Source organism: Sciurus carolinensis, chromosome 4 (assembly GCF_902686445.1).
Source record: "Sciurus carolinensis chromosome 4, mSciCar1.2, whole genome shotgun sequence".
NCBI classification, from domain to species: Eukaryota; Metazoa; Chordata; class Mammalia; order Rodentia; family Sciuridae; genus Sciurus; species Sciurus carolinensis.
In genome coordinates this window covers 110707787-110811194 of record NC_062216.1, presented here as the reverse complement: position 1 = coordinate 110811194, position 103408 = coordinate 110707787, and the positions used below count along the sequence as shown (strand labels likewise).

Genomic DNA, 103408 nt, shown 5'->3' with positions numbered 1-103408 from the left:
GATGAATCAACAATTATTGCAGATTGCGATTTTAAATGACACCCGTGTTGAGCCTGTTACTTTGAGTCAGTTTTCTAGCTGGCTCACCTCTGCCTTTAGTTATTTTAAAGAATGGGTTGGTGTGGGGATCTTTGGATGTATTTGTTTTGCAGGCACTTGCCTTTGCCTTTGGCTTATTTGCAAGCTAAGAGCGCGTCAAGCACATAAAAAGGCGGTGTTAATTCAGGCTGTGTTGGCCATTGAGCAAGGGGTGTCACCTTCTGTGTGGTTGGCTAATCTGGCACGAGAATAAGCGGCATTTTTAGTACATCTCTGTTAAAGTTAAAATTATCATTTACGCTAGGTGTCTGCAGGGTACTGCTGTAATTACTATGTACTTTTCTTTGAGGACTGTGTATTTGCATCCTGGGGATTTCTTGTACTAATTAAAGCTTCAATTGTCTTGTAACTTCCACCTTTGATCTTGAGCTATAACAATGATGTTGGAGGAGAGAACTGTTACTGTGTGCCTTGTGTTCATTATGGTGCCCCTGTATTGTGCGGCATTGGCAAGAAGGGTGATGTGTTTTGCTATCTCAGGCCTTTGCAGTTGCGTAAGCTGGATAAGCTCCCCCAAGTATGGTTTTCCATACCGCTATGTCTTCATGGACGCAGGATGCGAGGCAAAGCACTGCACTTGAGAGTTTTATTTTGAACCTCAAGGAAGGCATGCCCTATTGCATGTGGGTTTGATGTCCACGTCCCACCCTACGAAAAAAGGCATCGGCTTAGGTGATGTCAGGCCCGGAGAAGGCGCCACTCTGGGACTGACGTTCACTATCTGCCACTTTTGCACAGTAGGATAGGGCCTCTACCTTCACCTGTGTTCATAACATAAAGAAGGGGGAGCTGTGGCGAGCCGCCACGCCGCCATGATAAGATGGCGCTGGTTTCCGCTAAAGCCTGAGGTGCATTCTAGATAAACAAGCCCATTTTTGGTTATGCCAACTGTTGAGAGCAGGGTGGTATCTGTGCTGCTAACTGTCTCAAGGACAAACAGGACTGCTGGGCCCCTGTGCTTACCAAGGTTGTTAAGAGATATTTGTCCAAGGAATGTGCAGCTGCCTGGAGACCTTATCCGTCAAGGACGAGAGCAGGGCCTAGCCCCAATTCAGCTCCTGAATAGTTCACCCCTTCCCTCCCCCCTTCTTCCTCTAGGACCGTCCAGTTCTGGCCGGACCCAATGAAAATCAAATAGATTGACCGGACCCAACCAGGGGAGGTTTAGCTGTTCGAATGTTAGCCAATTAGAAGAACACTGTAAAACTGCTTGCTTTTCCTTATAAAAACCCTGCTGACGAGGGCTCGGGGCCTCTCCTAGCGTCGTTGATTAAGGACGCAGAGGACCGGGTTCGAACTCGCTAATAAATGACTCTTTGCCTCTTGCATTGATCGTGGTCTCTGGTGGTCCTTGTGGGGTCTCAAGCCTTTGGGCACAACATATGGGGGCTCGTCCGGGATCCCCAAGCCCACCCAGACACCTGATCATAGAGTCATAAGTGACATCTTCCACCGGTGAGTAAGGCATTGCCATGTGTTTTCTGGTCTGAATTGCCTGCAGGCTCTGGTTCTGGGCTGGCACAGTCCTGGCGGACGCGCTATAGGACCCCAGCAGGGTCTCGGGAGACGTCCCCTCGACCCATCTGGTGACATTTGTCACATCTGAGCAGCGGGTGCTGCATTCTGGCGAGTCATCGCATCTGGTGACATTATTGTCACATCTGAGCAGTGGGTACTGCATTCTGGCGAGTCATCGCATCTGGTGACATTTGTCACATCTGAGCAGTGGGTACTGCATTCTGGCGAGTCATCGCATCTGGTGACATTTGTCACATCTGAGCAGTGGGTACTGCATTCTGGCGAGTCATCGCATCTGGTGACATTATTGTCACATCTGAGCAGTGGGTACTGCATTCTGGCGAGTCATCGCATCTGGTGACATTATTGTCACATCTGAGCAGTGGGTACTGCATTCTGGCGAGTCATCGCATCTGGTGACATTATTGTCACATCTGAGCAGTGGGTACTGCATTCTGGCGAGTCATCGCATCTAGTGACATTATTGTCACATCTGAGCAGTGGGTACTGCATTCTGGCGAGTCATCGCATCCGGTGACATTTGTCACATCTGAGCAGTGGGTACTGCATTCTGGCGAGTCATCGCATCTGGTGACATTATTGTCACATCTGAGCAGTTTGTGCTGCATTCTGGGTAAATTTATCACTTCTGAGCAGCTTGTGCTGCACTCTGAGCAGTTTGTGCTGCATTCTGGGTTAATTTGTCACTTCTGAACAGCGTCTGCGCTGCTTCTGAGCAGCTTCAGTATTGCATTCGGACGACTGGCCGCATCTGGTTAACTCTTTGTCCCATTTGGGCTTTGTGTGGCACCTGGAAAACTACAAAATACCAGCTAGCCAATTTTTGATTTAGCATGCTACGTGTCTGTCTGTTTGTGTATTGTACTATATGGTCTTTACTCTTGCCTTCTATTAAGTTCTTCATTGTGTTAATCCGATCTTAGGCTTAGGGATACTCATTGCAGGGTACTTTTACAGTCCTTCTCCTTGTTCCTGAGAGATTTATTTACTCCAATCCCTCTAGGCAGAGAGCTCAGCAGCTCCATTCCTCAAAAGTAGTGAGAAATGATGTTTTGTAATCTTCTGCATTCAAACCTAACCTGATTTCTCAACCAGGAAGAAAAAGGGTTAAAAAGTCCTGGGTAATCCTCCCTCCCCTCTGCCTGGCCTTGTCAAAGCCTGCTCAGCGGGAAGGGGGGGGTAACCTGAAGAAAAGAAAAAAAAAAAGGTGTCTGTTTTAAACTTCTGGGCTGGTACCCAGAACTAACTTATTTTCTAGGATTCTTCGTTTGTTTTGTTTTTCTTTAATGCTGTATTTTTGAGCTCATAATTTTGATCTTGCATACCTAGGTTAATGATTTTTTTTTGATCAGTTCTATTTTTTATTCAACTAGAGTTTTTGAACATCTGTTACATTGCAATGGAGATAAAGTTACAAGGTCTTATCAAAACTGAGCGCTCCTAAAATTAAAATTTAAAAATGGATCCAAATACTTTTATTCACGTGATTTAAAAAGGTTCAATTTAAATTGGGTAAACTAATAAAAGTAAAATGTCTTTGAAAATAACTCATAAGTCTCTAGGTGGTCAAACTAATGGAATGTTGATGTTAAACAATGTCTAATATCAATTGTTTCTAGGACTTTTCTTCAACAGGAAAAAGACAGCAAATACTGTTCAGGACACCTGCCTGCTTTCTTGGTTTTTACAAAATAAGTGAATTAGAGTTAACATGTATGGGATTACTCAAATGTGTTTGTTGGTGACATCTGATTAATTTGCAAAATTAAAATGCTCATTGTTAAATAACATCAAGTACTCTTAACCCCTCAAATTCCATGGGGCATCATACTTAAACATTATTGGCGTTTTCATAGGTTGGTAAATTAAAAAGAGTTTAAAATTGCTTTGTGTCATTACTAAAAACAAGGTTATTAAGAGTTATGTTCTAACAGATAAAACCTCAACTCGGAGAGTGAGTGTTCCATCTGCTCCCTTACCACTTCCCCCTGCTCCCCCTCCAGTTCTGCAAAGCTCCAAGGAGCTCTTAGACTTGGATTTAGAGCTACCATCTCCCCTTTCACTGTGTTTCAGTTAGAGTTGTTTCAGAATGTGAACAGAAAGGGGTCAACAGGTAGGGAAGAGAGAATAAAAGGTTCTGGGTTTGAAAATATATTTAATAAAAAGGAAAAAAAAATGTTTCTGGGTAAGAAAGTGCCTGTGTGATGGAATACATGAGGGTCTAAGTAAGTGCTAAGAAAGTCTGTGTGTAACTAAGTTGATTGTATGTATGTAAAACAGCTAAAGCTATTTAAGATTTTCCCTAAGGTGAAATACTAATGTTCTGATATAAGCCAAAGTTTAAAATATATGGTAAAATAACAAGGATTTCTTAGAAACACTAATTTACTCTTAACTTTGTGTCTATTAAGTTTTATTTTTTTAAAACAATTAGTCTTAAAAATTGGGGTTTATACAATTATGGTTAAACAACTGTTAAGAGTATTGTACTGTGTTACAGAGTCTAAATTTTTCTTTAAAAACTGAATTTAGTAAGATTAAAGTGTCAAGGTAACTGTGAAATGGTCACTCCTTGTATATTAAATGTATTCATATTTTCCAGGTATACAAGTTTTTAAAGCAGGAAATCTGTCAAGCTGCTATTCTCCAGAATAAACTTGTCTGTACTGGTAATATTAAACTTAAAGAGTAAATTTTATTGGGGATTTACTTCTATCATTTAATGTTCTATTATGGGACATATTATCAGTAAGGTATATGTAAAATTGGTTACTTATTTCACTGAGATAAAAATTTAAATGTAAATGTATATCTAAAAGTTAGTGACAGCCTGATTTGTTTAAAGGTTCATATTGTAGAAGGTAAAAGCATTTTGCTACACAAAAGAAAAGTTAAAAGCTCTCTCAGCCTTTCTTTGATTGATTCCTGTTCTGGATATAATGTTAGACTGTTTTAACTAATATTCATAGGGACTCAGAAATCAATATATGTAAACTTCTTAAAATGACATTTAAGAAAGAGTATAATGCTCAATAGCAAAAAAATGGGACAACAATGACTGAGATTGGGGTCCCTGACTTCATGACTGTAGCATGCCTGGTGCCTGGGAGTGTTCCTGTGTAGGAGCACAAGATGCCTAACTGCTGTGGCAGTAGCCTCCCTGGGGAGGCTCTGTACAGGAGTCCTATCAGCTCTTACATTGATATCAGGCACACAGTTCTTGGGCAAAAAGAAATTGTTTTGTTAGATAACCAGTGTTTCATCAGTTCCCTTCTCTAGTTCCTGCCCACCTTACAGTAACTTTGGACAGTGGACTTCTTTGAGAGCTACACAGAGTTCCTAACATTGCACTTTGCAGCTGTGGGGAAAAGTTATGTAGATGGTCTAGTCTCTGTAACTCTCCTGAAAACAAAGAATAATGCTTACATAGTCTCTAAAATAATAAGACATGTATAAAGGTTGCTAACATAACTCTTTAGGTCTGCATTTCCATCAGAGAATAGAGCTCCATCTGACCTCAGCTTAATCTTCAAAATCTGTGTTTATAAACCTTTATTTTCTAATACTCCTTTGACCCTCACTGAACTTGAAAATTTGGTCATGCTGGTCATGACAAAAGGGGCAAAAATTAGTTTTAGGATTAGAACATTTTACTTATGACTTGTGAAGAGCCCTGCCTTATCTGAGATAAGGCTCTGCCTCACCCTGCTACATGTTAGAATGACTCCAAAGTAAGCCAGACTTTAACTCATTTAAAGTTGTGCTCAAAAATTTGATGTTTGTTGTAAAGATTACTGTGACCTCAAACAGGGTATATAATGTAGAACTCAGCCAAAATTCAAGATAACTATTATACAAGCTAAATATGTTTTTACTCTTGCTAATTTCATTTTGTAAAACTGTTGCCTGTTACTATTTTGCAGAAGTAGCTGCTTCCAGAACACGCAACCTAGGTAACTTGTGATAATAAGCCATCACCTAACAGATAGTGGTAACAAATACCAGAACAGATAGTAGTAACTTCCAGTACTAATGCAGACTCCAGTTAGATAAAAGGGTAAATAACTGTAAAGTTATGGACATTAAAGTTAAAGCCCAGTACTCTTACTTTATGACTGGTGAAACTGGCTTGCTGGATGATTAAGATCAAACTTAGAGATTGGAATTAAATACAGAAGGCAAGATAGGCCAGTATTTGGATCTTTTGCCCTCAGTCAGCCTGAACCCAGGGAATAAGAGGACTTCTCTAAGGAGTGCTGCAACTCTGGGTCACACAACCTCCTGATCAAGGAGATTGTTGAGACTAGAGGATGAAAAATCACTCAGTGCATCTGCTGCAGAGGAGGGTCATGGAAAAAGGGAGACATCCCTTAATGCTTCCAAAGGAAGTCACCTCATCAAGGAGACCCTGCCTAACCAATGGCACTGGTGGAGCTAAGAAGCTGCTTTTAAGTTCTCTACAAGTGGCCCCTGTGGGAACTCAGCTGACTCTTTAACAAGACAGGAACCAGGTCAATTTGACCAACCTGATGTTAGACACCCAGCAAAACAGTTAAAACCAAAATATAACCATTCTTGGGCATTTAAGAGAAATAACAGTTAAATGTAACTTAAGATGTACACTTGTGTTAGTCCACTAGAATAAAAACTGGAAGCTACAAATGAAAGAAAGATTCTTCAGCAAATGTGCCTGATAACTATCAAGAGAAACTGCCAGAGTCAGAAGTTTTTAGTCAGTTTAAGGCCTACAGACCTTCCTAAGCTATACAGGTAGACTTGATCTATGTTTGCTCGTATGATTACCTAGCCCTAAGTAACAGAAGTATAGAGCTCTCTACTAAACACAGGTTATACCAATAAAGGAATATTTTACAAAAATCAGATGACATTAAGTAGCTTAACTATATTTTTGGGGATATCTATGACATTAAAAGTTACATGTTGTGTTTACATTCCTGATAACCTGGACAATGTTAAAGTTCTCAAATAAAGGCCTTGTCCTTTCCAGCCTTTGCTAGGTCTAGTTATGGGAACAATTTCTCAGTTCTTCCACCTCCTGGTGAGAGATTAACTTCTGTCATTTTCATGATACTCAGTGGCATGCTCCAGATGCTGCAACATTTACTTTGTACTAATTTCATTTCAGTACTCATGTCTTTTTGTTCTTCTATCATAGAAGCACCTACCCCCAGATGAGTTTACAGCCTGCTCTTCCCCAACCAGACTTCTACCTTGGACCCCTCAGTTGACCCGATTTTAAAAAGGGAACTCCAAACTGCTTGCCCCACGCTGCCCACTTCCAGCTCGAAGAAGTCAGATTGGTCATCGCCCATTTTCCCTACAGCAGTGAAGGAGTTCCTAGTATTAGAGGGGTAAATGAAGTCAGAATAAAGACAGGTAGTTAGTGTAGAAATAGGGAATCGGGTCAATTTGAGGAAATGAAGCCATGAAGCCATCTGCCTTTGGAAGTTGGAGACTGCCCCTGGAAGAATAAAATGTCAAGGATCTCCGGAGCTCATTAATTACCAAATTTACCTGACTTTAAAGACTGTAAGCAAGGAGGTCTATGTGCAGCTCTGGGAGAAAAATGTTGGTTTTATGCTAATCATTCTAGAGTAGTGAGGGAATCCATGGCAAAAGTCAGAGAAGGACTAACAAACAGAAAGAAAGAATGGGAAGCTAGTCAGAACTGGTTTGAATCCTGGTTCAATTTTTCCCCTTGGTTAACTACTCTGGTGTCTGCTATGATAGGACCCCTATTGTTGTTGTTACTAACCTTAACTGTGGGACCTTGTATAATCAATAAGTTAATTGCTTATGTTAAAAATAGAATAAATACTGTACAGTTAATGGTGCTAAGGCCCAATATCAGCCCATTAAGCAGCAAGAATTAGAACAGTAGAGACCCAAGATTGGCTCTCTAAATGTTCTTGGAAAGGGGGGATGTTGAGAGCAGGGTGGTATCTGTGCTGCTAACTGTCTCAAGGACAAACAGGACTGCTGGGCCCCTGTGCTTACCAAGGTTGTTAAGAGATATTTGTCCAAGGAATGTGCAGCTGCCTGGAGACCTTATCCGTCAAGGACGAGAGCAGGGCCTAGCCCCAATTCAGCTCCTGAATAGTTCACCCCTTCCCTCCCCCCTTCTTCCTCTAGGACCGTCCAGTTCTGGCCGGACCCAATGAAAATCAAATAGATTGACCGGACCCAACCAGGGGAGGTTTAGCTGTTCGAATGTTAGCCAATTAGAAGAACACTGTAAAACTGCTTGCTTTTCCTTATAAAAACCCTGCTGACGAGGGCTCGGGGCCTCTCCTAGCGTCGTTGATTAAGGACGCAGAGGACCGGGTTCGAACTCGCTAATAAATGACTCTTTGCCTCTTGCATTGATCGTGGTCTCTGGTGGTCCTTGTGGGGTCTCAAGCCTTTGGGCACAACACCAACTGTTGCATGCGGGAGCACCTATGAGCATAGGCCAAGTGGCAGGAGTAGATTGGCTATTGTAAGAGTATAAAAGTGTACGAATTCGGCTCAAGGAAGAACAAGAAAATCCATGGTTATATAGTAACAAGGTCCTGATTAAACTGCTGAAGGAAGATTCCTGTGTCGTGCTTTCTTGCGGGCGAGGGACACGACAACCTAGAAATGCTGACGGGTTTTCATCTCTGTCCTGTATTACTTCCTGAAGTTTGTCATAGTTAACGGGTTTAATAGCAGCCTTTCCTAGACCTGCAAGGACGCAGGTTTGAAACCTATCCCACTGTAGACACCCAGCCTCAGTATTATAGTTACATAGGGGCTCCCTATCCGGTACTGCTTCAGCCTCAATGGGGTGGGTTGGGGTTGACTGATGAATCTCATCTGCATAATTGCGCACCTGTTCCCAAATCTCCTGCACTCCTCAGGGGTTAGGGTGTTGGACATGATCATGTAAATGTCATGCCAGGTAAGATTATAAGACTGGGTAAGGTACTGAAATTCCTTAATGAAGTTAGCAGGGTTGGAGGTGAAGGAACCTAGCTGCTTCTCTATTTGGGACAGATCAGACAGTGAAAAGGGAACATGGACTCTGATTACTCCCTCCGCGCCAGCCACCTCCTATAAAGGAGCTAGGACATGTGCACGAGACCGCATGGTGGGAGGACTTGGTGGGCTGAGTGGAGGAGCGGAAGGAGAAACAGAATGAGGCAAAGGAGAGGAATGAACAGGGGCTTCTGCAGTAGGAGGCCTGTAAGGTGATGATTCATCAGCTGGATCAAACTCAGAAGAGAAAGAAGGGTTAAAGGGGGGAGGAGAAGCCAAGAGAACGTGTTCAGGTTTTTGAGGAGAACAGAGATTAGGTTTAGCATGAAAGAAAGGAAAAACACGAAGGGGAAAAGTCTCTTTCCATTCACCAGGTTGCTCACATATGTACTTAATTATATGTACTTAATTATATGCATAATTATACTAGGTATAAATAATAGTATAATGCTAGAATTTAGGGTGTCATAAATAGACCATTCTGATTTACTATCTAAAGGACAGTTTGGCTCTAATTCAGGGAACAGGTGAAGGTGTTTGAGATTGTTTAATAAACATCTCAGGGGTGAGTTTGCCGGGGTGGAAGTCCAAGATCCCATGGCAAAGACTGAGAAATGCCTACATAAGTGATCGGGCATCCCACCACCACGTGTTAGGCAATGAGAAGGTAGTACACGGGTCTGGTCGTCACATAGTACCAGTGTCTACTGGGCAATAGCCGAGAGTTTGAGGACCTGGCCAGGATTTCGAGCGCAACGAGAAAATAAGCCTCAAACCCTGAGAGAGAATCTCAGCACCATAAAATCAGGAATCCACCTGGCAAATAAGACCACTATAGGGACCAACCATAACTTTGAAAGTCATGGCTGGGGGTACCTCCACAGCTCAGCAATCTTGAGAGCCCTGGATACTCAACAGTCACTTCTCAGGTCAGCAGAGGTGTGTTTAAGTGGTCTAGGGGACCTGCCTAAGGGGAACTCACCAATTTGGAGTCCGGTGTTGCATGTAGAAAACTGGGCGTCCAAGTAAATGGAAGGTGAGCCTGTATCCGCGGGCACTGGAGTATTGGATGGGGTTCCGCTTGCTTAGTTAGCAGAAGGACCCATCCTGGGTTTCGGCACCAGATGTAAGGAAAAAAAAAAATGCTCAGCTTGGGACCTGCGGCGATTCTAGCCGCCGCTGAACTGCCGCCCGCTCGCTTGTTTCAGTTGCGGCTCGCCAATAGCTCCCAGAAAAATGCACCATGGACACAGGCCTCACACAAGAGACTTTATTATGCGGACGACTAACACGTCTGCTTCAGGGTGAAAAGAAAGGAAAAAAGAGAAAGATGGCATGTAGCTTCTCCCAGATATTGGAATCTCCTGGGCTGGAAGGAACCAGTAGCGGAGGAGAATACTTGCAAGCTGACTGATGAACCAATAGCCATCTAGCATGTTAGGACGTAAGGTGGGAAGCAGGAAAATGGTGGCAGCGTAAGCCAGAAATTCCTGTAATGTAAGAGGAGGGCAGAGCGCAGATTGACAGGTGGTTGGGAGGCCGGAAATTCCTGTAACGTAGGAGGAGGTGGGCAGAGCGCAGATTGACAGGTGGTTAGGAGGCAGGGTATCGACTTTATATTACAGTTAGTATAATATTCTTGAAAATTATTCTTTTAAAATCTCTTCCAGGATCTAACAAACAGATTCAGAAAGAGGTTTAGATTGAAAATATAAAAATTACTGGAGAAAATACCTTCCAGCAGCTCTGCTCTCTGTCTCTTCACCCTTTGCCTAGGGCCTCAACTCACTTGGATTCAAAATAGACCCCAGTTACTCCTTTCACTGGTGGCTCCTGCACGTGCAAAGAATGCAGATGCACCTCCTGTAAGAACTGCTGTCCTATTGCTCCACTGGTTGTGCCAAGACAGCAAGGACTGTATACACAAAGGGGCATCAGACAAGGGCAGGTGACAGGCCTAATGTGCAGAGAACACTGCTACCATGTGTACATAAAGTGATGTGTGCAAACCTGCATTTCTTTTCCTAGTTCCCTGACCCATTTGAAACTTTCCTTTTTCTTTGAAGTATATGCATTATGATAAAAGCTGTTAATTTGGGGAAAAATTACTGGAGAGGTTGTGTCTGCTGATGAAGAAGTTGCTGCCACATTTCTGGCAGAGTTGAAGGAGCTGATTAAGAAGTTGATTTGATGAAACACGTCTCTTTTGTAAGAAAATGCTCAAAAGAACCTACATTGATAGTGCAAAGGAAACACCAGGCATGAATCATGGAAATAAAAATTAACTCGAGTACTATGTGACACTACTGCAGGTCTTATGATAAAGCCTGGCTAGTGCATAAGATGAAGAACTCATACATTGTCAAAAAACAAAAAAACAAACAAAACAAAAAAAAACACAAATATTACCTGCCCATGTTTTGGGAACATAATCAGTAAATCTTGTTTTTGAGGTGATTTTACCAATGCATCATCCCAGAAATAACAAAATGCTTGGAAGAGAACAGGTTTGAATGTAAAGTCCTATTAATAATAGATAATACACCTAATCATCCTGAATCACAACAGGTTCTAAATTCAGAATTTTACAAAGGTTGTTCCAAATGTAAATTTTAAAAAATTAAAAGGTTCTAAATATAAAAATATATTTAGGAAAAGGAAAAAAAGTTTCTAAGTAAGAAAGTTTTTGTGTGGTTAAGTGAAGTTGTAATACATCTAAGTAAACAAGAGGGTCTAATTAAGTGATAAAAAGGTCTGTGTAAATAAAGAATAAATTTTAAAAGGTTTGTATGTAACTAAGTTGGTTGTATATAAGTAACACAATCAGTTAAAGTTATTCAAGGGTTTTTTCCTAAAGTCAAATATTAATGTACTGATATAAACCAAAGTTTAATGTATGTGTTAAAGTGACAAAATTTTGTTAAAAATATTTTTTAGTTGTTGATGGACTTATATGGAGTGCTGAGAATCAAACCCAGTGCCTCACACATGCTAGGCAAGTGCTCCACCACTGAGTCACAACCCCAGTCCAATAATAATTTCCTAAAACATTAATTTACTCCTAACATTGTGTCTGTTAAGTTTTATTCTCTAGAGCAACTAGTCTTAAAAAAAAAATTAGGGTTTGCTTTTGCATTGTATTGTATTGTATTACATTGCAGAGTCTAAATTTTCTGTAAAAACTAAACTTGTGTTAATATAAAAACATCAATGTAATTGTGGTACTATTATTCTTTTTTTGTTCTGGGGCACAATTTAAGAACAGACTGATCACCACTGAGAAATTCAAATTTGAGAGTCTTTATTAGCCAGCCAACTGACTATCTCACACAACCCTCAAAATGGCTATTGGGAGAATAGCCCTGAGCATGGGGGTGCAGGGGTTTATAAAGGCAAAACCACAAGAACAACTAAGGCATATGTAGGTCGGAAAAGACCTTGTTGAGACAGATATTTTGATTACATGAGAGAATAGTTTTGATTATACTTTCTGAGTCAGTTTTGTTATACATCCGGGACATAGACAGGGACATGGGAAGGTCCCACTGTACTATCTACATAGATACAGCTTCAGGAGGCTGAAAGGAAAATATTACAAGCAAGCATACAATGGAGTCAGGTCAGAACAAAATGGCGTTACTTTAGTTATTTTCCATTTTACCTTGTATATTAAATGTGTTCATATCTATCTTCCAGGTATACAAGTCTGTAAAGTAAAAGGTTTAAAAGAGCATTTTACCAAGCTGGTGTTCTCCAAACTAAAGTTGTCCATAATGATAATTTTAGATTTATAAGGATAACAAATTTTATTGGAAATTTATTTATATTGCTTAATGCTCTGTAACCATACCTTATGTCATCTTTCACACTGGGATATAAAAAAATTTTAAAAAAATTTTTTTAGTTGTTGATGAACCTTTATCTTATCTATTTATTCATATATCATACTGAGAATTGAACCTGTTGCCTCACACATTCAAGGCTAGTACTCTACCACTGAACCACAACCTCAGCCTCAAAGGGATATAAAAATTTAAAGTTTTTTTTTTTTTTTTTTTGTGGTGCTGGGGTTAAAGATATTTTTAAAAGATAATGGAAGACTGATCTGCTTAAAAGGTTAATAATAAAAAACATAAAAACATTTTGCCACTTTTCCACACATAAGTTAAAAGCTCTCTCAGGCTTTCTTTGATTCATGTTTTAAATATAATGTTATACTATGTTAATTAATGTTCATATAGACTCAGGAAACAATATATAATAACTTTTATAAAATGATATTTAGAAAAGAGGTAGAGCTGGGACTGTAGCTCACACTTGCCTAGTATGTGTGAGGCACTGGGTTGGATCCTCAGCACCACATAAAACTAAGTAAATAAAAGGCATTGTGTCCATTTACAACTAAAAAAGAAAAAAGAAAAAAAAAATTTTTTTAAGAGGCAGAGGTCTGGGGTTGTGGCTCAGTGGTAGAGTGCTTGCCAGCATGTGTGAGGCACTGGGTTCAATTCTCAGCCCCACATAAAAATAAATGAATAAAATAATGGTCCATCAACATCTAAAAAATATTTAAAAAATAAAAAAGAGGCAGAGATCAGCTTCAGAACCAGAAAACTTTACCTAGGATTTGTAAAGAGCCTCACCTTACCTGAGATAAGTCTCTGCCTCCCACCTTACTACATGTTAAAATGGCTCCAAAAAATAGGCCAGAATTCAGCTCATCTAAAGTCATATTCAAAAGATTAATTTTTGTTATAAAAATTACTATGATCTCAAATGGGATATATTGTATAACTCAGTCAAGTTTCAAAATTATGTACAAACTAAATGTTTTTATTCTTGTTAGTTTCATTTTAAATTTTCCTTGTAAACTTTACTGTTAGTACCTTACAAAAGTATATTAAGTCATCATCTATAGATAGATAGTATATAAAAGGGTAAAAATAACTATGACTAGTGGGACTAGCTTGTTAGATGTTTAAGACCAAGACTTAAAAGATTTTAAGTTTAAGAGCTTGGGTTCTAGTTCAGTTGGTAGAGTGCTTGCCTTGCCTTGGGTCCTGGGTTCTAATCCCCAGCACCACAAAAAAAAAAAAAAAAAAAAAAAAAAAAAAAAGATTAAGTTTAAAATAAAGGAGGCCAAGAAAACCAATATTTGGCTCTTGCCCTCTGAGTCAGCTTGAACCCAGGGAACAAGGGGAAGAACTTTACAACTCTGGGTCACATGACCTCTCAATCAGGGAGGTTACTGGGATCCTAGAAAAAGAGAGTCAGTCAGTGCACATACAGTAAAAGAGAAGGGTTACTGGAAAAGGGAGACATCTATGATGCTTTCAAGGGAAACCACATGGTCAGTGAGACCTCGACTTATTCTGGTGGATGACACTGTGGAGCTAAAAGGCTGCTCATAAGTTCCCCCACTCCAGAGTGATCCCCAAGGGAACTCAGCTGACTCTTAACAATAGATAGGAACAAGGTCAATTGAACACCTTGATCTTCAACACCTAGCCAACACAGTTAAAATCAAACCACGGTCATTCCTGGGCATTTAAAAAAACGATAGTTATTTTAATGTAACTTAAGATGTATACATGGCCTGGGGTTGTGGTTCAGTGGTAGTGCACTCACTTAGCAATGTGAGACCCTGGGTTTGATCCTAAGCACCACATAAAATAAAATAAAGGTTAGTGTCCACCAACAACTAAAAAAAAAAAAAAAAAAAAAAAGATGTACACTTGTGTTAGCCCCCCCGCCCCCCAAAATAAATAAGACTAAAGGCTACAAAAAAGAGATTCTTAGGCGGGAATGCCTGATAACTACCAAGAGAAACTGCAGAAGTCAGAAGTTTTTAGTAAGTTTAAGGCCTACAGATCTTCCTAACTTCCTACACAGGTAGGCGTAATCGGCATTTGTTGGTATGATTATCTAACCTTAAATAACAAAAATATAGGAATCTCTAATAAGGACAGAGGTCATGTCAATAAAATGATGTTTTATAAAAACCAGATGAAATTAAGTAACTTAACTGAATGTTGTGCTTGCATTCCTTATAACTCTGGCAATGTTAAAGATTTACATTTCCAAATAAAGGCCTTGTTAGACTTTTTAGGCCTTGTTATGGGGACAAATTCTCAACTCTTCCACTTCCTGATAAGAGATTATTGATTTCTATCATCTTCATGATACTCACTTACATGTTCCAGACACTGCAACATTTTGTATTAATCTCATTTCAATACTCATGTCTTTTTTTCATAGAAGCACCCTCCCCATATACTTTACAGCCTGTTCTTACCAAACAAGAATTTTATCGTAAAACCCTTGAATGAGGGGCTGGGGATATAGCTCAGTTGGTTGAGTGCTTGCCTTGCAAGCACAAGGCCCTGGGTTCAAATCCCCAGTACGGCAAAAAACAAACAAACAAAACAACAACAAAAAACCCTTGAATGACCCAATTTGTAAAAGGTGACCCCAAACTTCTTGTTCCCCTCAACCCCCCCGTTTCCCCCTCTCAGCTTGAAGAAGTAAGAACAATTACCCCCATTTTCCTTATAGCAGTAAAAGGTCCCTAAAATTAGAGGGGGGAATAAAATAAGAACTAAAGACAATCAGTGTAGATAGGTAATCAGGTCAGATAGCAAAATGAAGGCTGGTTTGGGTCCAGAGAGTTGGAGACCACCTCTGGGGGATTAAAATGTTTATACCTCCAGAGCCCTTCTTCCGCCCTTACCAAGATAACCTGCTCCTGCTCAACCTGTTGCTAAGTCTCTCCAACAGTTTGAACTTAAAGAAATTCCTTTAAGAGAACCATCTCCAAGAGACTACTGATTTCCAACACCCATTCTAGCCAGGAGTCTACATCTACGTCAAAGGGTTCCAGAAAGAAGGACTAACACCCAGGTGGAGTAGACCTTACTCAGCATGGATTCATCACATCTGAGTCAAGACAACAAAAGAATGGACAGCCTACAGAAGAATGGACAGCCCTCAGACACTCCAACCACCTTCTAAAGATAAGACTAAAAAAATGTTAATCGAGGGCTGGGGAGATGGCTCAGCTGGTAGAGTGCTTGCCTTGCAAGCACAAGGCCCTGAGTTCGATCCCCAGCACCGCAAAAAAAAAAAAAAAAAAAAAAAAAAAAAAAAAAAATGTTAATCGTGCTTTTTCTCTTACTCAGACTGTTATAAGGCCAGAGCTGCTAAAACAACATATTTTGTCAGTCAAGTTAATGTATATGCATGGTCATTACAACCCCTTACCTAATTCAGAAGGTAAATCAAGGGTTTGATTGCTTCCAGAAAAGGGGAAATGTTATGGGCTAGGCTATATGGCCAATGACGAAAAAGACTCCATTTTACCCTGAGATTCTATGTCATGTAAGAAATGCTTCTCCCATGGGAAAACCTGGCCTCTGTACCCACCAACAGTTGCTTAGCATAGAATATCTGGCAACACAAAATGGCAATTCTTGCGGGGCTGGGGTTGTGGCTCAGTGGTACAGCATTTGCTTTGTTAAAGGACATTTATTGATGAGATCTGTTCCTAGAATCTCAGAAAAAGACAAGTCAGAAAGACAAATGGAGTTAGGCTTCCAGGTTTAGAGTAATGACTAGAGAATACTAGGCGCCTCACCAGGGGTCTTTGAACAGGATGGCATCTGGCAACTGACAATCTGTTGATTATGAAATCCATGCACATTTTGAAAATACCTTACTCTTTTCTTGGTGCCTTCAGCCTTCAAGGGGGAAGGAATACTAGCTTTACATCAACATTCTTTAAATGATTAGCATGTCTACATGCAGAGTTGAAAAGGAATCTGACCCAAAGTTTAAGAGGAGATAGATGCAAACACAAAGTGGAGGCAGATTCTATGTGGTAGCACATGCCTATAAATTGAGCAACTGGGGAGGCTGAGACAGAAGGATTGCAAATTTGTGGTCAGCTTGTTCAACTTAGTGGGACTCTTGTCTCAAAATAACAAAATAAATAAAAAGAACTGGAGATGTGACTCAGTGGTAAAGCACCCATAGGTTCAATTCCCAATACCATCATAAAAAAAGAAAAAGAAAGGCAGAAATCCTGCTTTAACTGCTCATCACACATCTGCAGGTCCAAGTGAAGAGTCCATGCTTTTAACAAAAGCAGCGTCTAAGTTCCTATTATAGTAGAGCACTTACCGAGCATGTACAAAGGCCTGAAGTTGATCCCTGACTCCATAAAAAAACCAAAAACAAATAAAAACTAATGGAAAAGAAATAATAACTGATTAATAAACACATTAAAAAAATCTAAATCAAATTAGGAATTAGTAAATAAAAATCTTAGCAATAACAGATTTAGGGTACAAAATCCCTAAATTTTTATGTATGGATGCTGGGAGTTGTATGTCTATTTATCTCCGGGGATAATAAGATATAAGCATCATAATGAAAGCCTAGAATCGCTAAGGGTAATCTGTCCTGTTGCATGAAGTGATTAACTTGGTAGACACTGGAGAATTCTCAATTCATCTGGAAGTGGCTGCAGTGACCCATAAACATTTAACTGCTCTGGTCAATCTTTCCTGCCCATGAAGAGATCGCACACAAAAAAAGGAAGCCAGCTGGGCACAGTGGTGCATGCTTGTAATCGGGAGGCCGAGGCATGAGATTTACAAGTTCAAAGCCAGTCTCAACAACTTAGTGAGGTCTTGTCTCAAAATAAAAATAATAATTAAAGAAAGGACTGGGGATGTGGCTCTGGTTAAGTGTCCCTGGGTTTAATCCCCAGTACCAATTAAAAAAAAAAAAAAAAAAGAAAGAAAGAAAGTGAAGCCAATATATAGCTAGCAGCTGGGGCATGATGGAAATGAATATTTGGGAGAAAGAAGAGAGATGGAAAGATAGGAGCTAGGGTAAGAAGACTGATTAAATATTTCAGGTAGACCACTAGCATCCCTCTACTCGTTTTCCAGTCTATTTTCAATCCTATGAGCTTCCAGTCATACTCTGTTGAATGGATTTGGTAATAGTTACCAATGCCTAATTGTGAATGAAGTTCAACGAACCTTTCAGACATTTTATCTATGTGGCATGTATCTTGAACACTCCTTTAAAAAATTTTTTTTCTCCTTTGATTTTTCTTCTGCTTCTCTTTTCAGAATATTTAATGCCAGTGTATTTCTCAAACTCCTTTCTCTGACTACTTTTCATGTTTTTTCTATTTTTCTGTTTTTGAAAAGTTTTTGGTTGTGGCCAGGTGTGGTGGATCATGTCTGCAATTCCAGCATCCTGGGAGGCAGAGGCAGGGGGAAAGGAGGATCATGAGTTTGAGGCCAGTCTCAGCAACTTAGCAAAACTCTGCCTCAAAATAAAAAATAAAGCCAGGTATGGTGGCACATGCCTTTAATCCTAGTGGCTTGGGAGGCTGAGGTAGGAGGATTGAGAGTTCAAACCCAGCCTCAATAAAAGTGAGGCACTAAGCAACTCAGTGAGACGCTATCTCCAAATAAAATACAAAATAGGGCTGGGGATGTGGCTCAGTGGTTGAGTACCCCTGAGATCAATCTCCGGTACCCCCCAAAATAAAAAATAAAATAAAAAATAAGAGGACTGGGGATGTGGATCAGTGGTTAAGCCCCTCTGGGTTCAGTACCAAAAAAAAAAAAAAAAAAAAAAAAAAAAAAGTTTTTGATTGTGGCAAAATACACATAACATAAAGTTCATTGTCCTAAATGGTTTTTTGGCATGTACTACCATGCCAGGCCCTAGTCACTATTTTTTTTTTTTTTTTTTTTTTTTAAGAGACAGGCTCTCATTGAGTTGCTAGAAACCTTGCTAAGTTGCTGAGGCTTGCTGTGAAGCAAGATCCTCCTGCCTCAGCTTCCCAAGCCATCTAATCATTTTATAAAAAATTGTTTGCAATGTTGGGGATTGAGCCCAGGGCCTTACATATGTTAAGCATGTACTTTACTACTGAGCTACAACGGAATCGTACCTTAACCACTTATAAGTGGTTAAGTTTGGTATAAGTGGTTATAGTTTGGTAGTGTTAAGTAAATTCATATTGTTTAAAACCATCAGCACCATCTATTTCCAGAACCTTGGCACGTTGCAAACTAAATTCTGTACCCATTAAGAAATAACTATTCCTTCCACCAGGCCCCTGGCAAACGCCATTCTATTTTTTGTCTCTATGACTATGACTACTTCAGATACTTCATGTAAGTGGAATCATAGTATTTTGTCCTTTTGTGACTTAGCATAATGCCCTCAAAGGTCATTTTGTGCTGCGGCATCTGTCAGAATTTCTTTTAAAAAAAAAAAAAATTCTTTCTTAAAGCAGTTTTAGGTTCACAAAATTGAGATGAAGGTAGAGATTTCCCATCTACTCCCTCCCCCTACACATACATAGCCCTTCTCATTATCAATCATAGTAGTACATTCATTAAAATTGATGCATCTGTATTGATACACACACCATTATTACCTGATGCATGTAGTTTACATTAGGGTTCATTCTTGATGCTGCATGTTCTATGGGTTTGGATAAACGTACAATGACATACATACACATTATAGTATCATATATCCAAATTACACTATCATTTTATTGCTCTAAAAATCTGTACTCCACCTATTCATCTCTGCCTCCTCTTAACCCCTAACAACCACTGATTTTTTTTTTCCTTACTATTTCCATAGTTTTACCATTTCCACAGTCATATAGTGAAGAACATTTTCAGACTGGTTTTTTCTTTCCCTTAGTAATAAACATTTACATTTCCTTCCTTCTTTTTTTAAAGTGGTGCTGGGGATTGAACCCAGTCTGGCACATCTTATTCAAGCACTCTACCACTGAGCTACATCCCCAGTCCTCCTCCATATCTTAGCACAGCTTGGTAGCTCATTTATTATGAAGAGTTCTATTGTCTGGATATATCAAGATCATTTATCTATTCACTGAAGACATGTTATTTGCTTCCAAGTTTTGGCAATTATGAATAAAGCTGCTACAAACATCTGTATGCAGGTTGTGTGGATGTAAGCTTTCAACTCCTTCAGGTAGCTCCCAAGGAGCATGATTGTGGGATCACATAGTGGGAGTACATTTTGTTTTGTAGGAAACTGCCATCTTCCAAAATGGCTGTACCACTTTGCATTCCCATCAGCAATGAATGAGTTTGTTATTTCACAACACTTGGATTTGTCAAGTGTTCTAGATTTGAGCTAATAGATACAGATGTATTTCATTTGAATTTGTATTTCTCTGATGCCATCTGATGTGGAGCATAATTTTTTGGGTGAGCTGGAGTTGGGTGTTACCTGTCTTTACATGGAAAGTTAGAGTTGGTTGGAGTTGCATTCCCTCCCCGCACCCCTGACTTCCCGGCCCCAGGTCAGTTACACTCTGATAAAACCCCAACAAGTTAGGCTGTGGTTAACATTTTTCCTGAGGGCAGACCATGGTAAAAACAGGATACTCTGGCATATTTTGAAATGGTTCCTTTTGTCCTTCCTGGAAGAAGGGGATTTCCTCCTTGATATTATGAGAAATTGATAAGGAGGCAAAACTCATAGAAGTGGGGAATCTCAATAATTAGGTTACCCTGGAGTCATCTCTCAGACTTGTCCACAGAGTCTCCAGCAATTCTTTAGTAGCAGTTTAGAACTCTGCCCCAGCACTGCTACCTGCTCATGGGTTTCTACTGTAGTGCATTGTGAATCTTTGTATTGGCTTTTCAATTTTGGAAGCAATGATTTGCTCTGTGACTTCAATTCTCTTAGGGTCCTAAGAATTACTAATTTTTCAGTTGGTTCAGCTTTTCACTTGTTAGGATGATATGATATGGCAACTTCCAAAGTTTCTACATGCCAGATTGGAAACCAGAAGTCCCCTTCATTTTTACAAATTGTTTATTTGAAAACATTTCCAAATGTAGAGAATTACACCTTTGTACTCATTCTTTTTTTTTGTGGGGGATGGGGTACTAGGGATTGAGCCCAACAGTGCTTTATGACTGAGCTACACTCTCAGCCCTTTTTATTTTGAGACAGGATCTCACTAAGTGGCTTAGAGTCTCGATAATTTACTGAGGCTGGCCTTGAACCTGTGATCCTCCTTCAACCTCCAAAGTTGCTGGCATTACAGGTGTGTGCCACCATGCCTGGCTTCTGTGTATCCATTTTACTATCTGCACTTAACAAATAGTTTTCACCATTTCTCCTTCAAAACTTCCACATTATATAGTAAAAGGCCCTAAGCACGCATCTGTTACTCATCTCCCTTCCTCCTTTCCCAAGAATGGTTAAAAGGTGTCTATCATCTTGAAGTTGGTATTATTCCTATCAATTAAGTACATTTATTGTAGATGTGTCTATAAGCAATCTATAGTAATTCTGAAATTCAAAATATCAATTTCTGCATTTCAATCTTTTTTTGCTGTTGTTAATAGCAACTTTATTGTTTCACTGGTGCAAAAAAATCATAATTGTGATGCACTTCCCATTAAATTTACAAATAATGAAGGTTATACATAAATTATACAGATTGCAAATTTTCTATTTTATACTATTCAAAACCAAATTATTTTGATAAATATATCCACAGGACAACACATTTCAATCTTTTTTTCTCCAAAATATAGCAATATATTTTAGGGTGACAGAACTCCACCATTAAAACAACAATTACTGAGTTCAATCCCCAGCACCGCAAAAAACAAAACAAAACAAACAAACAAACAAAAAAACCGCAAAAAAACCCCACAAAAAACAAAACAAAAAAAACAATTAGGAGCTGGGGTTGTGGCTCAGTGGTTGCTTGCCTAGCATGTGTGAGACACTGGGTTTGATTCTCAGTAACACACATATTCATTGACATCTAAAAAAAATTAAAGACATTAATACATTAATTAATATTTTGGACAGAATCTCATCAATTTCAAGTACATTTCATCCTCTGCTTAAACACTTCCTATGGTTCTGCATTCCCTACAGAATCAGTGAAAACTCATTTTCTTAGCATGCATCTGACCACCTAACTACCCTGAAACTCTTCAACTTTTCTAACACTATGCTGTATTAAAACTTATGCTCCACCCATTCCAAACTACTATGCTTAATTCCCCATTTGTCATGTTTTTTTCTTTGCCCTTACTCACTTGGGCTAGCATGCCCCTTCTTTCTCTACCTAGCCATACTGATCAAGATTCAACTTGGGGTCAGGTGCATCAGCATACACCTGCAATCACAGGTATTCAGGAGGCTGAGGCAGGAGGATTGTAAATTTGCCATGGGCCTTGGCAACTTAGCAAAGTCATTTCAAAAAATTAGGGTTGGATCTAGCTCAATAGAACACCCCTGGGTTCAATCCAAAGTACCACAAAACAAAAACAGATGAGGGAAAAGCCTTGATAGATGTGCAGTTCTATAACCTTTAAGTCGTATTTATTGGTGTTACATGACTTCTAATTCATACTTGGTTTGCTTAAATAGGCATGAATTATCAGTCTTTTAGAGATCCAGGAAAATGTCAAGTCAATAAATGTTTTCTTCTAATCACGAAAAGTTTAAAGCTCCTTCTACAGTGGCTAACCTTACTGATGAGGTCTAGAAACATTATAAATCTTAAATTGTTAAATTTTAGCACATGGTTGGTAAAGACTGTCCAAGTGGGAAAGAGTATTACCACTGAGATAAAGGATGCAAAAATTGGGTTGGAGTTTGGTTCAGTGGTAGAACCCTTGCCTAGCATGTGTCAAATCCTGGGTTCACCCCCCAGTTCCACAAAGACGAAAACCAAGATGCAAAGAGAAAGGGGGACAGATAAAAATCAAATATATTTTTTTAGCACTGTCCCTAACAGTCACCTTTTAAATTACCTGAAAAAAAAATTACTAGCTAATTAAATCCTGTTACTAGAGATGAAGTTTTGCACTTGGAAAATTTTGGTTATTATTTTTGTCCACACCCCAATCTTGCCAGGGTTAAGATCACAAAATAATCCTGCAGAAACAAACATAGTCACCTCAAAACTACTCATATCTTTCCCTCCCAAAAGGGTTCTTGGAGATGTAATACAACCATGGCACCTGGCACCAACATCTTGGATGCCTCCCTTTTCCTGTTTTGAAATGGGGTGTCACTACGTTGTTTAGGATGGCCTCAAAATCCGTAGGTGCATGCCACACAACTAGCTTATTTTCCTATCACATCCTGTTGACTGCATAATTCAAATCTCCCACTCTGCTCCCATCTGTTATCATCAGGCCTAACCTGATGTTAGGTCACCCACATGTTCTCTAGAATACACATACTCCAAATCCCAGGAGCTTAGTTTTTGCTCCTTCTCTAGCTTCATCTTAGAAAATGGAAGTGTTATCCACACTGTACCTTCAGAGACCAACGAATTTTCCATGGCACCATAAAGTATCAGCTGGTTTCCGTCTTTGGAACAGCCTCCCCCAACCTAATTAGCTCCTTCAGGTATCTCTTCTCAGAATCTCAAGGAACTCTATCCCTGCACCTTCCCCAACTCCAACCCAATAAAAACTTCAATTTTCAAATTATTTCATATTAACCAGTTCTTATTTTTTTTGCAAATACTTTTTCATGGAAAGTACAATATGGGCAACCTGGTACACTACATGGAACATATCATGTGATACTGATTGAATGAACACTATTATGATTAGCTTCTGTGCTAAGTCACATTCTTGATTTTGAAAGATCAAACTGATATTCACTTATCTATGTACAATTTGGAATGTAAAACAAAATTAGAATTTAAATGCATCATTCAAAGTACAAGTGCATGTTAGGATGGGGGTGTAGTTCAGTCAGTGATACAGTGCTTGCCTAGCATGCTGAAGGCCCTGGATTCTGCCAGAAAAAGAAGAAAAAATGGGTGTGTAAAACAAATAACCACTGGAGGCAGTGGCACATGCCTGTATTCCCAGGGATTGGGAAGGTTAAGGCAGGAGAATCACAAGTTTGAGACCAGTCTCAGCAACCTAGTGACATCCTGTCAAAAAGTAAATAAGTAAACAAATAAATGGGCAGGACATGTAGTTTGTGGTAAACTGCTCCTGAGTTCCATCCCAGTACATCACTCCCCCAAAATAAAGGAAAAGTAAAGATAACCAATGTAATATTGGGAGGGGCTAGGAATTTACTATGTGGTTCATTAAATCAGACACAATAGGTATATAATGGAAAACAGAGAAGTACAGAATCTTCAAAGACCTGTGTAACTGAATTTTAAAACATAAACATTTGTGTAACTTTCTAACAAGATCAGACAATGCTAGGGAGTCCTTATTTGGGACTAGTATAAAATGTGAAAATATCTTGGTTTCTTTGAACCTGCTTACAAACTAGACACTTTACTGGAGGAATTGATGATTTAACCTGGGGGTAATCTACCATTAAGTTACATCCCCATCCTCAGTTCCTCCAACCCTTGCCTCCCCACCACCCCTTTTCCTTTCTGAGATAGGATCTAAGTTGCTGAGGCTGGCCTCAAATTTGTGACCTGCATGGCTTAGCCTCCCAAGGTGCTGGGCTTACATGTGTGCCCCACTGCATACCCCCAGCAAATACTCACCATTCTATGTGATATGGTTATATTTTTTTAAAATACTATAGGTTACAGGCACATGACTGCAATCCCAGTGACCCAGGAGGCTGAAGCAGGAGGACTACCACGTTCAAGGCCAACCCCAGCAACTTAGCAAGACCCTGTCTCAAAAATAAATAAGACTGGAAATGTAGCTCAGTGTTAAAGTGCCCCTACCTAGGTTCATTCCTCATGACCCCTCCCCCACAATATAGTAAATATTTTTCTTAGCAGTACAGTATATTTAATAAAAGTTGAGCTATCATATTAAATTATAGATAACATTACTTTATAAGTCAGAGAGCCTCTTAGGTTTTCTAAATTTTCCTAAGGGGGAAAAAAAAGATAAAAGGCCAAATTTTCTTTTAATTTTCCATTGAAATTTCCCTTTGAAAAGTCCCCAAATCCCATAGCTGGATTTGATACTCAAATCAGACTATATGCTGTCCCAATACAATCAATATCATTAATTGTCCTGATTTTCCCCCCTTCCCCTTTTGAAAACTGCCCGGCACTTAAGAAAATGAAACCAGTCCTGCTTTTTAATAATTTTATTATTTTTTCTAATTTTGTTACTTTAATTTCCCATAGCACCTTGGCAACGTTGAAAACAAATACAAATACAAGGATGTACTCATTTAACATTTTAGGCAAGAGCATGTGTCACGCCATTTTTTTGGAGGGACAGTTCTGACAACAAGAACAAACCTAAGCAATGGACAAACTAGAAGCCAGATAACTGGTTCTGATCCCCTAATATTTAAGATATGCCATTCAAGGGACACCTTAAACAGGTTTTATTTTTAAGGAAAAAAAAAATAAGGTTGATGTGGATAATTCTTTTATATAAACTACTCAGTGTTTTGTGCTATAACTGAAAATAAAAACATTTAATACACAGTCTGTAGATATCGATATCTGAGCTGCACTTTTAGGAGATATCTACCATAGATTCATAAAAAGTTTTTATCTTTTAAAAATAAACAAAATTATTTAATAAATCAAGTGAATTTCAAAAGAATTTATTCTCAACTTGAAAACAAAATTTCTTTCAACTTAAAATGTCATTATTCAGCTAATGAAAATGAAATGTCCACATGTCTTCTTCCAAGCGCAGACTTGCTACAAAAACATGCCAAAAAATTCTAAGTTTGAACTAGTGGCCATCAAATTTAAGGAAATATTTTAAAAAATTAGAAAAAAAATCCATTATATATTATATCTAAGAATTTATAAAAATACCTCAAAAGGAATACACTGTCCCTCTTTTGAGTTTTATCTTTTCCATAAAAAAACCCAACCTATTACTTTTTAAATATGGTTAATATATATTGCCAATACAAATATCAGATACTCAACCCCAGGGTTTTTCAACTGTGTCAAGGTAAACCAGTGGACATTTAAGCCAGGAGACTAATTATTAAGGCCATAACTAATAAAACTAGAGAAAATGTTCAGTAACTTTTAAATACTATTTCCTGTTTCAGCAATATGCTTGTTCTCCTTTACACTAGTGAAGATGCTAACATTCCATCATTAAACCTTTTTCAAAGCAAACGTGGTTATTTAAAAAGAAAAAGGAATGTGAAACAATATTCAAGCTAAGTTAAGGAACTTAAGAAACCAAAAATAAATTAGTTTCTGTTTGTTGTTGTTTTATGTTAGTTTTAATTTGAAGAATTGGGGATCAAACCCAGGGCTTTGCTAATAGGCAAGTGCTCTGCCACTGAGCTGCAGCCCCATTCCCTGTAGGAAACAAAAATAAATTAGAATTCTTTTTGTTATTCGATCACCTGAAAATGAAGCATGTAAGGGACAACTACTCCCTATCAATGAAAGAACTATCTTCCTTCAAAATGAAGGTGGAAAAAAAATTTTTGGATGGATCGTTTTTTTTCTTTAAAGCCAGTGTCTATGTATTAGCAAAACTAGGACGACCAAAACTGGAGACAGACCCTAGATATTATAAAAACCTTAATTATCAGGATAGAAAATGGAGGCAGGTTTTCCAAAGTCTCTATGAACCTTCTACATGAAGCAGAAAGTGATCAACTTGTACAACTGTATCATATATTCAATATAATTCTATCTACTTTCAGCCTCCAATAGCTCAAGGAAATGTTAGGCCACAAGGATGAAGAGAAAGAAAAGAAAAAATTGAGATTTCAATCCTTCTATCTATAGAAGCAATAAATAGTTGAAGTATAATAAACACCCACCTTCAGCAATTAAGAGTAATGCTGGGAAAAAAAGCCAACAGTTTCACACAACTCAATGGTATCACTTAATACAAACATTAAATCCGCTTCAATAAAATAAATGCTAAACACATTCTGTGAATATATATTTTACATATATATATATACACTCACACACACATTCATCCCTATACATCCCATCAAATGGGAACTATTAGACGTAATAAGGCAAATTAAATTACATTTTATAACAAATAAAAATGGTCGTGATGCTCAAAAAAAGAAAAAGTCATGTCTTTAACTTTTTTACTTTCAATAACATTTGAAGAAAAAGCAAGAATATGATTGCTTTCTTTAAAAAGAACTTCTTTCTTGTGTTTCAATTATAACCTTTAGGGGGTAGGGGGTATACCTCACTGATAAGAGTGCTTGCCTAGCTTGTTAGAGGCTTGGGTTCATTCCTCAACAGCAGAAAACAAACAACCCTTTAGAATTTTGGAAGTTGGTGGACTAACAAGTCACAAAAGCAAACAAGTAAAATAAGCCTACATCTGTGACACATTGTTTAAAAAATAAAAAGTAATGTTTCATTTTAAGTGCAATAATTAAGTTTATAATCCTTACCAAGTGATTTTTGCAAAATGTTTATTCTTTTAAGTCCAATGTACTCACAAGGAGTTAACACTTTAAATGTTTCATTTCCACTAACGGCAGCATTATCTAAGTACACCAAAATAAGCACTTTTATCATAGATGTAAGCCAATGATTAGCAATTTTTTTTTTTTTTTTGAATTTTTAAAGGACCTAACTTCCCCCAAATTTCAACATAGGTAGTTTTATTTTATTGTATGTTTCTTTTAGAAGTTGATTTTTTAAAAGTGTGTAGAAATGAAAAGTTTCAAACTGCATAAATATATTATACCATGTTATCAATTCACCAAATCAAAAACAACTGCCAAGCTGAATAATAAGTTACAAAGAAATAATAATTCTGGCTTGTACAGAAATGTGCAGTGTTTTCAAAGCTCTTAACAGTTACCTACTAATACAAATCTCCAAAGCTTAGAGTTGGAAGATGAGTTTCACAGTAATGTAATTTTAACTTCCATTTACATTCATTTTAATATATTACTAAGATGTTTATTCTATGTCACAATGGTGCTTTCCAGTGTTCACAATTTACAGTTTCGATTTGTACATATGTAACTCACTAACGTAAGGGACAGTTCTTCCTGTTACAAACTATCCCTAAGAAGAAAAATAAAACCCCACCCTACATAGAACTCTGAACATGGTATGACTTAAAACAGATTAATGCAACATGGTTTTTAATATTTTAGCCATTTTCTAAATACCAGCATGTAAACTTGCCTATTTAATATGACAGCTACAACTTTATTCACTGAGAAATTCTGCATTAATTTTATTCAACCATTTTTATCACCTTATCATAAAAATCTCTTGCTGTTTCAGTGAATTCCAAACTGTGTGTGTATATATATATATATATATAGTGTACATATATATATATATAGTTTTTTTTTTGAGAAGAGGAAGGAAGCAAGGTGATAAATATACTGTAAACAGAAAGTTCCCCCCAAATTAAGCCTTTATAAAAATTTTCTCTTTACTTCTATACTATTTAACACTAAAAAAAGTCAGTTACAAAATTCCATTTTTAACAATAAACAAATATATTACTGGAAGGTCAGTCTGCTCCACCTTTCTGGGACCTAAAATTCTGAGTATGTGAACAGAAGACTAAAGTAATTCAACATTAAATTTCCAAATTTATAACTGTTATATGATTCGACTGGACTAATTAAAGCAGACAGAAATATACAATTCAGTAGGTGGTTGGTTATTTTGCTTTTGGGGGTAGGTAGTCAAAAAACAAAGAGTAACAAATAAAGAAGCAAAAAAGTTTTGTGGATGAGGGATCACAGAGTAGTTTAAACCTCTGAAATCCACTTGACCTATCATTTCAGGTCCAAGATGAAGTTTTTTGAATAGCCCCCATTCTTTCCTTGAGTATCAAAGTGATTGGTAGTCACATCTCCAAGTACAATCAAAGTTTAACAGCCTGTTGAATGAAATATTAATAAAGTCGAAAAGACAGACTAAATTTCAAACTAGAATAAAAATCTACTCAAGTATTACATTCAGTTTTCAAATCATTTACTAACATGACAACAGATTTGGCTTAAATCACTCTTGCACACACTCACACCCACAGACACCCTAGTCACTGATCTGCTTGCAACACAAGGCCATATAATCAGAGATGACATTCTCTAAGCCAAACTTTAAATAGATTAAAAAAGTAATTTCTAATTTTTACAGAAATGCTTCTTCAAAAAATATTTTCTCTCACTCCCTCATCTCCTATACTGAAGGATGTATACTGTTTTTTTTTGTTTTGTTTTGTTTTTTAAATTTCTCAAGCTAAATCTGAACCCTCAAAATTGATTCCAGGCAGAAAAATCTTTGTAAATTAAAATCGAAAACAAAATAGAAAAATTATATTTTATATAGGTGTATATATTATTTATATATATATATATATATATATATGTATGTATTTATACTGATTGGAATCCTCCAGCATTTTAAAATCACTTTAGAGATGAATTTTGGGATTCTACTCCTCACAACTCCAAAATCCATAATGATTTAAGGACATACTTTGTTTCCTTCCTGGCTACCCACTCCCCTCCAAAACAGTTCAATATAGCCACGGCTCAAGTTTAATGGGAAGAGAGAAAGTTTTTGAATAGTTTTGTTTTTTTGATTTTACTTTGGTGATCTGGGTGGCACATATTGCTCTTTGCCATTACGTCGAGTCACTCCCTGAGGTATAGCCCTATGGCTAAACTGGCGTCTCTGTTCCCTGATTTTTCCAGCTGCTCCCCTGGGAATGGGATTGCCTCGGAAGCCAGAATAATCCTTACTAGCCCTTGCTTCTGGCTTCTCATGTGATTTTTCAATGGACTTCTCAGGAACTCCAGTCTCTTCATTTTTGGTGGGAGACACAACATTGGAGCGAAGTTCTCGTAGTGGCTGCACAAGAACTGGAACTGGCTCTTTAGGGGGCTTCTGGCACACTTCAGCATAACTTAACTTTCGAGGTTCCTTTGAAGGGATAAAGAAAACAAAAACAAAAACAAGAACTTACGGTACACATTCTGGTACAAAAAGGATCATGTTAGCCACAAGAAAAACATAAGTTACTTTCGAGTTAAGGGCAATAGATATACTCAGGAGGCTGAGGCAGGAGGATCACAAGTTTGAGGCCAGCCTCAGGAACTTAGCCAGATCCTGTCTCAACAATAAAAAATAAACAGGACTGAGGATATACTCAGTGTAGAGCATTTATCTAGCACACATGAAACCCTGGGTTCAATCCCTAGTACTGGGGAAAAAAAGAAAGGAAGAAAGAAAAAAATCCAAATGCTTAACAAAGAAGGACAAATTAAAATAATAATGGAGGGCTGGGAGATAGCTCAGTTGGTAGAGTGCTCACATCGCAAGCACAAGGCCCTGGGTTCGATACCCAGCACCGCAAAAAAAAAAAAAAAAAAAAAAAAAAGGAATATTCATATAATGAAATAAATGGGATCTACCCACTCTTCTTTTGCTATAAAAAACTTTGAGAAGGAACACACAAGAACCTTGGTAGAAATGTACTATTCTAACATTATTACTATCATCATTAAATAAGAAGAAAAAATGTTCTTAACTTAAAAAAAATAAAGAGCTGTGCTAAAATGCTACTGGTTGTATCACTGAAAAGATTATAGGTAAATTTTGTGTCTCCCTCATTCTATATTTTCCTAATCATAAAATTATGAAATTGAATACAAGTAGGAGTGGCCCCTAATGGCTTTCAAAGACTTGTTAAGTGCCATATAAATAAAAAAATGAATTTTAAGAGGGTAAAATCTCTCTATTTTTTAAAATAGCTTCTTGAATTTCTTTTAATTTTTTTCATTAGTTTTTTTTTTTTTTTTTTGGTGGTGCTGGGGATTGAACCCAGGGCCTTGTGCTTGTGAGGCAAGCACTCTACCAACTGAGCTATCTCCCAAGCCCTCATTAGTTGTTGATAAACCTTTTATTTATTATTTATTTGTATGCAGTGCTGAGAATCAAACCCAGTGCCTTGTGCAAGCTAGGTAAGCACTCTACCACTGAGCCACAATCCCAGTCCCAAGAGTAAATCTCTTTACGCTAGCCCCAAACTGGCAAACTCACCAAGCCTGGATGAGATGATTTTCTACTATGAACAGAAGAAAAACAAAACAAAACAAAACAAAAAAAACCCAAAGCAAAGTGTTTTGTGGGGGTGGGGGGGAGGAATGATTTTAAAATTACATAATCTATTAAAATTTTTTCTAATATAAACTAAACCCTTCTAAGTTACCTGTAGGGTCACAGCTCCAGATGCATTTATGTTACTATTACTTGGTGAAGCAGTATTTGCCCGTGATGTCTTTGCAGTGCTTGAGGAAGAAACTGGTATAGTCATGTGATTGAGAATGTCCTTCTGAACAGTGGATTCCTCTATCAGATCCTTTTCTTGCTGAGTTGTGCTAAGGAAAAAAAAGAGTTTGGATTTAGACTTAGTATAGAACACAAGAACTACTGAACTACTCATGAAAAGAAAAAGTGATGCTGAAGATTTTTTATACTGAAACTGGTACCTTAATGCAGGAAGCTCAGCTGTACATGGAGGGCTGGTACTCATATTGAGTTGCTGGGCAGAAGTGCAGTCTGTTTGCTCATCCTCTGCAGGCACTGGGCAACTAACTCTCAAGTCTTCATTATCCTTTAATAAAAAGATATTTCAAAGTTACACTAGGCATTTTTCTAAAGAAGATGTACATATGACCAATAAGCACATTCACAGGAGCATCATAGTCCCAAAGTGAAAATGACCCAAATGTCCATTGACTGATGAAGGGGGAAAATGTGGCATAGTCAAAAACAGAATATTATTTGACAATAATAAGAATGAGGGCTGGGGTTATGGCTCAGTGGTAGAGCATTTGCCTTGCATGTTTGAGGCACTGGGTTTGATCCTCAGCTCTACATAAAAATAAATAAATAAAATAAAGGTATTGTGTCCCTCTAAAACTGAAAAAAAAAAAAAAAAAAAATGAAGTGCCAGGCATGGTAGCATACGCCTGTAATCTCAGAGACTCAGGAGGCTGAGGCAGGAGGACTCTAAGTTTGAGATCAGCCTCACTTAGTGAGAACTTGTCTCAAAATTAAGAAAGCACCAGTGATTTAGTGCAGTGAAAAAGCACCCGTAGGTTCAATTCCTAGTACCAAACAAACAAAAACAACAACAAGGAATAATGTATTTATATTGCTTCAAAGTGGATGAACCTTGAAGATATTCTACTAACTAAAATAACCCGGGTCACAAAAAGACAAATAATGTATGATTCCATTTATTTGAGATACCTAGAGGAGTAAATTCATAGAAACACAAAGTAGAATGATAGTTGCCAGAGATTAAGAGTAGAGGAAAATTGAAAGAAACTTAATGCATATACAATTTTAGTTTTACATGATGAATTCTAGTGATTGGTCATGCAACAATGTACATGTACTTAACCACATTCAGTGAAAATGGTTAGGATAGTAATTTTATATTGTATGTATTTTATCACAAAATAAATAAATGTATATATGTATTTCTGATAATAATGGGGCTGGAATCCATGGGTACTTAACCACTAAGCTATATTCCCAGTTCTTTTAAATTTTATTTTGAGACAGGTTCTTGCTATGTTGCTGAGGCTGGCCTGGAAATTGTCATCCTCCTGCCTCAGCTTCCTGAATTACTGGGATTACAGGTGTGTACCACCATGACCAACTATTACAAAATTTTAAAATAAAATGAACAGTAACAAAAACAAGGCCTAGAATTTAAAATTGATTAATGAAATAAAATATTCAATAGATTTAGAGGGCATTATTGAGGAAAACTGTAGAAAATACAGTTAAGAACAAAAATAAAAATTAGGACAGACAAAACAAGATATATAAGTTCAACCTGTAAGATCTAATAACATATTAAAAGTTCAAGAAAAGGACAAAGAATCATTTATTTAAAAAATAAAGGAAATTTCTCAACATGAAATGATAAGTTTCCAGACAGGGTCCACCAATGAATAAAAAAAGAGACATAACAAGATACATCATAATGAAGTACCAGAGAAAAACAAATTATGCTCTAAATGCCTTCCAAGAAAGGTTAAAATTCACAGAAATCAGAACCCCTGGATTTCTAAAAAGAATCTATGGAAGCTGGAAGATTTCCTAAGCAAGATATGACTGCGGGGCTGGGAAGATAGCTCAGTGTGTATAGTGCTTGCCTTGCAAGCACAAGGCCCTGGGTTCGAACCCCAGCACCGCAAAAAAAACCAAAAAAAGATATGATTGCATTTAAATTAAGAACTTGCTTTTACCTAGACACTGAAGAAAACGAAATCATTAAAAGTGAAAGATTACTTGTGATGTACAACTGACAAAGGATTAGTAGCCAGTATATATAGTTTACATGAATTTATAAGACAACAGATAACTCTAAAGAGAAGTATGCCAAACACTTGACTCGTATATATACCCAGATGTTCTTGTTCACATAAAGATTTGAATATTTTTAAAAGCATTGTTTACAATGGCAAACAAACAAAAAGTTCCAATTTCCATCAACAGTAGAATGAATACATACAATTTCAATTATATGATATTTACAAATGGGCACAATGCACATTACATTGTTTAGGGCAGACGAAGAGTTGCAAAGTTTTGGTATGGCCCCTCTTTTAAGTATAAAAGTGTTGTAGAAACAAAAATGAATAAAACAGGAAGTCTAAAATATTTACTATCTACCCCCCTTCAGAAAAAGTCTACAAACCCAGAATGGTAAACTAGAAAGAAAATTATCACAAAGCCATATCTAAGCAGAAGACAGAAGGAGAACAATAAACAGAAGGAGACACCTCATATCTAAGATATTGAGGGGATTTACAGCCCAGTTTTAGGTTGGGATTACATGGGGAAGTATACTTCATTATTACATTATTATTCTTTTAAAATGTGTGTCTCACCAATCTGAGAAGTCATCAACTGTAAAACAAACCATTATCTTATGTGCTGCCAAGAAAAATACTGCCTTTTGAGCCATGGTACATTTTAATTTTAAGACACAGCCTGATTTATTTAATTATTATTATTATTTTTGGTACTAGAAATTGACCCAGGGGTTGCTTTAACCACTGAGCCAAATCTCCAGCACCGTTTTATATTTTATTTAGAGATACGACAGGTCTCACTGAGTTGCTGAGGCTGGCTTTCAACTTTCGATCCTCCTGCCTCAGTCCCCACAGCTGCTGGGATTACAGGAGTGTACCACCATGCCCGACCCAATACTTTTTTTTTTTTTAAATCCCGAGAAAGGGTCTAAGTTGCTGAGGCTGGTCCCGAACTTGCAATCTCCTGCCTCAACCTTCCGTGTTGCTGGGAACACAGTCATGCAATACCATGCCTGGCTGGTAGTCTTATTTTCAAAGATGGTAAAACATGAAAAAAATGTGTATCTTAGAAATGATAAAATAGCTACCAAATTTCAAAGTATTTTTTAATGAGGGCAGACAGTGGAAAATGGCAAACAATTGCTTACAGAGAATACTACCAAAAGATGAACTACAGACCAAGTGTGAGAGCAGAAAACATTTACAGAATGTAAAATCTAGAAATGTATATACCTCAGGACCACTTATTCAGGAAGTTCTGGAAGATGTGACCAGTCATAATTTAGGAGAATAAAATAAGAGGAAGAAGAATAGGGAATCCAATAAAGGAGACTAAGGAAAATTTTCAACATGATGGTGAAGGAAGTCCAAGAAACAGCTATACAGCAGGGCCACTGAGAATGTACAAGAAAAAAGAAATAATCACAGTGTACTGTGTCAGTTATTAAAAAAAAATATGTAATACTGAGATGTGGCTTACAAATAACTGTGTGTTTGAGTCTAATTGGTGATGCCTTTTACTTAGTGATACTAAAATAATGGGCACCTTATAATTGATGGTAGCAGAAACGATGAAGCGCAATATACTGGAAGAAGGGAATTTTTTTTGGTATGTTTATTTAAGAGAATTACCTATATCCTTAGCTCTAGAATGTGAATTTTTTGTTTATTTTGTTTTAGTTATAAGTGGATACAATACCTTTATTTTATTTTTATGTGGTGTTGAGGATTGAACCCAGGGCCTCACGCATGCTAGGCAAGCACTAAGCATAAAACCCCAGACCTAGAATGTAAATTAAACAATGTCTAAAATTGCAAAGTAAGATAGCAGTAAAAATATCTTCATCATAAAAATATATGGATACATGTCAGGAGAAAAAGCCAAGGAGCTGAATGTAACTGAACATAGAAAATGAGAAAAATTTGTAGGACCCAAGGATTTAGGATATGAAGAGGTCTACACCTCAAAAATACTGTAGGATGTGGTATTACAACTTGCTGATATCTATTTTCCACTATTTCAAAGGCTATGTTTACCAAGTTAGTTTAGAATTCATTTATATCACTGGTTAATTATATGATATCTAAGTGGAAATAAGATCTTCCACTTAATAAGCTGAATGACTTTAAAGACATGTAAAAGTCAAAGAACATTTTGTTGACTTTGTATATAGCTTTATTATAAGTCCTTTCAAAATAATGAAGGTCTGCTGAAAACTCCACAAGTGAAAACTATGATAGAAACACTAAGTACAAATAAAATTTTAAAAAATAACCCTGAAAACAATGCCTAAACACCTGGTCCCATAAAGTGAGAGAACAACATTAGATGCTTCAGTGATTACCTTTTCTTTGTAGACACCTTTAACAACATCAGACATTCTGTTCTCCAAAATCAGTTCACCTGGCATTCTTGATGAACTGCCAGGTAGTGGAGGAAAGTTTGAAGCTAGTAAGTCAAACTTTGGTGTTGGAGCCTTTGTTTCAGCTGTTGAAGGATGGGGTTTCTAAAAGACACAAATCATCCAACAGGTCATATACCTACTGAACTCTTTAATACTTTACCATAAAATTGCAAGCTTTAAGAAAACAAATATCTTCACCTAAACCATAGAATTTTGTCCCTATAAATTCTTGGCTTTTCATCTCAGTTGAGCTCTCATTAGTCTTTATCAAGTCTACTTATCTTTAGACAACTCTCTCCTTCTATTTCTTTTGCAAACTGTCACACTTCTTAAAATTTTGAACCAATCTCCACATGGTTTCTGTTTGGAATTCCCTCTTCTTTTAAATAAAAACAAAAACAAAATCCCTAACCCTACATGCCATCAATTTTACTCTATCCATATGGTCTCAAAGAATAGCCAGGCACAGTGGTGCATGCTGGTAATCCCAGAGATTGCCAAGGCAGAAGACAGCATGTTTGAGGCCAGTTTCAGAAACTTAGTGGGACCCTATTTAAAAAAAAAGTGGGAGGAGGAGGCTGAGGATGAAGCTCGGTGTTAAACCACCCCAGGTTCAATCCCCTACCCCCACAAAAAGAGAATAATATCATTCCTTTTTCTATATAACACATTTGACAATCTCCATCTTTCCTGTCTACCACCCTAATATCTTCTGATAAGCCTCTCACTTATTCTATCTCATCCCCTCTTCCCTTGACCCTGAAATCATCAATTCCACTAAAACTGTGTACAAGCTCATCAATACTTTTCAACACAAAAATCTGGCTTCAGACTATATTTCCTGACTGCACTCTATAGCATTTAGCATGTTTACCCTTCTTTCTTTTGGGAGTGTACTTTCTTCTTTTTAGAAGTGCTAAGTATCAATACAAGGTTTCAAACATGCTCAGCAAGTGCCCTACCACCGAGCTAAAAATCCTGCTCTGGGAGTTTATTTCCTTAACTCTTGTGGACTTCTCTTTGTTTCTTTTCAGATCTGAAAATCATGTGCTCCTTTTTCACTGCCCATTTTTTAAATTCTGGTTTCTATTCTCCATGGGTTATCTATCATCTGTGGGTTCAGATATACCTATATATACAAACAACTTTTTTTTTTTTTGGACTGGGGATTGGCGCTTAACCACTGAGACACATCCCCAGCCCTCTTTCTTTTTTTATTTTGAGATACTCTCACTAAGTTGCTGAGGTTGGCTTGAAACTCACAATCCTCCTGCCTCAGTCTTCCAAGTCTCTGGGATTATAGGTGTGTGCCAACATGCCTGGCAAGCAGACAAGTCTTAATATTTTTCACTTTTGGTGGCCATGGCAGCATACCTCTAGTTATTAATGAAAATTAACTGAATTGTACATTTTAAATATTTTCAGCCCAGACTCCTTTTCCTGAAATTGAGACATTCATTTGCATATTAGTCATATACATTCAGATTCACTTGGATAATTCAAACAACATACTACTCTCATTTTTTAGTCTAAAAGTCACTACTATGTTTCCCAACATTTCATGTTTGAACTTCTTTTAGTACTCACAGTTCAGAGAGTAACTTGTGAGAATTTTATCTATTCTTATCATTTCAATTACTACGTGTAAGCTTACAAATCTTAAATTTTAGCACTTCTAGTTAAGACCTCCCTTCTTAAAAGGTCTCCTTTATCTTCTTACTGCAAGGTATGTGTATCACCTTTTCCTTCACCCCAACTTTTAGTCCTTAATCCAGACCTATTAAAGATGTTAAACATGTTAAAGAGATCTAATCTCTCTTCTCCCCAAATGTTGAAGACCACTTGAGGACTGATACAATGGCAAGCTAAAAAAGGAGTCATTGTCTAAAAAGTTTTGTAACTGCCTACAGAAAGTTATAAAGGAAAAACAGCGTTTTGGGGCGGGGCAGTACTGGGGATCCAACCAGGGCCTTGAGCATGCCAGACAGACACTCCCACTGAGCCACAATCCCAGCCCCTTTTTATCAGAGACAGGGTCTCGCTGAGTTGCTTCCCTAAATTGCTAAGGCAGGGTTTGAACTGGAGATCCTCCTGCCTCAGCCTCCAGAGGGATTACAGGCGTGTACCACCACACCCAGATTCTTTTTGCCTCCAGGTAAGAAAATCCAAAACATTCATTAAGAATAAACCACAGAAATAAAAACATGAGTAATTTGAAACTAGGCAAGATTCAAATATGATAGTTTCAAAATATTTTATTACTAAGATAAAGGAATCAGCAGTAGGAAAAAAATTCACCCCCAAAAAGTAACAATAAACAGTACAACAATTTTCAACGCCACTTTACAGAGCTGTAAGAATGAAGGAGGGCTGAGATATAGCTCAACTGGTAGAGTGCTTGCCTAACATTCACAAACTTCTGGGTTCAACCTCCAGCACCACAAAAAAGAATGAAGGCTATATCCTCAGATTGGCAAAATCAATCAAATACACACTGTGTAAGGCAATAGAAAAAAGAAACTTTGTTATTCACGGAAGCAAAAAACTGACTCTACTCCTACAGGTTATTTGGCAGCAATTATTGAACTGTGATCCAGAAAAGTCACTTCAAGGAATTCTTATTGAGATATAATCACACATAAGGGAAATGATGGTAATTTGTAATGCCAAAAAAATGAAACTACTTAAATATCCAAAAATATTACAAGGGACCTTTCATGTTTATTTTTAAACCATGTGAATATATTAGGTATTCAAATAATTTTTTTCAGTCTCCTGAGATGCTGGGATTACAGGTGTGTGCCACTACTCCCGACCTTTTTATTTTTTGAGACAAGTTGTAAGTTGCTGAGGGTGGTCTTGAACTTTCAACCCTGGCCAGGTGGCACACACTGTAATTCTAGTGGCTCAAGAGGTTGAGGCAAGAGGATCACAAGTTCAAAGCCAACCTTAGCAATTTAGTGAGGTCCTAAGCAACTTGGCAAGGTTCTGTCTCAAAATAAAATATAAAAAGAGCTGGGGATGTGGCTCAGTGGTTAAGTACCCCTGGTTCCATTCCCTCATACCAAATCAAACCAAACCAAACAGAAAACCCCAAAATACCTTGCAAGTCTGAGCCCCAAGGGGCTGAGATTTCAAATGTGTGCCACTTCACCTAGCTTCTATTTTCCTTTACTGACTACCATAATTAATAAAACGAAAACCCATGAAGGAAAGACAGATCACAAGTCAATGCCATAGTAAACAAAAATAGAAAAAAAAATCAGAAAGATGAAATTAAAGATTAAAAATACTCACTGGGACTCTGTCATCTTCTCGCCGTCTTCGACCTCTGAAAACAGTTCTCCTTTTAAAAATGAAAAAGGTTTTGGGGACAACTCATAAGATTCTTCAAATATACACATTTAAACAAAGATGGAGAGATCCCTACTTTAACTTATATTCTAACTCTGGGGCCACTCTTCTCCACTAAGATTGAAACATATTCTCCTGAAAGCATTCTGAGATAATATACCAAAATTTCACATATTACCACCAGTACCAGGTAGTTGGATCCATTTTAAAAAATGTTTTTGTTCAACATGGACACAATACCTTTATATTATTTATTTATTTTTATGTGGTGCTGAGGATCAAACCCAGGACCTCACACGTGCCAGGCATGTGGCTCTACCACAGAGCCACAACCCCCAGCCCGGGTCCACATTTACTAGTAATGCTCCCTCCATACCAGAAGCATATTAGAGTTTAATTTAGGCAAGGAAGCACTATAAAATCCCATTCCTATAGTTTTGATTAGAAAAAACTAAAATTCTACAGCAGATGGATATCCTATTTTTCTAAGCTGCATTTTCCTTAGTCAACAATAAAGAACTTCAAAATATAAATTACTGATCACAGTTATATTCTATATGGATACACTATATATCTTATAATTATTTAAAAAAACTATTGGGGGGCTGGGTTATGGCTTAGTGGTAGAGTGCTTTCCTAGCACATGCGAGGCCCTGGGTTCAATCCTCAGCACCACATAAAAAGGAGATAAATGAATAAATAAATAAAGGTATCATTTCCATCTACAACTAAAAACATTAAAAAACAAAAAACAAAACCAATAAACAACCACTGGGGTTTGCCACTACAGTGGTTCATGCTTCCTAAGCATGAAGTCCTGGGTTAGATGCCTATTATTTCAACAAAAAAACAAAACAAAATTAAAAAATAAAAAAATTAAAAAATAAAAAATCCAAAACCAAAAATTATTAATCCATATTAAATGAAGTGTTTAGACCTATATTTTCTTACCTGCCCCTACCATAGTCCCCATTCTGTTCCACTTGTAAAACAGGAGTCTCCTTGGGAAGTTGAGTTTGCTCCTGATGCCCTGTTACAGTAGGGTTAGGCCGTTCGGGTGGAAAGTTCCTTGAACTAGATCTGTTCAATGGTCCATCCCCCAGTGACACAGAACCCTCTGTTGAATGTTCTGAACCACTGGATGACCTAAAATGAGGCTTCACACTATAAGAAATATAAGATCATACACATCAAAGGATGTATCAAGACAGAAAAAAATTTTCTTTGTTAAAATTGGTTTCAATTGTACTCTGCTTGTCATGTAGTAAAAATGTTACCTGTTTTATGTCCCACACATACCATTTTCAAAAGGCAAAAGGATTTCTATTAACAGAAATTTGTGTAAGGAGAGGATTTGAGGAAAACTCCAAAGTTCTTTGAAAAAAAAAAAAAAGCTTATTGGGGCTGGGGAGATAGCTCAGTTGGTAAAGTGCTTGCCTTACAAGGACAGGGCCCTGGGTTCCAATCCCCAGCACCAAAAAAAAAAAAAAAAAAAAAAAAAAAAAAGTTGCGGTCTTGACATGCCTATATTAGCCAGACTACAAAATTATTATTATTTTTGGGCGCTGGGAATTGAACTGAGAGCTTTGATGTTTGCAAGGCAAGCACTCTACCAACAGAGCTATATCCCCAGCCCCTATACACTTATTAATACGTCTGTGTCATATGCATCCTCAATAAGGAGAAAACCGCCGATGAAAGTAAAAACTGGTGGTGGTTGTGGGCAAACAAAAAATTGCATTTTATGTGTAAGGCATAATACATTACAGATACACTATAATCTGTAATATTAAATTTTTTTTTTTTTGCGGTGCTGGGGAGTAATATTAAATTTTTATAGGAGAAAATTAGGAAAGATGCCTGAAAGTCTCTAGGGGACTGACAGTGAAAAGGGTGAGAAATATTGGATCATACTAAAATCTCAGCCTTCACTAAAAGATCCAAATGCAGAACATAAATCTAGGGAATTATAGAAATACAACCAATAACCTGGCATGACTTCATGAATTAAGGTGTACAATGTGATAAAAAAACAAAAAGCTCCCATCAAAAAACCTACTTCTACAAAAGTAATTTTTATCTTGGATGATGAGTATGAGCACCCAACTTCCTAATTTTTCATAAATAGATAAAGCTAAGGTAGTATAATAGAGAAAAGATGCAATTTAATCAATAATGCAAATACTTAAAGTAAGCCTAAGCACCTGAGGATCTTGGCTGTACAACAGACTAAAAAGGAAGTGTGAGATTTATATTGCCCATGACTTGCAATTTTTTATAATCTGTTTTCATAAATACAAATTGATAATATATTAACATTTTGCCAATTCCTAGCTCTTGGAATAGGGATTGAAAAATTTCATTAATAAGCCCCAATTTAAACATTAGTTTCAATGGTACATAAGAGTTATTTTATTCTCCAGAGACCATGACAAATTATCTATTAAAATTTAAGATAAAAATCAGGTTATGATGACATTTTTCATTATATATACATATATTTTTTAAACTGGGGATTGAACCCAGGGATCCTTTACCATTGAGTTACATCTGCTCCTTTTTATTCTGATGAGGATCTTGCCAAGTTGTGGAGAACTTGAAATCTTTCTGCCTCAAGTCTCCTCAGTTGCTAGGATTATAGGCATGCTTCACCATATCCAGCCAAAAATATTTTTTATTTTGAGACAGGGTCTCGCTAAGTTGCTGAGGCTGGCTTTGAACTTGCGATCCTCCTGCCTCAGCCTTCTGAGTTGCTGGGATTACAGGTGTGTGCCACCAAGCCCGGTCAAAATAGATTTTTTTAACAGCAATAAAATTACAGTATGTCATCTAACAGTTATTTACAAAATATTTATTACCTATCATACCTGAAATGACCTCAAGAATTAGATAGGCTATTTACATATCTGTTCAGAAACCATCATTCACCAAATTTTCACCCTGTATTTTCAATAAGTCTAATGGACAAATTATTAAGTTTAATGGGGCTGGGGTTGTGACACAGTGGTGTAGCACTTGCCTAGCATGTGTGAGGCCCTGGGTTCGATTATCAGCACTGAATATAAATAAATAAAATAAAGGTCCATTGACAATTAAAAAATAAATAAATTTTTAAAATATTTTTAAAAAGGGGGGGCTGGGGATATAGCTCAGTTGGTAGAGTATGTGCCTTGCAAGCACAAGGCCCTGGGTTCAATCCCCAGCACTGCACCAAAAAAAAAAAACAAAACAAAACAAAAAAAAGTTTAAACAGCCCTCAGATCTCATAATCTTACCCTTCACTGAGAGGGACTTAACAATCTCAATCCAGGCAACAGAAAAAAGAATGAAGAAAGAAGCAATAAAGCTGGAAGAAAAGGAGAAGTGAAATAAAGAAAAAGAAAGGCTGAAGCAAAGAAAAAGAAAAACAGAAAAATGTCTGGACTTTTGAAAGTTAGTCCTGTTCTCTCTAAGTAGGACTAGTGATCATCATTGGGCTGTCACAAAGTTATGACATTAATTAAAAAGAAAAAAGGAACAAAGGCTGGCAGCTGTCACTTCATACAATAAACAAAGAAGGATTGTACTTTGGTCAAAAAGTTAATTTCAGGGGCTGGAGTTGTAGCTCAGTGGTAGAGCACTTGCCTAGCACGTGTGAGGCACTGGGTTCGATTCTCAGCACAACATATAAATAATTACCTAAAGGTTCACTGACAACTAGAAAAAAATATTAAAAAAAAAAAAATAAAAAAAATACATACACAAAAACCTTTCATTGTGCCTGCCAATGAGTACTGCTATTAACAGAAGGAATTTATTAACAACAACTGGGAACTGTTTAAAATAAATTTCAGTTATGATTGTTATCTTACCGATTTTTTTGGAATGGTCGACCAATATTCATAGCAGCAGCATTTGTTTTATAAGATCCTGGTGAATTAAAGCCATTCACAAAACTACCATTGGGAAAGGGAGCCTAAAAGAGAATTTTAATGTTTAAACAATATTAATGGTAAAGACAAAAATATGGGATGAAGGTCACAGAAACCTTACTGAGCTTGACCTCTTAAGTCAAATATTTAATTCACTTTTGCAATATTCACATCACATATCACTTGACTCACATATCACTGGAGCTAATGAACAATAAATCATTAGCTCATTACTTAATAAGGAATATTATTCTCTGACACAGTTTCAAAACACAAAGCATTTAAAACCCTATAAGGACTTATCTATTATCTAGTCTCTTCCTTCTATTAATTCAGCAAAGCTTAAAGGAAAAAATTGTAGAAACCAACAGATCAACCCTTAGTCACATGCATATGTTGGTAAGGAGGACTAGATGTACACAATGTTATTTACAAGCTACAAAGTAACCAGTAGCAACATAAATTAACTACTCCAGTTGATTTCTTCAAATTTCCAAATGAATTAAAAATCTTGTTATTTTATATTTTATTATCTGAAAAGTATCTCACTTACCAGTGGCGTTTCAAAGTAGGGTGCAGGACTTGGAGACCAAGACTGAGGCACAATACTATAGACTGAGTACTGTTGGTGAGGATTATATACAGGCTGCATAAAGACTGGTGAGGCATACTGTGCTTGAGTTTGAATGGGCTGACTATACATACTAGAATCCATTAATCGATAACCATTCTTAGCAAAAAAAGTGTTGATGGCTTTTATCCTTGCCTAGAAGCAAAAGGAACACATTATAATAAAACACAAGGGTATATTTTAACAAATATGTTAAATTTATATTTAACACATATTATATGACTATACTACTTCTGTTTAATGTAGTCAGTAAAGCAAAAGAAAAATAATAGCTTTGTTAACAAGAAATCTATACATGGGCAAAGTACAATAAGGTAAAAACAGAGAAGTTTACATGGTGAAATTAATTACAACTTATCACACCAAATATGCTAGCATCTCTAATATATAAATTGTAAAAATAGATATGAAAAAGCTCTATAACCTACATAGGTTGGACATGAGCTGAATTAACAAAAATGAAAGCCAAGCATATGAAACAGATGCTAAACCTAGTTTACAAGAAGCAATTAAATAACACATATGGCCAGATGTAGTAGTGTGCACCTATAATCCCAGTGATTAGGGAGGTTAGGCCAAGAGATTCCAAGTTTGAGGTCAGCCTACGGAACTGTTTAGGACATTTCAAAATTTTAAAAAGCCTAGGGCTATATCTATATCTAGTGGTGGAGTACTTGACTAGCATGCTGGAGAAGCCTGGTTCAATTTCTGTCATCACAACAAATATGTATATAAATAAATAAGGTATAGGAAAAAAATGTTCAAAATCACTAGTCATTGGAGATATAAAAATAACCCCACACGTTGCAAATTAGTGCAGTCACTCTGGAAAGCAGTGTGGAGATTCCTCAGAAAGCTTGGAATGGAACCATTTGACCCAGCTATCCCATTCCTTGGCCTATACCCAAAGGACTTAAAATCAGCATACTACAGAGATACAGTCACATCAATGTTCATAGTTGCTCAATTCACAATAGCCAGATTGTTGGAACCAACCTAGATGCCCTTCAATTGATAAATGGATAAAGAAACTGTGATATATACATACGCACACACAATGGAATATTACTCAGCCATAAAGAATAATAAAATTATGGCATTTGCAGGCAAATGGATGAAATTGGAGAGTATCATGCTAAGTGAGATAAGCCAATCTCAAAAAACCAAAGGACGAATGATCTTGCTGATAAGCAGATGATGACACATAATGGGGGATGGGAGGGAGGCAAGAATGGAGGAAGGAGGGACTGTATAGAGGGAAAAGAGGGTGGGAGGAAGGCAAAAATAACAGAATGAATCAAACACCATTACCCTCTGTAAATGCATGATTACACAAATGGTATGCCTCTATTTCATGTACAAACAGAAACAACATGTATCCCATTTGTTTACAATAAAAAATAACATCCACGCCCCTGATAAAATGGCTGTTCTCAAACAAAACAAAACAAAAACAACAACAAAAAACTGGTGTTGAAGAGGATGTAGGGAAGGAACACTTGCACACTATTGGTGGGAACGTAAATTAATAGAGTGATTATGAAAAATACTATGAAAAGGGCCCTCACAAATTAAAAATAAGGCTGAGGTGTAGCTCAGTGATAGAGAGCTTGCCTAGCACATGTAAGACCCTGGGTTTGACTCCCAGTACAAAAACAAAACAAAAAACCAAAACAAATAAAACAAACCCTCTCTCCAACATTAAACATTTTTAAAAATAGTACTGTATATTTTTGAATTGCTAAGAAAGTAAGCCTTAACTGTTCTCACAACAAAAAAAAGTGTGCTAGGTAGATATGTTAATTAGCTTGATTTAATCATTTCACAATGCACACACTTATTATAATATCAAATTGTACACAGGCAATATATAGTGTTTGTCAATTATATCTTTAAAAAGCTGGAAGAAAGGGGATGGGGTATGGCTCAGTGGTGGAGCACTTGCCTAGCATGTGTGAGGTACTGGGTTTGATTCTCAGCACCACATAAAAATAAATAGTTCATTCACAACTAAAATATATGTATTTAAAAAGGACTTTAAAAAGTTGGAAGAAAAATAGGTACATGGCTATTTAACAACAATAATCATAAAGAGAATGGAAAATAAAAATAAATCCTCTTCTAGGGCTGGGGATATAGTTCAGTTGGTAGAGTGCTTATCTAGCAAGCACAAGGCCCTGGGTTCAATCCCGAGAACCACAAGGAAAAAAAAAAAAAAAAAAAAAAGAATCCTCCTCTAAAACACAACACAACAATACAACAACAGGGAAACAACCACCCAGTTGTCCATTAATCACTGAATATACCATGGTACATCCACATGATACTCAACTATGAAACTGATGTACTGCTCTAAATACTACTTTGGAGTGATTTCCAAAATATACTGTTAGGGGGAAGGAAAAAAAAAAAAAAAAAAAAAGAAAGAAAGAAAGAAAGAAAAAGAGAAAAAGCAAAGAGGAGAAAAGTTTGTGTATTAAGTATTATAAGATGGGCATATGATGATACTTGGATATATATTTATTAATATATATTTAATACACTGTGTTTATGCACTGAGATTTAAAACAAAATTACTCTGTATAAGTTAGAAGCAAAAGGAATCTAAAGGCATATCTAATTTGTTATATGACCACAGAAGTCCTAAGTGAATTTAGCTTATAATAAAGTTGATTGTATGTTACTTAGAGATCACAGGCACAAAATAAGGCGAGATAAATTAATAACTGTCGATTGTTTTCAGCATTATATTGCTATTGGTACTGTTATTCTGATGTTTTTGTGTGCAATTATGGAATGGATCTAATCAGTTATTATATTAGGTTCACTGACATCCAAGATTTCACAGGAAAGAAATAAGACACTGATGAGACTGAAGAAATATGAACCAAGTTGCCTGAAATTAAATGGGAAGTATCAGAACGAACATATTTTCTAAAAAAAGGGCTAGCGATGTAACTCAGAGGTACAATATTCTTTAGTTCAACACCCAGGACCTCCCCCCAATTCTGATCAAACAACAACAACAAAACCGAGCAGGCAGGGGTTGAGTTTATTAGTAGAAACACATGCTTAAGCATGTGTGAGACCCTGAGTTCAATGCCCAGCACTGCAAAGAAAATAAACAAACCCAGCCCAAAATACATGTATCTTAGATCTGTCCAATAAAAAAGATGAAACCAGCAAGCCATTAAGCATCTTGTGCCTAAGCAGTGGTACAAAAAAATGCCATTTCCTCATAAAGGGAACCCAGGGACCTGGAGAATATGCTGACTCCAAGTCTTTGAAGCAGTACTACATAAGAGCTTGGAATGCCTTGTCACATTACAAAGGAAGAACACTACTGAAGAGTACCAGAGCTGTAACAAAAGAACTTGGGAGACAACTCAAGAGAGGCCAAATATCATTGTGAACAATAATACATAAATCCACATTTTAAAATATTCAATAAAATGAAAGATCACTTATTTTCTTTTGGAGTATAAGGGATAGAACACAGGGCTTGAGTGTGCTATTCATGCTAGGAAGTGTTCTACCACTGAATACATTTCCATCCCCAACACATCATTAAAAACAACAACTGGTAATAAAGGCTAGCAACAGTTGTTTTGTATAAATTTCACATATGTACTGCAGGACAATGAAGATGAGGGTAAGTTTCAAATAAACAGAAAAGGAAGGCAAAACAGAAAAGGCACCATTCTGCAGTGCTAAATGAATGAACTGATTTTAGTCAATGACACCAGCAGCTAGCTTTAGTTCCCTTCCTGTGATGTCCTTATATTAAACTCAAACCTTATCAAGCCTCTTGATCTAGGTACCAATTTGCATGAAATACAGGGAGACAGACAATCACATTAAACTACACTGAAGAAACCAGTTAGCAAGGCAATCAGATGGGAGGGGAATGTCTGATGAAAGGGTTGCTTAGAGAACGTTCCAGCAAGCTACTGAAATTTTAAAATGCAGATTAAAAAGAGAAAAGATAAGAACTAGCAAAATATACTCTAAGGGCATGAACATGTAGCTTAGTGGCAGAACGTTTGCCTGGCATGCATGAAGCCCTGTTTCTGTACCTAGTGTTGGCAATTCTCTAAGACCAATATGATTATTTTATCACCATTTCTTTCTTTCCTTCCTTCTTTTTTTTTTTTTTGGTGGGTGGAGGGGAATGGGATGTGTACCAGAGATTGAACTCAAGGGCACTTGACCACTGAACCCTATTTTGTATTTTATTTAGAGACAGGGTCTCACTGAGTTGCTTAGCACCTCACTTTTGTTGAGGCTGGTTTTCAACATGCAATCCTCCTGCCTCAGTCTCCCGAGGAGTTGGGATCACAGGCGTGTGTAACCGTGCCCAGTCTCTTTTTCTCTCATTTTTTCAAAAAGAATTTAACATTTATTTTTATTTACTTGTTTTTTATGTGGCACTGAGGATTAAACCCAGTGCCTCACCTGTACTAGGCAAGTGTTCTATCATTGAGCAACAACCCCAGTGCCCAACATTCTTGCTAAATGAAAACAAACAAACCAACAAACAAAAAAACAAAAACAGAGGAAGAAATTAGATGTTTTAAAAAAGAGAGAGAGGAAAAAATAATCAAGAAATTACTATAGTGATAATATTATAGCTATTTTGGGGGGTTATATTTTATTGTCTTACTGATATAACCTAAGCATTTAAAACTATGGCCATGTTTTTTAAAAAAGAATCCCTATTTTTAGAACTACCAACACTAATATTTACAGAAGAAATTAAGGGTGAAATTTGCTTCAAAATAATTGTGAGCATAGAGAAATAAATGGAATACAGATTAAAGTAATACTAACCATTCCCTATTAGCTTTTAAAATAGGTATAGAGTTTCAGTTTTACATGAGTTTCTGGAGAAGGATGATGCCGATGCCCATGTTATAAATGCATTTAATATCACTGAACTGTATATGTCAAGATAATTAGGATGGTAAATAATTTTATGTTATGTGCATTTTACATAACAGAAAAAAATTGGGCCACAGGTACATAGGTACATGGTGAATTATTACACTATGTTGTCCACATTTATGTTTCAAATTCCTGCAATCGTTTACCTGGTAATGCATTTGTGTAATCCCAGCTATTTGGAAGGCTAAGGCAAGACGATCACAAATTTGAGACCAGCCTTAGCAACTTAGTGAGACCTTGCCTCAAAAATTTTTTAAAAAGGGAGGTAGGGCTTGGGGTTTAGCTTAGTGTTCCTGGGTTCAATTCCCAATATCTAAATAAACAGGTTTACCAAAAAACAAACAAACTAACAATAAGTGCTCGAACACATGGCAAATTTATAAATAAGACTATACTGCCTGTGGCTGCCCTACAATTTCCTGTAGTTATGAGAGCATGTGGCTGACAAAACCTGTAATATTATCAGGCTGTTGAAATAAAAAAAAATCTGCCAACTTCCGTACTAGAATTATAAAGATGTGAGAGGATTCGATTAGGAATGAAAAAATTGCACCAAGTTGTTGGGACTATCAAATGAAGCAATGCACCTCAAAAATCTAAAATTACCACTTAATTAACAAATGAAAGGTATGCTTTATGATTCCTACAGTTATGGCCAGGGACTACTTCCCTCTTCCCCGATAATCTGTAACCAATCAAGTGAAAATGAGTCAATTATTGATCTGGGGATGTAGCTCAGTGGTACAGCACTTGTCTACCTTGCCCAAAGCCCTAGGTTCAATCCTTAACACTCCAAAAGAACAATAAATGAAATCAATTATGAGTAACATGAAAAATTGACTTTAACACGTTCTTAAAAAAAAAAAAAAAAAAAAAACCGAAGCTATAGCTTTTACCAAGGTTAATGTTGTATTGAAAACAGCAAATATTTTAATCTAGCTATTATATTTATAAATAACACGAAAATTATGTAAATTGGTTAAAGTTAGGGTGAAGTCTGAGCACATGGAGAAAAAAAAATTTATTTTGAATGGAAATTCTAGAATATAGCATCTAAAATTAGAAGTTCACACTGAGGGTATAGCTCAGTTGTAGAGCAGTTGTCTAACATGTGCCAAAGCCATGCGTTCAATTTCAAGCAACACACTCATACATATACACAGCTTCTTTAAAAAAATAAAAACTAAATTAAATTCGCTAAATAGTCCTATCAGCAGATTAGAACATCAAAAGAAAAGGTCCATTAACTTGAAGATGGACTCTAATCTATGGAAATCTAATCTAGAGATCAAAGAAAATAGATTGAGAACTTTTAATGGAAATGAGCAGTTAAACATATGTGAAATTTAGTATCAAAAGGAACTGAATGGCTTGTTGCAGTGGCACACTATAATCCCAATTCAAAAGATAGCCTCCCCATCTTAGTGAGACCCTGTCTCTAAATAAAATAGAAAAAAAGGGCTGGGGATGTGGCTCAGTGGTTGAGTGCTGCTGGGTTCAATCCCCAGTACTAAATAAACAAACAACACCATATTAGACACAGTAAAGTCAACTTATTCAAAACTGAAGATAAAATATCTGAAAGCCAACAAAGAAAAAGGACACATTGTACACAGGACACACTGAATGCAAAAGAACATGTCAGCAGAAATAACACCCAGAATAATATCTTAAAAGAATGGGAAACATTTTTTGCTGTCAAACCAGAATTCTGTAACCATGGAAAACATCCATCAAAAATAAGTGTGAGGGCTGGGGATATGGCTCAGTTGGTAGAGTGCTTGCCTCGTATGCACAAGGCCCTGGGTTCAATCCCCAGCACAGCAAGAAAAAAAAAAAAAAAAAAAGAGTGTGAAAGACCAGAAATTTTGAGATAAGAGAAAACTAAAGAGAATTCATCACTGGTTGGCACTGGAAGAAACACTAATGGAGGTATTTATTTAGTCTGAAGGGAAATGATACTAGTTATTGTCAGTTACAGAAAGCACAATTAAAATAGAATAATGCACTGCCTCTTAATTATTAACAAATGAAAAAACAAGCCGACAGACTTCATCAACTTAATGTTCTCATCCTCCAAAATTATCCCTTTGTCGTGGTGCCGGGATCAAATCCAGGGCCTTGTATATTCTAAACATGCACTCTTACCACTGAGACATGTCTCCATCCCAAGATTATCATTTAGAATAGACTTTAGAAATGAAGAGGATGTACATTATAAATAAACAAACCAGAATTTACGTGTGGTTTGACTTAGTTAGGCTGAAAGCAGCATATAGGATTCCTGGCTCTGGCATTTGTTTTTCCAGGTATTAGGTCACTGGGTTTGGATGAATGGCATAAATGTTAAAGTGCAGGATGGGGATGTGACTCACTGGTACAGCACTTGACTTCAAGTTCAAGGGCTTGGGTTCAATCTCTACCATGGAAATATAAAATAAAGAGGAGGTGGGAGTGGCTACAGTGAATTTCCTAGCAAGAACAATGCTATGTGAGGCTAATCAAAAGAACCATGAAGAAAAATCAAAACGGTAGAGAAGAAAAACAAAGCCAAAAATTATAATGAAAAAAATTTTTATTACTATACCTGAGATCTCAGCAAAAGCAATAAGAAACAGAAATGGGAAGGGAAGGAATAATCAAAATAGAGGTTATTTGCAGATATCATCATCTCTCATGTTGATAATCCAAAGACCCACCAAAACATTAGATACAATAAATGAGCTCAGCAAGGCTGCGGTAGACAGTAACATTAAACAAAATCAAAATCCAAAACCAAACAACAACAACAAAAAACCCCTAAGCTATCAAAAAGGTGTGTGTGTGGGCAAACAAAAACATAATTGTTAGCAAGTGCTGGAGATGTAGCTCAGTGGTAAAGTGCTTGCCTGGATGAGTGAGGTTCTGGGTTCAATCTCTACCCCAACCCCACCACAAAAAAAAAAAAAAAAAAAAAAAAAGCCCAAACACATACCACACCATAGCAGAACAGAATGAATACTGTATTATTCACAATAATGAAGAAATGTAAGGTGAAACTGCCTATTGTTCTCAGTTTAATGTGAATAATATATTTAATATTCACATTAATTCCAATATGACTTTTTAAAAATTGGCACTGGATAAATGTCCAAAATTCATATGGAAAAGTAATGGTTTCAGAATAGCCAAAATAATCCTGAAAAATAAGAAAAAGGAAAAAGAATAAAGAATCTGTATATGGAAATAAGGATATTGCACAACTATGGCAATTAAAATAGCTGTATTGGTTCAGGAAAGTAGAGATCCAGAAAACAGGAAAAAGAATCTAAAACAGATCTCAGAAATTTAGCACTACCCACATCGTAAAAGAATAAAGCAGTCAACTGCATGTTGAGACAACAGTCTTTTCGTATATGGAAAGAAATGGAAATAGATTCCTATCTTACACATCAAAGACTACTAAGATTTAGGCCTAGTAAACACTAATTCCTAAGACCTAAATCCAAAATACAAAAACTTGAAGCTATTAGAAGACTCAGAACATTTTATAGTCTCAAAGTAAAGGTGATAACAGAAGACATCAGAGGCAAAGGAAATATAATGACAACTACCAAACAGCTCATTGTAATACGGAAACTAATAATATGCTCTACTACACAGCAATAAGGATGATATTTAAATATGTCAAATTCTTAGAACAACCTGACAGATATTTCTTAATAAATGTAAGATACTAATTATATGAAAGCAGGTAGGTTATTCTCATTGTTTTTCACTAGAAGGGCAGCTCAGGCAACAATATGGAGAAGGGAAAAGCATAGCAGTTATGAGGCTACACCAATGTTCAAGCAAACAATGGCAATAATGATGGAAAGAAGTTTGATGGTAGATTTCATAGGAACTGAAGACAGATTAGACATGTAAAGACAGTGATCAAGACTCATCAATGACTGTTCATTCCTAGGTTCCTAAATGGTTGAATGTTAATGTGGTAATGCAGTTAACTATAAGATGAGGGTGAAAGTACTGAGAATGTTTCAATGTTTTTCATCCCTGTTGTTTACGTCCAATCAACTAGGGATCACACATACTACAAGTCAGAAATATCTTTAAATCACTATGGGTCTTGTAAAATATTATGTCCATTTTTAAAAATTCTTAAAGGACAACACAAAAAAATCCCTCAAAACTTTGTTTCACACCATTCCTCTACTGTATTTACAAATATTTCTTACCATGACTGGCTTGCCCTGAAATGTTTTAACTTCTTCTCTTAAGTATTTAAAAGCCTGTTAATGAAGCAGAAAGGAACTTTCATAAATATGTAGACATTTCATTAAAGTCATCTTTATTCTATTAACAGTTTGGTATTAGCGATTATTTCTAAATAGAACAACATTCTGAAGGCAACAGAACAAAAAAAATGAAAAAACCTAAGACTTTCTCAGTTACAGTTCTAGTATGAATTGCCAGGTGCGGTGGCGCATACCCATAATCCCAGCAGTTTGGGAGGCTGAGGCAGGAGGATCATGAGTTCTACAACACCAGCCCAGAACACACTTTCTTTATTAACATATACTATAACTTCTCTTACAACCAGGACTATAATAGAAAATTTCTTCTTACCTGTTGTGCATCTGTGTCTGACTGAAAAGTGATATACCAGTTGCTATTGTGTGCAAACTCACAGCTTATCACTTTGGGGCAGTTTTCACTTTTAAACAAAGCTTTCACTTCCTAAAAAAGAGAAATCACAGTCAACCCTAAAAAATATATCAGTAATGGGCTTTTTTTTTTTTTTTTAATTTCTAGTAAGGTTGAACATTACATCTTTTGATCCTTTCTATTTTTTTACTTGTTAACTGTTTATTATTCTGAAACAAAATGTGTAACTATAGTATAAATTTTGTGGATGATTTAGGTATAGAACTTTATTTCATGATCAGCAAAACAGAAGTATTTCACATCTAAAGGCAAGCTAAATTTTCCTTATAGTGAAATCTCTCCAGTCTTTTCCCTAGTCTGTTGGTTATTAAAAAGAAAAAAAAGAAGAAAAAAAAGACACGTCCTTTATTTACATTTTCTAGGCACTAAATATTTATGTATTCTTATTTAATTCAGATGCTTTGTCTATAAACATTATCTTTTCTGTAACTGAAATAACTGGGAAATAAAACTCATAACCTTGCATTGGTCGAACAGTTAACAGATTTAAAGATACTTATATAAAGAAAGAAAACAACTGAAAGTGAATATTAAGTATACCTTAAGTTAAAGAAGAAAAAGAAAGAACATATACTAAAATACTATAGAGAGACACCAATTTACTCATCAAAACAACCCTTGTTCAAGTTCTTTTACCAACTCCATTTTTACCACTGAAGTTACAGTACAAGGAGAAATTTAATAATAACCAAAAATTCCCAAGAAGTAAGAGAATGTGATCAGGTTAAACTACACTCACAAAATACCAAAGCATCATTATAGGCATCAATTTTTTTTAAAGGTAATTTTTAAGCTGATTAGAAAATGGATTTGACAACAGTGAAGCCTAACTTGCATACTTCAAATTTTTAGGACACTAAATTTAAAAAAGAATGTTCACACCTATAATAAAGGCTACTGATCAAGTGTTTGAAATAAAAAAAGTAGAAAAACATCAAGTTCTGTAACTTTGTAAAAGTGGAAATTATTACCAGGTTAAGAAAATTACCATCTAATCCAAAATTACACTGTTGAAGATCTGTCTATTGAACTATTAGGTTGCCACTGATTTTACTTTTAAAAAAACCATCAATACTCTCTAAATATTTCTTATTCCCTTAAAATGTATAATGAAGGACTTAAAAGGATCTTAATAAAAATTCTTATTTTCCACTTTCGCCATTTCATAGAAGTTATGTTCACAGATTTAACTTTGCAAGTCTAAGAAAGGAAGTTTGGATTTAGAGTAAGCATTCTATCAGAAACCTTAATGGATCACTACCTCAACCATTCATTTTAATAAAAATTTCAGGGATTATTGCCTAGTTGACTTTATCTAGCTATTTTAATCATCTAAACTTCCTTTACTTTTTTTGTAATGTTGTTCACTACCACCTTGTTTTATTTACTGTTTTTCATGTACATGTACTCAGAATAAAAATGATAATACAAAAAAAATGACTAGGAGTATTTTATGTATCAGATCACTACGTTCAAAGATCTTGTGACAGTTTCTTTTCTAATTTCTCTAACTGGTTCTCTGTTTAGGAAATCATTCTAGATACTGAACACTGAATGACTTTGGGTAAAAAGCTATTAAAGCATCATATTTGTTATGTTTCAAGGGACTAAAAATTCTTTTCTAAATGACTAATAAATTATAATAAACCAGTTACTGAACAACCCTAGACTTTTAAATTTACAGAGTCTTAAAATGGGAATTTAGAGTGAAATTGTGGCACAGTGGTTAAGAAACATAGGTTTCTGAATCAAGTTTAAACCCAGACTCTCATACAACAGCACATTATCCTTAGAAAAGGACAAGATCAATTCTTTATCTATAAAACAAGTAGTAAAACCCCTGGGTTCAATCCACTGAGCTACATCCCAGTCCTTTTTATTTATTATCATCTTTTTGGGGGGAGAAGGGTGGGAATTGAACATTTTATTTTTTGAGAGTCTTGCTAAGTTGTCCAGTCTGGCCTCTTAAGTTGCTGGATTATATAATATGTACCACTATGTCTAGCTCAAACATTATTATATTCTTGTACCTGTACATTATCAGCTTTATTACTGCAGCTTTGCTTTACATTTTGTTAACCACAGAGCCGATCTCACATCATCAGATCTTTTTACCCATCAAGATTCTTTTTACCTATTCTTTCAGACAAATGCTTAGGTTTTCAAAAATAGTCTATTTGTAATTTTTTAATGTATTTTTTGGTACTAGAGATGGAACCCAGAGTCATATCCCCAGTCCTTTTTGTGTGTGTTTGGAGACAGGATTTCCCTACGTTGCTTAGAGCTAAGTTGCTGAGGTTGGCTTTGACCTTGCAATCCTCCTGCCACAGCCTCCAAGTTCCTAGGATTACAGGTGTGCACCAATGCACCAACTCCCCATTTATATTTAACTGTCATTGACTCAAACCAAAAAATTCAAATTTGTATCACTGCCTAGCCTATCCTTCTAGAACAGAGTTATGTTTTACTCGTTCTGTGCTTTTCTAATATGTCAGAATTATCAAACAATACTTATCCTATTGACAGTAACTAACACGAGGGTACTGACTTTTATATTGCTTATGTACCGTCTCCAATTTAAACAGTTAAAGAACATTTATTTTAAAAACGATTAATGAATGATTTACCTCTACTGGTGTTGTTTCAGGAATCTCTCTGAGAATCACAATACAACGCTTATGACTTGGTCTCACCTTCTCACCTTTCTCATCAACTTGTACCATAGGAGAAGCTGAAATTGAAAAAAGGGGTTCCATTGAAAGTGAAAGGTAGTAAATACCATTAAAAAACCATGGATTTCAATCTTCAAAGAATATAGTATAGTAGCAGAGGCTAGGTTAATATACCAAAGTAAGTTATAATTTTTATTTTTATTTATTTATTATTTCCTCTACACCATCCAAAGTTCCTTCATTCTTCTTTTCCCCCCATCACCCTCTTTCGTTATGTATTGTCACACACTTATCAGAGAAAACATTCGGCCTTTGGTTTTTTGGGCTTGGCCTATTTCACTTGGCATATTTTCCAACTTCATCCATTTACCAGCAATGCCATAATTTTATTCTTCTTTAAAAAATTAAAAATTAAGGTTTATATGCAAAGAACATTGTCAAATATGCAGAGTACACACTCTGAGGGCTGGGAATGTAGGTCATCTGTCTAGCATGTGTGAGCCCCCCGGGGAAAAAAAAACCAAAAAACAAAAAACAGAGTACATACTTCAACTAGCACTGTGTTGAGGCTGAAAAGTAGCCTTCATGGAACATAGAACACTTAGAATTATGATTTTAACTAACTATTTTTTTGCAGTGCAAGATACTAAACCCAGGACCTCATTTTTAAAAAATCTATTGTTCAATAATTTTTTATAACTATTTATTATATTTTTATGTGGTGCTCAGGATTGAACCCAATAACACACAATGAGACACAACCCCAGCACTAGGGTCTCATCTTAATAGATTTACTTTTATATTCTACTACAAAGACCTAAAAGTCATTTAAATGTTGTTTTTGAGAAACCAGTGATAAAGACAGTATCACATTGTCAAAACTTTTATTTCTAGCTCTATCAGGAAGATTCACATTTTACAGCAGGTAGATAGACTCACACACACACACACACACACACAAACCAGTTAAGAGTTCAAAGGCTTGTGTTTTAAATTAAACAGGAAGAGGTCCTCTGCTTGTCTATCTGCCAAATTCTATGTAGACAAGATTGAGTCATTTTAAGAAATGACGTCTAGACAAACCAATTAGAAATTCCATAAATGGTTGTAGCCTGCTAGGAATGGAAATCCTACACTTCAATAAGTCTGTTATTGCACTTGTTAAACGAAACTTTTGAACACATTTCATATAAATAAGATCTGACTTTATTCAGTCAAGTAGTTTCTTAACAAAATTCATTTGTTACCAGCAAATATTAATACTAGACACAAACACCACTAAAAATTCTTGGTCTCAACCAAAATATAAATTCTTTACCAAATTTCAGAAGTGTTTGTCAAACTGTGGGTCACAACTCATGAGTAAGTTGCAAAATTAGTTTAGGACAAAACAAATGTGTTCATTGCAAATATACAGCATTAAGTTGTAAAGGTGACATTTCAATTGTGTGTAGGAATGCGGTGGGTATATCTGACTGTGATGTAAATGTTCTTCGTATGTGTGTTCAAAGGTTTCAAAGAGATCACTTTACAGGGTGTGAGGAACAGCTTTCTAGTACTCCATAAAATGAGATTTAATTGTTTATTTTTGCTAAGTTACCATCAATATGAACAAAACATATAACTGATAAAGAAGCTGTACACATACACACATATACCAGCCTGGTCAGTAAAAATAAAGATAAATTATTGGAACAAAATAGAAATAAACAATAAGATGAGTTAAAATTCTCTGTATCATCAGAAATCCAAAAAAATATTCAACTTCTTATGTTTTAAAAATAAGCCAAAAGGTATTATTATTTACATACATCTCAACACTTCAAGAATTAGATCAGGATCTGTGGTTAGCTTTTTTATTTCTTCCATGTTGGCAATTGTCCAAATTGGGACGAACTGATCACTATCCATCTGAGATATCAAATAAAGATCCTTTGACAAGTTTTCTCTGAAATGAATAGACAAAAGCAATGTAACAAGCAACTTTTCAAAAGCACCTATGGAAAAAAATGTACCTTATTCACTTTTGTCACTATGTCTAAGAAAACAAAATTATGCTATTAGAACATAGTGAACTTTGAAAAGTTTAGTAAAAGTTCAAAGATACCAACATAATATATATCAGTAATGCTCTCACAAAGTTTCTGCATCCCTAAATATACGTGCTAGACAAGTGATTTTATGAAATTATATTGATATGGAAAAGGCCAAATATTAAATAGCATGTTACAAAGTATTACAGAGAGTGTAGTTCCATCTTATATACACTTTATCATCAACATTAGAATATGCATATGAGAATTTTTCTGGGGGCAGCATCAGTACTACAGATTGAACTTGGGGGCTTTGGCATGCTAGGCAGGCACTCCTTTTAAATTTTATTTCAAGACTGGGTATCACCAAAGAGGTCAGGATAACTTGAGATCCTCCTGCCTCAGTCCTTGAGTAGTTGCATGACAGGTGTGCCCTCACTGTGCCTAGCTAGAGGATCTTAAATTTATAATTTGCATTTTATAAGCATGTTGAACTTTTGGAACTTGGAATACGCTTTTAATTAAGAAAATAGCTTTTTAAGATATACTTTAAAAAGAGATACAAACACTTCTATCTTACACCTAAAAACTTTTTAACAAACTAAAGCAAAGCAAATCAAATTCTTGTCTTTTTATTCACATCAAATATTCTTTGAAGTAAACTAGCTCAAATTTGCTAGAAGTCTGTGCTTAAAAGCTCCCTTCTCAGAGGTCTGACCTGACAGTCATATTTAAAACCACAGAGGCACTTCAGACTCTCTTTTCCTTGCACACATTGTACTTTTTAATTTTTTTCCCATAGCAAGGTTCACCAAACATACCACTAAACTGCTTATTTATTCTGTTTATTGGTTCCCGTCCCCACATCAGAAAATGAGTTCCATGGATGATCTTTTGTTCAATGTTTCAAAAATCTTGTATCCAGCTGGGTGTAGTGGCCCATGCTTGTAATCTTAGCAAATAAAGAGGCTGAAGCAAGAGGACAACAAGTTCAAAACCAGCCTCAGCAATTTGGCAAGACCCTCAGCAAATAAGCAAGGTCCTATCTCAAAAAATAAAAAGAAATGTAGCTCAGTGGTAAAGCCTCTAGGTTCAAACCACAGTACCTGGCCCTTGCAAACAAAAAAACAAAACAAAAAAACTTGTACATGGCACAGAGTAGCCTTAAAGGCCTTTACATTCAAAATCTATTAAAAGATGATAGTTATGTTCTTTATGGTTACAAATGTTAATAACTGGTGGTTATTTGTTGGGGGAGGGCACAGAAGATACCAGTGAAAGTTAGGAGAGATATGGAAGCTTCAAAGACAAAAATAACGGGTAAAGTGCATTTGCAGAGGGACTACAATGAGCAAAAAAGAAGCCAGCAGAGCTCTAGGCAGATATATGTAGGTATGTAGTATATACACTTGACACATGACTAGCACAATGAATTGGAAACTACATTAGTCCCCCAAACAGTTTCCTGAGTTCTAAAGAAAATGAGAGATTATGAGTCAGACTAAAAAAGCAAGATGAAATCTGTGTGGTCCCAGTGGACAGAGAAACCTAGTCTCCCCAACAAATCATTTGCTAACCTCAAATCTCTGAAAAACTTATACAAATTATTTTGGTGTTTTAGGATTAGGTGAATGAAACTGCCAAACTCTAAGACAAGCCTGAGAGAGATGTCCCTAATGAAAAGAAACTAATTAAGACAGTTCCTCAGCTTTGGCCCAGATCAATTCCTGACTAGATTAAAGTAATCAATATTTCATTCTATCTGCCTAAGAGAAGCTTAATCCTTGTCTAGAGTGGAAAATTGTCACCTACAGCTTATATACTTCTTATATAATGTAATGTCCAGCATATAATCAACATTTATAAGACATGCAAAAAGGAAGAAACTATGGCAGAAAATAACAGAAAAACTCAGACAATATAAGCAGACCTACAAATGGTCCATAGTATTTAAGAACTTTTTTTTTTGAGACAGAGTCTTGTTTTTTGTGCAGATTGGTCTCAAACTCTTGATCTTCCTGCCTCAGCCTCCCTAGTAGCTAGGATTATAGCCGTAAGCACCAATGTGCCCAGCAGCATAGGTAAAATAAGGTAAATATTACAGTGTGTTTTAGAAAATGGATTATATTATAGGCAGAACAATTAGAGGAAAAAGCGAGGAGACTCTTGCTTTCATCCTGCAATCTATACTAGAATATAAAGACAAGAATATAAAGAGGAGGATAAGATATGGGAGTTATTTAGGATAAAGAATCAATTAAACTTCGTTCAAGAGTTCATTATGTATAAAGAAGTCTATGATAACCAGTCTTGGTAGCAAATGGTACTGTGGATTGATCCAGGGGCACTATACCCCTGAACCACATCCCCCAGGTGCTTTTATTTTGAGACACAATCTCACTAAGTTGCCCAGGCTGGCAACTTGTGATCCTCCTGCCTCAGCATCTTTAGTCACTGGAATTACAGGGGTGTGCCAAGACATCTAGATACATAAGACTGCCTAATTGGATTCTGCATTTAACAGAAGACACTGACATTATATAATCCTTCTGCCTATCTTCTTACTATCTTGCTAAAAATAACTGTTTAAAAGTTACAAGATTCAACTTCTTAAAAACAAAGAGACAAGTACTTTCTCCTATCTCTCCACTAATTTGTTGATTTGTTTTTTTCAAGTTGTAGATGGACACAACACCTTTAAAATTTATTTTTATGCAGCGCTGAGGATCGCATTGAACCCAGTGCCCCCCTCACACATTCTAGGCAAGTGCTCTACCACTGAGCTATATCCACAGCCCTAATTTGTTGATTTTTAATTGTTGTTAGATAGCTACCTTTTTGAGAATTCTGAGCTTGAATATGTTCACAGAAAAAGTATCTAATAGAAACTTCACTATCTTTCTACTGAGAACAGATCCTTTGCATATCTAATCAGAGACTACATCTTTAAATTTAGATATAAAAAATACTGAAAAATGATACCAAAATACAGTACAGGAAATGTGAACAACCATTCTTCCACTCTATTTCATAGATATTATATTAACCAAGTGACTCAAAAAAGGAATAATATCAATAAAAATGATTCTGTACCGTGAAAAACAGAATTCTAATTGTTTCTTTAGACATTCTTTTAGGTCTTCTGTAGAAATTGCTGAACTGCTTTCTCCTGATGATAGAAAACAAGAGGGGAAAAAGTTATTATCAAATTATTATAGCTGGTGAAATTTATGTCCCGTACTCAGAAGCCAAAAAATACCCACAAATTAAAATTTACTACAAAAGTGTATTTTTAAATTATTTTTATAACTTAGATTAAGATTCATTTCTTCCAATCTATCTTTTTTTCAGAGATTTCTTATTAGTTTAAAATTTTTACCAAAGAAATGAAAAAAGAACCATTAATACTAAAAGCACTTGGCTACCACACTGTAAAACACCGCATTAAACATTAAAAAAAAGTGACAACTACTTTTTCATTTAAGGGAAACTCAAAGAACAAAAGTTACAGTAATCTAAATTGGAAGACAAATTAGTTAAGCCAACTGGATATATTTATATAACTGTATTTCTTTTACTGGTAGTAAATGTGATGTTAGTCACACTCTTCAAACTCTAAAATACTCTTCTTCATTCTTTGATTTTAGAGTACTATACCTTCTCCTAGTTATGAGGTTTTTTTTTTTTTGTGGTGGTGCTGGGGATTGAACCCAGGGCCTTGTGCATGTGACGCAAGCACTCTACCAACTGAGCTATATCCCCAGATCCCTTAGTTATGTTTACAGCATTTAAACATTCACAGGATCAGATCAACTCTCTTAATGGTGTTCTGTGCTTTTTTTTTTTTTTTTTTAAACAGAACCTGAGTCTTTTTCTCAGGAAGCAAGCATGAAAAACCATTACTCTCAATTAGAATCTTACACCACACCACATTCCAGACTAAGAGCATATAATGTGTCTTTTTCTTAAAAAGCATTAATGATAATAGAAACTAATTCCCTTAGAGACAATAGGATGAATATGACGCTGAGTTAACTTTGTCTATGATTTTACCACTAACTTGTCTTGCTATTCAAGAATCAAAGTTACCTATTAAGTTAACTTCACTAACGATTACTATAAAGGCTGGGGTTACAGTGGAAGAGCACTTGCATAGCATGGGTGAGCCACTGGGTTCCATCCTCAAAGCCACATAAAAAATAAAACGAAGGTTAAATTAAAAAAAAATAATGACTGTAAGAAGCATTTTGTCTTGGGGAAGTGGCTCAGTGGTAGAGCACTTGCCTAGCATGTGTGAGGCACTGGGTTTGATATTCAGTACCACATAAAAATAAATTAAAAAATTAATTAAATAAAGGTATTGTGTCCATCTACAACTTAAAAAAAAAAAAAGAGAGAAAAAAATAGAAAAAGAAAAAAAAAAAAAAAAAGAGAGAGAGAAGCATTTGCCAGGCATGGTGATGCACACCTGTAATCCAAGTAACTGAGTAGGCTGAGGCCCTACGCAATTTAGCAAGACCCTATCTCAAAATAAAAATAAAATGGGGTGAGGATGTGCCTCAGTTGATTAAGAGCCCTGGTTTCAATCCCCAACAACCCCCAACAAAGAATCGTTCTATTCTATGTATATATAATCCACCCAAATGCCAATTTAATAAGATATCATTTTGGTTAACCTTCTAATGACCTTATAGCAAATTCACTAAAACACCAAGGGGTTGCCATATCACTTAAACAAACACCATATTCAAAATAGTTAGTGGTTAAGTTAATTAGAACTACAGGCTGGAAGAATTCACCATCTTAAATTATCTTGTGAGAATACCCCATTTCAGAAATTATCTTATAAGCCAATGAATTTAAAAATGTAGTCTAAATGTACCCTATAATAAGATAAGGAAGACAAAAATGTACAGACCTTGCCTGAAGAGGTACTGAAAGTGGAAAATAGAAATACCTACTCCATATTACAATTATTTTTCAACAAGATCCTTTAAGCTGGGCATGGTGGCACATGCCTATAATCCCAGCTACTCCTGAGGCTAAGGCAGGTAAATAGTGAATCAAGGCCTCCTGGGCAACACAGCAAGATCCCAGGTCAAAATCAACAAAAAAACCTTACATCTTAGAAAAATAAAGGTAGCAAGTCAGGTTCTGTGGTTCATTTTTAGTTTCTTTTAAAAATTTCATCTACTATAAATTCCAGAAAAAAAAATCCATTCCAATTAAATGTAAAAAAATAAATAAATAAAGCTCTAGTGGAACTTGTGTTTTTAGTAAAATTTTTTCTTAAAATTAATCTCAGCCAGGTGAGTGGCACATACCTATAATCCTAGTGACTCAGGAAGCTGAGGTAGGAGGACTGCAAGTTTGAGACAAGCCCCAGCAACTTAGTGAGGCCCTAATAAGGCAACTTAGCAAGAATCTGTGTCTCAAAATAAAAAATTTAAAAAAATTTAAAAAAAAAAAAGGCTGGGATGTGGCTCAGAGGTTGAGTACTCCTGGGTTAATATCCCCAGTACCCTCCTCCCCCGATAAAAACACTCAGTAATTAACTATATATAGATAATTTGTGTTCATAAATATATATATATAAGTATTTAATATATATAAATATATATTATTTCTGATAGAAATGACAGGAAAATTGACAACTTGTAATGATCCTAATTAAGTCTGAAAACTTGGACCTTATGAAAGGCTGGAATTTAGGTCTCTTAATTTCCTTTAGTAGGACCCTCATAAAGTAAATATTCTTTTTGAATTATAAATTTCATGTTTGCACATTTTTAACATTTACCTAAGATATAAACGCAGTTTCTTTTCGAAGAAAAGAAGGGACTGATTAATGCCATATGTTTATCATAACAATGACTAGGAAAGGCTAATGTACTAAATTCTCATTTTAAAAAGCAATAAAATGACAAGTTTACCAGAAACATCATATATTTGGTAACTCAGCTCTTCAGGCCCTAATATCATTCCATCAGTTGATTCTTCAATGCCTGTAGTGTTTCTTGTGGTTTCACAAGATGGAGAATACATTACTTCATATTCCTTACACATATCTTCTGAAAGCTCAGCATTTCCTATAGTCAAAAAAAATATAGTGAAAGTCAATACGAATTCCTTAAATCCTACCTTTAAATACTTAGGTCAGTATGTCTTCTATAACAAGATTTCAAGAAATTCTACCAGTCAGAAAAAGTTTCACATTGTTTGAAATAAGAGTTACTACTCAAAGGGAGTAATTTTGGTCATTACGGATATGCAAAATGATTATTAACCATGCTGCCATCAAGAGACAATCAAGAGAGGAAAGCTCTGAGGGAGTCAGATTACTTCCATAAGAAAGAAGAAAAGGAGAACTGGCAAAGTGAGATATGTGCTTTCATGCAATAAAGATTACATCCTTCTTGCATTAAAAAAGATTAACTAAAACTAAACTCACATAGCACTAGCTATGTATCAGACTGCTCAAATGAACTTTATTTACTTAATTTTCAGAAAATCAGATGCTGTAGGCAATTATTTATTTGTTTGGCTGATAAAGGAAATAAGCACAGAAATCTTTTGCCCAAATTTAAAGTGACTAAAAAGCAGAACCAATGACGGCAGTTCAAAACTAACTTAAAAAAATAAAGTTATAAATAATAAATATATTAAAAATGGGTTAGATACTGGACCCCAAATCACAACTACTACTTGAAATTAGTGATAATATATACAAACTATACAGAAAACATTTATAAATGTATTTTGTCAAACAATCAAAGGATGTATTCCTAAGTTCTACTGACTGGTTTGGCCATACATTTAACTTAAAAGTAATTTTTCCAATGAAATATTTAGGACTTACCTTCAGGATGAGACCCTGATGTGGCTGCTGTTTCATGCCAAGAGCTTTCAGTTCCATGAGTTACAGGAGTGGCATCAGGGGTTCCAGGAGGAATTTCTTGCCATACTTTGGCATTAGGATTTAAAGCAGTTCCTTTAGATGTTACCTGCTAAATAATCAAAAGATCTATTTGTAAATTTTAGAAATGGAGTGAAATTGTAAATTTAGACAAAGGTCTTTTATATTACTTAAGTGTGAAAAACAACCAACAATGTAAATAATTTAACATTAAATAAATCTTAAACAGTTTCTGATTAACTTTAAAAATATCAAACTCTATAATTTTTGTGGTACTGGGGATGAAACCAAGAGGTGTTTTACCACTGAGCTATATCCACAGCCCAATTTTTTATTTATTTAGCAATGCTTGATGCATACCAGGCAAGGGCTTTACCACTGAGTCACATCCCCAGGCCCCTTTATTTTCAGTCATGTTCTCACTAAATTACCCAGGTATTCACTGGGATAACAGGCCTCTGCCACCAGACCCAGCCCTGAAAATGTAATATAAAATAGATGTATCTTTGTAGAGTACTATTAAAATACCCTTTATTCCAAACTACTTGATAATTTCATAAAGATTTATTCAAAGTATTCCTATATCTTTGAGATATGTGTTTATCTAAAGCAAATTTTTGAGTTAATTATATAGCAATTTTCCAGAGCATATCATTTTTATTGTCATCTAAGTTGTAACTGAGACCTCTTGATTCTGAATTACTATCACTGGAAATGTTATCAAGTCAAAAACTGTGGTCTGCATCTGCATTCTTTCATCTATCCTGAAAGTATATATTCTTAAAGCCTGCAAGATAATTATTTACAGCACTGCCATTTAAAGTGATCTTTTGTGTTCATTATTTAAATACAAACATAGAAGAGACTGAGCCTGGAGACTGAGGAGGAAGGGAGCAGACTATGAAAAGGTGGAGGAGAGATCCAAGATGGTGGACTAGAGGGAAGCAGCAAAACTTGTAGCTCCGGTTTAAAGCAGAAGATATCCTTTTCTTGGTGAGGCAGGCAGTTTTTGATGCTTATCAATCCCCTGCAGTTTACCCCAATGGTCTACTGTGATCACCTGCAGTCAGCCAGCATATTGACACCTTTTTGAGTGCAGATGGCTCACTGTCAGGTGCCTATCATCCACCATTTGCCTGCCTCTTGCCTATCCATCGCCTGCCTTTCACCTATCCATCATCCACCACCCGAGGTTCACCTCCCGATGGACCAACAGCAGTCAGCAAACTGACCCCAGACCGCCAGTGGAGCACCAGCTGCCTGCTGTTGCCTAGAAGTTCACTGTCACAGTACTTGCAGGTTTGGTTACAAGCGGCTGCTGCCTTTTTGAGACAATAGTCAGGCCTCGTAGGACCCCTGGCCAGACTGAGTCCCATCTCCAGGATCCCTCAGCCCGACCAATCACTCCCTATCTCCGGGGCCCTCACATCGACTGAGCGATCCCTGCCACCAGGACCCCCAGACCGACTGACTGCGCCATAACACCAGGACCCCAGACTGACTGACTGCACCCCGCCTCCAGGATCCCGCAAACAGACCAAACACACCCCACCTCCAGTCAACCATGCCCACACCCCATGCTGCAGTTCCCCATTTGCCAACACATTTGGAAGCCAGAACAGCCATCTTGGATAATCCTGGAAGCTGTATCTCTCATCTTTAGGTGGGGCAAATCCCATCCTGAGACTCCTGCTGGAGACTTGAAGCTCATTGTCAGCTCTCATACACCAGGCTACTGAAGACTGGGAGGTTTGAATACTATATGACTGGTATAGTGTATTTTCTCGTAAATGAAAAATTTTAAGTTTTTATTTCTTTACTTTTCTCGCTTTTCCTTTTGTTTACCTGTTCCCCAGAGTCTCTTTCTCCCTTTTCACATGCTAACAACCGACTTCTTTTGATTACACTCTCACTCTATTATCTAGAACTTCTATATATTCTTTTCTTATCCCATTTAACAGCTACATCCTACACCCCTCCCCATCCTCTTTGTCCTCCATTAGAAACTGCAGACCTTACTGCAAATCTGTTTGTTATACTGAAGATAATAATTGAACTCATTCTGTTTATTATGACAATATTGTTAATGTCCTCATGGGGGCTATTTGGTCTAGGGTTGCATACTGTCTGAACTGGGCAAGCTAATATTGATCTCTCCCTTAAAGAAAAGGTTTTGGAAACCTGTAGGGTCACTATAAGCCTATGGGGCAGGGGGGGATGCAATTCCCCAGATCTGTACTCCTAGAGGGGAAGATACATGAACAACATGAAAAAACAAGGGAAGAAAATGATCCAAACAAATCTAGATTCTATTTTAATAGAATCCAGTGACAATATGGTAGAAGAAATGTCAGAAAAGGACTTCAGATTATACATGCTTAAGATGATTTGTGAAGCAAAGGATGAGATAAGAGAGCAAATGCAGGCAATGAATGATCATACCAATAAGTAGTTGAAAGAGCAACTGCAGGAAGCAAAAGCTCATTTCAACAAAGAGATAGAGATTCTTAAAAAAAAAAAAAGAAATCCTTGAAATGAAGGAAACAATAAACCAAATAAAAAACTCAATGGAAAGCATCACCAAAAGACTAGACCACTTGGAAGACAGAACCCTAGACAATGAAGACAAAATATTTAATCTTGAAAATAAAGTTGCCCAAACAGAGAAGATGGTAAGAAATCATGAACAGAATCTCCAAGAGCTATGGAACATCATGAAAAGACCAAATTTAAGAATTATTGGGATTGAGGAAGACAGAGATACAAACCAAAGGAATGAATGACCTATTCAATGAAATAATATCAGAAAATTTCCCAAGCCTGAAGAATGAAATGGAAAATCAAATACAAGAGGCTTACAGAACACCAAATGCACAAAATCACAACTGATCCACACCAAGACACATTATAATGGAAATGCCTAACATACAAAATAAAGATAGGATTTTGAAGGCTGTGAGAGAAAAGCATCAGGTTACATATACGGGGAAACCAATATGGATACCAGCAGATTTCTCAGCCCTGACTCTAAAAGCTAGAAGGGCCTGGAACAACATATTTCAAGGTCTGAAAGGACACGGTTGCCAACCAAGAATCCCATACCCAGCAAAACTAACCTTCAGATTTGAAGATGAAATAAAATCCTTCCATGATAAACAAACGTTAAAAGAATTTACAAATAGAAAGCCTGCACTACAGAATATTCTCAACAAAATATTCCATGAGGAGGAAATGAAAAACAACAATGTAGGTCAGCAAAGGGAGGAACTACCTTAAAGGAGAATCCATTCAAAGGAGAAACCAAGTCCAGTTTAAAACTAAAAATAAGCCCAAATGACTGGGAATACAAATCATATCTTAATAATAACCCTGAACATTAATGGCCTAAACTTATCAATCAAAAGACATAGACTGGCAGAATGTATTAAAGAGAAAGACGCAACAATACGTTGCCTGCATGAGACTCGTGAGACTCATCTCATAGAAAAAGACATCCACAGACTAAAGGTGAAAGAATGGGATGAAACATACCATGCACACGGACTCAGTAAAAAAGCAGGGGTTTCTATCCTTATTTCAGATAAAGTGGTCTTCAAGCCAAAATTAGAAGGGATAAAGAAGGACATTTCATACTGCTTAAGGGAACCATAAGTCAGGAAGACATAACAATTGTAAATATATATGCCCCAAACAACGATGTATTCATGTACATCAAACAAATCCTTCTCAATTCCAGGAATCAAATAGACCACAACACAATAATTCTGGGTGACTTTAACACACCACTGTCACCACTGGATAGATCTTCCAAACAAAAACTAAACAAAGAAACCATAGAACTCAATAACACAATCAATAACCTAGACTTAACAGATATATATAGAATATTCCATACATCAACAAGTGAATTCACTTTCTTCTCAACAGCACATGGAACCTTCTTGAAAATAGATCATATGTTATGCCACAAAGTAGCCTTTAGTAAAGGCAAAAGAATAGAGATACTGCCTTGTGTTCTATCAGATCATAATGGAATGAAATTAGAAATCAATGACAATATAAAAAAACAAAAATTACTCCAATACCTGGAGACTAAATAATATGCTATTGAATGAAACATGGATAACAGAAAACATCAGGGAGGAGATAAAAAATTCTTAGAGGTAAATGAGAACGATGATCTAACATATCAAAATCTCTGAGACACTATGAAAGAAGTACTAAGAGGAAAATTCATTGCATGGAGTGCATTCAAGAAAAGAACAAAAAGTCAACAACTAAATGACCTAACATTACAGCTCAAAGCCCTAGAAAAAGAACAGAACAACACCAAAAGTAGTAGAAGACAGGAAATAAAATCAGAGCTGAAATCAATGAAATTGAAACAAAAGAAACAATTCAAAAAATTGAAAAAACAAATGTTGCTTCTTTGAAAAAAGTAAACAAAACAGACAAACCCTTAGCCACACTAACAAAGAGAAGACTCAAATTACTAAAATTCGTGATGAAAAAGGTAAGATCATGACAGACAGTACTGAGATACATAACGTAATGAGAAGCTACTTTGAAAATCTACATTCCAACAAAATAGAAAATACTGAAGACATCGACATATTTCTATAGACATTTGCTCCTCCCAAACTGAACCAGGAGGACATACACAATTTAAACAGATCAATATCAAGCAATGAAACAGAAGAAGCCATCAAAAGACTGCCAGCCAAGAAAAGCCCAGGACCAGATGGTTTCTCAGCCGAGTTGTACAAGACCTTCAAAGAAGAACTCATTCCAATACTTCTCAAAATACTCCAGGAAACAGAAAAGGAGGGAACCCTAACAAACTCATTCTATGAAGCTAACATCACCCTCATACCCAAACCAGGCAAAGACACATCAAGGAAAGAAAATTTTAGACCAATATCCTTGATGAATATAGATGCAAAGATCCTTAACAAAATAATGGCAAACTGTATCCAAAAACATTAAGAAAATTGTGCACCACAATCAACTTGGGTTCATCCCTGGAATGCAAGGATGGTTTAACATCTGTAAATCAATACATGTAATCCATCATGTCAATAGACTTTAAGAATCACATGGTTATTTCAATTGATGCGGAAAAAGCGTTCGACAAGATACCACACCCCTTCATGCTCAAAACACTAGAAAAAAATAGGGATAGTAGGAAAAGGTGGAGATGCTGAAAAAGGAAGAGAGGTAGGATGCAAAAGTAACATTTTTTACCTTATTGAATTAAATGACAGGGCTTGATCTTTCTCAGTATATAATGACACTGAGAAATTTTATCCCCTTTCCAGAGAGTTACTTTTAACTGTTTTTTCTGCCCCAGGCCCCATCCTCAGATTGTGGGCACCAGAAGATGGATCCAAAGGGCAAGAATTAAGGAACCCAAGGTTATGACCTACAGATAATAGTTGTTATGAACTCCCTATAGGTCAGGCTCACAGGACTTAAAAAATAAAATTAAAATCGGCTTTTAAGGTATTGTCAACACCCATACATGCCCAACAAAGGTAAAACTGAGTGGCTAGAACTGTATAATTCCCAGACAAAACTGCTGACTTAAAACACAGCTTCTGGGCTGGGGAGATAGCTCAGTTGGTAGAGCGTTCGCCCGGCAAGCACAAGGCCCTGGGTTCAATCCCCAGCACTGCAATCAACAACAACAACAACAACAAAACACATAGCTTCTGGGCTGGGGTTGTGGTTCAGTGGTAGAACACTTGTCTATTGCACATGTGATGCACTGGGTTCGATCCTCAGTAACACATGAAAAATAAATAAAGGCACTGTGTTCATTGATAACTTAAAAAAAAGGAAAAGCTTCTGGGAGGCCTAATTATACTTTCTGCAATTACGTCCCATGAAATTCCTCTGTACTCTTATAAACCCATTTTTACTTGAATTTCTCTGAATTTCCATATGTTGCAACTAACATGACTTACATGTAAGAAACTAATGAAACAATAGTTTAATCACACACTAATGCTTGCCTTGTGTGTTTTTTAGCCACCATATTTTTATTTAACTTTATTTTTTTGTAGTGATGGAAATCAAACCCAGGGTGTCACACATGTTAGGCAAACACTCTACCACTGAGCTACATGTTCAACTCTCCATAGTTTAAATTTTTAAACTTTTTATTATAAAATTTTAATTATTTTAAATTTTTTATTATTCTTTTTTTTTTTTTTTTTTTGGTGTTGGGGATTGAAACCAGGTCCTTGTGCATGTGAGGCAAGCACTCTACCAAGAGTTATATCCCCAGTCCTTTTTTTGAATTTATTTAATTTTTAAAATTGTTTTCTTTCATCAACTGGAAAAAGTTTTGAAACTCAAGAGTGGAAGAAGAGTCAGGTACAAATACCTTTTTCCATGCTTGGGTCCAGTCAATATTTTAGGGGTCAGGGCAGAAGCTTTGAAATTGTAGTAGTAGCAGGGAGTATTTTATCACTGACATTGTTCAGAAGTTCCAGTTGTAGGACAGTAAGAAGCACATACCTTTCAGTCAAGTTTTATTACTGCATTAAACCTCTACAGACAACACCTGCCTCTCCAGCTACCTGCCTGCACCAGGGCAGTGCTCTTGCACTCTGACTTTGATAGGCACTAATTGATTGGTGATTATGATTTGGGAATTTAGGTACAGTATAATTTCTTACTGAAGCAGAACAGAACTGTGAGGAGTCTATGATAGCCTAGACCTCCTGCTATGTGAACAATACTTAATTTGATATTAAGCATTGGTTTTTTGTTTTGGTTTGGTTTTTGCACTGAGGGGGGAGTTGAATCTAAGGCCTTGCGCATACTTGGCAAGCTCTCTACCACTGAGCTACGAGCCCAGTCTAAACTTTTTCAAAAGAAGAAAATCTATTTGTATACTTAATTCTCCCCCTTTCCTCAATTTTAATAATACCAGATAGGTACACACCCAAGAAAAGAGCAGATGGTAAGAGCACACTTCTCAGAAAGAGGTATCAAATTTCTCAATCTTTTCTTGGTGGTATTCGGGATTGAACCCAGGAGCACTCTACCACTGAGTTGCATCCTTTTAATTTTAAGGTTGGGTCTTGCTAAGTACCCTAGGCTGGCTTTGGGGATGACAGGCACTGTGCCACCACGCATAGTTACAACAGTCATTTAATGAATAAGACCTGGATGTGAAAAACATGCAGTGAAAGGGTCACGTACTTAGAAGAAACACCCCTGATTCATAGGATTGCTATGCAAAGTTGTACAGGGCTTTCAGTAAAGCAAATGTTATTTCAGTTACTAAACATATAATGATTGAGGCTCTAGAATCACATGAATTCCAAAGAACTCTAACATGAACTTGGAATCATGTGTAATCCTGAGAAAAATCTCTCACCTAATCCTGAATTACAAATTGAGGTAAGAATTCTTTTTTTTTTTTTTTTTTTTTTTGTGCTAGGGATTGAAACCAAGGTCTTGTGCTTGACAGGCAAGCACTCTACCAACTGAGCTATCTTCCCAGCCCCAAGAATTCTTTATTATAAAAATTAAAGTACATTAATACTTGAAAAGCAGTTAACATCCAAAAGAACACTTCATAACCTTGTTTATAATAGAGGACAATTCTGATTCACCCTCAGAAGTATATATAAACACTAATATATTTCATCAAAATAACTACAAGGTGAAGTTAAAAGTTAAACCATTATGTCACAGAAAACTAGGTTTAAAAATAAGACAAAAACTGCAAAAGATGGATGACTACAGATAATATAAAACTGCAATAAGAAAATTGAAGATACGACCAGAAAAATAAAAAAATCACAAAGGAAAAACAACTTTATTTAAACAATGGAACATCAAGTTTTAAGTAGCACCCCAATTTTCAGAGAGGCAAAAAAAGCACAAAAATGTGCATTTTAGGATCCATGAAAGTAGCAAATTTGAAAAAGGATTTCACATAATGGCAGGGAAAAAATATAAGCACCATAATAGCAAGAGCAAATATAATAAGCAATTCTGTAGGCTAGGCACTGTATTAAATGGCTTTTTTTTTTCTTTGTACTAGGACTTGAACCCAGGGGCATCTACCACTGAACTACATTCCCTGATCTTTTTATTTTGAGGTAGGGTTCCACTACACTGTCCAGGAATTTGCAATACTCCTGCCTTAGCCTGAGTTAGCTGGGTTTACTAGTGTGCACCACCATGCCTACCCATCTCACCAATCTCTTGCAACAACACATATTATAAGTACTACTATTTCCCCTTTACAGATTAACCCATTTTGAGAGGCACACAGAAAAAAATGAAAGATGGAATCAGGGGTGCAGCTCCTTGATGGAGAATATGCTTAGCCGTGGCAGGTCCTGGACTGGATCCCCAACAATAAGTGGGTGAACAGGATTGTCCTTGTGCACATGACATAGAGAGACTATGTATGAGGTCAGGATTCAAACCCAGGAAGCCTGACTCCAAAAACATTAACCATACAATGAGTACAACTTGTGGATCACTATAATTGCAAAAAGTACCTAAATATATAGATATGGGCTGAAAGGGAACATAATCTGCTAAAATAACCAGACCAGAGATTTTTTTTTCCCCTTATAAAGCACTATATTAAAATGTTGCTGTAAGATGGAAACAAAGTCGGGCATAGTGGCACACACACCTGTAAGTCTAGCAATTTGGAATGATAAAGCAAGAGGCCAGCCTGAGCAACTTAGCAAGAGATCCTATCTCCAAATAAAAATATCAAGGTTTGGGAATGCAGCTCAGTGGTAGAGTGCCCCTGGGTTCACTCCCTAGGACCACAAGAAAAAGAACAAACCAGAGCTATTAAAATTTTCAAACCAGAGTATAAATATCACAGTATCTAATAGGAAAAAAAAGCAACGATTATTTTGTGCCTTCTGTACATATTACTTTAGTTTTACATCAGTTAATATTTAGATTTATATAAATGTTGACTATTTTGATCTTTCTTTCTTGCATCTCAGAACTTCTGAATTGTGTTCCTTTTACCCTACAAAAAACATTTAGAATTTTAAAATAAATTCTCTCAAGTTGTACTTTCTATGAAAATCTTTATTTTTATCTTCTACTCTTGCTACATGCAGGATTATTGATAGACAACATACTCCCTTTTCAAGTATACTAATAATACCACTTCTTTCTGGTTTGTACTACTGATAACAAGTAATAGCTTTCAGTCTAGGTGTCATTCTTAATCTTTTTTTTTTTTTTCTGTTTGATCAATCTTTTTAGTGGTATCCTGTCATTGTGCAATCACTGTGTAAGTGTGGAATTCTTTTCTGTTTATTGTACTTGGGACTCACTGAGCTCTCTGAAATCGATGCATCTTACATCAATTGTAAAAAATTCTCAGTTATTACCTCTCTGAATATTGATTCCACCAACTGTTCTATTATTTCCTTCTTAAATGACAAATATATGTGACACCTTCTCATGATGAGCATTAGGTCCCAGCGATTCACAACTTCTCTCATTTTCTATTTGTCTTTCTAGTTGCATTCTGAGCAATTTCTTAGTGTATTCCTTCCACTTCAACACTTCTCTAAGGTGCTTTTCAACTTGTCCAGTAAATATTCAGGCAGATGTGATAGTACACTCCTGTAATCCCAGTTATTCCAGAGGCTAAGTCAGGAAGATCACAAGTTTGAGGCCAGGCTGGGCAATTTAGCAAGACCCTATTAAATGTTTTTTAAAAGACTGAGGTCAGGTGTGGTGGTAGCAACTCGGGAGGTTGAGGCAGGATTGATTCCAAGTTCAAAGCTAGCCTTAGCAACTTAGCAAGGGTCTAAGCAATTTAGCAAGACCCTGTCACAAAATAAAAAATAAAAAGGGCTGGGAATGTAGCTCAGAGGTAGAGTACCCCTGGTTTCAATCCTCAGTCCCACCAAAACACAAACAAAAAACTCCAACTTGCCCAGTAAGTTTCTAAGCTCTATTCTTATGCTTTTTATTTCTAAATTTCTTTGGTTTGTTTTTTTTGGGGGGAGGCTTTTCTCAAGTTTATCTGATCAATTTGTGTTTTCTTTAATAATTTTTCATTAGTGTATTGAGGATCACTATAGACAGTTCACTTTGTACAATTCTAATGCACACTAATGAAAATCTAAAAAACGTTACTGTGATTCTTTTCCAGTTATTCCAGTGACTTTCCAGCTCCATATCTGGAGGCAAATTTTCCTTAAGAGAGTATTAAGTACTAGTTGATCCCAAGTTCAAGGCCAGTTTCAGCAACTAAGTGAAGCCCTGAGCAACTTTTTTTTTTTTTTTTTTTTTTTTTTTGAGGGGTGGGTAACTAGGGATAGAACCCAGGGGCACTTTACCACTGAAGCTCCTAAGCAACTTAATGAGACCCTGTCTCAAAACAAAAAATAAAAAAAAGGGCTGGGCGGGGCTGGGGAGATAGCTCAGTCGGTAGAGTGCTTGCCTTGTAAGCACAAGGCCCTGGGTTCGATCCCCAGCACCCAAAAAAAAAAAAAAAAAAAAAAAAAAAGGGCTGGGGATGTGGGGGGGGGGGGGTCAGAGTGTATCCCTGGGTCCAATCCTTGGTACTGAGGGGGGCGGGGGGGGGGAAGCAAAACAAAACAAGCCCCTCCCCCAAAAAAAACACAACAAAACAAAACCAAAACAAAATAAAACCAAAAAAACAGCCCCCACCCCACCAAAAAAAAAACAACAACAACAACAAAAAAAAAAACAGTAGGGAATCACTTTATATTTTCAATTTAGGCCAGGTACACAGGCCTATAATTCCTGCAGCTCAGGAGACTCAAACAGGAGGATCTCAAAATCAAGGTCAGATTCGGCAATTTAGTGAGACTGTCTCAAAATAAAAAGGGTTGGGTATGCAGCTCAGTGGTAAACTATCCCTGGGGTTAAATCCCCAGCACTCCTCCCTCAAACAAACAAAAATTTTCAATTTGGGTTTTTGAATGCACATAGGTAGTATGAATTTTAGTTCTATCTTCTGGCATTAAAGAGGATTTGTGGGGACAGCCTGGCTAACATAAAATTAAAAAGGAAAGGAATGTAGTTCAGTAGTAAAATGCCCATGTGTTCAATTCTCAGTATTGAAACAAAACACACATAGGGGGGGAAAAAAATCCCAGAAAGAGCTAAGGCGTTAGAGAAGGGCTGGCCAAAAAAATATGACTCAGATTAATGGGAAGTGACAGGAAATATTCAAATAGTTGAACCTAGAGTCTGGTCCAGTGGTTAATTCCAATTAGTGGAGGTTAAATCAGAAGGATAACTGAGGCAAGGACCATAAAACCAGCCTGGGAACACAGAGAGCTCTGGCTCAAAAGCAAATAAAATTGGCTGGGTACAGTGGCACATGCTTGTAATATCTCAGGAGGCTGAGGCAGGAGGATCGAAAATTTAAAGACAGCTTCAGCAACTTAACTCTGTCTAAAAATAAAAATTGGCTGGGGATGTGGCTCAGTGATTAAATGCCCTGGGTTCAATCTGCAATACCAAAAATAACTAAGTAAAAAAATATATATATAATAACAATAAATTAAAACAAAAATAGAGAAGAACTCTCCCATACCAGTCTAGAGTCAAGATTAAAACTAGCAAGTTCTAGCCAGGCATGGTGACACACGCCTATATTTCCAGAGACTTGGGAGGCTGAGGAAGGAAGATTTCAAGTTCTAGGCCAGCCTCAGCAACTTAGTGAGGCTCTAAGAAAACTCAGAGACCCCTGAATCACATAAAAAATAAGAGGGCTGGCGAGATAGCTCAGTCTGTAGAGTGCTTGCCTTGCAAGCACAAGGCCCTGGGTTCAATCCCCAGCACCGCAAAAAAAAAAAAAAAAAAGAAGGGCTGGGGATGTAGCTCAGTGGTAAAGTGCCCCTGGATTTAATCCCAGAACCAAAGCACACCGACAAGTTCCCTTTTCTCTGGGAAAGCTTTCCTTCCTCCCCGTCTCCCTCATTCTAGTTTGTGTCCCCTATCTAAACTAGGAACCATTAAAAACTACAGCTCTGGGTCACCAAGTATCAACAGACAGTAAGGGCTACCTTATTAACTCTATGGGTAAGTATTTTCTGACTTACTTTTTTTGTCTTAAGATTTCAGTTGTTTCCTTTTCTTTGTCCTCCTCTGTTATCACTACCACCATCATCATTATCTTGCAGGTACAAGAGGCTCAACCCTGGGACTACTCTACTAAGCTACGCCCCTGGCCCCTTTTTAAACTTTTTTATTTTGATACAGGGTCTTGATAAATTGGCCAAGTTGAGTTCAAACTGGAGATCCTCCTACCTCAGTCTCCCAGGTCACTAAGATTACATTTGTGAGCCACAGCACCTAGCACAGTTGCTTCCTAAAAGCTCTGCTTTAATTTTTTTTCTAAAAAATTATATTTTAGTCAACATTTTCAAGTGTTTTCCAGATATCTTAGTCCATTTTGTATTGCTATTAAAAAAAAATACCTGAGGTTTGATTACTTTTATCTTTTATTTATTTATTTTTGGTGGTGCTGGGGATTGAAGCCTTGTGCACGCGAGGCAAGCGCTTCACCAACAGGGCTATATCTCCAGCCCAGGTTTAGTTACTTTTAAATAAGCGGTTTATCTGGATCATGATTCTGATGACCACAGGGTCCCAAACAGCATGATCTAGCAAGTGCACTTCAGTTGTGTCACAAACTTGACACAGGAAAGACAAATCACCCCAATAAAAGGGCCATGTATAAGGGATAGCCTTGTTTCACAAGTTGCTCATGCAGAGAACTAATCTAATCACAGGAGACCTAACCTACTCCTCCTTCAAGACAGCATTAATTCATTCATCAGGGTGGAGCCCCCCATGACCTAATTTGTTCCTTCCATCAGGCCCCACTTCTTAAACATCCACCACTTCTACACTGGGACCATGCTTCCAACACGTGAACTTTTGGCAGAAAAACCATACCCAAATCACAAAACCGAAATACCTAATTCATATTTCTAGAAAAAAAATTCTGACAATTGAGAAGCAACTGTGGTATTACAAAAAAATTAACTGTATTGCCACTCTATAATTGTGTAACATCTGCAGCTTCCTCTCCTTTCAAAACACAATGCTTCCTTTAAAAAAATTCCTCAGTTTTCTGGCTGGGCATGGAGGTGCATGCCTGTAATACCAGCAACTTGGGAGGCTGAGGCAAGAGGATCCCAACTCTAAAGCAAGCCCCAGAAACTTAGCAAGGCCCTGAGACCCTGTCTCAAAATAAAAATAAGCCCGGTGAGGTGATGCACACCTGTAATCCCAGCATCTCAGGTAGCTGAGGCAGAGGATTGAGAATTCAAAGCCAGCTTCAGCAAAAATGAGGTGCTCAACAACTCAGTAAGACCCTGTCTCTAAATAAAATACAAAAAGGGCTGGTGACATGGCTCAGTGGTCGAGTGCCCATGTTCAATCCCAGGTAACCCCTTCAAAATAATAAAATATAAAAAGGGCTGTTGCTCAATGGTTAAGTGTCCCTGGGTTCACACCCCAGTACCAAAAACAAAACAAAATCCTCAGATTCACTGGGCATGATGGCCCACACCTGTAATCTCAGCAACTTGGGAGCTAAGGTAGAAAGACCACAAATTCCAGGCTAGTCTCAGAATCTTAGGGAGACTCCGTCTCAAAATAAAAACCAAAAAGACTGGGAGTGTAGTTCAATGATAAGAGCACCCCAACACCACTAAAAAAAACAAAAATTAAAAATTAAAAAATTAAAACTCCTCAGTTTCTATGTACCATGGGCACTTCATGTTTTGGTTACCATGTCACCCCTTCCCTTGTTATTTATGCTCTATTTTGTTACCACTATATTATAATAGTGTATGTATATTCTTTGTATTTAGGCAGTAGTTTCAAGAAAAGCAAAAACTAGATCTTTGTATTTCAGCTATTAACATAAACCAGACAAAGTAGATAGACCCTTAACTATCTATCTGAATGAAATGTAGAGGCACATGTGCAAAAAAAGAATTAATGCTTGGCAACTATTTACAATTCTTATGGGCTAGAAAAATCAAAACAGTTGATTAAACCCCTTTTCCTTTTTTCAAGTGGTCTTAGTTTACCTTTTTTTTTTTTAAGGTACTGTGGATTGAACCCAGAGGTACTTAACTACTGAGCCATACCCATAGCCCTTTTTTAAAATTTTTAATTTCAAGACAGAGTCTTGCTAAATTGCTGAGAGTAGTCTTAAACTTGCAATCCTCTTGCCTTAGCCTCTCCAGCTGCTGGGATTACAGGTGTGTGCCACCACACTCACCTTAAACTAAGGTATTTTACTATGGAGTGGCAAGATAAACTTTTATAATAAAATCAAAACCATTAATTAAGTCCAGTGAGATGGCACACACCTGTAAACCCAGCGGCTCTGGAGGCTGAGGCAGAGAATCAAGAATTCAAAGCCAGCCTCAGCAAAAGAGAGGTGCTGAACAACTCAGTGAGACCCTATCTCTGAATACAAAATTAGGACTAGGGATGTGGCTCAGTGGTGGAGTACCCCTGAGTTCAATGCCCAGTACTCCCCAAAAGAAAAAAAACAAACACATAAAAAACCCATTAATTTGAACGCAAAAGCTTGCTGGGAAGCAAAAGCATCTCTAAAGTAGCACCATAAACAATTATAACATCCTCTTGGCTTAGAGATGTTAATTCACAATTCCCTCATATCATAATTATCTCAGGAGGGAAATCAACCAGCTTTTACATAGTTCCACAAGGATAGACATGTACAACAAGAGATTATTTCTAAACTTGAACTTTGAACTTGCCAAACTCCTACCTTAGTCTCCTAAGCTGCTGGATTCTAAGTAGCAATTTTAGAAAGCAAGACCTCTTAATATCACTAAACAGATAAGTAAATAGTGCTTGCTGTACCAAAGGCATTTTCTAATCTAAAAGTTAGCATCATTACAAGTGTTTCACTGGAAAGGCTAAAAAAACATGCAAAGATAAAGGAAATCATTATCTCCGTCAATACTAAACACTAACTGCCATGATTCAAATCTGTCATAACCTTTACAGTGTCAAAGATACCAGGAACTCAGAGAGATCCAAGATGGCAGAATAGAGGAGGTCCCATTTCTGGTTGCTCTAGACAGTCATTTTCTCCACAACTGAGGTACTGGAAACCTTCAAGGGACACCATAAGTCCACAGGGTAAAAACTACTGCCTCAGATCCATATTGTTAGATGGGTAGAAACACAAACAACATGAAAAACCAAGGGAACAAATCACCCCAAGCAAATCAAGATACTCCAGTAACAGAATCCATCAATACCACAGTGGATAAAATGTCAGAGATCAAGAGTTTAGAATGTACATAGTTAAAATGATCTGTGAAGTAAAGGACAGTGTAAGAAATGAAATCAGAGAGAAAATACAGGAAGTGAAAGATCACTTCAATAAAGAGGCAGAGAAGCTGGGGAGGGGGGAAAGTCCTTGAAATGAAGGAAACAATAAACCAAATTAAAAATTCAAAGCACCACCAACAGACTAGACCACTTGGAAGACAGAACCTCAGGCAATGAAATATATAATCTTGAAAATAAGAGTTCATCATGGAGAGAAGATGTTAAGAAACCATGAACAGAACTTCCAAGAACTATGGGATAATGTGAAAAGACCAAATTTAAGATTTATTGGGATAGATGAAGATGTGGAGATACAAACCAAAGAAATGCACAATCTTTTCAATAAAATATTAGAAAATTTGCCCAACCTAAAGAATGAAACAGAAAATCCAATACAAGAGGCTTACAGCACCCCACATGTACACAATTACAACAGACCCACACCAAGACACATTATAATGAAAATGCCTAACATACAGAATAAGGATAGAATTTTAAAGGCTGCAATAGAATAATATCAAATTTTTCAACCCAGACCCTCAAAGCTGGGAGGTCCTGGAATAACATACACCAAACTCTGACAGAAAATGGATGCCAACTAAGAATCCTATATACAGCAAATTCAAGCTTCAGATTTGAAGATGAAATAAAAACCTTCCATGATAAACAAAAATTAAAAGAATTCACAATCAGAAAGTCTGCACTTCTCAACAAAATATTCCATGAAGATGAAATGGAAAAAAAAAAGGTGAAAACCAGCAGAGGGAGCAACTACACTAAAAGAATGGTCATCAAAGGGGAAACTAATTCAAATTAAAAACTAGAAATAGGGTTGGGGATGTAGCTCAGTGGTAGAGTGCTTGCCTGACATGTGTGAGGCCCTGGGTTCGATCCTCAGCACCCAGGATCCATAAATAAATAAATAAAATAAAAGATCCACTGACAACTAAAAAATATTTTTAAAAAACTAGAAATAAACCAAAATGACTGGGAACACATTTTATATCTCAATAATGACCTTGAACATTAATAGCCTAAACTTATCAATCAAAAGACACAGACTGGCAGACAGGATTAAAAAAAAAAAGACCCAAGAATACTCAAGTCCAAGAGACTCACCTCGTAGGCAAAGACATCCACAGACTGAAGGAGAAAGGATGGGAAAAAACATCACTCACATGGATTGCGTAAACAAGCAGGGGTTTCTATCCTCTAAAATAGACCAAGTTATGTAAGCTATATAATTGCAATTATACAATTGTTAATATTACCTTAATACATTTTTAGCTTCTGTAGGGTTGTTTTGATAGCTCCCTTCACAATGATATTTTTTCTTGATTAGACTTATTAGATTTTTATGAACTTTTAGTGATATTACTTCTTTTCTATTTCACATACTTCTGCTCCTACTTTTTCCCTTCCTATGACATGATTTGAAGATAATTTGTTAATCTTGCTTCTTTCTGATACAAATACTTTAAGTTATAAGTGTGCATCTGAGTACTATTTCATCCCAGAGATTGATAATTTAAGCTTTTATTATCACTTAGTTCAAAGCACTTTTTAGTTACTTTTCTTGTGCTTTCTTTTTTGATTTGTGAGGTATTTATAAGTGTGCCATTTAATTTTGAAGTAGTTGAGATGTGGGGGTGGGGTTCTATGTATCTTGAGGTGATTGATTTCAAATGCAATAAATCACGTAGGAAACAGTCTACATGATTTCAAATTTTTTAAAATTTCTGAAAGCTTAATGACAGAATATAGTCTATCCTTATTCTTGTTCTATTTGATATTTTTTAATAGTTCTCTATAAACAAAAAATAGGTCAAGGTGGCTGACATTGTTGTTAAACCTTCTATATCATTACTCCTTCCAAAGTGAGGGGGCTTAGGGTCTCCAAATATGATTGTGGATTTGTCTTTCTAGTTTTATTTTTACTTCATGTATTTGAAATGTTGTTATTATGTACGTACACAATTAGGATACTTATACTTTCTTGAAGAAGTTACTCTATTATGGTTATGAAATGTTCCTCTTTATATCTGAAAGTACTTCTTGAAATTTATTTTATATTAATAGCTCTACTTCAGATTTTTCATGCTTATTTTTCCCTTCTTTTGCCTTTAACCTATTGGTGTATCAATATTTAAAGTGTGACATATGTATACAGCATAGTTCTTGTTTGCTTTTTATACATGTTGAACATTTATACCTTTTAATTACAATTTCTATATCATTTACATTTAAATTAAATATTGATATTGTTGAAAAATTAAAGAACATGACAGGTCAGTGGAAACTGGATAAATGATAGGTTTGATGCCATAATATTTAGGAAAACAGGTTGACTAGTCCTCCTGTCAGGCTGAGAGAAGACTGCTGGAATGTTTTTGCTGCAATTGTTCGTTCTCTCATTTATCATATGGTACACAGCAACAGATTTACTTTATAGTTTCTAACACTTTTTATTTTGTAAAAAAAAAAAAAAGAAAAGAAAAAAGTTATCAGGAACTCAATCTGGCAACTATTACCTACACTTTAAGCTGACCATTCACTACTGCACCCCTGACTCCAAGTGGAAGTTATAAATAGAACCCTCACTTCCTTACACTGGATACTTTTTAAAAGAGAATTCATCTATAGGTGTGTCCTACCAATGGTGATGAGGTCACATGCCTGTATCCATCTAGAGAGAAAAGAACCCGCTGAGTTTGACTAATATATGCACTGGGGAGGCAAACTCACAGTTTGGGCATTTCAGCAAATGTAGACAGCTTATCAAACATTTGAAGGCTCCAAATATGGCAAATATTTACTCTAAGAGATTAAGGTTAACCAAGCATGGATGCAGTCATGAACACCTAAAATCCCTTGGGCTTGGGAGGCTGCAGCAAGAGGACAGCAAGTTCGACGTCAGTCTCAGGAACTTCTGGAGACCTTCAGAAACTTAGTGAGACTCCGTCTCAAAATTAAAAAGAACTGTGGGTGCAGGGTGGTAAAGCGATCCCAAGTTCAATCTCCAGTACCAAAAATCAAAACACATAATAATGACAAACTAAGGCTAACATTTAACACACAAAATATATTATGTCATCTGTAATTGATTTGTAATTATCCAAATAATGGTGAAGTAGCTAAACAAAAAATCCCTTGCCTTTGCTGATGGAATGTACTAACATTAAAATATTTAGTAAATCCAAATAATTAATAAAAACATGTCTTTCTAGCAGCATGCAATCCATAAATCTGAAATGTGTCTCTTGCTAAGGGCATTCAAAGTGTAAGGCCTATGGGGAGAGAGAAGGAGAAAGAGGAAGTACTGGGGACTTACATAGAGCAAGTTATGTTTTAATGCTTTTAAAAATATGTCAAAATGAACCCCACTACTATGTATAACTATAATGCACTAAAAAAAAAAAAAAAGTGTAAGGTTTATGAAATACAGAAGTAGTGCTTTTGGGCATATTTTTCACCAGCCTACTACGTAAGATATACTCTAAAAGTCACTGAGTAGAAAACTGAAGCCCATGAGTAGAAAACTGAAGATTACCAAAATCTCTATTTAAGAATGAATAGTTTGGAATGGGATTGTAACTCAGTGGTAGAGTGCTTGCCTAGCATGTGTGACACACTGGGTTCAATTCTCAGCACCACTGTAAAAAGTCCATTGACAACTAAAAAATATTTAAAAAAAAAAATAATAAAATGAACAGTTTAGGGATGCAAGGTTGGTTCGACATACGGAAATCAATAAACATAATACATCACATCAATAGACTTAAAGACAAAACCATGATTATCTCAATAGACGCAGAAAAAGCACTTGACAAAATACAGCACCTCTTCAAGTAAAATACTAGAAAAACTAGGGATACCAGGAACATACCTCAACATTGTGAAAGCTATCTATGCCAAGCCCATGGCCAACATCATTCTAAATGGAGAAAAATTGAAAGCATTCCCTCTAAAAACTGGAACAAGATAGGGATGCCCTCTTTCACTACTTTTATTCAACACTGTCCTGGAAACTACAGCCAGAGCAATCAGACAGATGAAAGAAATTAAAGAGATACGAATAGGAAAAAAAGAACTCAAATTATCACTATTTACCGATAACATGATTCTATGTTTAGAAGATTCAAAACATTCCACAAGAAAACTTCTAGAATGCCTAAATGAATTCTGCAAAATAGCAGGATGTAAAATCAATACCCAAAAATCAAATGCATTCCTATACATAAGCAATGAATCCATTGCAAGAGAAATTAGGAAAACTACCCCACTCACAATAGACTAAAAAAAAAAAAAAAAAACACACCTTGGGAATCAATATAACAAAAGAGGTGAAAAACCTCCACAAGGAAAACTACAGAATACTAGAGAAAGAAACTGAAGATGACCTTAGAAAATGGAAAGATCTCCCATGCTCTTGGATAGGCAGAATTAATATTGACAGAGTAGCCATAATACCAAAAGTGTTACACAGATTCAATGCAATTACTATTAAAATCCCAATGAAATTTTTCATAGAACTAGAAAAAGCAATCATAAAATTCATTTGGAAAAATAAGAGACCCAGAACAGACAAAGCAATCCTTAGCAAGACGAGTGGAGCAGAAGGCATCACAATACCAGATCTTAAATTATACTATTTTTGCAATGGTAACAAAAACAGCACAGGATCGGCACCAAAACAGACATGTAGACCAATGGTACAAAATAGAAGACACAGAGACAAACCCACATAAACGCAATTTTCTCATACTAGACAAAGGTGCCAAAAACATACATTGAAGAAAAGATAGTCTATTCAACAGATGGTGCTGGGAAAACTGGAAGTCCATACATAACAAAATGAAATTAAACCTCTATCTCTCATCCTGCACAAAAATCAACTCAAAGTGGATCAAAGACGTAGGCACTAGAACAGAGACCCTGTGCATAAGAGAAGAAAAAGTAGGCCCAAATCTTCATCATGTTGGCTTAGGACCGGACTTCCTTAACAAGACTCTTAAAGCACAAGAAGTAAAATTAAGAATCAATAAATGGAATGGATTCAAACTAAAAAGCTTCTTCTCAGCAAAGGAAACAATCAATAACGTGAAGAGAGAGCCTACAGAATGGGAGAAAATCTTCACTACACGCACCTCAGATAAAACACTAATCTCCAGGATATATAAAGAACTCAAAAAACTTAACACCAAAAAACCTAATAACCCAATCAATAAATGAACAAGGGAATTGAACAGACACTTCACAGAAGAAATATGAATGGTCCAACAAATATATGAAAAAATGTTCAACATCACTAGCAATTAGAGAAATGTAAATCAAACTAAGATTTCATCTCACTCCAGTCAGATGGCAATTATGAAGAATAAAAGCAACAGTAAACGTTGGTGAGGATGTGGAGGAAAAGGTACACTCATATGTTGCTGTGGGACTGCAGACTGGTGCAACCACTTTGAAAAGCAGTATGAAGATTCCTCAGAAAACGTGAAATGGAACTACCATTTGATCTAGCTATCCCACTCCTTGGTTTATACTCAAAGGGCTTAAAATCAGCATACTACAGTGATGCAACCACATCAATGCTTATAGCAGCTGAATTCACAATAGCTAAAACTATGGAATCAACCTAGGTGCCCTTCAACAGATGAATAGATAAAGAAAATGTGGTATATATATACCATGGAATATTACTCAGTCTTAAAGAAGAATGAAATTATGACACTTGCAGGTACATGGATGGAGTTGAAGACTATCATGCTAAATGAAATAAGACAATCCCCAAAACCAAAGGTCAAATGTCTTCTCTGATAAGCGGATCCTGATCCATAGTGGAGGGTGGAGTGGGTAGGGAACAATTAAGGAACTTTGAATTATGCAGAAGGGAGTGAGAGGAGGGTGGGGTGGTGAGAATGGGAAGGACAGTAGAATGAGACAGACATTATTATCCTATATACATGTATGATTACACTACTGGTGTGACTCCACACCATATACAGCCAGAAGAATGAGAAATTATGCTCCATTTGTGTACAATGTGTCAAAATGCATTCTACTGTCATAAATCAATTAGAAACAAATTTTAAAAAAAAGGAATAGTTAACACATTAATGTTTATAGTAGCTTAATTCATAATACCTAAAACTATGGAATCAACCTAGATGCCCTTCAACAGATGAATGGATAAAGAAATTGTGGTATATATACACAATGGTATATTACAGTCTTAAATAAGAATGAAATTATGACATCTGCCCATAAATGGATAGAACTGGAGAATATTGTGCTAAGCAAAATAAGCCAATTTCAAGGAACCTTTAGGCTGAATGTTTTCTCTGATATGTGGATGCTAATTCACAATAAGGGGGGCAGGTAGGGAAGAGTAGAGGTACTCTGGATTAGACAGAGGGGAATGAAGGGAGGGGAGGAGGTATGGAGGTAGAATGATAGAATGAATCAGACATTATTACACTATGTGCATATATCATTACATGACCAGTGTAACTCTACATCATGTACCACCAGAAGAAAAGTTATACTGCATTTACGTGTGATGTGTCAAAATGCATCCTACTGTCATTTATAACTAATTGGAACAAATAAATAAGTGCAGCAATGTCTTAAAATTATGCAGTTCTGAGTTTCATGATGAAATTCTCTGCCTTCCACCTGGTATGTGATTTATCCCTTTGTCAGTATATCTACTCTATATATGCTATCCTTCAGTCACTTAATACTTGACTGAGTTATCAGATTAACATTAGATCAACCGTCAAAGTTTATGCTCACTGTGTTCAAACAACCCTTATTTAATAATGGCTCCAAATCACAACTGGTGATGCTGGTAATTCAGACATGTCAAAGAGAAGCCAAAGAGTGCTTCCTTCAAATGAGAAGATGAAAGAAAAAAAAAATCATATGCTGAGGTTGCTAAAATGTACACTGTAAAGATATTTTAAGAGAGACCATATTCACATAATTTTTTTTTTCTGATCTGTGCATGCTATACTGAGAACTGAACCCAGGGCTTCACACATGCTATGCAACTGCTCTAACACTAAGCTACATCCCACTCCTTCCCTTTTTTTTTTTTTTTTTGAGATAAGATCTCAGTCAGCTGCTGAGGCTGACCCTGACCTTGTGATCCTCTTGTCTCAGCTTCCCTAGTACCTGGGATTACAGGTAAGCACCAAAAAACTATTTATTTTAATATGTTGTAATTATTCTATATTATTATTGTAAATCTATTAATGTGTCTCATTTAGAAATTAAACTCTTATCACAAGTATAGGTACATAGGAAATAACAGCAAAAAAATATTATTTGGTATTGTCTTCAGTTTCAGGGTGTTCATAGGGGTTTTATAAAATATCTTTTGTGGATAAAAGGGGACTACTGAAATATGAAAAGTATTATAAGGCACAGTGTTCAACGAAAAAAATCAAGTTGCAAGACAATGAGCACACTTCTGTAGTTGGTTGCTTCTTTTTTTTTTTTGGATACTGGAGATTCAACCCTAGAGTGCTTTACCACTGAGTTACATTCCCAGCTTTTTAAATTTTTATAATTTTGAGGCAAGGTCTTGCTAAGTTGCTTAGATCCTTACTAAATTGCTGAGGGTAATCTGGAACTGGAGATTCTCCTGACTCAGCCCCCTAGAAGTGTTGAGATTACAGGTGTGGCCCACCATGCCTGGCTACAAAAAGCATTCATTTGTTCATTTATTTATTTTTAAAATTTTTTTGTTTTTGGTACCAGGGATTGAAACCAGGGGTACTCAACCATATCCCCAGTCCTTTTCGGAGCTGAGGACTGAACCAACGACCTTAAACAAAGCTATATCACCAGCCCATCCCCAGTCCTTTTAAAAAATACTTTTAGAAATTTTGTGACAGGGTCTCTGCTAAGTTGCTTTAGGGCCTTGCTAAAGCTGAGGTAGGTTTGAACTTTCGATTCCCCTGCCTTAGCCTCCTGAGCTAAGCATTTTTACAAAATTTAATTTTCTGTAAATAATGCACAAGCAGAGGAAAGAATGGAGACCCCCCCCCCAAAATGCCATCACTAGTTACCTACAAGTCATGGCATTTTTATTTTTGTTTGTGCTTTTTTGCATTTCCCCACACTTAACACCTATTTTATGATTTTTAAAATAAAAATTATATTCATTTTTTAAAAAATTGTATTTATTTATGGTATAAACATGTTTTGAAACAGGTATACACTGAAGAATGGCTAAATTGAGCTTAAATGCACACTCCCATACTTTGTATTTTTGTGTGATGAGATTTTTTTTTTTTTTTAAACAATTAGAAATATATAACAACACATAGACAGGCATGATGCACACCTATAATCCGAGCTGCTTAGGAGGCTGAGGCAAGAGAATTTTGAGTTCCAGGTCAGCCTCTGCCATTTAGTGAAACTCTGTCTCAAAATTAAAGAGGGCTGGGGGTGTGGCTCAGTGGTAGAACAAGCTTCATTTCCCAGAGCACGCCCCCCCCAAGACATGTTTAACACATAAAAGAATCCAAATTAAAAGACCCAACTGGAAAAACTATTCTTCATTAATAACATAATGACTATTGTTTTTAAAGAAGAAAGCTTATAGAGAGCTCACCAATTAATAAGAAAAGCACAAATAAGTAAAAGGGCAATTCACAAAAGGGAGTACCAAAAAACACATAGAAACCTGGTCAATCTCACTACACATTGAGGAAATGTAAAAATCAATTTTGTCTCTTTAACCTAGATATAGTAGTTTTACAAATTAGAATGCCTAATGCCAACAAAGACGCAGTAAATTACGCATTAGTAAAAACTGGTTTAATAATTCTGGAAAGCGATTCATCAACAATGATATTAACAACTTTAAAATATTCATACTTGAACCTACAATGTGAATTTTAGTCTGTGTGTTTATACACAAGAATGTTTTTTGTAGAATCATTCAAGTTAACCAGAAACTGAAAATATTCAACAAATATCAGGCAAGTGCTCTACCACTGAGGTATACCCCCATACCTTAACTGAAGTTTATAAAAACTTCCATCAAAATTCTTTACAGGTCAGACATGGGTGGCACACACCTGTAATTTCTGCAGCTCAAGGGTGAGACAGGTGGATCACAGTAAGACCCTTAGCAACTGAACAAGACCCTGTCTCAAAATAAAAAATATAAAAAGGACAGGGTACTTTTTACCACAAGCTCAGTGGTAAAAGCATCCCTGGTTTCAATCCCTGATAAAACTGAAACAAAACAAAAACGCCTATGCCGAATCATAAGCCCTTGAAGGTACATGGCTGCAAAAAAAACGACTGAAGGATGTAAATTGCTTTAAGTATACACTGAAGCTACTTGCCAGCATACACATGGTATAGAAGCATACAAACTCACTCAACAAAAAATACACACACTATTTCTAAAGGGAGACAGAACAACTACCATTCCTTTCCCCAACCTCTACCAACACCTCTATTTTTAAGTGATATATGTCATTCCCAAATAACAAGAGCAGTCTTAATTACTGGCCAATTTAATGCAAAATCCTATCTGGAACGCAAAGGAAAAAGGGAAGGCATTAAATTCTTGTCAAAATGAAAACTTCTTATTCTAACATCAGTTTTAAGGTAATAAGTAGAACAAAGGGTTGGGGAAAAGTCACTGTAAATATGGAAAAAATCATCTCTTTGGCTATACATAACCTTTTACTTACCGATTTACTATCAGAAACAGAAATCCCATGCCACTTAACCCCATAAATGCTGTAAAACAGAAATAAAATGTAAAAATTGGTTACACTGACTTGCCCCAAGGCAGATCAGTCTATCCAGGTTCAGTTTTTAATCTCTAAGATTGAAGGTCACCACTTAAAAAGTACTTAATTAGCTCTGCCGCCCCCCCCCCCCACAAAAAACAAAACCCTGTCATTTCATCTAGCATAACTACAGTCCTACAGAAAGACAGGAATAATTTATGGAAAGTAAAAATAAAAAAATGGGAATTCTTCACTCATTCTGAGAATAACAACATTTCAAAAACAATTCATCTTCATAATAATCTGTTAAATACTATCATCATCCATATTTTACATATAAGGAAAATGTTACCTTACCTGACCTTAAGGTAAAATATCAGACCCAGGATGACACAAGAAGACCAAGCCAGGATTTGACCCTAGGCTGTCTAGGGAGTCCAAGTTCTTGATCAATATACTTCAGTTACTTGAGAGGAAACTTTAAGCCAAGTATATACTATGTAGGAATATTATAAATCTCCTCTCTGTGCCAAATGGTCTCTGGTCCCAGTTGTACCTACAGTGACTAATGATTCAAAAGAAATAAGATACAGAAAATAGCCACCAAGATAAGAACTAGAATTCTCAGGGCAGAAGTCAACTGAGATCTACCATATTTCTATCCTAGCACAAAGGTACTGTTAAATTTCAATGGAAGAAAAAAATAACATTTATGGGTAGCCTATGTAACAGAATTTACCCAATTACAAAACATTTATCCTAATCTCAAATTATTTTGTCTGTAAACTCCAGGATGGCAGTGACCTTGTCTATGGTTTATTGCTCTCTGGCACTTTCAACAGTGAGTGACTAGAACCAGGAGACCCACAATAAGTTTTGTTGAATAAATCAATAAACAAATACATGCTAGTCAGTGTTTCTCAAGTTTTAATGTGCTTAAGATTTATCAAAGGGAGCCAGAGCAGAGGTACATGCCTGTAATACCAGTCACTTAGGAGGCTGAGGCAGGAGGATCACAAGTTCAAAGTCAGTCTCAGCAACTTAGTAACACTTTGTCTCAAAATAAAAACCAAAAAAGGGGGGTTATGGTTTTAGCAGAGTGTTTGCCTAGGACTCACAAGGCCCTGAGTTCAGATCCTTGGCCCTGGGAGTATTAAAAAAAGCCTAGGGGCTGGGGATATAGCTCAGTTGGTAGAGTGCTTGTCTTGCAAGCACAAGGCCCTGGGTTCAATCCCCAGCACTGCAAAAAAAAAAAAAAAAAAAAAAAAAAAACAACCTAGGATTTAGCTCACTGGTAGAGGAACCCTAGATTTAATCCCCAGTATTTCTTTCTGCCCTCTCTTCACACACACACACACACACACACACACACACACACACAGAATCAAGGTTTACTCATTATCCACTGTGGAAGAACACCTGAATTTATTTGTTAATAGAGCTATTACTGCTGAAGCTCTTAAAGGAAAAGATGAAAATTATATCCCCAAATTTCCACTACCTCAATCAGATAGAATCTGTCAACAGTTCAAAGAACAGGGTATGGTAGTACACCCCAATAATCCCAGTTACTCAGAGACTGAGGCATGATAATCATAATTTCAAGGTCAGTTTGGGTAATTTAGTGAGACCCTGTCTCAAAATAAAAAATATAAAGAGCTGGAGCCAGGCATGATGGCACACACCTATAATCCCAAGATTTGGGAAATTGAAGCAAGATCACAAGTTCCAGGACAGCCTCAGTATTTTAGCAGAAGACCCTGATACTGTCTCAAAATAAAAATAAAAAGGACAAGGCTGGGATATAGCTCAGCGGCAAAGTGTCTGTCTGCCTTGCATTTTCAAAGCCCTGGGTTCCACCCCCAGTTCCAAAACAATAAAATAATATAAATAAAAAGGACTGGGAATGTAGCTCAGTGGTAAGCACTGCTGGGTTCAATTGCTAGTACTAAAAAAGTAAAAATAAAGGGCTCGGATATAGCTCAGTGGTAAAGCACATGCCTACATGTATGAAGCCATGGATTCAGATCCCAGTACCAACAAACAAAAAAATACTAAAAGCAAAATTGCAAGCCTGTATATATTAGTAGCACTTAACTTTTTGTGGGTCTTGGATTGCTAGGGAAATATTTAAAGTCACACACTTTCTCTCTAGAAAGTTCTACAGAAAACTCATGAATCCTCCTTCTAAAGAATAAGAACTTTAGCTGGGGGCATTGTTATATGCCAGTAATCCCAGTTACATGGGAGGCTAAGGCAAGAGGATCACAAGTTCAAGGCTAGTCTCAGCAATTTAGCAAAACCCTGTCTCGAAATGAATAAATGTATCTATTTATAGATAGATAGATGGGGCTAGGTTGTAGCTCAGTGGTGGAGTGCTTGCCTGATACGCGTAAGGTACTGGATTCGATTCTCAGCACCACATAAAAATAAATAAAATAAAGGTACTGTGTCCATCTACAACCAAAAAAGAAGACTTGGGTTCAATCCCTAGTACAATTACAAATGGAGGAAGCTAAGGTTGTGGCTCAGGGGCAGTGCTTGCATAGCGTGTGTGAGGCACTGGGTTCGATTCTGAACACCGCATATAAATAAAAGTCCATTGACAAAAAAATATTTTTAAAAAATGGGGGGAAAAGGGCTTTGTGGTTGTAGCTTAGTGGTAATGTGCCATTAGGTTCAATCCTCAGTATAAAAAAAAAAAAGACTAACATTAGCACTTAAACAGTTTAAGATAGTCCTAAAATTCTGAGCCTTTACTTCAACGGGCAAGGTGACAAGTCAATCACTGATAAATTCCATTATAAATGAACTTAACTAAACTCCAACCTAAAATATCAAATAATCATTTTCAAGAAAGGGTGCTTTTTAAATTCTTGTGTACTGTTAAGCCAGCACACCCTTAGTTGCTTTAAAAGTAAACAACCAGCAATGAAGATGAGAATTTACCTTTCATATGTATATACTAAAGCAGCAGCTCATAAATATAGCGCTTATAATTCCAAGTGCTTTAATGTAACTGCCAATCCTCTTAACCCTATGAGATAGATATTAATATTATCCTAATAATTAGGATACTAATAATGTGCTAGTACATTATCATCGATTTGCAGATAGGTAACTGAGAAACAAAGGTTAAACAACTTGGGTTGGGGTTGTGGCTCAGTGGTAGAGTACTCCTCTAGCATGCATGACGCCCTGGGTTCCATCCTCAAAATAAATATAAAGGTATTTATGTCTGCCTACAACTAAAAAATATATTAAAAAAAAAACAAAAACAAAACTTGCCCACAAGAACACAACTAGAAAGTGACCTAGTCTAAACAGGGAGTTAGCCTGGCCCCAGATTCCACTTTTTGTTTTAAGACTGGTCTCACTGATGTCAACCGGGCTGGTTTCAAATTCCTTGGCTCAGATATCTTCTTGTCTCAGCTTCCATAGTACCTGGGACTACAGGTATGTACCACCTTCCCCAGTGTACATATTTTTAACCACTCTTTTATACAACCTTGTATATAAATGTCTTATATTACTCAGTCACTGCCTTCCTATTTTTTCCCTCCTTCCAACTCAAAAGCCTAGAATAAACCAGGCCCATGCCTGTAATCCCAGTGGCTCAGGATGCCGAGACAGGAGGATGGAGAGTTCAAAGACAGACTCAGTAACTTAGTGAGACCCTAAAAAATTCAGTGAGATTCTGTCTCTAAATAAAATATGAAAAAGGACTCAGGATGTGGCTCAGTGGTTAAGTGCCCCTGGGTTCAATTCCCAGAATCAAAAAAAAAAGATCAGTGGTTTCTGGAAGGCAACAACCTAGATATCAACAATTCATATACTGAATTGTTCATAATCTGAGGATTAAATGATAGTATACATTAAGCCTTTAGCCAAACTATTATAAGACTTAATATATAAATACTGTAAACACCACAAACACAACTTATATCAGAAGATATGTAAGAACAAAACAGATTTTATCACCATGGGTCATACAGTTAACATATGAACCTAGGATCCCCAAAGTCTTACAGAAAATAACAGTGCATCATACAAAACATGTATAATGTTTTCAAGAAGACTAAAAACCTGCCTAAAGTATTAAACTTTAAGAAAACAAAGCAAAGCACAGATTATAGTTATGATACATTAAAACATTATGAACTCTATCAGAGCCAAAGGGTCATTTTCCATTTTCACTGAAGGATACTCAAAGAGAAGGTAGAAAAAAAAAACTTTTTTTTTAAATAACTTGACAAAAATAGCTGAATTAATAAATTCTTTAACTTCCTCTATTTCGTACTCCTGTGCAATACAGACTCAGACTTCATTTCTAATTACAGGGTCAAATTCTTGTTTTAAGCTCCAAGGTACAAAACCAAAATTACGGATTTAAAATTTTCATGCTTAGTATCCATTAGTTAAGAAATATGAAGCTGGCAGACAGCACAAATTCAAATTAACCAAAGTATAAAATAGTTGAATATCAATATTTTCCCTCCTGATACTGGGGACTGAAGCTAGGTTACTCTACTACTGAGCTACATTCCTAGTCCTTTTTAAGACAGGGTCTCACTAAATTGCTGAGGCTGGTCTCAATCTTGGGGATTCTCCTGTCTCAGCCTCCCAAATCAATGGGATTACAGGTACACACCATCACACCCAGTTGAATATCAATGTTACTAGTTACTGTTTTGTTTTTTTTAAACATACTATCAGCTCCAATAAATAGTCTAAAATCAAATGTTCAAAAATCACTTACATGTAACTTTCATTGGCAAATATTTCATTATTTGTTCATGTACTTTGAATTCATTCTTTTTTAAGATATTAATTTTCAGTCAGTGATAACAAATAACTCTACGAATGAAGCTGATGGGAAAACAACAGACCTGTATTGGGGGCAAAAGAAACACTACTAATAATTAACATAAAATGAGTAAAAATTATCAAGGCAAATATCCCACAACTTATTTCAGAGTCTAAAACTAATAATCTAAATTTAAAATGTTATTGCCTAAAAAAAGCAAGTAAATTTTTTTTAAGACTGGGTCTCTATTCTGCCCAGGCTGGTCTCCAACTCCTGAGCTCAAGCAATTCTCCCACTTCAGCCTCTCCAGTGCTGGGATTATAAATGCATGTAATCTTGCCCAGTTAAAATTTATTTTTTAATTACATTAAACCCTAAGAAACACAGAAATGAAGGGCTGGGGATATAGCTCAGTCGATAGAGTGCTTGCCTTGCAAGCACAAGGCCCTGGGTTCGATCCCCAGCACCGCAAAAAAAAAAAAACAAAAACAGAAATGAGGAATTACTGCTTAATGAGCACAGAGTTTCATTTTCCCAAGATGAAACAAGTTCTGGAGTTGTATAATTGTGAGGGTTGCATAACAATCTGCACGTCCTTAAAAATAAAAATGAGTGGTTCTCTTAATAATTAAAAGATAATAAATTTTATTTCATCACAGTTAAAAATAATTTAAAAAGCTGAAAGAAAGGGACTGGGGTTGTGGTTCAGTGGTAGAGCACTTGCCTAGCACGTGTGAGGCACTAGGTTCAATTCTCAGCACCACATAAAAATAAATGAATAAAATAAAGGTCTATCAATATCTAAAAAAAAATATTAAAAATAAATAATTTTGGCCAGAGGAGATGGCACATGCCTGCAAATCCCAGTGACTTGGGAGGCTGAGGCAGGAGAATTTGAAGTTCGAGGCCAGCCTCTGCAATTTAGTAAGACCCTTAGTAACCTAGTGAAATGCCATCTCAATATAAAAAATGCCCAGGGTGGTACAGGCCTGTAATCCCAGCGGCTCAGGAGGCTGAGGTAGGAGGATCCAAAATCCGAGGCCAGCCTCAGCAATTTATCAAGGTTTAAGCAACTCAGTGAGACCCTGTCTCTAAATAAAATATATAAAATGGCTGGGAAGTGGGTCAGTGGTTAAGTGCCCCTGGGTTCAATCCCCAGTACAAAAAAAATAAATTAAAAAAAAATTAAAAAATTAAAATTAAAAAGGGCTGGGCATGTAGCTTAGTGGTAAAGCATCCAGGGGTTCAATCCCCAATACCTAATAATAACTTTTAAAAATTATGTAAGAATTATTCAAAACAACCTACCTAGATGTACAGAAGTCACTACTACCTAAATTAGTGGTTAAGTATCCATTTTTGGTGGAAAATTCATATATAAACCCGATTTTAATAGTCATTAAAAATGGCAAACAACTACAGCAAGCATAAGTAGCCGAAAATTCTAGAGGGGAAATATGGTCTGAAAAACAATCAACATGTTAACCATGAAAACCATGAAAAACAAAATTGCAACCTGTCTGTTGGGTGCTCAGAAGTTTAAACAACTTGATAGCACTTGGAAGAAGGGCACATATTGTTGTTTAAAATTTGCAAACTCTGTTGTAAAAGATTTAAGTCAGGTCATATTTGACAACTTTGTGAATTATCCATACTTTTCTCCTCTTCCCAGAGACAGAAATTGTCTTTCAGAACATATGTGTCTTAAACAAACAACACACACATACAAATCTACAATAAACTACAGAAGTCCAAAGAGTCCCTTGTTGAAAGACCAGGTTAAGCCAGGTCTGCTGGCACAATCCCAGTGACTTGGGAGGCTGAGGCAGGAGGATCTCAAATTCCAGGCCAGTCTCAGGACTTTTTTTTTTTTTTTTGTGGTGCTGGGGATTGAACCCAGGGCCTTGTGCATGTGAGGCAAGCACTCTACCAACTGAGCTATATCCCCAGCCTCTCAGGACTTATTAAGACCCTATCTCAAAATAAAAAATAAAAAAGGCTGGGGATATAGCTCAGTGGTAAAGCACCCCTAGGTTCAATCCCCAGTACAAAAAGGAAAGAAAAAAAGACCAAGTTGACAAAGGTAAAAAAAAAATTACATCTAAGTATTACTTTAAATTTCTTATCTGCCCTTAAATGTCTATAACAAAATAACTAGATGATTTATGAGATCTAATTCCAGCTTCAACTTTCATTAGCTAAATAATCTTGGCAATTTTAAGTTGTCTGTGCCTTAGTTTCCTTTATCTTTAAGATGGGGAAAAGAATACTTCAAAGAGATGTGAAGTTTGAGTGGATGAATGTATACGTATATATGCAAAAACATCTAATGCCCCAGGCACCACCAGCAATTTAGGCTGAGACATGGGGATCAAAAGTTTCAGGCCAGGGCTGGGGTTCTAGATTAGTGGCAGACTGCTTACCTAGCATGTGTGAAGCACTGGGTTCAATCCTTAGCACCACATAAAAATAAAGGCATTCTGTCCATCTACAACTATCACAAAAAAGAAGAAGAAAAAAAAACAAGTTCTAGGCCAGTCTCAGCAATGTAGCAAGACCTTCAGCAACTTCATAATATCCTGTCTCAAAATAAAAAATAAAAGGACTGGCGCTGTAGCTCAGTGTTGAAGCATCCTTGGGTTCAAAATTCCCAGTATCAAAATAATAAAAAAATTAAAATAAACAAATAAATATAAAGGGCTAGGAATTTGGCTTAGTGGCAGAGTACCTGTGGGTTCAATTTTGTTCACAAAATGAACAAACAAAAAAACAAAAATCTGACGCACAGTAAGCACCATTTATGTATACATTATATTAATAATAGATATTAATAGTTATTACCATTATCTATCCCACTGATTCCAGTTATAAACTATTTAAGCTGGGGGTCTCTTTGGAAAAAAATATACATTCAAGTAATATTTTGAACACAACTGTAGAGGAGTTATGGATCCCACATTAACTCTGCCAAAGATGATCCGCAAGCAACTTTATTAGTAAAGTGGTTCTTAACCTCTCTGGTGCCACACACATTTCCTCAGTCCAATTAATCTATGGATCTCTTCTCAGAATTTTGTGTATGTGCACATACCAGGGATTGAACCCATGAGACCTTAACCACTGAGTCACATTCCCCAGTCCTTTTTATTTTTTATTTCAAAAATAAGGCCTCTCTCAATAGCTTAGCACCCTGCTAAGCTGCAAGGCTGGCTCTGAACTTGTGATCCTTCTGCCTAAGCCACCCCAGCCCTTGGGGAGGTACATCATCACATGCAGGACTCAGAATCTTTTAAAATACTATATGAAATATACAGTATTACAAAGTAAACCAATTATATTGAAATATAGTTATGAAAACTTTAAAATATCTAATATGGTTGTGAATGTGCTTTAAGATTTCTAAACACATAACAAGGAGTAATGAGCATAAACAATATTTCAAGATATCTGTGAAACCTCTAGTATGAAAATATGCTTTTCATCTTGGTGACAAACTCACAAACTCTGATGCTTCTTTTAAATTAAAAAAAAAAAATTTTGATTCTTCTTCATCTAGATTCCTGTTAAAAGCTAAGGAAAATAAATAGGCAAGTTTTTTCCTCAACCAAGCTAAGGTACTTCTCCAGTTTTATCCAGGAACCTAAATGAAGAATACTGGCCTTAAGGCAAGGTACAAAAATAAGTTTTGGAGTCAGAGACTTGTGTTCTGGAAGCCAGACTTCAGACTTTAGTCCCACATTATTTACACCTGAATGACTTTAGACATCTAACTTCTGAGCTTTGTTTCCCCTTATTGAGAATAATTCCTGGATCATGAGGTTTTAAGACTCAAATATTAGTCAAGAAAATGCCAAATGACCAAAGCATTATTTTTTTTTACTTATTTTAACACTGTATGTTTAGCACCAAATATTTAATGACATTGTTAATCTTCAATAAAATTCATGATGAGAAAAATGACATACTGATTAACAAAGAACTGATTGAGAGGAACATTAGCTTTACATATTAGTTTAGTAAAAGACAAGGTAGAGCCTGTCTAAACTGGGGAGTGAGGCCTGATTTGACATCAGAATCATCTGGTTCTAAATCCCAGACTTTGGGTTTTTTGTTTGTTTTTGGTACTATGAAATTGAACCCAGGGGCACTTACCACTGGCCTTTTTGCTTTTTATTTTGAGGCAGGGTATCACTAAGTTGCTTAGGGCCTAGCCAAGTAGCTGAGGCTGGCTTTGAACTTGTGATCCTCTTGCCTCAACCTCCCAAACTGCTGGGATTACAGGCCCTGCCTAAATTCCAGTTCCACAGTTTTACTTTAAATTTACTTCATCTCTCTGAGTTTCTTTCTTTGTAAAATGCTGCAATGTCTCTGTAGAGGCAGGAGAGATCTTGCTTACTCAATAAATCTACCTATTACTGAAATTCACGTTTTAATAAAGCCAAAGGAATCAATCTAAAACTCAAAAGTTTATTTTGGAATTCACGTTGATATAAATTAACTTCACAATCTTTTGCCTGACAAAACACGCACACTTAAAACTATTAAGTATTTGCTTGGCATAACATTCCTAAAACAAACTAGCATTGCTTAAAATCAAATCGGATTTCTTATTCTGAAGGAAAATATGGATTTAAAAGGATGAAGAGAAAGAATATGTTCAGCAATTTTAAACCTTTTAATGATTTGCTTGGAATATTATAACAAATGTTTATTATTAATATTGGGTATACTCTAAAGGGGGAGATTTAAACCAAACTGAAAGATCTCTGAGCTGGTGATGCAGCTCTGTGGATGAGCACTTACTTGCCAGCATGTGAGAAGTACTGAATTCAATTCCCAGCACCACAAAACAACAAAAACCTCTAACTTATCAGCAATACAATGTCAGATTAAAATTAAAAAAAATAAAATAAAATCACTTATTTACTTTATGCAGGAATACTACGGAATAAAATTCTCCCCAGTTCCCCACCCGGTAAAACACTTTCCACAGACTGGTCCCAGCTCTCAAGTCCATTATACAACCTGTAAATTCCTTCCCTCATTGAAAAGGTTCCTTTCACCAGCATAATCAACAAAAGCCAAGTGGCGAAGTTGCAGCTTTGCTGGTTTGACGTTTTCACAATGTAAGAACAATATGATCTGGAATCTACTCAAAGCATTAGCCAGGCAGTCAGCTGATGCTCAATGCACACAGCAGGACAGAAAAGACAGAAATTAAACTTCGCATTTGTGTAAGGCAGATACCACTACTTTGAAACCTAAAAGAAGTCAAGAGGAGACGTTCCAGTTAAATAAAATTATTTCTATTGCTCAAATGACAATACAAAACAAATACACAAAAAACCCGGCTTTTCCAGGACTACGTTTCTCTCATACTTGGAATTTTCCTTGTAAAGAGGTTTTATCGGTCCATAGAACCAACCCGCATCACGCAGTCACTGCCTGAGTAACTTTTACAAAAGGTCAAAGCGGTGCCTTTCAAGGCTTCCAAACCTACTGGCTTCCCCTCGGTTCTCAGTAACTCGTTTTCACCCCATAGAACGTTCCAGAGATTTAGGGACAGGGACCGAACAAAATTTGGTGGAGGTTGCAAAAAAGCTTTTTTTCTTTTCAAAACATTTAACGCCCCCCAAAATAAAACCCCCAAATAAACAAACAAACAAAAAAACCACATTTCACCTCCCTCCGCGGTCCCACATGTTGCTCGCCTCCCTCCCAGAGGCCCCGCGAGGCCTCGCCTCACCCCCCAGAACGCGCCCACCTGATTACCCTTTTCTCCGGCAGACTCCGCCTCCCCCACCCCCGCCCGTTCGCCTCCTTCAGGAGGTCCATATGGGACACTTTCCCCTTCCTCTGATCTCAGGCCAAACCAGACAAGCCCTCGATACTCCACCTCCCTTCCTCCCCCGGTATGGGCCTCGCCCCCACGGTTTCTTCAAAGTGTTGGGAGTGCGCAGAGCGGGGCTGAAGGCCTGCACGGCCCAGGTGCTGTGTCAGCCTATCTGCCGGTTCCGCGGCGTGTACGGCCTGGAAAGTCACATGGCGGTGAGACCGGCCGGCGCCTCTACACTCCGGCTCTCCTCAGACAAGGAGAAGACCAAATCCACTCACCTCCACGAAGAGCAACATGTCTTCCTCCGCTCGGCCCAATCGTTCCCGCCGCCGCGACTCCAACTGGCACACAGGCCCGAGCCCCAATCGCTTGGATAAGGACACTCGCCTTGCCCCTCCACCCGGCAGTGGACCCGACTCCTCCCCCGCCGTCAGCCGCTGCGGCCCGACCCGCCCAGTCCCGCCTCCCTTGAAACTGCAACTCTTTCCGGTTCTAGACAAAAATTGCTTCCGGGAGAAAAGGAGGCCTTCGGCGCGCTCAACTTTGGCACTACCTAGTCCACCGGCAGTGTGGAATGTACTATCGTCTGTCTGGGTGGGGGAGACCAATAGAAAGAGGCATCATTCTGTGCCAAGGGATTATATAAAAATCTTATTGATGCATCTTATCCCCTGCCAAACAGCTACCACAGCCCTAATAATTCCACAGTTTTCATGGTTCTAAATCAAGATCTGATTAGAAGCCGATCTTATATGAAGTGTAGTGGAACAATCGCCCAACCCTGCTGAAAACGTAGTGCCTCTCAGGAAAAGGCAAAGGAAAAAAACAAACTGTTTTTAGTTGGTAGTAAATATGTTAGTACAGCTATTGTACATTAAAGTCTTACTATGTGCTTGGCACTATACCAAGCATTTTGGGTGAATTAATCTTAAAACAATCCTATGCAATAAATACTATTATTTTAATTCCCCACTCAACAGTTGAAGGAGCCCGCTGAAGGAGCCCGCTGTGGTGTGGGAGGGCGGGGTTTCCCTTAGGCACACCTTAAAGAACTTTGCTCCAGGCTTGATCAAAAGAAGCCTCCTGATTAACAAAATGCATACTAATACCTTGTCTAGAGAGCCTCTTCGTTGATTTTCTGCCATACTCAAAATAAAAACTGTTTTTTTAAATTACCTTTATAATTTTTTACTAGATTTATCCTTTCCTTACCAGTTCCACGCATACCCTAGTTCAGACACTTGCCTTTTGAAATAACCATGCCTTGATCTTTTCCAACGAATTTTTTTTTTATTTCAATTTTTTTCTTCTCTTTTTTTGGTATTGGGGATTGAACCCAGGGGCACATTATAACTGAGCTATATCCCAGCCCTTTTTATTTTGAGACAGGACCTCAAGTTGCGTAGGGCTTCGCTAAATTACTGAGTCTGACCTGGAACTTGCAATCTTCCTGCCTCAGCTTCCCAAGTTGCTGGGCCTACACAGGCTTGCTCCACCACGTCCCAGACTTTCCCGTTCCTCATTTTAAAAAATCTTCCGAAAATGAAGGTTCCATTATCTTCACTGTTACTTGCTTTCAAAGACCTTCCCATTCTGATCCCATGGAAAATCTCGTTTTATCTCAAAGGAAACTGCTCACTTTCTCACTTAAGATACCAAATTGATTCCATCATCAAATTGCTATTCCTACTGCAGACCCTCCAATATACGGATTCCCAGTAAACTCTCATTACTTTATCTCAGTGATTAAACCAATCTCTTCACTTGCCCCGTAAGATACAAACTCATTAGCACTCACCTCCAAAGCCATGGCTCAAGATGTCTTCCCTATCTTCAGTGCCTTCATTTGTCAACCAACCATCTCTCTCCATAAAGTTTTCCCAAAGACTCTGTTTTCTACAGATCTTTTCTTCATGTCCCTTGTTAGCACTTGATTATTATACTTTATCTCAAATTGTTTTTTTTTTTTTTTTCCGTTTTTTATTTTCTTCACAGGAACCTTATATATTCTTCTCAGTTTAGGATAATGATAGCTGCATAATAGTGTCTCAACAAATGCTTGTCGAATTGAATGGTTAGAAGGATTTTAAAAGTTTGCTTTAAAAAGCCTTCATTTCCAATTGCTGATGAATTCCATGCTGCATAAAATATACAAGCAAGAAGCAGGAGAGAAAGCAATAATGCTAAATTAGTTAACAAATATTTTGGTTGCTTTGTGAATGCCTACTGGAATAAGCAGTGAAAGAAAAGTTAAGTAAGATTCTCACACTCTAATATTATGATGAACAAAGTACTTAAAGAAGTGAATTAATAATGTCAAGAAATGCTGGATAATGCTGGGTGCAGTGTGCATAACTATAATCCCCATGACTCAGGAAGCTGAGGCAGAATGATCACAAGTTCAAGACCAGCCTCAGCAACTTAATGAGACCCTGTCTCAAAATAAAAAATAAAAAGGACTGGGGTTATAGCTCAGTGGCAAAGCACCCCTGGGCTTAATCCTCAGTAGCAAAAAAAAAAAAAAAAAAAAAAAAAAAAAAAAGAAAAGAAAGAAATGCTGGATAATGGGCTGGGGATATAGTTCAGTTGGTAGCATACTTGCCTCGCATGCACAAAGCCCTGGGTTCAATGCTCGGTACCACCAAAAAAAAAAAAATGCTGGATAATATTTTAATCAGACCTCTTACTTATAAAAATAACTCAATTGTAGTCCTTTCAGAAAACATTATGAAAAAAAAAGAAAGCATGAATTTGAGTAAATAGACTTAATTGTGATTAGTAGAAAAGAGGAAGTTGTTTATGACTGCAGTTGGTGGGGATGGAGTTGCTCTAACAATCAAAGTATCCTGGGGTGTAAGAAAGTTTCCATAAAGAAAGATTCTGGGGGCTGGGGCTGTAGCTCAGTGGTAGAACGCTTGCCTCTCATGTGTGAGGCACTGGGTTTGATCCTCAGCACCACATAAAAATAAACAAAATAAAGGACCATCAACAACTAAAAAATATTAAAAAAAGATTCTGAAAATAATAATGGATCTCCACATTTTAGTCTGTTT

General features: G+C 36.6%; 1 protein-coding gene and 2 non-coding genes across 6 annotated transcripts; 2 read left to right on the top strand and 1 right to left on the bottom strand.

Annotated features, from left to right (window-relative positions):
- Window positions 1-29028: 29028 nt before the first annotated feature.
- Larp4 (La ribonucleoprotein 4) lies at window positions 29029-100772 on the bottom strand. 4 transcript variants are annotated; one of them, XM_047551401.1, is made up of 17 exons: window positions 100634-100759; window positions 89671-89719; window positions 64514-64661; window positions 63588-63743; window positions 60748-60823; window positions 57433-57569; window positions 55577-55680; window positions 52851-52961; window positions 52460-52513; window positions 43221-43433; window positions 42608-42711; window positions 39708-39920; window positions 38700-38748; window positions 35343-35504; window positions 31153-31277; window positions 30873-31041; window positions 29029-29584 (listed from the first exon to the last, which is right to left on the bottom strand). In XM_047551401.1, the coding sequence occupies exons 4-17, from the start codon at window positions 63718-63720 to the stop codon at window positions 29246-29248; spliced, it is 1989 nt and encodes a 662-aa protein (XP_047407357.1). In that variant the 5' UTR covers window positions 63721-63743; window positions 64514-64661; window positions 89671-89719; window positions 100634-100759; the 3' UTR covers window positions 29029-29245. The 4 variants fall into 4 exon arrangements, with proteins under 4 accessions (XP_047407357.1, XP_047407354.1, XP_047407355.1 ...); XM_047551398.1 differs by lacking the exon at window positions 89671-89719 and having other exon boundaries at window positions 100634-100772; XM_047551399.1 differs by lacking the exon at window positions 89671-89719 and having other exon boundaries at window positions 64514-64658; window positions 100634-100772.
- On the top strand, window positions 41897-41969 carry Trnaa-ugc (transfer RNA alanine (anticodon UGC)). Its single transcript has one exon. It is a non-coding gene; the product is annotated as a tRNA-Ala (tRNA).
- On the top strand, window positions 49994-50068 carry Trnat-cgu (transfer RNA threonine (anticodon CGU)). Its single transcript has one exon. It is a non-coding gene; the product is annotated as a tRNA-Thr (tRNA).
- Window positions 100773-103408: the final 2636 nt, after the last annotated feature.

Bases quoted from the DNA above. Each gene is read 5' to 3' on its own strand.
- Larp4 (XM_047551398.1), bottom strand. The intron at 31,278-35,342 runs GTAATCACTGAA...TTTTTATTAAAG, and splicing joins AAGGTGTCTACAAAGAAAAG to GATAATGAAGACTTGAGAGT. The intron at 31,042-31,152 runs GTACCAGTTTCA...TTTTTTCCTTAG, and splicing joins GCTGAGCTTCCTGCATTAAG to CACAACTCAGCAAGAAAAGG.